The 144179-nt window shown below is 37.0% G+C and overlaps 3 protein-coding genes across 6 annotated transcripts; 2 read left to right on the forward strand and 1 right to left on the reverse strand.

The window, feature by feature from the left end:
• The first annotated feature begins 13939 nt into the window (after positions 1 to 13939).
• On the forward strand, positions 13940 to 33394 carry LOC105061497 (GTP diphosphokinase CRSH1, chloroplastic). The gene is made up of 4 exons (XM_010945556.4): positions 13940 to 14420; positions 15172 to 16104; positions 32220 to 32507; positions 33027 to 33394. The coding sequence occupies exons 1-4, from the start codon at positions 14007 to 14009 to the stop codon at positions 33162 to 33164; spliced, it is 1773 nt and encodes a 590-aa protein (XP_010943858.1). The 5' UTR covers positions 13940 to 14006; the 3' UTR covers positions 33165 to 33394.
• Positions 33395 to 53636: 20242 nt separating this feature from the next.
• LOC105061498 (peptide chain release factor 1, mitochondrial) lies at positions 53637 to 73302 on the forward strand. Of its 3 annotated transcripts, XM_073255460.1 has the most exons (11): positions 53637 to 53850; positions 56711 to 56811; positions 66680 to 66778; positions 70364 to 70547; positions 70676 to 70724; positions 70816 to 70894; positions 71153 to 71227; positions 71323 to 71400; positions 72334 to 72492; positions 72696 to 72791; positions 72860 to 73302. In XM_073255460.1, exons 1-11 carry the CDS (start codon positions 53652 to 53654, stop codon positions 73046 to 73048), a joined length of 1308 nt encoding a protein of 435 aa, XP_073111561.1. In that variant the 5' UTR covers positions 53637 to 53651; the 3' UTR covers positions 73049 to 73302. The 3 variants fall into 3 exon arrangements, with proteins under 3 accessions (XP_073111561.1, XP_073111564.1, XP_073111566.1); XM_073255463.1 differs by lacking the exon at positions 56711 to 56811 and having other exon boundaries at positions 53649 to 53850; positions 66676 to 66778; XM_073255465.1 differs by lacking the exon at positions 53637 to 53850 and having other exon boundaries at positions 56709 to 56811; positions 66676 to 66778.
• Positions 73303 to 76371: 3069 nt separating this feature from the next.
• Positions 76372 to 106551, reverse strand: LOC105061499 (uncharacterized). Of its 2 annotated transcripts, XR_834592.4 has the most exons (3): positions 105386 to 106548; positions 105013 to 105095; positions 76372 to 76700 (listed from the first exon to the last, which is right to left on the reverse strand). XR_834592.4 is itself a non-coding variant. In XM_010945560.4 (2 exons), the coding sequence occupies exon 1, from the start codon at positions 106362 to 106364 to the stop codon at positions 105393 to 105395; it is 972 nt and encodes a 323-aa protein (XP_010943862.1). In that variant the 5' UTR covers positions 106365 to 106551; the 3' UTR covers positions 76372 to 76700; positions 105386 to 105392. The 2 variants fall into 2 exon arrangements, 1 of the variants encoding a protein (XP_010943862.1); XM_010945560.4 differs by lacking the exon at positions 105013 to 105095 and having other exon boundaries at positions 105386 to 106551.
• Between the last annotated feature and the right edge of the window lie 37628 nt (positions 106552 to 144179).

A 144179-nucleotide genomic window follows, 5' to 3' on the forward strand; every position in this document is an offset into this window, starting at 1 on the left:
ATATATTTATCAGACCTAGCTCCGAGTTTATTTATTTTCAAATGTTTGACATAAGTCGGATACCCCCAAATCCTAAGGTGAGAGAGCACTAACTTATGTTCCGTCCATATCTCATATGGTGTTTTACTTACAAATTTACTAAGAACCCTATTAAACACATAACAAGTCGACTCGAGTGCATATCCTTAAAAGAATATCGACAGACTAGAAAAATTCATCATGGATCGAACCATGTCCAACAGGATTTGATTTCTCCTTTCTGACACACCATTGTGTTGTGGGGTTCCAGGAGGTATCTATTAAGAGAAAGTCTCATTCTTCTCAAGATATGTCAGAAATTCATCAGAAAGATATTCATCTCCTTGATCTGATCGAAGAGTTTTAATATTCTTTTCAGTTTATTTTTCTACCTCATTACGAAATCGTTTGAATATTTCAAACGATTCAAACTTATGTTTCATCAAGTAGACGTACCCATACCTAGATAGATCATCTGTGAATGTAATGAAATAGTGGTACCCTCTTCTGACACTAGTGCTCATGGGTTTATATACATCAGTATGTACAAGATCTAGAACATCATTGGCTCATTCATCTTTTCTAGTAAAAGATGATTTGATCATCTTTTCAAGTAAAAAAGACTCACAAATTGACAATGATTCATAATAATTGTTATCAAAAATTTCTTCTTAAGCTAACTTGTTCATCCTGTTCTTGTTAATATGACCTAGCCTACAATGCCAAAGGTAGGCATCCGTGACATCAACTATTCTAAGATATTTATTAGACATGTATATTATACTAAATCATAATACAACATAAATATCATTGTTCAGCTGTCCACGCATAATAGTAATACCATTCAAAATGATATCACAAAAGCCTTTCTTTATTGAAATTTCATAGTTTGCTTTGGTCAAAAGGCCTATAGAAATGATATTCAATAGAAAATTGGGATAGTAATGATAATTATTAAGAACAATAGAATGAGAATTGAATACAAACGTGATAATTTCTAAAGCTAGAACTGAAACTGATCTTCCATCTTCAATATTCAAGAATCTCTCACCGTCTTCAAATCTCCTACTGACCTGAAGTTCCTGTAATGAATTATAAATATTAATAGGACTACTAGTATCCAATACCTAGGTCATTGTATCAAAAACTGAGAAGTTATAAGGTGTTATCATATAATTACCATGTCTAGCAACCAATTGCTTCTTCTTCTTTGGCCTGTTCGGATCAAAGAAAGATATGTATTGAAGATAGTTTCTCTTGCAATGACCCTGCTTCTTACAATAGAAGCACTCTGTCTGATTTTGGTTGGCCTTGAACTTGGGCTTCTGGGTCTAACTCCCAGCACTTTGTACCTTTTTATTCTTTTTTTTCTTTTCTTTCTTAAAAAGACGATACCCACCCAAAGAAGATCCTTCCACTACATTCATCATCTCCTTATAAAGCTAGTGATCCTTCTCAAAAGTCTGTAGCAACTCCAACAAACTGTGGTAGTTAACTATAGGCTTCGTCATTCGAAAATGATTGAGAAATGATAGGTAAAATTTAGGTAGAGAGTTTAGGATTGCATCCTTCACAAGCTGTTCATGCGGAAAAAAAATCGAGCTTGCTCAAATGCTCAATCTGTTCGATCATGTACAATACATGATCGATGATCGATGCTTTCTTTTTTGAGCATTGAAAATGGCCCAACTGATCTTGTACCACTCAACATTATTGGGAGTACCAAAAGACTTTTTCAACACCTTGAGCATGTCTTCTAGCTAAGCTTCTTCAAACTTTCAGCTGAACTCATCATTCATGGCAGCCCGCATTATGCAATGCACCGTGGTCTGATCATTGAGCTACTTCAAGTAAGTATCTCGAGCTACACCACGAGCATTAGGAACAAACTCCTCAAGTGTCGGATTTGTAATGATGTACAAGATCCGCTTGTGCTTCAGGACTATTTTTAACTTTCAATATCAGTTATCAAAGTTGGGTCCTGTTAACTTTTCACAGTCTAATAATGATCAGAGTGATAAGGTTGAGGTTATAACTGCACAAAAAGAAAATCAAAACCTAATCAGTATGTGAATTAGTTAAGCCTAAAGATATGGACTTTAGTCTAAAGGTTCTTCCACTATTTTATACAAATTGATAGTCTCTACCTCTAATTCGAGAAATTATTTTAATTCTTTAGCAGATACTAGAATCCATACAGATTGCACACAAGTCCAACTTTGGCTGGCTCGTCCATGTGCATCTATGGGTAGGTTCTTTAATCAATTATTTTATCAAATAATTTTTAATAATTGATTTAGCCCTAGATAAGTTTTTAGTTGACTTTGGTCTTCTCTGTAAGCCCTAGTTAGGTCCAACCATTAACATGATCATACTTAGGAATCTAACTACCAAATGATCAAGTTCGATTTTGACCGGCTAACCTGATCACTTGCTAGAGAGACTCGACTAAGTCATCATATCATGAATTATAATTTCAGTAGCAGATGAGCACCAAGCCTTTTGGTCTCTAATGATCATCAAACTAATGGATCCATTATCATCCAACTTAATGGGAGGCTATGATTTAGTTATTACCATAACTACCTCATTTAAAGGACCTAATAATTTAAAAAATTTAATTTATAAATTAAAAAAAAAAGAGATAAGATCAACCAGTAAATCATAATCCTCCCACTGACTTCACCAAGTCATTGAATTGGATTAAGATCATATTGGTTGAAATGGCACCTAGATCAGTTACACTGATCAACCTTAATGGTATGGGTCAACTCAAATCACTTAGCGATCTAATCAAGATATAATCTATCAAATTAGCTAGGTAAGTGAGATCGGTAGGAGGATATACTAAGCTTGCCTTAGACATCATCGAAATGATCAGATAAGTCCTTTTCAATTAAAAACCATCGCTCGAAATGCTAAACTTATCTTAGATACCAATTAGTTAATTAGTTTCAATTTGACCAGTCTAATGATTTGGATTCAACCATTGAGCCATAATCAAGGTCTATTTGGTCTAATTAAAGATATGGACTTGACCATCTACAACTATTGTACTGATTCTAGAGAAACTCTGATTTAATCTAATTCAATATTTGATTAGATTTAATCAATGTCTCTACATGATCTATTAAATCTTTGATTCTAACCTTAGGTCTAACCCAATTAAGAGGATCTAATTTGAGCTAACCCACGCTTCCATGTTTTATGCAATGTCATTAGATCTTAAATCATAATTCTAGATATAAGCAATTCTACATTTAATTCTTAATTAAGTTTTAGCATCAACATAGATTTAGGTTAAGTTTTGAAACTATTTCTCATGTAAACTTCTTATATTAAATCATAAAATCTTTTAGATTACATCTAAACTTTCATAATTTTAAATCAAAATAATTTTGACTATTAAGATTAGATGTAATTACTTTTCTTTACAATTTGTATCACATACAACAAATCTTGGAGTTTCAAGATCTAGAATTTTGCAGAAAAGTAAGTTCTTCTTTTCTCTTCTTCATGGGACCTCACAGTGGCACTCTTACATGTCATAAGAGTATCCCATTAAATGAAAAGAGAGAGTCATATAACCCTACTTGTTTCTATGACCGGATGGCCTGGTGATTATCCAATCCGAGTACTTTTCTACTCAGATCATCTAATCTAACAAATACAGGACTGATCAGAAATTAGATTTGAAAATAAAATATATCTAGATCTAATCTAAATAACATATAATCAGATCTAAATATATAAAAAATCATATCATAATGAATAATGGCTCTGATACCAATTGAAGGAAATACTAGCAGTTCTAGATATGTAATTTTAAAATTTTTGCAGCAAATCTTCTGAGATTAAGCACTTTAACCTATTTTACATATATAAGATCTAATTTAAACTACTGTGCCAAGATCTATGATATGATTTAATCTAAATTTAAGATCTGAAAATTAGAAACCTGCATCGATCTAATAAAGGCTGTAAACTAGATCTAACCCTTAGATCTATCAAAACTAATCTAACGAGTTCAAAACTCATTACCAAATTGTGCATTGCTGATCTCCATAAGAATTTCGTATGGGTAGAAGTACCTTCAGATTGCTCGTAGTCACACTAAGGAGTCTGACCTCTATAGATCATCCACACAAAGAACGGATGTCGATCAGGCTACTCGAGAGTGCTAGCTCACAAAGATTTTTAAAGGCTGATCTACTTTTTCTTTCTTTGATCTCTTAGATGCTCCAAAGGAGAAGAAGAATCTGTGGAGGAAGAAAAGAGAGGAGAGAGCTTTGGAGGAGAAATAAAAATCAGCCAAGAACACCTATGGGATGTCCAACTATTGGACCCCCCTTTAAATAGATGGGCATCAGGGTTTTGGGTCAAGAGGGAGGGCACCAAAGACTCCATGCCACATCCATATGTAGCATCCAAATTTTTCTAAAAATAGGTGATGGGATGAAAAAGAAATCACATCTTTCTCATGCCAACAAACTCTTCAAAGAAAATAAAGAAAAATTATTTAGTGCCACCTTTCTTTCCAAACATAACGGATCTCTTTTCTTTTTATCTCCTTATCTCTAATTTGGATTGCATTCAAATTAGGAAAGAGATAAGGACAACGATTCATCATGCTTGCCACCCACCTTATCTGCGCCCTCTCTCCTCACACCCAAAAATCACATGCAAAAATCCTTTTGGTGTTAAGAAGAAAGGCGTGGGTCTAGGGTGGTGCAAGGGAGAGAGATAGAGTCACTACTATCTGGGACTCTTCATTTTTAATTTGATGTCAAATCAAATTAAATTTGATTTGAACCCAATGAGAGAAAGAAACCTAATCTAATTAGAAATCCAATCATCTTAATAAACTTTTAACCTAATTAAGAATTAACTGAGCCCAAATCTTGATCAAATCAGGAATAAATTTTTCTCGCAATTAGGCTTGATCAAATCGAACCCAATCTAAGTCAAACTATATTCAATTTAATTAGACTCGATCCAAACCTCTTTGCTTAATCAAATTAAGTCAATTAGCAATCTAATTGTTAATAAATCCTTCATTAACAGTAGAGTCCCAGTCCAGTGGGACTCTCCTCCAGAGTCCCAGTCCTAGGACTTTTCACTAAAGTCAATCCAATTGAACTCTTCAGCCATCAGATAAGATCGAATCTTTTTATATATGTGATCTCATAGGTACGAACCTAAGTCGATAGATAAGAATAAATTTTTATACAAATCGATATAACCATCTAGCAATGGGATCCGACGTCCGGATAGATCAAAAGATTGCAAAGCAATATTCTAGAACCTACTGACGTATGGTTATCGTATAATTCATCCTTTTGATTCAAATGCTCAAGGTAATTTAAGATTTAACTGTTAATCCTAATATGATCGACTATATTATATTTCAACCTTTTAAATCCATCACATAGATTATCCTGATCAAAATTTTACTAAATTGAAATACACTGATGCATTAACTCTTACTTATTCAGAGGAGTCAATCTCATCTTAACTCATGCACCGACTTGATAAGTACTTGACTACACTCAGAAACCTTTCATCACTGAATTAAAAATTCAGATGGTCCAGCACCAAAGTACAGTGAGTTACTTATAAGTCACCATGGTGATCTCAGGTCGGAGGGATACTTATATCCATATCCTTCATGAGCTACTCTTGACAGCAGCATGCTTAACAAATGATCATGTTTGGTGCGAATGTACTCCTATATTCCACCTGCATGCCATACCAGTGTCTTCACACTCCTTGGTTAAGATGACAACTAATCCATATAGTATACAACGATCTATACTTGATATTGCTGTCGTCCTATTAATAGTATATCATTTGATCGCGAACATATTTTAAGGACTAAATAATAAATTCTCCTTTGTCGATTAAATATAGTCCTAAGGACTTCGTCATAACACAGGAGTTCAAAAATGATGGACAAAATATAATGAAAAAGTCAAATAATTTTTATTAATAAAAATTTATATATAATTAACAAATGTGAGCACAATCATCAGTAGACTAACGATTGATTTTGAGACATAATTTTCAACAAAGGCAACTTAGATATTATGTAACAATTCAATCGACTTTAAGTACCTATATTTATTTTGAGATATTCAATCAAAGTCCTAATTTTATCCCAACTCTTACTAATCTAAATTCTTATGATCTTTAACCTAAGCTTTGATACCACTCTGTCACGTCCCAAATCAATAATCAGATCGGATACGTAATAGCCACATACTCCACGGAGCAAGGCTCTAAAGAATATGCAAGGCATGCCTTCATATTCAAAAATATTTTATCAAATTATACTTAGACAATGATAGTAAAAGTAGACTTCTAATTTTATTGATTCGAAAAAATATAATTTATCAATATCTGATCATAATCAAGATCAATATTTATGTAAAAATAAACTAAGTAAATATTCTCTAAGATTCTATGCTCCTTACTGCTTGTCTCAAGCCCTATAGAATCTTTTAGATCTGAAAAAAATAGAAAAAGAATGAGCTTTATGGGCTCAGTAAGTTATCAAGATCTTTGAGAGATCAAGCACAATTAATTTTTAAAATATAATAAATTAATATTAATAAGTAATAACATAAATTTTTTTCAAAACATGACATGTATATCAGTAAAAATCCAAAAATCTTCTCTCAGTCTTGGATGACTACGGTCATGATTAGCCTCATGATAAGGTCTGAAAGAGATTAGCTCCTGAGAAATAAACACGTGATGTATTAATATATACCAGCGATTAGTCCTGACTGGCTAAGCTCAAAAGGAACAAGCTCTGAATTATACGGTCATGATTAGCCTCGTGACAAGATAAAGAAACTAGTTTTAAAATATATATCCGTGATGCATCAGCATGTGCCAATGAAGTCTCAATTGGCTAGGTTTGAAAGAACTAGTTCTAACAGTCAACAGCCTTAACTGGCTAGATCTAGAATGAACATGTTTCTGACATATGACCAACGATCAGCCCCGTTGGCTAGATCTGAATCATAGTCTAACTAAAGAGTTTTTCTCATGATTTCATTATAACCAATTTTCTCACAAACAATCATACTTATAGTATCAACTCAAATTTTCACATTCTTTAAAAGAGAAATAAAATAATTTTTATTCAAAAATTCATGCAAAGGTGAAAATATATAATTTTTTTTCTAAAAATCATGTAATATTGAGACAAGAAAATCATCTCTTTCTAAATTTTGTATCATGCAAAGGTGACACCATGCTTGATCCAATATTTTAAATTATTTTTTAATACATAATTATATACTTTCAAACTTTAATAATTTTTAAATATTTTATGTGTAAAATTTAATTTTTAAATATATGAATATGTACAAAATAAATCTGAGATAAAAAAAAACTTACCGTCCACTGAATCCAAAAGTCACAATCTTTGGCCTATGGCCGGATCCTTAGATCTGTACTTCTTCTAATCTAGATTAAAATCCTAAATCATATCCATTTTATTAATCAAAAAAATTAGATTAATTAGATATGATCTAGTTAATTGGAAGAGGTATCAAAAAAGAGCTATAAAGGTCCGATCTCTTTGAACTAACTCAACTAACCTGAAAAAAAAGAGAGATGCTCAGTTTAGATTGTGATTTGAATTGAATCATAGAGTGAATCTAAACATCTTAGATTTATCTTCTCTCTCTCACTCTCACTCTCTTCTTCTTTTTTTCTTTTCTTCTTCTTCTTCTTCTTTTTCTTTTTTTTCTTTTCTCTCTCCCTTTTTCCTCTCTCTTCTTCTCTCTCTCTTTTTTTCTTTCTTCCTCTCTTTTTCTTTCTTCTCTTGCCCAAGCCAAACTGGTGGCTTTCTTTAAAAAAAAATAGGGTGGAGAAGAAGAGGTGGGGTTGGTGGTGGCCGACGGCCAAGGTGTCAGGATTGTGGAGCCTGATCTACCCCTTTGATCCAAATCTTATTTGTGTATTATGATTGATAGTCGCAGATCTCTGTCTTATTGAAATAGAGGGTACACACCACTGATGGTTGTGATTCTCCTTTCCTATCTCATTAGAATGGAGGACAAATCCGAAAACACCTATACCAGTTGTTAACCCTAATTTTTGGTATAAATAAATAATCATTTGGCATCAAATGTATGAGAGCCAACGGCTGTACGGTGTACAAGAGAGGACGTGTGAGAGAGAGTTACTTTTTCATCTCTTATACTCTTGTAAATTCTCTGATTATATAGTAAAATTTTTCGGTGCGATCGTGGATGTAGGATCAAGAGACTCCAAACCACGTAAATTCCTATGTTTTTATGTGTGTGTGCATTTTGATGTTCTTTCCTTCTTTCTCCTACTATTCTTCACGTCTCGTTGCATGTAGGATCGAGCCCTAATTCCTAACACAAGGCGATCGGGCAGTGGCGGCTGGAGCATCGATGTTGGTAGAAAATCTTGATGTTGAGAGAGACACAAAATAGGGAAAGAAAAATTGAGAATCCAAGGCTTTTAAGAGGAGAAATGGTGGTGGTGCTTGGCTACGGCAGCTTAGTGGTTGCCGGAGGTGAGGAAAGAGGGAGAGAGAGGGGTTTTGATGATGGATTAGCTAAGTGGTTGGGATGTCTAAGAAGAAGAGGAAGAGAAGGATAAACACAATAGATCCATGGATAAGGCCGGCCATTCGTCGGTGTAATCAACCAAACAACCCACCTCTCTGGTGCAAGACTCTATTAGGTCACCCCTTGTGGCCTTATCTTCCCTCATTGCTGTGGATCGAGCAAGGGATAAGGTTTCCCTATTTTGATTAGACTCTCTTTTTTTTTTTGGAGAAGTTCCGATGAAGTCAGCAAGGATTGCCAACTTCATGTTGAATCGGATCCAAAAAGATCAGTTCTCACAACTATGGATTAAGATACATCACCTTTTTAAGGTATTTGGATTTTACATTCTAGCGCTAATTCAATTTGTTGATAAAGAACCTTGATCTATTGTACTTCATACTTTGTAGAGTTTGACAAATAAGATTTACTGAGTTCGCAATACTATTTGTGTTTAAATCTTGCAATTTACTCTTTAAACTTGTATATCTATAGAATTGATATTAAGAAGATTCATGATTACTATGAAGGTTTTATTTAAGATTGATTTCTATTTGCTCGTAGGGGTGGTTGCTATTGAAAGTGTTTCTTTGGCAGCTATTAGAAATTAAATTATTTGGACTTTGCATTGAAAAGTATTATTTGTGCTGTACTAACACTTCTACTCTTAGAGGCTAATATTGGACTTGCTATTTAAATTGGTCATGCTAAGTGTTTACTTCATTAATACTGCGTCTGTTTATTCCATTATATCATGTTTTAGTTTATCTATCTCTGATTTATATACTTTTTTTTTGGCATTATGTATTTTGTTCCAGTGCTACTGTTGTTATTGCATACATAACGAGAACAGAACAAAGACACTTAGATGGTTTGATATTTTTTCTTATTTGTTTAGATATTTGCGTAGAGTGTTACTAAACTTGCAGAAAAGGTCAGTCGGTAATGATCAAGTTCTCTTAATAATGTCATACCTCTTCTTCTTTTTTTAGAAGCATTGGAATCCTTGTGAGAAAGTTATGAGTTTATTTGCCCAAATGATGGTTTCTGGATTAGGTTGCCTTATCCATTGAATTACCAATACTGTAAAAGTTCACAAGAGTATCCATATATTTAGCCATCTAAAGATGTTAAGACAAGTTTTTGTTTTTTTGGTACAAAAATAATGTTGATGTCATGGTATTTTGTTCTAGATAAGATTTAAGTTCTTATAGAAGAATATAAATGCTTATGCAGAAGTTTCTATATTGAATGGTTGTCAATGCTTCTTGTAAAGATTTAGCTTCATTGTCATCCAAACAAGATTCTAGTAATATTTGTATATTGGGTTTTTTACATATATGTCCTCCTAAATATTCAAATTTACATGAATATCCTTTCAAAATTGATACTTGTATGTATACCCTCATAAAATACTTGTTTTGCATATATATTCTTTTTTTCTTAATTTTTTGCATGGGTACCCACATCATTTAATATCGTTAAAAAATTAATAATTTAAAATTTAAATGACTAAAATATCTTTATGGGTAGATATGCAAAAAAAAAATTTATAAGGGTATATACACAAATAACAATTTCATAAGGATATTTATGCAAATTTGAATGTTTATAAGGATACATATGCAAAAAAATTTAATTTAATTTTTATCTATTTTATTTAGATGGATTCGGCTCCTCTTACTCTATAATGTAGTAACATATTATATAATATAACAATACGATGATGATATTATATAATATTTTATATATTAGAATATTATATTATATTTTATTTTTATGTAAGATGGGATGATTATGTCCATCTTATAACAACATGATATACCTTATACACTTCACAAAGATATTTTTTGATAAAAATTTTTAAAATAAAATAGAATAAAATTATAAATTTTTATTGTTATATAATGTCCAAATCCACAACTACATCCATTCTATGCAAATGTACAAGCTATTCATCTAATATCAAGTTTAGATACTTTTTTTAGAAGCATATTATTATACATTGAAAGAAACATAGATGGTTATGATATATTTATTTTTTACATAAAATAATTTTAATCTATCATTTGATGAAAAGATTATTTTATCTATGTAAATTAATAAATTAAATAAATTTATTATTTTAGTTGTATATGTTAATTTTTTTCTATTAGAATAAGGAAAGAATTAACAAACCAAGAGAGGTATATTCATATTAAGGGTTTTTTGTGTGTACACCCTTCCAAATATTCATATTTATATGAATATCCTCATAAAATTGCTATTTACATATATCTTTATAAATTTTTTTTGCACGTTTATCCATAATGATATTTTAGTCATTTTAATTTTAAATTATTAATTTTTAATGATGTTATATGATTTGGTACATACAGATATCAATTTTGAAAGAGTATTTATGCAAATTTGAATGTTTGGGAGAGTATATATGTAAAAAATTCTTGTATATTAAGGTTTTTTATAAAGATTGAATGAAAATGCCATCTAGACAAGATTTTTGTAATGTTTTCTATATTTAGCTTCCTTTTTTTTTGCTACTCAATGTATTAAATAGGTCAGGTTGGGTCGGGTCAGGTCGGGTCAAGTTTTGGGAGCTCGAGCTAACAAGTTACCTTCTAATTAAATAGGTTAAAAAAAAGGGATCAGGTTGGACTAGGCTAGCAGGCTATCTGTTTATTAAACAGATTGAGTTAGGTTAGGTTGGGCTTATAAGTAATGTATTTATTAAATAAATTAAATAGGTCTGGTTGTATTAGATTAATAAGTTATCCATTTATTAAATATGTTAAACAGATCGAATTGGATTATCTATTTATTGAACACAATATATTCAAGTTGTAAATTTTGATCCATTTAATAAACATTCAGATTTAAGATTTTTTTTGATGTAATCTGCATCTAATTCAATCTATTTATGACCCAAACCAACCGGCCTTGATTACCGCCCCTACTAAAATGGGGATCTTCTTTGATTCATGGAAGTTAAACTGAAAAGGGTTGGTTCAACAAGCATGGCCATCCTTAATATGATACAATGGCCATTTCTTAATTCAATAAATTTTGTACTGTGCATCATCCTATGTATAGCTAGAGCTTATGCAATCATGGCCAATGTACCATATGTTGAAGCCCACTCTCTCTAGTTGGCAGCGAAATGGAAAAAGATCCAAACAACTGCAAATCTACCCCTAGCCATGACATTGCCAACATCCAAACAACGTCCGAGATATTTTCTTAATTGTGGATGGACTCCTATCTTCACCCTTACTATCTTTTGTATTGTATTATCTAAGCATTTTTCTTTTGAAGGACTATAATCCATAACAATCTTTAATCTCTCTCTCTCTCTCTCTCTCTCTCTCTCTCTCTCTCTCACTCTCATTTCCTTTTTCTTTCTCGAGAAGACTTTAATCCCCGAAGTTACACCCACCACAAGCCAACCAAAAAATTCACATGCTTTAGCAAATCTAATATATATATATATATATATATGTGTGTGTGTGTGGTGTGAAAACAAAAATTAAGAGAAATTAGATTATCAATTTAACTGGTCTACAAAAGCATAAAATTATCAATTACTAATGCTATCAGGATCAAAATAAACCTCCAGTATGCCCCATGAAAATAGAAACCGTGTGTGTGGAAAGTAAAGTATTGAAAGAATCTTAAAAGCACTAACTAAAAATAAAGAGAGAGAATAAAAACTTATGTTATTAAAGTATTAAATTAGAAGCATCTTAAAAACACCGTCTAAAAAAAGAGAGAATAAAAAGCATTGTATTATGGTCTATAAATCTGACAATTATACTTTTGCAATCAACGCCCACTCATCTGAACTCAATTGAAGTTTATCAAATCATTGATGGTTGTTCATTATTCATTCTACTACCATTGTATGTAGTTGAAAATTTGGATTGACAACAGAAATTTGGATGGATAAATATATAAATTGTTATTTTGCCATGGGTTTGCTACTTCAAATTCAATGGATTTATTGTTTACAACAGCTGGGTATTGTTTAGGAGAAATTTTCCCATTATTAGTGGTATCATTGGAAGTGGAAGATATAGTTTCATGTTTTTTAATTTTTTTCCCTATCTATTGTTGTTTTTCTACCACTTTTCTTTTGCTTTGCCGTTTTACTCTATATCTACAATCATTTGGATATTCAAGTGATGCTTTTGTTTGGGATTGATTGTATATCAAGTGGTGTTTTATGCTTAACCTATAGTAAAGTATTCATTTGAAATTGGAGGCAATGGTCGATTGTTGGTTTGCGAGATTGCGAAGGCATTTGATTTTATATCAAAAATACTTGTTTAAAAAACATGAGAATTGTCGTTATGGACAACAAATGCTTTATAAGTTGCATGAAGTAAATATTATCAATAGAGTTGAATATTATTATTGGGTAAGATTATAGAAGAGCAAGATTTTAAGTGAGAAATAAAAGTTACAATATGGGATAGGCCATTGTACAATGAGAAAATGAAGACTAATTGCTTTTGGTAAAAGAAAAATTAATTTATTATATGGTGATCCTGATCAGCAAGATAATGTAATGGCAAGTAATGATTGTTCTCACCATATTGAAATGGATACTAATCAGTTGGAATTTGAATGGAATAGCCAGAGCAATGTCAATCATGATATGGACATAATTTTTTTATTTTTTTTTTGCAAATCATTCAAATACAATTATTTTTGTAGATTTGCATCACATAACTAACGGTCTATGTACATTGTATTTATTGCAGCCAACAGTAAACAAGTTACCACTAGGCTTACCAAGCAAACAAGACAGACTATAATGGCAGAGAAAAAACAGATGAAAATACCTATTAGAATTAGTGCTATGTTTGGTGGTGGTGGGAACCATAGCTAAGATATGGTAAAAACTAATATAGATAGCACTTGTGAATTTCTTATTATATGTTGCAAATATACATCCTTGTTCATATGCTGTATATATGAGTAATTTGTAAAAATTATTTAATTTAACAGGATGATATAATTTTGCTGTAGAAGATGAAAACAAGATTGATGGAATTGATCAAGATAATGGTGATGATGAATTTCAGCCAGCAACTGCTAGTATAGTTTTAATTTAGAAACCAATAATGAATATGTATAGTTTTCACTAACTTATATGTAGTTTATATCAGATTACATGCACTTATACACAGTTGTTGTCAGAAAAAAAAAATGCAGAAAAATATTGCAAGTCGTAATTCTTGATTGCTGACATGGCAGTTCCATAGCCAACCGTTACCCTGAACGTTATGCGCACCACACAAACCAAGCAGAAGCCTCCGACCATTGAGAAAAGAGGAACCGAGACTGTGAGAAGCATGGGGACACCAAGGCCACCACCTCCCTTCCTCCGCCGCCATGGCCACCTCCGGCCACCACGTCCGCCACCCCTCCCTGCGGCCCTTCCCCAAAAGCAAAAGCTTCGCTTCCCCTCGTCCCAAATCCCTCATCTACTCCACCTCCCCCTGCTCTTCCCGCGGTTATCTCGCCCTCCAGATCCAGTCCTGCGCCGGCGCTGCTGGTGATGTCCTTCCGAAGAGCCCTCCCATGGTGGAGCAGCCCGGGGGGAAGATGGTGGTGGAGCTGGTGGGGGCCTTCAATGAGCTCACGGAGAGGATGGGTGGCGCGCTCTCCACTTCCTCTTCCTCTCGTCTCCTCTTCAAGTCTCTGAAGCTCTCCATCCCACTGCTCCAGGCTCTTCCCTTCGCCCCCGGTGGCCGCCCGCCGCTCTCCCGTGCTCTCTCTGTCGCCTTTCTACTTGCTGATCTCCAGGTACTCTGAATATCTAACCTTACCCGCTTAAAATGATTTCTTGGGGAAAATTCGTGTTATTATAATTCATTTTCCATTAAAAAAAAAAAAACTTTTTTTGCGTAGAAATCCATATATTCCTCATTGCATCGTGTTCTTTTACTGAAATTGGATGAATAGATCTGTTGGTAACCTGGTTTCATGAGTGAATTTTTTGAGGGATGGAGTTCATTCTTGCTGATGCTGGCAATCACAGTCCACTTAGGTGTCTTCTCATAAGAAAACAGATCAGTTTTCTAACTCAGCAAATAAAAAACCTTTTCTCTAGTATATGAACTTCACATCGCTTTATGTGGAGAACAAATTTTAGTAGACTAATAGTGTATGATGAAGGAAGATGGCAAGAAAAACCCAAGAAATCATCAATTTATGTCGACTCAGCATCAATTTGGGTCATAGCATAATTGATTAATATTTGAGAACATTATGGAAAGGATAGTAGATAAACATTTATGTGGAGATATAAATATGTATGTATCTGAGTCTTTTTGTTGAAGGGACATGAAGGGGATTTCTTCATCGAATTTTAGGTTGGAGGGTTTTACAATTCCTGCTATGGGTAAGAATGGACAGCAATCAGTAGATAGAACCATTCTTGTAATTCACCATCTAATAATTACTGATAAAACATATGTATCTAAAAAAGAGAAACGATGGGCTTATCTTTGTTTTCTCTGTGGCTTTTATATGATCAAACTGAGTGAATTTGCAGATGGATGCGGAAGTTATTTCCGCTGGCATACTGAGAGAAGCCCTAGAGGCAGGAGCTCTAACCATTCATGAAGTCAAAAGCCAAATTGGTGCAAGTACTGCTCATTTGTTACATGAGAGCTTGCGGATAAGGCACGTTCCTTCAAAGGTTGACATCCTGGATGATGAGAATGCTAGTTTACTGAGGAAGTACTGTTTGAGTTACTATGACATTAGGGCAGTGATTTTAGAGGTTGCTCTTAAACTTGACACAATGAGGCATCTTGATTTCCTTCCAAGATATCAGCAGCTGATAATGTCCCTTGAGGTTATGAAGATATATGCCCCTCTTGCCCATGCTGTTGGAGCTGGTGCCTTATCACTGGAGCTGGAGGACCTCTCATTTCGATATCTATTTCCTCATTCATATGTTTATGTTGATACATGGTTGAGAAGCTATGAAGCAGAATGCAAGCACTTGATAGATGTGTACAAGGAGCAGCTGCTTCAAGCACTAAAGGCTGATGCCAAGTTGGAGGAGATTGTGGATGGTATCTCAATCCAAGGTCGATATAAAAGCCGTTTTAGCACTATGAAGAAGCTACTGAAGAATGGATCTAAACCAGAGGAAGTAAATGATCTTTTGGGTTTGAGGGTTGTCTTAAATCCTCAACCTGGTGATGGCATGCTGGAGAGGGGGCATAGGGCTTGTTACAGGACACATGAGGTGATCCGAACCCTCTGGAAAGAAATTCCCAACAGGACAAAGGACTACATTGCCAGACCCAAACCAAATGGCTACAGAAGTTTACATGTGGCTGTTGATCTCAGTGAACAAGGAAAGGTTAGACCAATGATGGAGATACAAATACGCACCATGGAAATGGATTCATTGGCAGTTGGTGGAGCTGCATCCCATTCATTGTACAAGGGTGGTCTTACTGATCCAGAAGAGGTTAGAGGCTCCTCACTTATGCAGTTCATTTATGTAATTATCCTCATCAATGCAGTGAAAGCAACCATTGATTTCCAAGAGTTTCAGCTAAGGAAAATTATTTTCATATTCTGATATGCTTTTATAAGACTATTTCTATAACCTGTTACTCTAGATACGCGATTTGTTGGCATCTATAGAGGATATGTGCAGGTGCATCCTGATGCAAAAGTGAGCCAGAAACTTAATTTTAGTTGCAGAAATAATTTTAGAATGGATAAGATGATATCATAAGACATTTACTTGAAATATGTCCTCATCTTCCACTCTTATGGCACTTGGCATTATATTTTTTGCCGTGATCATCTGAATTTCTTGGAGCTTCTCTCATGAAAATAGTCTCAGCTTGCACTGAGAAACTTGTAGGAGACTGTGGGATGGGCTTGAATCATTGATTGGCTACCCTTTGATCAATTTGTCTTCTATCTGCAATGGCATCTAACATGCTGCTTCCACTATCCATATTTGAAGATTTACTATCTCATCTTGTATGTATTGCTTCATGTAATGAGCTGCCAATACATCCTCTACTTGATATATCCCACTTTGGTTTGCCAAATCAACACACTCTCCATGTGCTCAGTAATTTCTCATTCCCTTAATGCAATTTTTGAAATCACTAGAAACTGAAATCAGAGCCTAATAAACTTAAAATAAAATAAGTTCAGAATATTGAAGCCTGAAAAATACCCAACCACATCAGTGATTCACGTGAGCTCATCTCTATGTGAAACCTACCAATCGCTTGCTTGTATGGGAAAATTCTTTTAGAAGTGCAACATGCAGTTTTAACTTTACATATATATGAAGTTTTAGGTGGAAGCAAGAAGCAATTTTTGTTTGATGGCTTGTATATAACATTAAAGATGCATGCCTGCTTAAGATATTGCCATCCCCTTCATCTATTCTGCAGCTGTCCGAAAGTTAATTTGAATTTAACTGCTTATAAGTTGGAGGTAGCATGATATAGCTTAGTTATTGTTCGATTCTTTGATGTTCTGTATGTAATTGTGTTATCTACATGCAATTAGGGCTATCAAACAAATGAGCTATTTGTGAGCAGCTTGTATTTAGCTCAATATGAGCTCACTCAATTAATAAGCGAGCCAAACGCAGGCTAGGTTTTTGAGCTCAAAAGACAAATGAGCTGAACATGAGGTAGGCCCAGCTTGCTTGTTTTCAGCTCAATATAGCTCAAAATTATAACTAATATAATTATACATTATACTACTATGGAGCATTTGGTATCTAGTCTGAATGACTGTGATCTTTATTGTATTTTTTTTTAAAAAAAAAAGGGGTTAGTGTTGGTTGATGTAGATTGATGGATACAGAAATTTGAGAAGTGTACTTGTGTCCCTCTTTTAGCATGCAAGTGATGCATAACTATTTTAAGATGGGAGTGGTTGTGTCTTGTGATCAGATCTCAAAGCAACCAGCACACTTGTCTATTGTAAAAAGGATACGCATGAGCCATTGGATTATATTCTGAACAGCTCAGTTCTTCATGCTCTTATGTTGAAAGGTTGGCCTAGCGCCCAATCTACTCCCTCTCAAAAGTGCTGCAAACGAGCTGCGATCTTTCTCATCTCCCCCTTCTCTCCCCTCAAATGTCAACCCTATGTTATTAAAATCTCTAGGCCTTCTGGCTCCATAACCCTAAATCTTTAAGATAAGAGTCGCTACTCCACCTCCTCCCTTCTATTATCCTCCCTCAGTGGTGAGCAGCAATGGGAAGGACTGAGGTCACTCTCTTTTTTCTTTTCTTTTCTTGACAAAGGTCTACCATCAAAAATGACATGGAGCCAGGGTAGAGATCTGGATATCGCTAGACATTGATTTCAGTATTTTAGGTCAAGAATTTCCTCTTCCACTACTGATGATGATGTATTTCCCTTCTTTCGCCCTTCTACTTGCCTCAACGAGCTTAAACGAGCAGACTTGGGCTTGGCTTAATAAGAAATGAGCCAAGCTTGAGCCAATTCATCCTTGCTTGAAACAAATTCAAGTTGGCATTGCAGTACTTTGAGCCAAGTTCCAGTTGGGAGCAGCTTGCTCATGTTTGGGTCAGTTGCACCCCTATATGGAATGCTTTCAACAACTTAATAACTAGTCTTCTGCTGACTCCCAATCCTATGAGAGAAACGCTCTAAATAAATTTTAAAAGAAAATTGTTTATGGGGCCTGAATGTGAGACTTAAAAACCAGATAAGGTATCATCCAACATTTCCTCTGGCTCAAGCAATCGTATTATGATCTCATGCTGCTGATGTACGAGCAGTGCAGACATACCCATATCTTAGTGGTTAGAAATATATCATGATTGCCTGGTTCTGAACCTTAGTCAAGTACTTGTACGTGTCTTCAATCTAGAATCTTTTGTCAATGAAGAGGGATATCTTAGGCATGGCTGTTGTTGGCGGCATGCTCCTTCTAAAACCTAGCAGCTATATCTTGTAGCTTCCCTTGAGCTTAATTAAATAAGATGGCTATGAAGACCTGAATTTCAGAACAATATGGAGTGAGTTGAAACATTTTTTCACATCTTTTAACTTTCCTCATCTTACACTTTTAAAGGATTTGATAATTTCAATTATAAAATACGTTTAAATTGCTATCTGTATGTATTCTTCAAGTAGCTTACAACTGTACTCTTCTACCATCGGGACTGTCTTTTATCATTAAAATCTCCTACTAATCCAGTTGGAGAGAGAAGGAATTGCTTCCTCCAGTCTGTTCAACTAAAATCTCTCCCTGAATGAGAGAAATGATAAATCAAAATGAACTTCTATAGGGAAGTAAAGCAGAGTTTTTACCATATCTACCTTTTCTAAAACCAATGTACAAAATTATGATATAAGGCCTCCATCAATACTAATTAGGTCCACCTCTCCAAATCTGAGTTGGATTCCTTGTTTAGCTAAGATATTGAACTTTCTCAAAAATAGAAAAAAAAAAATACAAAATTGTAAAAGTGGCCAAGAAGCTAGATGTTAATATCCACATTAAATTTGTCTTCTATTTTGTTGTCTAATTCGTCCAGGGTATTGGAGTTTAACCCTGGTAATGTTTCCTATAAATTGTTAGGTGAGTTTTACCAAGCATTTTAGAGCCCTAAGCAGCCACCAAGTATATTATTTTCAATCCCCATGGGTATATTGACTGGTTGCCATGTTGTAGATCTCAAAAAACTTATCTAATTTCAAAGGAAAGAAAAGATCAAAGTTGGACCTTGTTTGTGAAATTTATGCCCTCAAGAAATTTTGCCTTGCACATGCTCTGGATGCAGTAGATCTTGGTCCTGGACCCTATCAACACCTTACCGAAGTATCCTAACTGGTCTGCAATGAATATGGTGATCCTCCTGGATCAACCACACAAGATATGCAGAATTTTAATGGTTGCGCAACATGGAAAGCTTTGGGAGATATATGAATGCTAAGTAGATAATAAGGCATCTGGAGGAATGATGCTAGCTAAAGCGGATCTACAACACAGACACTACACATTCTCTATCTGATCTTCATTTTTTTTTTTTTTTTGGTTAAGTTGATTTTGGAAGGGGTTTGAGAGGCTATAGGCTGCCTTAATTTGGGAAATATTAAGGTATATATGCTGCCTGTCCCATCCTGGTAGGTCATACCTCCTGCTACAGTTTGTGGCTAATCCTAGATATCATTACCTTTTTGAAAGAAACCTAACTGAGGAGGGCTGTTTTATGTTTGAAGAAGCCTACCTGAGTTGGAACTTGTTTACAAGTAGTTTTGTGTTTGATAGTATATTGCAGTTTCCATTTGTCACTTTATTTTCAGCATTTGTTTTCTTTTGTCAACAGAATGGTATCATTCTTTTGCATGAATTTATTCGTTTTATTTGGGGTGAACACCAGAAGATGCCACATAAAGAGAAGGGTTTTAGGTTTTTTGTGGAATGGCTAGAAGAGGCGGCAAGTGTTGTTTGAGTGACACTAGAGCAGACTTAACCGTGAATGTGGGGAATGATAGTCCTATTAATTCACGATATGTTGTAGTGGGTAAGAGGGTATGGAAAAAATGTTTACCATGGAAGAACAGTAGAGCACATAAGAAAGTAGACATAGAATACTGTTTCTGTAGATTCATAAAGGGAGGATGGAAAGAAATACAAGGTTAACCAATCTAAAGATGATGTAAGTGGAGATGTGGTACCGGAGAGCTAGAAGTTAAAAGCACAAGTAAATTAAAACTAATAGCATACAGACGCGGGGAATGTTTAAAATACAAATAAATTAAACCTAACAACATGCAGAAGTGGGGAAGTTTCTAGTGCATGTGGGGAAAGAAATGGATTTTTCCACTAGCTAAAAAGTGACCTTAAACCTTTATGGAAATTATTAGATAAGCTTAGCTGGTGAGGATGCTTACATATAAAATTGTTACGTTTGTGACACCAGATATTTATATATAATGGGCATAAATACTGTTGGGGGATACCCACCGACCGACCGACCGACTATCGGAGGGCCCGACCGGCTGGCGGCTCGACCGACCGACCGACTATCGGAGGGCCCGACCGGCTGGCGGCCCGACCGACCGACCGACTATCGGAGGGCCCGACCGGCTGGCAGCCCGACCGACTAACCAACGGCCCAACGGACGACTCTGACTGGCCGATCGTAGGTCGGGCGACAGGCCGACGGACGCCATCAGCGGCTAACTGCGGCCATTCCACGGTCCATTCCCGACCGACTAAACCCAGAGGTCCGGTAGCCGACCCACATGAAGCTCGCCGACCGACGGAGGAGTCCGACGCCACTCTGCTGGCCACCGACCTTGGGTCGGCCGACTCCACCAACCACCGTACGGCCGCCAGACGTTGTCAGCTCTGACACGGACATGCGGCACAGTTACCTAGGGGCATTGTCCCGCCGAGAGCCGGGTCAACCCTGGTGATTAGACGGCTACACGGTGACATGACATTTTCACGGCGGCTCTGACAGTCTACAGTGAGTTGACAGTTCCTCACTTGTCCGCGCCATTAATGACGGCGCCATACCTAGCTCCACTATATATACCGGGGAAGGCAACAGTGGAAGGGTCGATCCGCCCGTCTCTCCCACATACGCAGGCTCGCTCCTCTCTCTCTCTCCCTCTCTCTCTTTCTCAGAGCTCTCTGTCTGCATTTCACTGTTGCCCAGTCACCTCTCTGACTTGACCGTCGGAGGGTCCCCGCCGGAGCCGCCTCCGGTCAGTGCGGACTTCCTTTTGCAGGTGCACGCTTCCCGGCGATCGGGCGACGAGGCGATTGGCCGCAACAGATTGGCGCGCCAGGTAGGGGTCAGCATGACAAAGACAAGAGCTCAACGATCGAGAATCACTGGGTCGGCAAGGCGCTCTTCCCGCCGGGAAGAAGCCTCCCCGCCCCCACCGGCGGCGGAGCCTAGCTCTCCGCGCCCTGCAGTGACTACGGAGGCCCAGATTGCGGCCATCGTACGGCAGATGACCGTACTGACCGACGCAGTCAAAAGCCTCCAGCAACAACCGGCGGCCCGACCTATGCCTTCCAGGAGCAGCCGCCGACGGCCGCGCCGACCCCTGTCGCCTCCATGCGAGCGCTCCCAACAGCGCTCCCACGGAGAGGAGGAGGGGCGACCACGGCGCGACGACCGACGGTCCCAGCGGCCCTCTCCTTCCCCGTTGGAACGGGCGAGGAAGGAAAAGCGGCCGCGCACACCGTCGGCCTCTCTTTCAGAATCCTCCGGAGGCTCCACCCCCGGGGTCTCCCAGCATCGACGAGCGGACGACTACGAGCGACGGTTCGAGGAGATCGACCGCCGACTCGCCCAACTGCAGATGGACGGCCAGAAGTCTTCGAACGACGTCGACTTCCAGACCGCCCAGCCTCTCTCTCGACTGGTCCTCGATGAGCCGATTCCCAGTCGGTTCAAAATGCCGAACGTGGAGCCATACGACGGCTCCACCGACCCAGTCGACCACCTCGAGAGCTATAAAGCTCTCATGACGATTCAAGGGGCAACCGACGCTCTTTTTTGCATCGGCTTCCCCGCCACACTTCGCAAGGCTGCCAGGGCTTGGTACTCCGGTCTTCGATCGGGCAGTATCCATTCCTTCGCGCAGCTCGAGCACTCGTTCGTGGCCCATTTCAGCACCAGCCGAAAGCCGCCGCGAACGTCGGATAGCCTTTTCTCCCTCAAGCAGGGGGAAAACGAGACGCTCCGACACTTCGTGGCGCGATTCAACGCGGCCACGCTCGAGGTCCGGGACCTCAACGAAGACATGGCGGTTTCAGCCATGAAGCGGGGCCTGAGGTCGTCCCGGTTTACTTATTCTCTGGACAAGACCCTCCCCCGAACATACGCCGAGCTACTGGAGCGCGCATTCAAGTATATGCGCGCGGACGAAGGAGCGTCCGACCGACGCTTGGTCGAGCCCAGAGGTCCGAAGGAGAAGCGAAGAAAAGGTCGGGAGCCTGCCGAACCAAGCAGGCCCCCGGCCAATAGTCGGCTTTCTCCACCCCGACAGATCCAAAAATCACCTCGCCGACAGACTCCGAGGCCGGTGCGTCCCAGGTATGACTCCTACACTCCTCTCTCCGCTCCCCGTGCGCAGATCTTGATGGAGATCGAAGGGGAAGAATACCTGCGACGGCCTCCGCCTCTGAAGGCAAAGGGCCTCGACCACCGGAAGTACTGCCGGTTCCATCGGAGCCACGGCCACGACACCGAGCGATGCGTCCAGTTGAAGGATGAGATCGAAAATCTCATCCGCCGGGGGTATCTCGGCAAATTTCGAAAGGGTCCGCCGACCCGACCGACTGCCGATCGACGCCCCCAGCCGACTGAAGAGGCGCCGACTAACCAGCCGACGGCTGGAGTCATCAACATGATCTCCAAGCGGCTGGGATCGGGGACGTCTACAGGGGGGGAGCCGACGAAAAAGCCGCGCCCGGACGACGTGATTACCTTCTCAGAAGACGACGTTCGGGGCATCCAGACTCCCCACGACGACGCTGTTGTTGTGTCGGCGACAATAGCCAATTATGATGTAAAACAAATTTTTGTTGATAATGGAAGTTCGACAAATGTTTTGTTTTACTCGACCTTCTCCCGAATGCGACTACCGACTGATCGACTTAGTGGGGTCTCCACGCCCTTGATCGGCTTTGCCGGAGACACCGTCACGACAGAAGGAGCAATCACCCTGCCCGTGACGGTCGGCACCGAACCACGGCAAAGCACAGTCTCCCTCATTTTCGCGGTCGTCCAAGTTCCTTCGGCCTACAACGCCATACTCGGGCGACCCGGACTGAACGCCCTCAGGGCGATCGTCTCGACGTACCATCTCCTTGTTCGATTCCCGACCAAAAACGGAGTCGGGGAGATGCGCGGAGATCAACAGCTCGTCCGACGATGCTTCCAAATCTCCGTCCAAAGCGACGAGACAAAGGATCCCCTGACAATCGACAAACTGGATCAACGGGAGGAGGAAGAGCGGGGTTCGCCGGCCGAGCAGCTCGAGGCGATCCCGGTAGGAGAAAATCCCGACAGAAAAGTTTGGGTCGGGTCTCAATTGCCCGACACCGAACGCCACCGACTGGCGGAGCTGCTGACGGCCAACGCCGACATATTCGCATGGTCGGCAGCAGATATGTCGGGCATCCCTCCAGAAACAATTACTCACCGACTCAACATCGACCCGACAATGAAGCCGGTGAGGCAGAAGAAAAGGTCCTTCGCCCCAGAAAGGCAGAAGGCCATTGACGAAGAAGTGGACAAGCTGCTCGAAGCAGGCTTCATTCGGGAATCCACGTATCCCGATTGGCTCGCCAATGTCGTCATGGTCAAGAAAGCCAACGGGAAGTGGAGGATCTGCATCGACTATACCGACCTCAACCGAGCATGCCCGAAGGATAGCTTTCCACTCCCGAAGATCGACCAGCTGGTGGATGCGACGTCCGGATTTCGACTGCTCAGCTTCATGGACGCCTTCGTCGGGTACAATCAGATCCGGATGGCGCCTGAAGACGAGGAGCACACCGCGTTCGTGACCCCCAAGGGCCTCTACTGTTATCGGGTGATGCCCTTTGGATTGAAGAATGCCGGCGCCACCTACCAGCGACTCGTCAATAAGGTCTTCAAAGACCAGATCGGGCGTAACATGGAGGTATACGTGGACGACATGCTGGTAAAGAGCACGCAGATCCCGGACCATGTTCAGGATCTCGAGGAGACCTTCCGCACCCTTCGACGACACCGAATGAAGCTCAACCCGACCAAATGCGCCTTCGGGGTGACCTCGGGGAAGTTCCTCGGATTCCTCGTTTCTCAGAGAGGGATCGAGGCCAACCCTGAGAAGATAGAGGCGATCCTCGACATGCGTCATCCGAGCACCAAGAAGGAGGTCCAACAGCTGAACGGAAGAATCGTCGCTCTTAGCCGATTCATTTCCCGATCAGCTGAAAGGTGCCTCCCGTTCTTCAAGACCCTGCGCCAGGCGAATGGTTTCTCTTGGTCGGATGAGTGCGAACAGGCCTTTGAAGACCTGAAAAGGTACCTGGCTTCCCCGCCGCTGCTCGTAAAGCCGCAGGTCGGGGAGACCTTGTATCTCTACTTGGCCACATCTTCTGAGGCGATCAGTTCGGTGCTCGTTCGGGAAAACGAGTGCCGAACCCATCAGCCCATCTACTACACCAGCAAAGTGCTCCACGGCGCCGAAGCCAGATACTCGGAGACGGAAAAGATGGTTTTCGCCCTGACCGTCTCCGCGCAGCGGCTCCGACCATACTTCCAGGCCCACGCCATCGTGGTACTCACCAACCAGCCCCTGAGGGCCGTACTGCGCCGACCCGACACATCCGGACGACTCGCTAAGTGGGCAATGAAGCTTAGCGAGTTCGACATTCAGTACCGACCGAGGCCTGCCTTGAAGGCTCAGGTCTTGGCCGACTTCATCGCTGAATGCCCGACGACCGACCGAAGGTCGGGAGCTGAAGGCCCGGGACGAGATTCGGTCTCTGAGCCAGACCCGATCTCCACCTGGGTACTTCACATCGACGGAGCCTCCAACGCTCAGGGAAGCGGGGCCGGGCTCCTGCTCACGAATTCGGATGGGGTAGTCACCGAATACGCCCTCCGGTTCGACTTCAAGGCCTCCAACAATCAAGCCGAATACGAGGCACTCCTCGCGGGCTTGAGGATGGCGAAGGAACTGGGCGTCGACAGCCTCCGGGCATTCTCCGACTCTCAGCTGATCGTGGGGCAGGTCAAGGGCGACTTCGAGGCGCGAGATCCGACCATGATCAAGTATCTTCAGAAGGTAAAGGATCTCGTGGCCCGCCTCGAGCATTTCGAGATCTCCCACATCCCCAGGACGGAGAACGCCCGTGCCGACGCTCTCTCCAGATTGGCAACGTCGGCCTATGATTCTTTGGGTCGGACGTTTGTCGAAAACCTCCAACAGCCGAGCATCGATCGGGTCGAAGAAGTACAGCAGCTAACGTCTGAACCAAGTTGGATGGACCCGATCGTCCGGTACCTGTCCGACGGGACCAGTCCCGAAGATCCCGCGGAGGCCAAGCGACTCCGATGGTCGGCGTCGCAATATGTGATCATGGACGGCCGACTCTACAAGAGGTCGTTCTCCCTCCCTCTGCTCAGGTGCTTGGGACCGACCGACGCCGACTACGCCCTCCGAGAGGTTCACGAAGGAATTTGTGGGAATCACTTGGGGGGCAAGTCCTTAGCCTTCAAGGTCTTGCGACAGGGCTACTACTGGCCGACCATGAGGAAGGATGCGGCAGAATTGGTCCGAAGGTGCGAGCCATGCCAGAAGTATGCCAATATTCAGCGCCAACCGGCCAGCCAAATCGCTCCCATTGTCGCTCCGTGGCCCTTCGCTCAGTGGGGAGTCGATATTCTCGGCCCCTTCCCACCGGCGTCGGGCCAAAGGAAGTTCATCGTTGTCGCCATCGACTACTTCACGAAGTGGGTCGAGGCCGAGCCCTTGGCGCAGATCACCGAGCGGAAGATGGAGGACTTCGTCCAAAAGTCCATCATCTTCAGGTTCGGATTGCCGCACACCATCATCACCGACAACGGACGGCAATTCGACAACCAAGGCTTCAAAGACTTCTGCGCCAGGTTCCACATCCGTCATCGACTAACTTCAGTCGGGCACCCACAGTCCAACGGTGAGGTTGAGGTGACGAACCGAACCCTGCTCCATGGACTCAAGACCCGACTGAACGAAGCCAAAGGTCTCTGGGTCGACGAGCTGGGCTCCGTCCTATGGGCTTACCGAACGACCCCCCGTGTCCCGACCGGGGAGTCGCCGTTCAGTTTGGCCTACGGGACAGAAGCTGTGATCCCGCTCGAGATTGGCCTGCCGTCTTCAAGGGTCGAGCAGTACCACGAGCTGGACAACTCCGAAAGCCGGAGGGCCGACCTAGACCTTCTCCCCGAACTGCGAAATGAGACTCAAATCCGAATGGCCTCATACCGACAGAGGGTCGCCCGGTACTACAGCGCCAAGGTCAGACCAAAGCTCTTCAGGCCTGGCGACCTAGTCTTGAGGAAGGCGGAGGTGTCGAAGCCCTTGGACCAAGGGAAGTTGGCTCCCAACTGGGAAGGACCCTACAAGGTTGCTGACACCTTCGAGCCGAGAGCCTATCGGCTGGAAACCCTTGAGGGAAAAACCATTCCCCGGACTTGGAACGCCGACAACTTGAAGCTGTATTGCCAGTGAATTCTGTAATTCAATTGTCGGAATACATGTTCAGTTTGAAAAATTGGAGTTCTAACTCTTCCACTACCGATCGACGCTCAGCCCCGACGCACCGACGCGGATCTGGCACCGACGACACATCGGCCCCTTACACGGACCGATGCATCTACAACGACGGGAGTCAATACTCCTTCGACGACTCGTCGGACCTTCACAAAGGGCCGACGGACTCTTATGAACGGGAGTTCATGCTCCCTCTACGGTCGAATTTTCGGGCAGAATCCGTCGGCCGACAGGCCGATCGGGCCCCGACCGAAGAAAGGCAAAAAGCCCACGCGACTATTGTCGCGACTTCCGACCGAGCTACGGTCGGTCGAGGGATGTTCGGCTTACCACCGTCTATCACACGACGCGACCTTTGTCGCATCTACGACTTGCCGACCGACCAACGGCCGGCTGAACGATATTCGGCTTACCACCGGACGTCGGAAAACATCGAACCCGACGCAGGGGTATGGGAACCCGACTTACTATCGTTTCCCCGACACTGCGCCGGACGACGACTTCGACTGTCGGAACCCGACCTAAAGTCGGGACACATTTTACTCTCGGGGCTGAACAAGTTGCTGAAGTCCTACCGACTTGTGCGAGTTAGTGACTTGACTAAGTCAGCGACTAACGTTCGACATTGCAGACATGTTGGCATTACGGACAAGGGGAGAAAGTAAAGGGAAGTTTCATTCAATACTTAAAGAAATTTTATCTACAAAGATAAGGCCGAAGCCCGATTACAGGTCGAAGCAGAGCATAAGACAAAACAAAACCGACTAATCGTCGGAGTCAACGTCCTCAACAGGACGACGATGCGAGTTGGTCGGCGGTTCTGCTCCGACTTCATCCGTCGGGGCCGACCGATCTTCGGCAACTGGCTCTGCGACGTCTTCGGCTTCCGCCCTGTTGGAGAGACCGTCCGAAGCTGGTCCGGCCGCCTCCTCCGCAGCTGGGGCCTCCGACCCTGGCAGAACCACGTCGCTGAGGTCGAGTTCGGGGTACAAGCTCCGAACGGCTTCCCGGGCATCCTCGTACCCAACTTGGTACGAAAGGTAGCCGCTCTCCAAGAGCTCTTCGCGGTACTCCTCCGAGTCCCGGAAGACCTCGATCGCCCGACCCAAAGCCTCCTTCGCCGACTCTGCCTCGGCTTTGGCGACGTCTGCGTCGGCCTGCGCGGCGAAAAGGCCTTCTTCGGCCTTGGCGAGGTTCCCGAGACTTGCTCGGAGTTGCTCGCGCTCGGCCTCCAGCTCTTTGCCGACACTGTCTCGCTCATGTCGGAGCCGACGGATGGTTCGGGACTTCTTGGCAGCGTCATCCTTCGCCGACTTGAGCTCCGACTCCAGTGACGCCTTGGCCTCCTTGAGTCCGGAGACCTCCTCCGAGAATCGGGAGACCTCCCCCTCGAGTCGGTTCTCCCGGTCGACCGACTGTTGAAATTGGTCGACGAGGACGGCCTTCTCGGCTTCGAGGCCCGCGACCTTGTCTCTCCAGGCCGCGCGCATGTCCCCGAACTTCCGATATCCGGCTTCTAGCTCGGATATGTTGAAGACCAGCTGCACCAAAAAGAAGAACCGACTGTTAGTAAGCCGAGCTTGCAAGGCTACGATTAAAAACAGAAGGAAAGGGACTTTACCCGAATCAGCATCGGATAGAAGGACGACAGCATGTCGGAGACACGCTGGTTCTTCATCGCTCCGATGTCGGCAGGAAGGAGCAGTCCTTGGCATAGTCTCCTGGCCAAGTCGTGGTTGGCCAGGCCCGACGCACCCTCGGGAAGCGGAAAATCGGCCGACCCGCCCGCCGACCGACCTTCATCACCCGACGCCATTGGGGCCTTACCTCGGCTGGCCGTCCAGGCCCTGACGTCGGAGATCGACGGCAAGCTCGAACCCGACCGAGTCTCGGCGGACGGCGCGGCGGTGGCATGCGTCGGCTGCTCAGGTTCGCGGAACTCCTCCCGAACCTCCGGAATCTGTCGGTCGGTCGGCGTGCCCCCGACAGGATCAGCCGCTCGATGGTCGGGCGAAGTGGCTCCACCGACTGACGGTCCCTCGGGCGGGACGTCTTCAAGCACTGTCGGCGCCGACAGTGCGATCACCGGCTCCGCCTCCGACCCGGCTGGTTCGCTCGGCGGAACCACGCGGGGCCTCTTGGGAGGCTGCGACGGCCCGGCACCGGCTGCCGGCCTCTTCTTTACGGCATGATGACGTATGTCGGCTGCCGACAGTCGCGTCCTCGGCGGCATATCTGAAAAGGACGACTAAAGGTCAGAGTTAAAGAGGAAGGCAGTGAAGAAAATGAAGATGTCGGGAGAATGCAAACCGACCTAAACGGGGGACCGGGCTAAGGCCGGCGTCGTACAAGGCCTGCTCGGTGACGAGCTCGCTCTGCTTCGGCACCGAGATGTCCTTTAGCCGATGGAAGTCCTCCCGATCGTCGGCCTCCACCCGACTGTTCTCGTTCGGATCGGTACGGGGATTCCCCCAACGGGCGGGAAACCCCCATGGAGCCGAGGACGACACAAAGAAGAACTGGTTCTTCCATCCGTGAATGGATGTCGGAAGACCAGTAATAAAAGAGAGCCCTTTCCGAGGAATGAAGTACCACCACCCTCGGGCTTTAGGGTGGGGTCGGAGGACAAAGAAAACTCGGAAGAGAGAGATCCGAGGTTCGGTCGGCAAAAGCCGACACAAGAGGGCAAAGCTGACTATCAGCCGAACCGAGTTCGGCGCAAGTTGTGCCGGGCACAGCCCGTAATAGTCCAGAATGTTCCGGACGAACTCCGGAACCGGGAATCTAAGGCCGGCCCGGAGATCCTCCAGATAGAACGCCACCTGGCCCTCGGGCGGGCTATTGACCCGACCATCGGCGCCAGGGGCGAACAGCCGAAACTGCTCCGGGATGCAGTACTGCTCCCGGAGCCGATCGACGTTCGGCCCCGAAAGTGAAGAAGCCTCCACCTCCGGGGACGACCGAGTGTCCTCGGTCGGTTCACCCGACCGACTACCTCGTGGGGACGTCCTGGCCATGAGTTCAAGGAAATGGCGAGGAGAGGAGAAAGAAGGAGGAAAGTTACTCTAGCCCTTGGAAGGGAAAAATCGCCAATGGGGGGCGGAGCGGAGAAGTACCTGGAGCGGAGGCTCAAGCGGCAGAGTCTCGACGGTAAAAATGAGAACGGTAAAAATCGTGTGGGGGGTGACTTTGTATATATAGTGCCCCCCCCCAACGGTCGAGATGCAGGCACGACCGACGAAGGCTCCTCAGATTTCGCCGCGTGGCATCATCAGGGCCGCTCGACGGTCCGACGGTTCGACGCACCACCCTTCAGATCGCGCCACGTCACCTCCATCCGCTCCGCCGAACGTAGACCAATGGCCGCACGCCACGTGGCGCGACGGGACGCGACGTTTGGTGTTCCCGAAGGGGCGGCGGGAATGACGGTTCCACTTCTCGATGGGACATGACATCTGGCGCCGGTTTTATCGCTGACACCGGCGGGACATCCGACACGACGGAGCGTCCGGCGCCGACTTGACAATTGATGCTGATAGGACTAGACGTCTGACGCCGACTAGGCGACGGACGCCAGCAAGCCTCTCGACATTTACAAGGCGCCGGACACCGTATCAACTGGCGGTACGGTCGGATCCTCGCGTACGACAAATCCACTCCTAGTCGCCAGCTCACCACCCGACTTAGGAGTGGAGGGGGGCAATTGTTGGGGGATACCCACCGACCGACCGACCGACTATCGGAGGGCCCGACCGGCTGGCGGCCCGACCGACCGACCGACTATCGGAGGGCCCGACCGGCTGGCGGCCCGACCGACCGACCGACTATCGGAGGGCCCGACCGGCTGGCAGCCCGACCGACTAACCAACGGCCCAACGGACGACTCTGACTAGCCGATCGTAGGTCGGGCGACAGGCCGACGGACGCCATCAGCGGCTAACTGCGGCCATTCCACGGTCCATTCCCGACCGACTAAACCCAGAGGTCCGGTAGCCGACCCACATGAAGCTCGCCGACCGACGGAGGAGTCCGACGCCACTCTGCTGGCCACCGACCTTGGGTCGGCCGACTCCACCAACCACCGTACGGCCGCCAGACGTTGTCAGCTCTGACACGGACATGCGGCACAGTTACCTAGGGGCATTGTCCCGCCGAGAGCCGGGTCAACCCTGGTGATTAGACGGCTACACGGCGACATAACATTTTCACGGCGGCTCTGACAGTCTACAGTGAGTTGACAGTTCCTCACTTGTCCGCGCCATTAATGACGGCGCCATACCTAGCTCCACTATATATACCGGGGAAGGCAACAGTGGAAGGGTCGATCCGCCCGTCTCTCCCACATATGCAGGCTCGCTCCTCTCTCTCTCTCCCTCTCTCTCTTTCTCAGAGCTCTCTGTCTGCATTTCACTGTTGCCCAGTCACCTCTCTGACTTGACCGTCGGAGGGTCCCCGCCGGAGCCGCCTCCGGTCAGTGCGGACTTCCTTTTGCAGGTGCACGCTTCCCCGCGATCGGGCGACGAGGCGATTGGCCGCAACAAATATATAGGAGGAGAATGCTTCTTCATACAAAGTTTTGTATATTGAGACATGGTATGTGGAGTGTGGCAAATGGGTATAGGTCGGATATTGGATAGATCAAAAATCTGTCAATGCAAACCCATTCTGTTTATAACGGGTCAAAAATCCGGACCTGAAACTGACAGTTTTATTAAACAATTAATCTAACCTGATCTACAATAGGTTAAAATAAGTTAAACGGGTTAAACGATTAAGCATTGCTGCCCTACTTGGAGCTAAATATATGAGCGAAAGATGAAAGCATTCAGTAGTCGGAGCAAGTGATGTTAAGAAGGTGTGACACCAAAGATGGGTTTGTAATAGCAACTAGTCTAAGTGTACCTTATTGAAAATGTAACAGGGGATTTGAAAATTTGATGCTTTGTCCAAGTCTTTAGCCTATGATAGGGGGTAAACGGATGGCTCATGAAAAGTATTAGAATTAATGCCTCCAAAATAATCCTTTTACTATTAATTTTGAACCTTTTACATTTTATGAGCAAAGTAATCCTCCAAAATGCTTACATGTTTCCAAATAAAGGAATCACCCCTTGAATAATTCTTATATTTTGCACAGTTGATAACTTTGTATGCCAGACCACATGTATTTCAATCTTATCAGCAAGGAATTATGGTGTCATTATTCAATTTTATATAGCTTTCTATTTTTCTGTTCTAGGCATTGTAGTTTACAACTCAAACTCGTTATCCCTCACTATTTTGTTTGTTCAGGCAAAACGGCTGAAGGCAATTATGATGGCTGCAGCTGAACTTGCAGCTGTGCGTCTTAGGGACTTACCTTCTGCAAATCAGAGAGGGGCTCTAAAGATCAACCACAGAAACCGAGCGTTTCATCTACTTGATAAAAATGGTGATGGGAGGATTAGTATTGAGGAACTCAGAGAAGTGATGGAAGAGCTTGGAGCTGAAGGTGAAGATGCATGGGAGTTAATGCAACTTCTGGATTCAAATAGTGATGGTTCTTTGAGCTCTGAAGAGTTTGATTTGTTTCAGAGACAGGTAAAGTTTAGTAAATTAGGTGAGAAGAGCTATATCTACACCTGAATAGGTGAGAAACAGCTTTAGATGCTATGAGAGCCAGAGATCTCCTCGTTTTGTCTGGTACTGCTTTGATGATGGATAGTCAACATTTGCAACAGCGAAGTATTTGATTGAAACTAATGCATGTTTTTGTAAAAGAGAGCGGCATCACAAAAGAATTATTAAGAAAATATATAGGCTAATGTCACCTGAATGCGGACTCCAGACCATTTTGTATTATATTATATCAACAGCCCATGTTAAGTATGCTGTAAAAATATATCAACTTTTGCACAAAAGATATTAAATTTTAAATATTCAGGATGACTACATGAGCTATACTCTGGTCCTTGAGCAACAAAGTACCTAACTAAAACCAAAGGCCCCTCCATTTATTAAAAGTTGTTAGAATGAAATTCAAATGACTTGTTCCAATTAAAAGAACTTGCTTTTATGATTCTCTCTATTGCTGAACTTACTATCTTTTTACTATTTTAGGTTGAATTTATGAGAAATTTGGAGGACAAAGATGATAACTACAGAACTTTGTTGGGGGAGAAGCTGCAGATTACTGACAGTACTGGCTTAATCCACGTTTACCGCAAGGAGTTGGGTGACAAGCTGGCAGTTAGTTGAAGCTATTGTAAGTGTATTGAACAGGAAGAAATTAGGGGGGGAAATGCTAAAATGTAGAGTAGTTTTTTTGTACTGTTCTTGTATACCTGTTGTACTGAGTTCTATGAATGGTAAACTTATTCTAGTGAAAACTGATTATCTGCAATTAGAGTTTAGTGTCAGAATTGTTTTGAGGTTGTAAGAAATAACTGCAAATGCTTCAATCAAGGCTGTCTATAACCTTCTCAGAATCTTTTGTTTGACTGCTTGTCTGCTTCTTTCCTACCTAAATGCTCTGTCTTCTCACTCTTAATTTGTTCAACTATCAGACCTTTTCAGATACTGGGTCTCCACAGCCACAGCAAACATTCAAGAACTTAAATTTTCTGGGTCTTCTTGATATTTGCGGTGTGGGTCGGATGGGTTTACCGTGTCTTGCATATTTGGCAAAGGGGATTCTTTTAATATATAATAGATAAAGCCTGCTGCTTCGATAGTAATTGTTGTGAGGGGTTTAGTCCCACATCGGTTATGAATCAAGAGTACTCTGACTTATACGAGATAGGAGATTCTCTCTCTTCCTCAAGAGGTGCGTTTTGGGTCAAAATTCAAAGGACAAAGTCGTGAGGCCCGGTAGTCACAAGCGTACTAGCTAAAGCAACCGCAAGCGTACCAGCTATAGTCCAAAAGCTGCAAGTATATAAGCTACGGTATGCACACGACTAAAGCAGACAATATCTCTTGCTGGGATGAGTCCTCCATCCGTATAAATCCCGAAGTCCTCTAACCACAATAAATGGCGCTAAAGGAAGGGCTCTCCAGTAGGACAGAGTCCCCCTGACTGGGGATGCTACTGTTGTAGGGGGTTTAGTCTCACATAGGTTGTGAGTCAGGAATATAGGAGACTCTCTCTCCCTCATGAGATGTCTTTTGGGCTAAAGCCCAGGAGATAAAACCGTAAGGCTCGACGGCTGTAAGTATACCAGCTATGGCAACTGCAAGCGTACCAATTACGGCCTAAGGACCGTAAGCGTATAAGCTACGATATGCACGCAGTCAAAGTGGATAATACCTCTTACTGGGATGAGCCCTCCGTCCGTATGAGTCCCGGAGTCTCCAGACCATAACAGTAATTGATGTGCAAGGTATCTTGGTCTTCCGTGGTTCTATCATTAACATAATCTTTTTGTTGCTTCTACAATGAACTATAAGTAGTTATGGGTTTATGGGGTAATTCCATGACAATATTCAGTCATAGATGTTTTGTCAGGTATCTGTATTCCTGTATTCCTACAATATTGCTTAAATAATGGACACAAATAGAAGGATATGTTTTTGAAGTGATTTGCATGCAAATTACAAATCTTTCTATGTAGTATTCATATGTTTTTGACACTGGACCTATGGCTTGAGGTGATAACCAGTGTAATCTCTCCCACATATAATTTCAAAATAATTCAGAAGAGAGGAGGCTTTGAGGGTCAGAAAAAGGAGACTCCTATACTCGTTGTCAACAACTATTAACATTCCTTTTGTTGGATGGGGGTGCTGATCAGTTTCCTCTCCTTCCTTTCTTGCTATTTCCTGCTAGTGAAAAATTTTGGATATTCAGTTATGGTGATGCGGCACCAAAAAAATTTAAAAAAGCAAACAGAAAAGGGAAATAAAATAAAAAAAATAAAATAAAAAAGCTCACTTTAGGATTTTTTATTTGTCATTCCAAGCTGCCCCTTCAATACAATAAAAATCTTTAAATAGACTCTCAAATAAGATAAAAATGAAATCACATCTTAATAAAAGTAGAAATCACATCTCTCAATATGAAAACAAGATAAAATCTTTCAAATAAAATAGAAACAAGATAAAATTTTTCTAAGATGGAAACAAGATTTTCTTTCAATATAGAAACAAGATAATATCTCTCATATAAAATGAAAACAAGATAAAATCTCTCAAAAATCTCTCAATTATTCAAAATTCTATAATTTTTAAATTACAACGTTTTCATCTAAAATAAGTACAGAATTTTTGATTCTCATCATTTCCTTCTGGCTGGAAAGAACTTGCCTCTAGTAAAGAATTACGGTAGGCCTCTAGGAGATTTAGATCAATACAGTGTAACTCATCCTCATGAATCCAAGTAACATTTGAATCTAGCTGGTCCTGCTACTTAACCAAAAATCTCTAAAATCCACCATGAGCAGAAAAAACAATCTCATCAATGATAATGCGCTCAATGCAATTCGATGATGATGATGAAAGTGGAGGAAGAACTGAAATCGATACTAAAGATGAAATAGTACAACCAGTAGGAATACTTGCATATACAGTAGGAGGCTCGAATATGCCCCGATAAAGAAATAAGTATGCAACATTGAAAAGTAAACTAAATTTCAAATCAGAAAGTAACTCTTAAAAATAAGCATTAGGTTCAAGTTTACGAAAGATGCGAAAGGGACTAGTAGCTCGAGTATGCAATTTCTTGAATGAATGTTTGGGCTAATGTTCTGGATGAATACGAGCCATCACATAGTCATCCTTATTAAACTCTACATTTCTATGGTGAGCAGCAACAGCAAGTTTATATTTTTCGATGCTCGTAGTAATCTTTCACCGAATATTGGCATGCATGTCATGAATATGTTGAGTAAAAGAGGTGGTAAGCTCAAAAATATAGTTATCCGTAAGTAAGAGAACAAGATCAATGGATTGATGAGGATTAAGGCCATGAACAATTTCAAAAAGGCTCTTGCCAGTAGATCGATTCACTAAGCTGTTATAAGCAAATTCTGCCATAGGCAATGGCAAATCCATATACCAGATCTATTGCCAACTAGATACTTAAGCAAATCACCAAGGCTATAGTTTACAACCTCTATTTGATCATCTGGCATATCCTCGAGGGTCACATCCCTAAACTCCTCCATCAACTGCTCAATCTCAGGAGGTGGGTTATCTTGGGAATTTGAGGTCAAGTGGATGTCATCTCTAAGGATGACAGCTAACATTACTCCAGACTCTCAACTCTCTTTTTCAAATTTTCTATTAGTCAAAATGTGGTGGTTTTTCTAACTAAGGGTTTGAAGAGAACTCTTATCCTTTTTTGCAGGTTGGGACTTGCTAGGCTTAGTAGGGTTTAACCTAATTTTCTTACTACTGTACATAAAAAGATAGGTATTCTCTCTACCAAAGTTATGAGCATCTACATCATAAATCCAAGGTCTACCTAACTAGACACTAGCAACCTCCATGGATAACACATCACACATAATCTTAGTAGAATAATCTTCCATCTAAATTGGCACTAGACAACACTCACTAACAGGAAGTGAGGTTTTATCTATCAAAGCAACTTTATAAGGATGAAGATGAGACTAAGACTTTAGCTTCAATCTACTAATGATGGATTTAGACATAACATTCATGGAGCTACCCATCGATGACAAGCTTACAGACCTTATCCCCATATTAAGCATAAGTATGAAAAATGCTAGTGCATTTCCACGCCTCAGAGTCTGTAAGAATGGTGATGGTACATCTCATGACATGAACACATTCTCCTAAATCCTCGTAATTCTCTTCATACTCTTCCTCTGAAGTAGCTAGCTCTAAAGGGTTAAAGTCTTCTATGGGGCCATTATGTAAAGTTTCCTTACTTTCAATTTCCATGGCCAATGTATGATGTGGACATTAAACAGCTATATGGCCCTTATTATGACAATAATGGCACTTTATATTTGAAGAACTAACTGAATGAGACGTCATTAGGATAGAGTCTCGAGTCCTAGTGACCATGGGTTACTGATTAGTAGTTATACTTGAAGTAGGATCATGACTCATATGAGAAGGCAATAATTGTGAAACATCCTTAATGCGATTGATAGAGATAGACCTAGATTGTCTAGACTCATTAGGGAAGAAAACTCCTCTTCTTTAGGAGAAAGTCCTGTGAAACTTCTCAATCTCTATGGCTTTGTGGTAGGCATCCTCTGCAGATTCAGAAGAATATAAAAAAATCTTTCTCTTCAAGTTGACTCTTAGACCACTAACCAACTTAGATACTAGCTTTCATGACTCTTCAGAAACATCACATCTCAATTGTAAATCCTCAAAATAGGCCATGTAGTCAGTGACATTAGTGGTTCCTTGCCTAAGACTATACCATTGGTCCAATAACTGACTCCATAGCAAGTGAGAATATACTTCTCACAAAGCTTAAACTTCATCTTCTTTCAAAAGACTATAGGTGGATGTTTTAATCACTCTAGATCTCTTTGGATTGTCTGCCAATACCTCTTGGCAGAACCTATAAGCTTCAATTTAGCAAAGTGGACATGAGATGCATCTAACACATAGTACAACTCAAAATAAGTCTCTAGGTCCTATAACCAATTATGGAATGCATCTGGGTCTAACCTACCATCATAGGAAGTGACATCAATCTTAACCCCTTTAGGTGATTCTTCAAACTCTTCACATCTAGGCGGATATGGCCTTAATTGTTGACCTCGAGATCTGAAGTACCTAGGGCCCCAAGCATACCTAGTAGGTTGCTTATGACATCTAGATGGAGAAAAGGATAGTTCCACTTCTCCCTTATAGTCATCTCCATAGTACTCATCATCCCTAGCTTCTGTTAAGTAATCTAGAGGAATCCTACAATTATAAAGACTCAAAGAATTTTTTATGAAATGGTGGATAATTGGAGGGACTGACATGTAGATTAGAGATGTTTGAAAGGACTGATTAGTCCGCAAAACATAACTCGGACCATCAGTTTGCTTAAGAGTCTAGGGAGCAGACTGATGAATAGTTTGACTACTAGTATGGTCATCCTCTTGAGGTTGTTTATCCAGTCTTGACTCTCTCAGGGACAGTAGGTTTTGACCTACTAATCAATGAGATTAGCTAAGTTGATGCGGCGATCAACCTGATTAGTATGAAGCTCAATAAGCTTAGTTTGAAGTTGGTCTAATAATCTGCATATTTGGTTTAAAATCTTTTGAAATGCAGTTGGGGTTATTTTAACCAATTCTTTTAAATTGCCAATGGTCATGATAGCAAAAAAGGGCAAGGACAAAAGTGATATTAGGCTAAATTATTGTAACTACAGAGAAATTCAACCACAATGCTCACAATGAAAAACGTAAAGTCAAATGCAATGCCTATATTTTTAAGTCGTGCAATATCAAAGATGTGATGTGATATAACCAAACTACTGAAGATAAATGTGAACAAAACGAGGCCAACAAAAAGATTTGGGTTCTTCTTTTCTTTCTTTTTTTTTTGGAGGGGGGGTTTAGGGAAGCATGAAATAAAAGAAAGGACCTAAGTAATCATAGAAGCTACCTACAATTTAAAAAAATCACAAGGTTCAATAAAGCAACCATACCTTATACAAAACGAGATTAATTACCTCAAAATAATTTGCACGATGCATAGAAAGTGACCTGACAATGCTTTGATACCAATTGTAACAAGTAATACGATGCTTTGGCTTTCTATGCCAAATTCGCCTGGTGACCAAGTAAAGTTCCTAGCATCCTTGCCATAGTTCACATCATAAGAATCATTCTTTTATGGATAAATATCATGAAAAAATTGTTCAACTTTTTCATTGACCAACTTATCTATGTTCTCATATTTTTCAAAGTGGATAAGTTACTTTCTATAGATAGCATCGACCCATAAAATAGAGAAAAAAATTTTACACACCTAGAGGATGGCTAAATTATTTTTTTATCAATCAGTAAAGTCGGTGTTTAATTTTATTTCTAAAATATTTCATCCTCATTTCGAATGTCTCCATCATTCAACACCCAATAACTTAGTTCACTTTCTCCAAATCTAAAAAGCATAATAGGTATTATAAAAAATATGGATAAATTTTAGCAACTTACCTAGAAAAGTGATAATGTAGAAAAATATGGATAACAGATTTCAAAACCACTTTTTTATGTATAAAAAAATATGGATAAATTATTTTTATATCTAAATATTTCCTAAAAAATATTTACCTATGAAAATATAAATTTCAAATAACTTTTTTCCATAAAAAATAGATCCTTAATACTTGATAAAAATTTCAATCATGTTTCATCAATATGAACAAGGTATTCTACATGCTACTTATTCATCTCGTTTTCATACAGCATATATAATGAACCTTGGAATATGTTACGAAAATTGGATCATGTAAGGACACCTAAAATTAATCAGCAAACTAGGAATCTGGAGATCAAGGATGCCCTAGGGCATGCAAGAGAAGGAGAAAGAGAGAAGAGGGAAATGGTGGCTAGGGTTTTAGGAGAAAGAGCAATTTTCATTCACTGTATCTTCCTTGACCTAATTACATTGTATATATACCAATACAAAAGAGCCAAGCCCGATGCTCAACAAAACTCCCAATGGCTAATCCGATGCAATACACTTCTCAAGCCTATATACACCCATGTCTCACATGCACACATCACATCCCTTTGAGTTTAATCCCAGGCCAAATAAAAGATTAGCCCCTTAAGACCTCTCAAACCAAGGCCTTAAGTCCCTAAGATCAAATCCAATCTTAAACCCAAACTGACAGCCCGTGCAACTCTGCCCACGGTACTGAGTCGGCTCAGTCTCAATCTGAGTCAACTTATCTGAAACTGAGTCAACTCACAGAAGTACTGAGTCGACTCACCAGTATACCGTATCAGAAGTCCGAAAATACTGCTTTCTGTCTGGCCTCTTCTCTGAGATATAGTTGATCCACTTCTGAGACTGGATCGACTCATCTTAAACTTAGTGGATCCAGTCTTAGAATGAGTCGACTAAGTTGCTAAACATGCTGTTATTTATCTGGCTTCCTTCTTCGACTGACCTCTTTATTCTTTGGAGGCTTGGGAGCACCACATCAGGTTCTACAGAATATTTCTCTTGCTACATGCTCTCACTCTCTTAAGCATTGTTCTATATGGTGATTTTGATTATCCTACTAATCTTTGAAAGTTAATATCTCCTAGTACAACATTGATTTTTCTTGATCAACTACCATGGTTTGCTGGCAAATAGAAAAATCAACACACTATATTGCTTATTTAATTTGATGTCTATTGTTCCAAAGTCTTTTGGTTGTAGCAATTCTTTGTGTCATCTTATCCATATTGGCTTTCAATAATAATATCTCGATATCTTATGTGTATCAACTAACCAATTGATCCTTAAAATTGGAGCAAATAGAAAAGAATCAATGACATCTATCTGACTTAATATTCTCCTTCGCTCTCACTTTTTTTCATCATATGCAGCTATGACCACAAATATTTGATTTTTCCAACTCAACTAACCCCTAGTAGCAAATTAGTCATGAAAAATAAAAATTCAGATCCTTCTCTATGGAGATGTAAATATATGACAGTAGATCCATCTAATACAATTACAAGTTTTAATGGTAGAGATAGGCGTGATTAAAAGAGAACAAAAATCATATGGGGTGGGTAAGGATGGCAATTATGGTCGACCCATTGGATATGCAATTTGAGACAAATTGAATGGAAAGGTTTTACCTAACTCAATTAAAATCTGAGACAGATATGAGTTTAAGATAAAATACCTAAAACGGGTTTAAATCGGATGCAGGTAATGGTATGCTCCGCTTCGAGCTCAACCTATTATAACTTTAATTTAAATCTTTCCTTTCAAAATTATATTTTAGAATATTTGCATGATGAGTTTCTTACCTAATCTAATCTGCTCCAACCCATCTTATCTATCCAATCCACACCATCTACTTTACCCAACCGAACCCAATCCAAGGCGAATATGTGGCGGATATAGGTATAGGATTTTTAATTATGTACTAGATACGAATATTAACCAACCTGACCCATATCTAACTCATTGCCATCTCTATGGGTAGGCATCAGAGAAGGAAATATAAAGTAAATTTCTTATTTTACCGTACTTCTCCTAGTGCCTATCTTAAAAAAAAATTTGGCCAAAAGTCAAGGCCCTCCTACTAACGGTGTCATGAATCCCATGATTGAAAAAATAAAAAAATAAATAAAAAAATCATGTGTGGCATTCTCTTTCTTCATTTCCAAAACATGCTTTTTAGTGGTACACATTATATAGCAAGGTAATGCATGTTAGAATTTATCCGATTAAACCCATTCAGATGTCGCCCACACTAACATACAACGAAATTTATTTTATGTATTTTAGATTGATTTGGACTCCAACTAAAGATAACTTCTAATAAAGTGACAAAAATGTATTTAATGGTTACTTTGATAAAGTCAAACTCTACATAACCATTATGAATAGCATCCATCTCAGTCTTTGTGACTAATTCAAATATTACCTCTGATGGATGAGGCATATTATAGAAAAACATCCCCTCAAACTTGGTCCCCAACTAATCTGGGAGCTTGTGAGGTCCTCTCCATAAAAAATACTCAAAGTTGGGATTGAAAAATCAAGGTGCTGCTTGTCGACCGCAAGGAGTACATCCAAATCAGTTTCTTCTTGTAGTTATAGATAGGTTGATTTTAGAGATTATGGATGGCATCAATGGTTTCTTCTTCATGTAAGTTCTATTGTCCCATAAAGTTCTAATATTATAGTATCAGAGCCATATAGGTTATTGGGTTTGAAGATTGAAGCTTTTTTATATCCATATAAAGATTTCATGGATATAGATCAAACCAGCCATCCTAGCCAGTTGTTAGTAATCGGAGTCATCACAATCAGGACCTATTCCTAGAATCTATGTCCATGACTTATTTTATTAATTAATTTATTTATGTTAATAAATAAACTTATAAATAACAGGATGGGAAAAATTGGGAAGAAGAAGAGAGATGACATCACCGTCATCCCCCTTCATCCTTCTCCTCTTGACATCAGGTGGCCGAATGGGCTTATTGGTGGCCATCTTTATGGGCTGACGATGAGTTGCCAGCCAATCCAATAGGATGGCATAAAAGACAGGAGGAAAAGAAGGATAGTGAATCTTCCATCATCATCCTTCCCCCTCTAATGAGGATGGCGGGGGGTGGACTTCTAGTCTACCTTCGACAACCTCCGACAGCCATCACACCAAGCCACCACCCCAGTCCCTCCTCTCTGGTGACCACCCATCATTAAAACAAAAAAAAGAAGAAGAAAAGGAGGGTGAAGATGGAACCACTGGATCTTGATAAATTGGTAGTTCCCCCTCCCAATCATCGGCATAAAGGAGCGATGGGTCTTGATGAGACGGTGGCAACCCATCGATCTAAGCTTTTCCAATGGTTCCCGACCCAGTATTTTAGGAGCCATAATTTTGGCCCCTCTTTCTCCACCAATCTCCTACAAGGCCAGTCAATCAGTAGCAGTCGAGAGGATCTTTGGTTGATCGCCAGTACTTAGAGTCAATCGATGACCCACCGATGAAGAACCATCAAGAAGTGGGGTCGCTAGTCATAGGGTTTTCTAGACCTCCCTTTGGTTGTAATCGAGAAAGAAAAGGAGGAAGAAGAAAGGATTAACGAGTTCAGATTTTGGATTCTGATCTAAAATCTGAAATCTGGTTGGTTCTTTAAAAAGAGAACTTTTACAATTTGGTCCCTGATAAAGTAATTTATTGCATAAAAGGTCCTTCCAAAATTGAATTTTGGTCCCTGAAATAAACTTTATTACATAAAAATTTTTATATATTAATTTAAATCCTATAATAATATTTTATATATACAGGTCCTCTGATAATTATGATAAGGTCCCTGTCATATGGTTTTATTGCATAAAAAGCTCATAAATTTGTAAATTACATATTTTTTATATACTGTTTAATTTATTTATATGCAAATAAAGTATTGTAGATCTATTACCATATTCTTGATGATATATTCATACCTTATTTTACATGTAAAATTTATTTATCTTATTTATAAAAAATTAAAAAATTTTAGTTTGATTTTTTGATATGATCATCAAAGTGACTATGAATACGTAAAATTAAAAATTTTCTATAATAGATGATTCTGGATAAATATAATTGATCTAACAAAGTTTTAATAGTATCATTATTATGTCAAGTTATTGAAATGTTGATTCACTTTTAAAGGAGCATCTTCATATTTGATGTTTAGATGGGTGAAATGGCAGAAGTGTATATTAGATTGAGTGATATTTTTATATCTAAAAGTATAGTATTTACTTGTACCCGATGTACATATTTTGTTAGGTTCGACAGTGATAAGATATATCACTAAATGGATATAACTACTAGTATGTTATGGTACTCACCCAAAGGAGAGATATAATGATTCACTTAGTTGCCCGCCAAAATTAAATATTAAGAAATTCATTTATTTTGGATAAAGTTTAATTCTTCATTAGTCTCACTTTTTATGATAATACGAGTATGTATTTTTTACAGCATTAATTTTCACAATGATTTATGGTAGTATAGAAAAAATTTCTTTTCTTAATGGATCAAATTTTTTGGAATGAAAAGAGAAAATAATGCTCACATTAGGATGTGATGACCTTAATTTGATGTTCCAAGTACATCAACCTTCACAACTTATGCATTAAAGTACACTAAAATAAAAGAGGTTTTTTGAGAAATGGGAGCATTCCAACCATCTCAGTTTGCTCCTAATGGAATCCAACGTGACCAAGCATATTAGGGGATCCATCCCTTCATATGATGAGACACGTAATTTTTTAAATACTATGGAGCAACAATTTATGAGCTCTGATAAAGTAAAAGCCAGGATCCTGATAACGAGATTAGTTTCCACAAAATATACATGCAAGGCTAGTATATATGAGCATATTAAGGAGATGAGAGATATTATAGTGAAGTTAAATAATATTCAGATTTTTATATCAAATATATTTTTGGTCTACTTTATTTTCACTTCTCTTCTATCAGAGTATGATTTCTTTAAATCTCCTATAATACATACAATGAGGATTAAATAGTTAATAAATTATTGATCAAATATGTGCAAGAGGAGGAAAGATTGAAAGGGGATAAGACAGAGAGCATACACTTTGTTTTACATCAACTTAGTAGGAAATAGGTAAAGAAAAAGGTGCACCCAAGGCAAAAAAGAAGAAAGCATTAGTTGTAATATTAGGTGAAGTCATTAATAAGGTTGTCAAATGCTTCTACAAAAAGAATGGGCATCTAAACGAAAACTGTATAAAGTATAAAAAATGACTACAAAAAAGGCACCCTTTACTCTCTTGTATGTTTTAAATCTAATTTAGTATATATTCCTAATTCTATTTGGTGGATTGACTCTGGTGCATATGTATATATTATCAACAACTTGTAAGACTTCCTACCAAAAAGGTCTTCGACTAAAAGTGAATAATTCATTGTTATTGAAATCAAACACATTCACTTATCAAAGTAGTTGGATGCTATAGAATAGTCTTAGATTCTGGATTTATCTTAGATTTAGATAAGACTTTTTATATTCCTTCTTTTTCTAGAAATTTAATTTTTGTTCTACCTTTAGATAAAGTTGGTTTTTATATTTTTTTTGAAAACTTCAAATTTGATCTAATAAAAGACTCTATAATTGTTTGTACTGGGTTGCTATATGATAGCCTTTATAAATTATCTTTGCATCATTTGTTTGAGCAATCTTTCTTTATAAATTCTTCTTTTAGTAATAAAATAGATAAAATTAATAAAAACTCCTCTATGTTATGGCACCGGAGATTGAGACATATATCCAAAGAAAGGATCAAAAGACTAGTAAAGGATGGGATCTTAAGATCATTAAATTTTACTAATTTTGAAATCTGTGTTGACTGCATAAAGACAAAGTAGATATACACATCTAAAATGGGTGCTAGAAGGAGTGAAAGAACTTTGAAAATTATTTTTGTTGATATATTAGGCATTTTTTCCATATCCAACAGGTGAAAAGTATTTCATTATATTCATTAATGACTATTTATGATACATGTATATGTACCTTCTATTTTATCAGGCTAATATTTTAAAGTCTTTAAAGAATTTAAGATAGAGGTAGAGAGATAATTAAAAAAAATGATTAAAATAGTTAGATCCAAAGAAGTGACGAGTACTATGATAGACATACAAAGATGGGACAAAAGCCAAGATCATTAGCAAAATTCCTAAAGGAATAAGAGATTGTATCTCAGTATATAATACATGGCACACCATATCAAAATAGTATAGCTGAAAGTGAGAATCAAATGCTTAAAAAAAATAGTTTAAGCTATGATAAATTATTCTACTCTACTTATTTTCTTATAGGGTGAGGCTATAAAAATAGCTATGCATATCTTAAATAAGGTCTCTACTGAGATAGTTCAAAGGACTCCTCATGAGTTATTAACTAATAGAAAATCTAATTTAAGATACATATGTATATGGGGTGGTCTAACTAAAGTCAAAGTTTATAATCCACAAGAAAAAGTATTTGATCTCAGAACGATCAGTGATTTTTTCATTGATTATCTAAAGAGATCAAAAGTATATAGATATTATTATCCATCTCATATATCATAAATAGTAGAAGCTAATAAAGCTAGATTTCTAAAGAATAATATATTTAGTGAGAGTAGAGAATCTCAAGATATTATCTTTAAAAAAAATATAAGAAATAAATTTTATGCCTAAAAAGTTGAGTGAAATGATGATTTTTATTATTATTTCTTGAGATAATATTCAAGAGGAATCACCTCTTCATCAAGTTCTACCCCATGAGATTTCTATTGTCAAAAAAGCAATTATCCTAGCATCGCCACAAGTGGATCAAAAGATCTCTTTGAAGATCTACTAGAATAAAAGAGTCGGCTATACCTTCAGATTATGTGGTGTATCTAACTGATACAGATAAAAAGGATGATGACCCTGAGATATTCTTACAAGCCATGAAAGATATGAACTCCTTTATTGGTTGGATGCAACAAAAGAAGAGCTGAGCTCTGCAGATAAAAACTATATCTCGAAATTAGTTGATATATCTGAAAAAGTACAATCAATAGGTGGCAAATAGATCTATAAGACTAAAAGAAATCTCAAAGTAAGGTTGAATGAAAGCAAGGTTGAATGATATAAAGTCAGACTTATGACAAAAAAAATTATACAAATAGAGGGCATTGACTTTAAAGAGACATATTCTTCTGTTTCATCAAAAGACTCTATTAGGATTGTCATGGCCTTAATAGCTCATTTTTTTGATTTAGAGATACATCAGATGGAGATAAGAATATTATTCCTCAATGATGATCTAGAGAAAAAAGTCTATATGGAACAATCCGAGAGTTTTGTTGTCAATGGACAAGAGCACATAATTTGTAGATTAAGAAAATCTATATGAACTTAACATGATCATCACTTCCTTTGAGTTTGAAGAAAATATTATTGATCAATATATATACTGGCCTAAAGGTCAATGAAAATAAGTTCATAATTCTAGTATTATATATGGATGATATTCTGCTTACTAGTAATGATCTTAGTCTATTTAAGAAAATTGAACTATTTTTCTCTCAAAAATTTGAGATAAAAGACATGGATGAAGTCACTTATGTTATCGACATTGAGATTCATAGAGATAGATCATTAAGATTACTTGGACTATCTCAAAGGACTTATATCTCTAGAGTATTAAAAAAATTTGGGATGAAAAAATGTTCCCCCAAATGTGCTCCTATTGTAAAGGGTCATAAACTTAATAAACTTCAATGTCCAAGAAATGAGATAGAAAGAGAGAACATAAGGTTCATACCTTATGTATCTATTGTTGGGAGTTTGAATTATGTCCATGTTTGTATGTATCTAGATATTATTTTTGCTATATTGATGCTGAGGTGTTATCAATATGATTCAGGAATAGAGTATTGGATAGTTGCAAAGAAAGTCATACATTATCTGAATGATACTAAAAAATATATGCTCACCTATATACAATCTGATCATCTTAAAATTATTGGCTACTCAGATTCAGATTTTGTTGGATACATCGATAGTAGGAAGTCTACTACTCGATATATCTTTCTACTTGCAGGATGTATTATATCATGGATAAGTGTAGAATAAGGTCTTATCACTATATCTACTATGGAAGCAAAGTATGTAGTTTGTTACAAGACTTCCTCACAAGCTATTTGGTTATAAAATTTTATCACAAGACTTAGAGTTATTAACTCTATTAGTAGATCGATCAAGATATATTGTGATAATAATTTTGTAATAAGATTCTCTAATAATATGAAGAGTACAAGCACTTGCAAATATTTTGATATTAAATACTTTACTTTTCATGAAAAAATAAAGGAGAAAATAATGTCTGTGAACCATATTAATACGGAATTAATAATTATAGATCCATTGACTAAAGGACTCACTTCCGAAGTTTTCAGAGATCATATGGATCATATGAGACATATTAGCTTATTTTATTATTGATATATATTGGATACTATGTATAAAGTTTTCACATTAGATTTTATAAGAAAATTTAATTTGTTTTATTTGTGTTGATTATCTACTTACCATGTGATGTCAAGAAGACTAAAAAATAGGCATAAAATTTCATCCATTCATAAAGTAAAATTCTATAATAAAAATTTAATTATGAGTACTATTAGTATTATGAGGCATGAAAGATCATGTGTTAATTAATAATATATTTACCATCATGATTCATACTTGTTGTGATAGAAATTCATCCTCAGGTTGGATCAACTAGAGCTTAGTGGCGACTACAGAACTACAACAGCTGGATGGTGACAGCAGGATCTACAAGAAAAATTTCTAATCGGAGTTAGCTCCGATGGAAACCCTCTGCTCAAGTCAAATTTCTAGCACAGATAGAAAGGAGTGAATGCATTGGAAGAGAAGAGATTTCATATCTTGGAGATCTTCCGTGGGTCTTTATTTATAGGCAGAGGTTAAAGAGCCATGCGAGGAAGGAGAATCAGGTGGTTAGCCTTACTTAATCTGACGAGATTGGATCATTATCCTTTTTTTATCTAAAAAAATTTGTTTATTATTTATTTCTTATCTACTCTTGGGCTAGCTGTCATATCCTGGTCATTTGAATTTGAAAAGAGATGCGAGATTTTTAGTTCAGGTCAAATCAAGTAAGAAAACCTCGGATCGATCGATAGCATAGCTAGCAGGAGTGTCTCTCTGATGCTGGTAACTAAGATCGATGGTCGAATTCGAGATCGACAGTCGAAGTCGGGATCGACAGATAGTATGACTTAAGGTGGTTCAATCGCAAGGTGGGATTGGCTAGATCCAAACTTATTTGGGTCTTCCACTTATCCATGTCTTTGGCTAGCATAAAATCACCTCCAACATATGTCCCCCTACTCTCGAATTCAAGCCAAAGTTGGTTTGAATGAAGAGAGTATATCAAGTCGAAGCTATCGAAGACATGGGGTGCATGCTTTTGCTTCTCTTTTGATTTCAAGCCGATCAAAGATTTTTTAGGCTTTAGGCCGATCTAAGGTCTTTAGGTCTTTAACCAATCTTACATTGCCTGCGGACCCTATAAAAGAGTTTGGTTAGTTATCTTGACCTTCTCAGATTGGTTTTGTCGGGCCATCCTCCTCAGGTTGGCTTGGTTCGGTCAGCCTTGGGAGCTCGATCTTCATGAAGTCAGCTATTAGGGGTTCGTCCTTGGTCTTTTTAGCTTTTTGCTTGATAGCTCAATCTTGATTTGACTGGATTAGTCTTTTGATGATCTCAATCCTCTGGTGATATTTGACCTTTTGAGACTGATTTTCTAATGGCTTAGGCCTTGGACTATCTTTACCTTAACTCATGTGCTCAAAGACCTATTGTCCTACAAAACGAAAATAGAATAATGGATGGGGCTTGAGAGCCTCTTACCACGAGAGTTGTGAGTTTTGTTTGAGAGTTTTTGAATTTTGCTTGTTTCTTTCTTGTTGTTTGCCTCAGCTTGGACTTATTTTTGCTTCGATTTAGTCTTATTCTGGGCTTTGGATTTGCCTTCATTTTAGCTTCGGATTGTCTTGGATCTGGCTTTCAGATTGGCCTGATTCTGGGCTTCGAATTCATTTGGTTCTAACCTTCGAATTGGCCTGGTTTTGGACTTTGAATTGGCTTGGATCTGAGCTTCAGATTAGCCTTAATTTTATCTTCGGATATGCTTTGATTTAGACTTCGGATCAGCTTTGATTTTAACTTTGGGTCGGCCTTGATCTGACTTCAGATTGGCCTAGTTATGAGCTCCAGATGGGTTTGATTTTGACTTTGAATGGGCCTAATTCTAACTTTAGATTGGTTTTCAGGCGACCTCGGTGTTGTGGGTCTCAAATCTATTTGTAGGCAACCCCTTTGACACCATCGGAGGGGAGGCATCTGGTGGGTGAACTCAGACCTTTCTACATCAGGACAAGAGGCAGCCTCCACCCTCAGAAACATCTACGTCGAAGCAGGTTGTACCCTCGATCCTCGAAATCAAGAGAAACATCCATGCTGAAGCAAGTGATGCCTTCAATCCCCCAAACCAAGAGAAGCATCCACGCCGACACAGGTGATGCCCTCAATCCTCGAAACCAAGAGAAACCTTGGATCCATTTAGGGGAGGACTTCCCGGCATACTGAAGGTGAGAAAAGGGTGGGGAGGCCTCAGATCCATCTGCAAGCAACCTCGGAACCCTAGGTTCGGGCAAGGTTGACGCCATCGGAGGGTGGGACAACTTCGGAGGTCTGGATCCGAGCAAGCTTGGTGCCAATAGAGAAGGCACGAATAGGGAGACAACTCGGGAGTTTAGATCCAGCGAGCTCAGCACCGATCGGGAAGGGTGGTTGCACCCATGTGGAGGTACCGCACTTTGCTTCCTCCTTCTCCTATCTGGGGGTCGGGATCCAGCCCAATGCTAATGACGGTGGATGGGAAATGCCCCACCCCCCATCGCCTTTTTTATTTCTTTTCTTCCCTGCATGGGGGAATGGGACAAGAGGGATGCACCAGTGCAAGTGAACCAGGGAAAATCCCAAAGCATATGCTCGTATAATCGGGAACTTATGAAATACAATGGGGTAACATGGCATATTGTGCACCAGAGACCCCCTAGCGTAGGCACCGGGGAGCTTGGCTAGGGGGGATATCGCCGCTAGGGACAGTGATCGTGATAGAGATGCCAATGCCGGTGAAGCCGTGGATGAGGTAAGGGTTGAAGTTGAACGGCTTGACGCGGTCGATGAAGGTGCGCTCCTTGAGGAAAGCCATCAACTGGGTCGGTGATGGGAGGTTGTCAGTGAGGGTGCTATAGTTGACGTCGATGGGAAGCGATGCTGCCGGCGAAAGAAGGAGGCCAAGCATAAATCGAGGAGGCAGAGAGCTGGTGTGGCACCATTGGTAGCAAAGGCGATTCACCGTAGGGGCGGAGAGTTGGGTCCCAAAGTACGAACTTTGCTGAAGTGGTCTTGTGGGAAGGAACTAAAATTGAAATAATAAATGAGGGTTGGAGAACCTCTTACCATAAAAATTTTTAAATTATTGGAATCTCTCCTTCTTTGAACCTATTCTTCTGGAATTCCCTTGAAGTTAAGAAAGCATGGATCCCTCATGGTTTAGGGAGTGGAACTTGAGAGACTTCAGCAATCTTCTCTCTTGTTGGATTCTGGTCTGTCATGATTCTGGATATTGTGATATCTTTTCTTATTTGGAGCTTTCTCTCTTATTTGAACGTCGCTATCTCCTCCCTTGCTTGGAGCTTTGTTTAATATTACGATTTTCTTCCTCATTTGGAGCCGTAGTCTCCTTCCTCACTTGGAGTGATCTCCTTCCCTATTTGGAGCCCCTCAGTTTTTGAGATCTAATCGATGTTTGAGCCGATCTAATTTTTAGAAACTTGGTGGCATTTAGAGCGGTGCGACAGAGTTTCTCTTACTAGATGCTTGCTCCTTTCCGAAAGTGGGCTCAAGGGCTCTTTCTCTAGTATCAATCTGTTGTAGCAAAAATTCATCTTAAGATCAGATTGGCTGGAGCTTGGCAGTGACTGTAAGACTGTGACGGTTGGACTGCGGTGGCAAGATTTGGAAGAAAAATCTCCGATCAATAGTTGGCTCGGTGGGGATCCTCTGACGCTCAAGTCAAATTTCTGGCACAGATGGGATGGAGTGAGTGTATTAGAAGAGAAGAGATATCATACCTTGAGGGTCCCTTGTGGGTCTTTATTTATAGATGGGGCTGAAGAGTCATGTGAGGAAGGAGGATCAGATGGTTGGCCTTACTTTATCTGACAAGATTCGACCATCTTCTCTTATATGGAGAGATTTATTTGTTATTTATTCCTTATCTGCTCTAGGGCCAGCTATTATGTCGTAGTTGTTTGAATTTGAAAAAAGGTATAGAATTTTTAGATTAAGTCGGATCCGACAAGAAGACCTTGGATCGATCGATGCATAGCTAGCAGAAGTGTCTCTCTGGCGCTAGTAACTAGGATCCACAGTTGAAGTCGAGATTGATGACCAAAGTTAAGAGGTTGATAGTACCACCCAAGGTGGTTCGATCGGAAGGTGGGATTGGCAAGATCCGAACTTATTTGGATCTTTCACTTGTCCATGTCTTTGGCTAGTATAAAATCACCCCTAACATTACTGATGATTATTTTGTACTTAAGTATATAGTGTATATACTATGGAGGAATTAAATTTTTAAATATGGCCACATCAATTTTTAATTATCAGATCCAAATAAAATTTTATTAAAAGTTTTAAAAATATTTTAAATATTTAAAATGAAGATAATTGTGTTAAGTTGGGTCAAGTAGGAGAATATTGAAATTTATCCAATTAAGCCCATCCGGATGTGGTCCACACTAAAATACGTCAGGATTTGTTTTATATGTTTTAGGTTAATCTAGACTCCGACTAAAGATAAACTTTCAAGGATATATTTGATAGTTATTGTGATGAAGTCAAACTCTATATAATCATTATAGATAATATCGATCTAGATTTTATAACTGATTTGTATACTACCTCTAATGGATGAGGCACACACCGTATGGATTTGGTCTTTAACTCATCCGAAAGAGCTTGTGAGGTCCTTCCCATCAGAAATGCTCGGAGTTGAGATTGAAAAATCAAGATGCTACTCATAAACAGTGAGGAGCACATCTAGTTCAGTTTCATTTTGTAATTGCAGGCAAGCTAATTTCAGAGATTGTAGATGGCATCGATAGCTTCTTCTTCATAGAAATTCTATTACTTCAGAAAGTTTTAATAATATATACTAAACAAATTAGTCATCTAACAAGTAAATAAATGTCTCTAGGTCAATTAATATATAGTTTCTAGAATATGGTGTCACTAGTGCATGGTGCATAGCTATCTGATATATATAGCAAATTAGTCATCTAGTAAGCTAATACATATCTTCAAGTAAATTGATACATAGTTTTCAGAATATCATATTAATCAATATATTAAATGGCCAAATGATACATATTCATTGACTTTCTGCTACATCTTTAAGTAAATCAATATATAGTGTCCAGAACATATTTTTTATACCAATACATACTATATGGTTAAATGATATGTTCAAAGTAAATTAATTATCTAGCAAGTCGATACACTTCTTTAGGTAAATCAATATGCAATTTTCAAAGTATAATGTTCATAAAAAATAGTACATAGTATATAGTTTCTTAGTTTTGTCCAATATAACAAATTATATATATACAATTCTTTAGATTCCATAAACTCTTAGGCAAGATTTTACATCTCGGTGGAACGAAAGGTATCTCAGCTATCCCATCTCTTTCCTATGAGAAAACGGGATTAAGATGGATTTGAAATTTCAAAACCTACGTATATGGATAGAAAAAAAAAAGGAAAGAATGAAAGACGAAAAAAAAAGAAGAAAAAATGAAAGAAAAGAAAAAAAAATAAAAGAAAAAAAAAGAAATAGAGGATATCTAATGGAGAATGCATAATCGAGATTGCTGTTGAGATGGAATGGGAGCATCCTGTTCTATGAAGAAATTAGGACATTTTCAATCTAGGAGATTTAAAATCTTCCTCTTAGATGTAAAGATCTGAAAAAAAAAAAAAAAAAAAGAGAGATTCAAAGGAGGAGAAAGAAATTCGGAAATGAAGGAAGACCTCATAAGTGGAAAAGACTACTTGATGAGAAAGAGAATGGATGAAGAGGTTTGATAAAAAAGAAAAAGGATGCTGTGATTTTATTTTATTTTTTATTTTTTTAAATTATTCTGATAATTTTATTGTTAAGAATTTTTTTTTGATAAAAAAAATTCTTAATTTGTGGGCTTTTCTCTGTGATGGGTACTATTGAAAATGTGACATTTTTTTTTTTCTCGGACAGTAAATATCAGCCAACAGATGATCGTTTTTTTTATTTTTTTGCTTTCAGCCTTCCCCGAGTGGAACGGTTCTTCGAACGTGGACCCTTTAACCGGCCGCCGCGCCGGTTGGGTCCGGTTCGACGAGTTCTGGACGCTGGTCGCGGCCACTCTCGCCAAGCTATAAATTGGCCCATGCGGCATCCGTTCCTTCCCCTCCGGGTGGCGAACATGAAATTTCTAGGGTTTCGATGGGAGCGACGCCTGCTTCACGACCTCTATCGATCCGGATCTCTCTCCTTTGCATCTTCTCGCAGTCCAATTCCTGGCAGGCGGGTCTTTCCATCTCCATTCTTAAAACCATCTCCTTCGGCTCCTTGTGCTTACTCCACCGGTACATTTACTCGCCTCTCTTTCGTTATTCCAATCAATCTTGGAAGAAATTTCTCTCTTATTTCTTACTAATGCTCGAAAATGTATGAAATTCAGTGCCTTTGACGATTTGAGCTTGCAGGTTGTCTTTAAGGGAGTCATCCCGAGTTCTCTGTTGAATTTTCTAAGCAATAATTTAATCTATCTTCTTTTAAGCTTCTTATGGTTGTTGCTAGGGCTCACTTTAGCTTCTTAGCAGTAATCTTCTTTCACATACTACTGTTTTGATGATTTTTACTATTTCTTAAAACAAGAAATTAGATAATTTGGTTGAACCTAGACTTCTCGAGTTACAACTTGTTCAGATGTTAATTTAGAATATTCCATAATTAACCGAAGAAATATTCTGTATCCTCTGTTGGATAAATGCAAATTATAAATTGAATACTTAAATCTAAATTTGATTATCTGTTTGAACTCCTTATCACCTTAAATATTGTCGCTGCAGGATCTTGTAGTATTCTTCTTCTTCTTATTGACCTATCAACGATCTTTACTTCTTTTTTGGACAAGTAACAAGCAGATTCAATTGAGCATGACTTGCTTGAAGTAAATTAGCTTAAGTTACACCTTTATACAATGCAATTAGTCATCAAATATGTCTTGATTGAAGAAAGTATGCTTTAAATTTCTTTAGTTGAGCCTGGTCAATTGTGAAATTTATTGAAAAAACATGCATACAGTTTTTGTGTGATCTTAGTCATTCATATTCTGAAATACTGCAGAAGGAAAAATTAAGAAATAATAGGAAAAGATGAATAGACTTATTTGAAGGACTTGGACCTCCACGATGATTGATTCATATGTGAATTTCTTTTGTTGCATATACCTTAAATCCCACAGAATGCATGTGAACTTGCTGAATTTAAAATGATAAATTAATGATTCTCTTATTCTCTACCTTACTAGCAAATCGACATGTGCAACACGCGTTTAAGAAAATAGTAAATACAATAAATATTATAAATATAAATTATTAAAATAAATAAATAAATAAATTTAATGCATAAAAAAATTCATATAAAAGAAAGTAATATGGTAAAAAGAAATAAAATTGACAAAAAAAAGCTAATAAAAAGATCAAATGAGAAAAATTAGAACAAACAAGTTTAAGAGTAAAATATGTTGAAAAATATTACAAGGTAGAAACTACAACTACATAATTTAGACAAAAAATTAAATTGATAGAAAAGAAGTATGACAAATTTTTTAAGAATAAATAAAAGAAACATAAGAAATAAAAATGACATAAATTGAATTGTAATATACAAAATGTTATGCAAAAATAGATATTAAAACAAAAATATAAGGATGAAAAACAAGAAATTTAAAGATAAAAAATATAAAAATACAAAAAATATAGAACATACAATAAGATAAGAAGGAAATAGATAAGATAAAGTATATATATGATAATTAAACATGAAAATGAAGGGGAGTGGTAGGATGGAAGAGGAGGGAAAGAAATGAGGGTGGCAATGGGAGAGAGAGGATATGAGAGAGAGTTGGCTAGCAGCCAGCGAAGAAAGAGAGGGGTGTGTGTGTGTGTGAGAGAGAGGGAGAGAGAGAGAGAGAATGGGGAAGTAGGGGATTGGTGGTTGTGGAAGGATAGACAAAGGTAGGAGCTAGTGTAGGGGTAGAAGTGAGGTGGACGACGGTAGTTGAGAGAGAAAGAGGATGTCCGAGGTATATCCAAAAATTTTGGGATATGAAATTTGCTAGGTTAAGAGCAAGGATTTAAAAATCGCTAGTTTGATGGTATCGTATCTTTTCGGTGGTATCCTGATACCAAGACAGTGGAGGATGTTAAAACTGATCATAGTTGGTACATACTGCATTGCGTGATATAGACCAATTGGTTGGGCTTAAACTAAAATTTGGATATAATTAATTAAAATTTATAAAATTAGGTTAAATATAAAATAATTTGAAATAGAAGATGATTTAATGCTATTGTTAAAGGTAGTTATCTTGCATTTTAGTAACTATCCTAATTAATTATTTGAATTTATAATTATTAATGATAATGGCATAATTGATTGAAAGTGAAAGAAATTTAAAATGTAAGCCCAATAAATAATGGGGTTGTAAACTCTCCTGGGGGATGCCTAAACTTGCGTTATGTTTCACTTCTATTGTTGTTTATTTTTTAAATGCCATAAAAAAATCATGTGTTAGTACGATCAACATTATATGCATCATCATTATATCAATAACCACTGGAACATGGAAATAACCAAATAATTTCACTTAAGATTCATTGATGGTAAAAAAAAAGTTTAAAAAAAAATCAAAAAAATGAAAAAAATGATCCTAGTTTGGTACCAAGACACAGCATTGTACCAAGAGTCAGTGCGGTATGCACCAGTAGCATACCAGTCTAGCAAAGAATTGTTGCAACTATTGGTACTAGTATTTGAAGAGAGAGAGTAATTCAGATAAAGAGAAAACTAAAAGTAAACATATGGAGAGGGGTGGAATTAGATTGAAAATAAAATTGATGTTCTATTACCTAAATATTCTTTTATAATATAATTTATGTATTAATTTATTATTAAAATAAAGCAACATGGACAACAATTGTGATAGGTCTTGAAGCACTCCCCTTCCTTACTAATCTTTCCCTTGAGGATTTGATAAAGCTATCTTCATCCAATTTTTTTCAGCATTATGTTTTTGTATGTGGATAGATGTCTAGAGCACAAAATATGGTCAAAATACATTGATAAGGCCTATTATAGGGAATGATTATTTTTAAGCATCTTTGAGAGATCTTGATTCAATTGGTATTGACTATTCTTTATATTTCTTTGATTTCCTAGAATTGTATCCACAACTTTCTCCGGACCTTCTCAAAATCATGGAACGAAGAATGGTAACAATCGAGCAAAGAAGTGCCTTCCTTCACAATCAAATCAACCGGGTAATGAAAATGTTTCAAAATTTGTATGTTTGTCAAAAAATTAGGGCCCATTTGGTATTGATCTTGTTTTTCATTTTTATTTCAAATATCATAGAAGACAAATTGACTGGACAAAACAATAAGTATGATGTATTTCTTCAAATTGTTTCTAAAGTCATTAGAGTTTCTTGAAGCATGGATTTTATACTTTCAAAAAAAAAAAAAAAATTAAAGCATCTGGCAGAAATTTTTTCTACAAATGCTACTTCAATATCCATGTGGTATCTCACTAATTTGTACAGAAATAAAAGAAGGATGTCCTAGCGTACGAGGTTCCCACCACTGCATTTTAGGGAGGGTCAAATGTATGTAGCCTTACACCTACGTGTGAAGAGATTGTCTCGGTATTTTGAACCTATGATATGTAGGTCACGATATAACAACTTTACCACTGCGAAATGAAAATATGTCTTCGTGATAGATAGAGGAAACCATCCTTTTTTGCTTCTGATTTGAATTCATCCCCAACTATGAAATGTCTTCCAGCATCAACAAAATAAGCTTCTCATTATACTCAAATGTGAAAATAGGTTTTTGACAAGAGTTGGACATATGGGAGCTGAAGGCACCAATTGAGCCACAAGCTCTATGAATTGTATAATTTTCTTTCAATTAACTAAAACATGACTTCACGTCATCATTCACTGAGGTAGAAGCCATTCTCATCTTTGTCCTTTGGTGTACTTTGAGTACCAAAAGCTTTTCTCTCCATTTGCTTGTATTGCTTGCATATTTGGCAGGACTCTAAAGTATAGGGATTCTAGGTGCTCATACCATCTTGATCCGATTAGGGAGAAGGAAGAAAAACCTTCAACCTGCTCAGCTTGAATATCTTGAAAGAAAATAGAAAATAGGAAAATTGGCTAAAGTATGGTTTAGGTATTTTCCTTCCCTTAATGAATAATAAAATTAGTTACAAAGCCTTTATTTATTCTAGTAAGATCCTCTTTTTTATTTTCATTAATTTTTATTTGTAGAGAAATAAATATGGTTTAGGTTTTTTCTTTTCCTTAATGAATAATAAAATTAGTTACAAAGCCTTTATTTATTCTAGTAAAATCCTCTTTTTTATTTTCATTAATTTTTATTTGTAGAGAAATAAAAAACAACAACAATCCAAACATGCCCTTAATTACTAATTCTGTTTCACATATGTTGACTTGAGGGAAGGAACAAAAACAATTTGGCCTCCATTACATTTTCATTTATTTCTTTCTACCAACATGACATTATGTTTATTTGTTTCTTTCTTGCCACCTACATTATAAAGGTACATGTGTTATATGAAAGCTACCCGCTCCATCCAATTTGATCCAGACATTGTATGCCAAGCACAATTGATATCCACTTAATTTTGAATAAGGGGCATTGATCACATAGGTGCTGCTTGACTATAGTGTGCTTGCATTAAATATCAAAATTATTCTGGATAACCTGTAACAAGGATATAGGTAACGATTTCTTACATTTGGATGCCCTTATGGTGACTATAATATTTGAAAGGATTCTGGTGCTGTCTAGGAAGTCCAGGAAGCAATAAAACCCACTGAAGGTGTCAAAAATGTTTGAGATCGAGTTTTGTGGGTTTCATTTCACGATATTACAAGGAAGGGCCATTATAAAATTGCGGCATGCACCAAGCTGTAAAAATCATGTGTGGATGACAAGCTTAATGACCAGTGATATTGTAGCAACTATTATGGAGCAAATCTTTAGGGGGAGAAAAGAATAGACAATAAGTAGCTTGAAGAAGCTTGAAGTTTAAATGGTAAATAATGTTAAACAGCTGACAAAAGGGATGTGCCTAGCAAATTTATGTAAAGAGATAGAAATCAAGTGTAGAGAGAACAAGAAATCTAAAAATGTTAAAGAGGGAAGAGGGGGCAAGAGGGAAAGAGAGGAAAGATTATCCAAAGGATGTGTAACAAGAAATTCTTGTTTATGTTTGCAAATTCTCAAATACTGAGTTTCCTATGTTCCATAAATGACTTTAAAGCTTAAATAAATAAAAATCTGGACTTGTATGAATCTTAAGGCCCCAAATATCCTTGGGATTGGGGTGATCTCTTAGGATAAAAAGGGGGGAGTGGGAAGGATGTGAGCCCCCGGTCCCAAATAATTGAAAGAGGAGCAAGCTACCTCTCTTTGTTCTGCCAACCACACTCATCGTCTGCACCTTATAGGCCTTATAATAAAAGGGTTAATGTTGCTCAGATCGGGGTATAAATATGTCAAGCCCAAGTCAACTAGGCTTGGCAATCTAGCATAATGTCAGCTTATTTTGTAATTGAGCCAGGCTTAGGAATGCTTAGGCCCAACTCATCTGGAAGAGCTACCACTAATAAAATACAGGAGATGCTATCTTTTGATATGATATTCAAGCCTATCAGGTTTTTTTTGGTTTTTTATATGTTGCCAAGGATGGACATAGATGACATTGGTAGGACACTGTAGACCTATTCAGTGGGCGGGCCAAATCGGGTTCAAGTGGGGCTCAGGCCAAGATACTAAGTCGTTTAGTCAAGCTAGGCTTAGCTCGCCCTGACCTTTGGGCCTACTTCCTAGGTCGAGCCCTCTACTTATCGAGCTTCAGGCTTTTGGGTTGGGCCTCAAGCTTCCTAGACTTTTCAAAATACCTAAAAATTCTTCTAACCATACATGGCTAAAGTATTTAGAATACAACCAAAGTTAATTATGCTAATTAACTTGATCTCATTAAACATTACTCAAACAAAATCTCTATTTCTCTGTTTCAACCATTTTGGTCATCATCATGCATTATAATCTTATAAAAAAAACTTCAAACAAATAAAACATGTCATCGTAAATCACCAACTTTAATATTATTAATAAGAGATCCTGATTGCTTATACTGTCATATTGGGATGATAAAAAAATAGTATTTTTCCAAACTAGTCTTGGCGGTGCTGAGGATGTCACGACCACGGCAAGTGAGGCGATGCATGCTGGATCTCACTCATCTTAGTGTACTTGGATGCCAACCTATTCTTGGTTTGTTGGGAGATGAGCTAGAGGAAGAACGTGCAGCTGACATATGGCAAGAAGCCGTCGTTGGGGTTTCGATCGACGAGAGTGGTGGGGAGTGGAGGAACGGAGAGGGGATTGGTGCCAGAGTTGGGCTTCATGGCCTGCTAGTATGGTGGATGGAGACAAGAAGCGAGGTGCCAAGGACGATTCCAAACTAGGGTGGTGGCCTAGTGGTGGGATTGAGGAGAAGACAAACTAGTGGTGAGGGTTGACGAGATGAGAGGACGTGACTGATTCTTATTGCTAGATTGGTGGGGAGACAAGAGGAGGCGAAGCAAGGAGTCGAGGACTCATTTCTCCTGGAAGGCTTGAATTGGTGGTGGTCTCACTAGTTTGGTGGGGGGTTCAGGCGAGGAGGTGAGTAGGCGATAATCCTAGCCACTACCTCCTCTAATCCTTTCCTTAATCAGCGGAATCAAGCTCGGGCTTGAGGCATTTAAAGGGCTGGGGATGGTTAAGGGATATGATATATGTAATATATATAATTGGGCTTGGGGTGGGCTTTGGCCAAGTCTATGTAAACCCGAGCCTGGTTCATTTAAAATGCAGTCTCAAATTTTAGGCTCAGCCCAACTCATCGAGCTCAAAAACAAGGCCCTAGCCCATCTGAATTGCTTCGGGCTTGACTGGGCTGCCTAAAATTTGAGCAGGTCTAGCTAGCTAGTCCCACCTTGCTAGGGTCATGCATAGGGATGGCAATAGGTTGGTTATGGGTCAGGTATGCCACTACCTATACTCGCCTTGTTCTTACCTCAGGGCGGGGCGGGTAGAGTCCCAAGGTCGGTCAGGTCTGGTGGAGTTAAACGGGGTGGATTGAATGGGTCAGGTCAGGTAAAGTTATAAAAATTATTTATTTTTAACTTACAAATCTTTTTTTTTGCCTCGAGGAGTGGATTTGTGAAATGATATATGTATGTGTGTGTGTGTGTATCCAGGTTGAGTTCGGGGAGGGTTTTACTATTAGTTATATCCACCTCAGAACCATTTTAGGTTAGATAAAACCCACCTCATTCAGATCGAGTCGGGTTCCCAATAAGGTAGTGTAAATTGCCATCCTTAGTCATACAACCCATATGTGCTTATGATTGAATGAGCTAAATCAAGTTTCAATTTGTACCAACTTTTTTGTTTTATTTTTTTTCTTTTTTTGTAGACAAGTAAACGTTTTCTTGTAGGACCTACCACCCCCCTAGAACTAACCAGCATGCCTTTACTAATTAGTGTAAGGGCGTTCCAACCAACAACTTTGGATGTGAAATCAGGGATGGAAAGTGATTTTTCAAAACCTCTTTCTACTCATAGACTAGATGATAGTCACACACTACCTTTCTTGATGATTCTTTTTCCTCAATTCTCCTTCTAAATAAAACTTTTGTAACGAAAAATTTTGATGAATATTTTATTTAACTATATATGGCTTTCCTAGAATAGCTTAACCAAGCAACTTGTATACTGCTAGCTTAAAAAGGTAAAATTATAGCTATGCAACTTTTTATATGAGTATTCTATCTTGGCACTTTTGTTTTTTTTTTTTTTTTAACATTCTATATTTTGGGTGCCTTATATCATTAGCCTTTAAGCATATGTTTGCTAACCAAATTAAACTGAGACTCATCCAAATAAGTTGGAGTAAAGGCTCACTGATCTTCAAATTTATGACTTCAATGCTTTGGCAAAAAAATTTGATGAATATTTTTATTGACTATATATAGGTCTCCTAGTATAGCTTAACCAAGCAACTTGTATACTGCTAGCTTACAAGGGCAGAATTATAGCTATGCAACTTTTTCTATGAGTATTCTATCTTAGCACTTCTGTTTTTGTTTTTGTTTTTTTAACATTCTACATTTTGGATGACTTACATCATTAGCCTTTAAGCATATGTTTGCTAACCAAATTAAACGGAGACTAATCCAAATAAGTTAGAGTAAAGGCTCACTGATCTCCAAATTTATGACTTCAATGCTCATCCCAAGCATTGAAAGTCTTGACAGAGGTTATACTTGTAACATCTTCTTGTTGTTGTTCATCTACACTTGTTTTGTTTTTCAATTTAGGAAACACACTATTTATGTAAAATAAGTCTAAATGATGAATGTGAGCACCAATTTGTAGATTGGCACTAGTTGGCTTGAAGCCTAATCCTAGTTCTAAAGTTGAATAACTTCTAAAACTAATAATTTGCTAAGGGTTTGTAAGTATGCCCAACTATCTTATCCACAGATTATCTTATGCTAGGCTATAAGTCCTCGTAGGAGAGGAATCAGGAAGAGGGGGGACTAGACAAGCTTAAGCAAGCAAATCATTTACATAGGAAGTTTTATTTCAATATTTAAAGGTGTTTTCGGACAAAACAATGTAATTGCATGTGTAACGATGTCCTTGTTGAACTTTACTGCTAAAAAAACTGAGCCAGCACTTTGTATTATTCATATTTTGTAGTTCTCCATATGTTTGAGTACAAAACTTTTCATGTATTGATATGTTTTTAGTGTGGTAGAATGGTTTATATTATATAGAATAGGCAAAACAACCAAAATCCTCATTTTTTTTTTTTTTCTTGGTACATAAAATCCTCATATTTAATCGACAATATTCAGTTCTTGAACAAACCAAGATAAGGCTAACATTTATATAACTATGAAAACTTTATATGGAGATGACTGTCATGTTACAGTCTAAGAAGACTAAGTGCATATTTGGGGGCTGCATTTGTAATCGTCAAAAGTGATTTCAGATTTAAAAGCAGAATTTTTAGTGTTTGGGTACAACCCAAAAATAGTTCTGGATTGCATTTAAGATTCCTCAAAACGTGGTTTACATAAAGCTGACCTTCTCCCACTTTCTGTGGATGCAGCACTGCAAGCTAAATATCACGTTTGCAGGAAAATAGTTTTTTTTTTTAAGAAAAATTATGTGTTATCCCCTTAATACCCTTGTTTGTTACTTTTTTTTATTTTCTTGTTTATCAGGATTTTTTCTTTCATCAGATTAATCTCATCTCATCTCCATCCATATCCTCGATTAATCTCCTCTTATCTCCATCTAATGTTCCTTTTTTTTCCAATTTTCAGGATTATTAATCTCCTCTCATCTCCATCTACATCCCTTCTTCATCTATTTCCTATTTAGAGATTATTAATCTCCTCTTATCTCCGTCTTAGTCCTCTATCCAACTTTTTTTATCTATAAGGCTCTTTCTTTCTTCAGATTAATCTCATCTCCATCCACATCCCCGATTAATCTCCTTTCTTCTCCATTTACATTCCCTTGTTTCCAACTTTCAGGATTATTAATCTCTTCTCATCTCTCTCTTTTTATCCCACATCTTATCTATCAGGATTTTTCCTTTTTTCATATTAATCTCCTCTCATCTCCATCCGCATCACATCCCCTTCTTACCAACTTTCTTATGTATCAGGACTTTTTCTTTGATTAATCTCCTCCCATTTCCATCCCCGTCTAATGACACGAATATGAGAAAAAATAAAATAAAGAATTTTATATCCAAATAATTTTAAAATCATTTTAAATATTTATCTTTTTTAGTCATTTTGTCATTCAAAAGTATTTTTTAGATCTGTTAATCAAACATACAACAAATTATTTTTATTGCTTCAAAACAGTTTTGGATATTGACAGTCAAACCAAAAACCACTGTCTTAAAATAGCTTTTGACATCAAAACACAACTTTTACTAAAAATTGCTTTTTGGCCAAAAGCTACAGCATCTCCAAACAGACCCTAAATATCTTCAGACAAGATTCCTAGATCCTATCATCAAGACTAAAGAGACCCTGATGCAGAATATCCACCCTTGCTACTCATGTCCTAAATTTAATTTCTCAACATGAAATACTTCATCGTTCTTTGCTAAATGGTTTATGTGCTTTGGATTTTCAGGTTGAAAGCATTACTTTGGAAGTAATTTTATGGTCATGATGGTACTGCAAGCATGATGAGTTTTGATCGCCACATGCCCTTTGATAACATCACCAAAAAAAAAAAAAAGATATCAACGGTAGCCTGTAAATGCATTTGTATTAGATGTTTTCGTGTTTTCTAATAGGAGTGCCAAAGCTAACACCACGAGCATCCATAGGTACCACATGGCATTTGATACAGTCTTGAAAAAATTTGATCTTCAAGCTAAATTTGCATATTGCATACCTCAGCCGCCTAGGTTTTCTTGTATTTCATGAGCCTTTTTTTTCTTGAGAAAGAAAGGGTCTCATCTATATTATAGTTACCTGAGTCAAAATCTTGTGGATACATCACTCAGAATGCAAACCCAGAACCTCCAGTTTTTAAGGAGGGGTATGACCACTGAGGTAATCCTTGGTTCATCTTTCATGAGTCCAGGCGATATGATTTCTAGGTGTGGGTTCAATCTTGCATCCCAACCACTGGACAAAGAATGTTGACATCATGTTGTCCACACTCATCAATAGTTGGCATAAGAGACTTCCAAGTTCACTTAGTGTTAGAACCACCTAAGTGTTAAGTAAACAAATATATGTTATTTGCAGATTTTGGTTTTTGTTGTCATTTCACGTTGGAAAGATATCTGTAGTGACTTTTGGGTGGAATGCTTTATTGTACGTAAGAGAGGGGAAAAGGTTTTGGAGGACCGCATTTATCTTTGTTTTTCTTCCTGAAGGTGACATGATGTAGGATCACTCTGGATCGTATGCAGTAGCTCAGATGGGCCTAATGGGTGAGGGAGATTAGGGAGCAGTCTAATTTGTTGCCATCCTATCCTATGAAAGAAAAGAGGGCAGAGAAGTAAGTGTGTCTTGATCAGTCTTAACAACCTGAAGGGCTTAGATTTTTAAATTAGTTTAGAAGGCTACTGAGGACATTAAGTGACTGATTCTAAACTGATGTCCAAGCAAATATCAAGTCATGATAATAAACTTTGAGAAAATTGAGGTTTAGAAGCGTAGAAAAGAGGATAATATCAGCTGAAATCTATGAATGTATGAAAATGAGAGGGATCAAGAAGAGAAATTGGAAGAGGAAAAGAGGGTACTATAGGGGGAATGAAACAACTTTCCTTCTTGATAGTAAATACTCACATCACAATACTATTCAACACTATCCTATTTCCCTTCCCATATTCTATATAGATACTATATCTTAAGGACAGAATAAACAAATAATTTTTTTAAAATTAAATTTAATTTCAGGCCCAAGTAATATGTAGGTCAAGGAACTTGTTGGCCATAATTTATGGGCCATGCAATGTAATCATTTTGATTCTAAAATAATGATATTATCTGGACTAGTCATGCTTCAAGGTTTGAGATTTACTCTTTGAGATTAACATCTGAGATTGATTTGATAAGAACTCCATGATACCCGTCCATGTTCTTGATTAAGGGATCACATACCTCCACTGGTTCAAGCCTCCATCACTGCATCAAGATGCAGAATACAATGATCAGGCTTTACATTTTGGCCTTAGTGAGATAATGCTGAGATTTTAAAGCTGTCAGTTAGACTATTAGTCATCTAAGATGGTTAATTCTTCCCTCAAGGGTGTCTCTATGGCTTATTTACATGGAACAGAGAAAGGGAAGAGGGCTTTAGAGAGAAATCTAAGATGCAGAATACAATGATCAGGCTTTACATTTTGGCCTCAATGAGATAAAGTTGAGATTTTAAAGCTGTCAATTAGAAAAATTAGCAATCTAGGATAGTTAATTCTTCCCACAAAAGTGTTTCTATGGCTGATTTCAATGGAACAGGGGAGTAGAGGGCTTCAGAGAGAAATCTATGCTTAAATTTTTGTTAATATGCTTTAGCAAGAGGTGCATATATGGGCTTTCCTTATACAACCTGTAACAAGGGAATGACATGAATCATGCTGGTCTTGCATTGATTTTGGGATGGTCCTGAAAGACATCTCCAAAGTCAATTAACTTCGAGCATTTTAATCAAGATGTTAGTGGATTGCCCTTTGTGGATTTGTTCAAAGATTATATCTTAGGATGCTGGACTTCTACAAGTTGGGTTGACACAAAACTGTTGGAAATCCAAAATCCAGTATTCAAACATATCCAATAAGTGAAATGGTACATAGCATGTATTTTGCATTCCTTTGCCTTAGTTTTAAAACATTCATTGAAAACTGTTAATGAAGTGAATGTCACTGTTGTACTCTTTTGAATAAAATAACTTATCAGCATAAGTTTGCTTGCTCTATATACTTATTTCATTTAAAATTTAGTATTGTTTAACTGCTTGTCCTTTTTATGTAAGAGTCAGCATGTTGCATGACAATCACATTCTCATGTCTAATATTAGTACAGACTATTCTCAAAATTACTGAAAACCTTCAAAAAACTCATCAAAAAAAGGAGCAGAGAGAGAAGCTTCAAACTATTTTGAGAATATGTCCATTTTTCCTGTTATTATTGCAACTTCATAGAAGCAAAACTTTGTTCTTGTCATGTTATGTGGATTCTTCAGTTAAGTTATACCGCTCATTTCTTTCAATCTACCACCATTCTCCTGCTTTTTCATTGAGCTGAGATTTTTCCCTTCGTGAGATAATCACTAACAAAACTCTCTGATCATACATATCATCTTTTTTATAATTAAATATATGGGTTAGTTTCACTTAATTGCTGGACAACATTTAGCCCACAAGACTTACAAACTAGTCGTATGCTCGGAGCTGCGTAAATTTCTATAATGATGATGTTGCATCATTATTAATTAAATTAGCTGACTAATTATTATGTTTTTTCATGTCTATGATGCTAATTGAAGACAGCCAGCAGTTTCAGCAACAGAGTTTTCAAAGGCCAATAAGGAGCTACGAAAACTAGGGAACTCTATGGAGCTGATCAAGGAGTTGAGAGCCAAAAAGGAGGTAATTTAAACAGTTTCCCTTTTTTAACATTATTTTTTTAAAATTCTTGACCAAAACGTAAATGATTGTAGTCTTGGACTTGCTTGACCCGTTACTACTGCAATCTATTAACTGACTTATGAACTGTTGCCTATGTGTCATATGAATTTTTCTATTCAAATCTCAATGTTTTAGACTCTGTGGTACATCTATGTCATGATCTCATCAGAGACATTCTGATCTTTATTTCTAGATCCAGGTAGCTATAATTACTTAATTAAGAAATCTTTCATTTTGAATACATTTTGATCCTTGGCTTATTGCAAGATTTTGATGAAATATTTGTTACACATGCCATGCTTTTGTTCAGCTGATTTTTAGGTTGGTTAGTGCTGCACCATTTTTTCTTTGGTTTATTCTTCTTGCCATGATAAATTGATGCTTACCATTTAAAAATAATATGGAGCAAGAGATAACCTCATGGATATAAACAGGTAGTGCATTTTTGCAAGCACATACATGTACTGACCAGTAGCTAATCCTTGTCGAAGGCCCTATGTATCCTAGTGTGTTCGTAACTAGTCCATAGACTATAATGCATGTCTTGTCTACCTATTCAACATTGCCTCTACTTTTCATCACTAGTCAAATGAGCTCTTGGTTTTGTGCCTTAAGTTTTTCCTTCATTGTAAAACCATGTATGCTTTTGTTTTGCTGTAAAGAATTGTCATCAACTAGCAAAGGAAGATTTCTTTCGACATACATGCCTATAAGATATGGCCATATCCATCGAGGCATCAACCAATGCCTTATTACTTGTCCGCACTGACTCATTATTTTATTTAAGACCTTAAAAATTTCTTCAAGCTATTTTAGTTTTTTTTTCAATCACTTGTATCTACAGGTTGACTTAGGCCTACTATTTCTTTATCTCAACTTTCAATCCATTCAAAACACATGTTCTTATCAGGGCCTCCTCTTATGTGTTGCTCCACATGCTATATCTGATCATATATGTGTAACGTTAGAATCTGAACCATTCAGTTGATGGCTTGATGCAGTATCTGTTGATTTGCACTATATTAGATGAAATCTTGAGATTGGTATATAAGACATTTACCTGTCCTAAGTTGTAGTGATGTTTGGATCTAATATAATTTATGAGTCCTTTTAAAATATCTGTGTTAAAAAGACTCTGTTTTGATCCAACCCTCAATATCTGAAATTGAGTATTTAGTTGAGGAGTCAACTTTTGAATTTGAATCTTTTGAGTATTTTCATTTAACTCAAATTGGGATAATTTCTTGTTTACATGTAATGTTTTAGGTGATATTTGTTTAAACAATGTTCACATTCATATTAATAAGCACTCTTTCCTGTGGTCCTGTTAGTAGGCTACGTGCTGAGTCACTGACTTGTCTAACCAACTCATCCCACCTACCTGGTGGACGAAGCAGCCTAGGGAACTGATCCTTCTTAACCATCTCTTTATGCTTATGGATAACTGCCAGCAGGGGCAGGCTAGGGATGAAAACAGGAAAGGAGGGTGGGCCTTTTGGGAGAGTGAACAAGGGTAGGCTGTAGGCCTTTTCTTTTGCATTAGCAATGAGTGTCCTTACCTACATTAATAATGAGGATATAACTAGCCTTGAGAGTATGACTTGGCTTATCTGAAAATTAGATTGTCTTATGCTATTTTTGCATCATCTCATACCTTAACAGAGAATCAACTTGTTATTTATTATCATATCGTCAAATTTATTCTTCACCTGAACTGTCATTTGGTTTATGATAATATGTGAACTATTTGAATGCTTTTTAATTTATGTGTTTGAACATTTTATAGTATCTCATTCTTCTTGGAAACTTTGATTTGGATTTCATTATAAAATGGCCGTAGTGAACCTTCACTTGAATTTTCCAATGATGATATGACATGTTTTAAAGGTGATATATTTCCAATGAAAACCTAAATTCCTTGATCATGTCTGAAGTTTGCTTGTTGAGCTGTGTACCTCACTTCATTTATGAGGGCTGTGGTGGAGCTTTCAAGGGAAAGAAGACAGAGCATTACGAAGATGCTTTCAGTCTTAGTGGTTTTTAACAACACTGGCAATATAGTATTTTGGCATAGTGTTGCTTTGTAATTTCAAAAGATGTGTATGATAGATTATGTTCAACTTTTGTTTTTTCCATTTTGTCTAAAATTAATGTTTTGTGCACACCAGGTTATGCTCTGTTGGATGGTATGCTTTCTTTAAGGATGATCCAAGTTAATGCTACTTTTACACTGATTTATTCCAAGATTTATGTTTTGGGGCATGGCATCATACCATAGCCTCAACAATGCAACTTATATACCTACTTCATATGCTTGTTCCTTATACCAACCTACATAGCCCTACTTTTACCACTTCCATCTCGATCATCTTATCGTTCACATTCATATCATTTATTTCTTATTGTTTTGAATAGTACAGAGCTGCGGGCTTTATTTTGTCATTTCATAGATATTCATCCCATAAGTCGCAAGGCATGTAAGGGTCATACGGGACTCTTGAGGCCTCTTTACTGTTCATCCACCAGTCTTCACTTATATATTTCTATCTTTGTGTCCATTGTTTGTTAATCAAAATAAGATTGTGGAACTCGATACCATGTATCTTGACCTTCAGCTTTGAGAAGGGCCTTATTTTTTGTTGAGATTATATTCTATATTCTATTTTCATTATATTGACTCGGATTGGCGCACACGTAAAGGAACGTGGTTGCCTGTAATTCCATCTGATTAAACATATTATCTCCTGTTTGCATAATTGATAAAGTAATCACTTTTTCTTGGTTCATTCATCATTTCTGTTTCTTGAAGGAGAGTAAAATAGAAGACATGCCGGATGTATTTGTTAAGGAAAGAAACGTATTTACAGGAGAGATGATATTTGTACCGGCTTGAAAGCTTTTCTTTGGGGAGTTGGGGCATGGGATGGATAGTTTGTAACTCCCTTCTTGTCCCATTGGGACTCTTTATAAGATAGTTACATGAAAAGGATGAAGGAAAAAATTACAGATAATGTCCATTTATTGATATAAAATCTTTTTCTGAATTGTCCAGCTGCAAAACCTTTGATGCTATGCATCTGTTTATATATGTATTTTGAAGTTGTACCCTCTAAACTTCCATCCAAACCTCATTTTAGCATTAAACACTATCCTTGTTTCATATATTAAAACTGTATACCTGCAAGTAACATCCAGTATGGCTTATGTTCCTGTTTCCATCTCTTGACATTACGGCATGAAGCCAAATAAGTTTACCTATGGCTGTTCTTATTGCAATTTCCCCTCCTATGGCATATGACTTGTAGCTTTGATTCAATTGGTAATTTGTTCAATTCTTTTTGCCCTGTTAATATTTTAAAAATAATAGCTAGTGTTTATCTGCAACTCATGTAGTGCACATCTGATATATTTTTTTATTGAGAAATTTAGTGTTCCAATGACTCAACTATTGAAAGTTCATGTAATATTTGGAGTGGATTTGCACCATAAGTAGTCAGCAACTTCACAAATTTTCCTGAACATGGGATATGACATTTTAATTTACAGGAGATTGATGGTCTAAAATCATTGACGTCTGATTCTCTTGAAGATAAAGACATGCGCGAGATGGCGGCAGATGAACTGGCTGAAGCTGTGGAGGAGGAGAAGAGATTGCAGCATCTGCTGCTTAAAAGTTTGCTTCCAAAAGATGATGCTGATGAGAGGGACTGTATTTTGGAGGTTAGAGCAGGTGATATGACTTTAATGTTACTTGGATGATTCTGAATATGCATGGCTGTCCCTGCTGTCACTTCTTGTTGTTTGGCTAATTTCTTTGGTAGTTACAATGAAATTTAAGATGGATGATAATCTGGGCAGGAACTGGAGGTGAAGAAGCTTCTTTGTTTGCAATGGACATATTTGGAATGTACGCTTTTTTTTTCCTGGTTATTTACTGTTTACAGAATGCAGTTGGTGCTTGAATTTTGAGCATCTCTAAAGGAAAATTACCACAACAGGTATGAGAGATACTCACAGAATAAGGGGTGGAAATTTGATGTCTTACATGTAATGGAGTCTGATTTAAAAGGATACAAGGTACTTATTATGTTATACATCTGGAGTAGCAGCGTATGCTTGTCTGTCTGTATGTATATATGTCTGTATATGCATGCCTAAATATGTGCATGCACATATTTGTATGCATCTATGTAGATTGATTTATATGAATTGTATGCACAAAACCACAAGTTGGTAACTGGTTTGATCCTTAGAAAACTTATAGCCTTGTTCTTTTCCATATGAAATTTAAATGAATAAACTTTATGCTGTTATGTAGTATAACTTACATTACAGGAAGCCAGTGGAACAATATCAGGAACTGGTGCATATGGAAAACTTAAATTTGAGAGCGGCATTCATAGAGTGCAGGTGTGGTGGTGACTGTTATTCTCAGTCTTATCTAACTTGGTGGAGTATAGCTAAGGCATTTCTTTCTATGACTGAACATATTTTTTATTTGGCAGCGTGTTCCAATGACAGAGAAGTCAGGACGTGTGCATACCAGTGCCGTATCTGTTGCTATACTTCCTCAGGCTGATGAGGTGAAGATCATTGCATGTGATCTTGTTAGAATGTGAGAGTAGCATGAATAATATCCCTTTTAGCTTCTCATTTCTGAATAGTATCGTTAGGTTACTCATAAGATGTTTCATAATGTTCATTGCAAAGAAGAAATGCATCTAATGCATAATAGGTGCACAGTGTGCAAATTGTCCTTTTACAATGTCAAATTTTTTATATGCTAGTTCTGCTAACACTTCAAACTTTCCCTGGAAGCTTTTATGTATGTGTATCATATATGTATATGTGTGTTCACTAGCTGGTACTGTGATGTCCTAGCTGCAGGTCTATGGTGGGAACTATATGAGAGATGCTGAAGGCTCAAAGAACATACTATAATGAAGCAAATGTTTCTCATCATAATATGCTTTTGTTAAATAGGATCTTCGGTTAGCATTATTAAATTTGTAGTGAGATTGATGAATGCTGCTTCATTTATTTGAGAATGGGTGGAAATGGGCATGAACATTATCAGGCAGTTTCTGTTTATGTACTGTTGTATTTCAGTTTTCATGATAGGTTAAGATTTCTCTCAAGTTGTTTACTGCTGTCCATGAAATTCTGTGAATGTGTCTTGCTTTTGTTATTTTGTTGCTCGACAATGCTTTTGTACTTGAACTAGAATTGTATGAATGCTCTGTCTTCCCAAAAAAACAAAAAGAAGGAATTTATGCAATCCAGTTTGGTTGTCAGGATGGAACCATGAGCTGCCACTAATAGATTATGTTTAATGTACATGAGTTCTAAATTATCTCTAGGCCTTTTTTTGTTAAGACTGCATAACTGTTAAAACTAATTAATCCTTCATTTTTTTTTCATCCCCTTTTAAAGTTCTTTTGAATTTTTTTTGCTTTGGTATGTTTCACCTGAATGATATGATGATATAAATTGCTTTTTCATCAACCACTTTGCAGGTTGATATTCAGTTGCGTAATGAAGACCTGAAAATTGATACATACAGATCTGGCGGGTGTGGAGGTCAGTCTGTAAACACCACAAACAGTGCTGTTAGGATAACTCACATTCCATCAGGAACAACAGTGGCAATACAAGATGAAAGATCACAACACTCGGTAAGAGATGCCATCTCATGGATATTTTTCATATCATGTTCTTAATATGCTGGCATGAAAATAAATAGTACTGGGACAGATTAATATCAATTTCTTAAGTAATTTTGCAATCTGACTTGTAATATTGCTCCGTGCTAAAGACCCATTGTAAAACCAAATGAATTGGAAATGATTAGTGTAGTTCTTTTCCCTTATCACTTTAGAACAAAGCCAAGGCGCTTAAAGTGCTACGTGCAAGGCTATATGAAATGGAGAGATCTAGACTTCAAACAAGCAGATCAAAACTTCGAGCAGAGCAGGTAGGCTAGTGCTTAAGTTGTCTCCATTGTTATTGAATTGCCAACAGGATTTCTAATGCCTTCAATAGATTGGAAGTGGTGACAGGTCTGAGCGAATCAGGACATACAATTTTCCCCAGGGGAGAGTGACAGATCATCGGGTTGGGATCACTCACCATTCCATAGAGGATATCATGGAAGGGGGGAGGCTAGATATTTTCATCGATGCTCTTCTTTTGCAACAGGAGATGGATGCCATTGCATCATTTGGCACTTAACTACTGACACATCAATTTGCAGTTTGTTGTATTGCCTCTATCGAGGGAAGCTTAGTGTTATAAATTAAAATTAAACATCTAGGTCTTAACACTTACCAATTTTGTGCTCATGTTATTGGTGCTATCAAAATTGCTTGTTGTACAAGATCTGCAGGCTGGAGTTCAGGACTGTTTTGGTCAGTTCAAAGTAGCAATCCAATAGGGAAAAAGTAATGTAATAAATTTAATCCATCTTGTGTTCTTTTGTTGATTTAGATGCCATAGTTGTACATGTTTCATCTATTTAGAACTGCAGCTTGCAGAGTTAGCGATATCTTGAACTCTTTAATCTCTATTTTACATTTGTTCAAGAAAATAAAAACGAGTCAGAATACTGGTAAATATTATATTATGTATCAGTTATTGGTTTTACAAGATCATGCAGCATTGTAAGACTCCTATCAGATTTAAATTATATTTTTCGACTGATACATTACAAGATTATTTGCTTCCATATTGGTTCCATGCGATATGCTTCAGGAATCATTCATTCTATAGTTTTTTCCCCTTTTTCACTAATCGTAACGAACAAAAATAAGGAATAAAGAAACTCAGAAAATATATAGATCACTTGGAGGGTAACTAAGTAGATTTCTTGAATGATTCAGCTTTTAGAGTAATAAATCTAATAATATTTATTCTTAAATAGATATTAAACCCGTTTGGCTTTTGTGAGTGAGTCCAGCATGGTTGTTTGAATGCCTCGGCGAACCAAAGTTCTCGAACATGGATTTAATCAACTGTACACCACTCTTTATAAGGAATGTCGCTCCAACCTGTAAACTTGGTCCACGGTCTAGACCTGATCGGACGCCGGTCTCGACTCATATCTAACGTTGAATGGATTATGTAATCAAAGTCAAACCTGTTGCAATGTTCAGGTCCGTTTAGGCTAGGTTTTTACCTAACTCAATCAGATCTTGACCTAGACAAGTATAAATACATGGTCTATTACATACATGCATGCATCATATTAATTTTATTTTTGCATCCTCCAACTGAGAAAAACAAAAAACACTTATATGCTAGAATATGTTTTGGTATTTATCTTTTCAATTAATCCATTATTGTTGTATAGCTAATTCGCAGGTGCATGTTGTTCCAAATTTTAATATTTGCAGCATATATTGGATGTTTTGTTGACGAACTTCTCAAAGCATCAATTGTTTTGCTTGATTAACTCTTCAAGATATAACATTTGATACCGGATCTTATCTGAACCTCACCTCTACCTGATCGGAATCCAATATATTTATTTCCCAAGCCTAGATTCAATCCGTTAATGGACTATGTGGGGACCCAAGATCTCAACCGTATGGTCATGGTTTAGCAAGACACGGGCTGACCTAACGTGCTAACACTCCTATTCTTGGTACGGAGAGATGGCCTCAAGATCAATGGTAATATAGATAGACATGATGAGATCTTGTTTGATTGTATCATGATGATTTTATATAGCAACCATCTCAAATCACCTTCACTTCTCAAATCAATATCCAACCCTATGGTTGGTAACATATTTTTTTGAAAACAAGTATCTAAGATCACCTCAAGATAGTGATTTTAAGCTGAAATTTAGAAACAAAATGACCTTTAATTCAGTGAGAAAAATTCATATGTCAATATACCATCAATGTATTATACCAATATTATATATATTATATATATTTATATGACATATATAGTTTTTATGATATATTATATTATAATATACTATTAAACATATTATTGACATGATTATTCAATTAAAATTTTAAATTATAATAGAAATATATTATTGTACTTTATATTTATATTATAAAATTATGTAAATATCACTTATATTTAACTTATTTTCTAGTCAAAATAAACATTGGTATTGAAATAATAATATATTATAGGTATAAATGAAATATTAATTCTATATTAACAATTAAATTTAATAAGATTAATAATTTATAGGATTAATAAATATATATTTGTAGAATATATTAATAATTTATTATAATATATTTTTATATGTTTAATAAATATATTTATATGGAATATTTCAAGGATGTTTTTAGTGCCAATGATCAATGACCTTGAATTCCGATAGAGTACCAAACAGTACATGGAGATCAATTACTAGAACAAACACAATGATCTTGAGTGATTCCATTTCGGCCACCAATGCCACCTACATTTATCTTGCAACCTCTCAGCTAAAAGTGATGGGCGTTAGGATAAATACAGCTAGCTATAACTGTAACTGGCAATAGCATATAGCAATCATCTTGATTATTAGGATGAGGCTAGAGCTTTATGTAGCATGAACAATTTTTCTTTTATTTATTTTTTACTAAATAAGAGTCTCAATGTTGATATTGGCAGCATGAAGTGTTTAATACACATCCGTGGATTTGGTACTCCCATACATATCATCTCCAAAAAGGCGAAGAAAGATTTACGTTGTATCCGTGATTTCATGCTGCCATTTAACAGCATCAGTACGAGTGGGAAGAACCCCTTATGATGATTAAAACAACCTCGAGTGGAATCATGGTTCGACCTGCAATCTCTTTCTTTTGACTGCAACGGAGGGCATGATACCCACCAACCTGCAATCTCGTATGATCCCTGTTATATATGCTGCTTTCTAAAGTTTCCATAGCCGTGTCATTCTGTTATGACCCCACCAAAACCATTATAATATGATTATATCAACCATTATTTGAACAACAACACATTTTAATTTTTTAGAATTAAAATAATGACCGCTATAATGCTGTTATAATAGGAAATAATGATATTATTTTCCAAATAATTATTCAACAAAGAATTATCATTTTCTGGCTGTACAATCTCTCTTGCACGAAAAATTAGTACAAAAATTTGAAATTTGAAAAGAGATATTGTCCTGTTTTAAGAAGCAATACAAATTATAAAAATAAAGTCAATATTTTTGTTAAACAATCACTCTAATACGACATAATCCTTTATAACATCCATTATCTTTTCTTCCCCTTGTGTTCATATACATGACAGAACAAAGAGGATCCCCAACCATGGACAGCTGTTATTTTAAAACTAGCTGCCTTCCCATGATGTGTGCATGTCAACATTTGCGTCTGAGTCTTCCTTCCTCCTAGCAGACGGTAATTACTGGCTCTTCTCAGTAATCCAATCCCAACTATCTTAACAATAAACATATAAAATATCAAACTTTGGAGCAGACGGCTCTTTACAAACTACATATTTTTGATCCCCCATAAATGCATCATAACCGTACCGATAAGAACCATTGTGCTGTTCACTTTTGAGTATGCATAAATCACCTTTGACAAAATAGGAAAAACTGCTTTCCCCAATTGCCGCCTCATTTTTATTGTTACTGGAAATCTGAGTCTAAGATTACAAATCACAAAAAAGATGAAAAAGATTAAGAAAGAGGGGAAAAAATCATACCTCAACACCACACACCATATCGGGTCCTCTGACATTGAGACTACAACAAAAAAAAAAAAAAAAGGGAAAAGGAGCTTTTGATCAACAATTACATGAAGGCCGTGACACGTGAGGGGAAGCGATGCAGCAACGAGGATGGCTCAGACTTCAGCATCCAGCCTTGCATGGCCAAGCTCCAGGCATGTGGCTATAAGATAGCACAGAATAGATAAGGAGAGATTCTGAGATGGAAGAACCTAACTTGCACCATTCACAATCAATCTCAAGCATTTTCACATGCTTAACCATTTAGGAACAACTTGGTTAGAGGCAAATTTCACCAAAAGACAAGGAAAAAAGAGAATGAAGTGAACAAAATAAATAAACATAAATGATTATGGTTATCAACATATATGTATGTTTAATTGTAAAAGAAAAGCATACAGCACACTCGAATGATAAAAAGGATATGGGAAAGTAAAACTATCGTGGACAATAACATAGGTATTTCTTAAATAACTTGCCAATAATATTCTAATAAAGCTTAAATTTGTGAGTAACTGGACAATTCTAGACTACCTAGATTGCCTGAAATAGTTCATATAATCAGAATCAGTAAACAATTCAGCAGTTTTTATTAGTTTGAATAATGTTGTTCATGTGATTCTCAGTCCTCTCAAAATTTATTGTTTTTCACCATTATCTCTAAGCGGAACATCTTGAATAGCATAGGAAGCCAAAACTGTAACAATGCCAAATGCTTCTACCCAGGTCAGTTGAAAATCTAAAATTAAAGACCACCCGCAGCTACCAACAATTTCCTGTTGTAGAAGCTCCAAATAAGCCACCCAAGCTTCTTAATGTCTAGTCCTCCAAACACATGCTTATCAACCACATCAGGAGCCCCCCATGGTCATCCATTGCCTATGAACCTCCTCCTTAAAAATAAAAAGAAAAAATAATCTGCACAAGGGTTCCATGCTCACCACCAGTACCAATTATGAGCAACCATGTCAGAATTCCAATCTCAAGACATTTTCTTTTGCACTTTAGAGATGCTTTTTAAAAGAAAAATTCATTACTTACCATTTTTTCCCAATCCAAAGTGACGGGAATTTGTTTTCCCCTTTTAAATACAGTTTCTGATCTCTAGATTCCAAAAAGTTGAGCTGCAACCATTGACTGTCCCAGTTTACCAAGAGCTCCCACAAAAGGGAGAACTGGAGAAGGCAAAAGATCAGGCATCATGTTCAATTTACATTTGCTCCTATGATGAAAAATAGTTCCATTCATGGATCCAATTACTAACCATTTTACATTTATTACCTTTATTCGTCACCCAGGTCATTAATGGAACAAAACTGTGAAGCCATCAGATTGTCTTGTTCCCTTTGAGCCCAAAAACATATTTGATTTCCTCTTCCTATATCCTTCCACAGCTTCATGACCTACCATTGCTTTAAATCCAGACATGCGTGTCGGTTCAGCTTGACTCTGGTTACAATTTGACAGATTGCACCTTTGCTGAATACTCAAAACTTTATAGAAGTTAGAAACATCCATACTGTCTTTTTATATTGACCAACTCTAGACCTTTCAGCAAGCAATTTCAACATCGAGATAGTGTTTAGTCCTATTTCAATCTCATCTTGATCTCTCTCTCTCCCCCCCCCCCTCTCTCTCTCTCTCTGGTACAACTGTCTCACTTTTGAGAACTAGTATGGAAGGGAGCGAGGGCAAGACTTGAACCCAGGTCACTAGAACCCAATCCCCAATGACTTTGCCAGTTGGACTCAATGGTACTCTCACCATAATCATGTTCTCATCCTGAGTTAAGTTAATGCTCTCTATTTTTAAATCCGGATATCTTGGCAATTTACCAAGTTCCACCCTCCTAATGATATTAATGTCCTTCAGTTTGTCTGTGAGCTTTGACCTACATGATCATTCACCATGGTCAGTCCTGGCCATTTCAAAATAAGTCTGACCTCTGGCAGCTGATCACTTTGAACTTAATAAGTTTTTCGTAACCTTCATTTTCCATCAAAGATTGACATGCAACTCCACAAGGAAGCAGAAGATGCTGAACGATACATAAAAAGGTAATGGCCCTCTAAAGAAATGCACACCAACTGTTGATATAACCTTGTCATCTATAGGGCATGCTCCAATCCTTAGAACATGCGACTCCTTCAGAACTTTATAATAGCAAAAGAAACTTTTTACTAGCTATAAGATTTTTTTCATAAGCACATTGTTGACTCATCAACAAGTTAGATAATACAACTGAGTCAAAGTTACATAAAAGAGAAACTTGAAAATGTCACCTTCAAAGAGACAAGCTGCATTACATCTCTTAGCTAATGTTAAGTTCTCACGTACCAAGGACTGTTACAGGACAAAACAGCTCTTTCAAAACTACAAAATTCAAAAATGGTTGGAGAATAATTTTCAAATTCTTTCTTTCATTTTGGATGTTATATAAGATGTTCAATCTACAGAGCAGTTATAAATAACCAGTCATCAATCTCTACCGTATCTCATCCTTGAATTTGATTTAGACTACTTTGCTCAGACTAATATCCAGTCTGGCTTTTTAGGTTCAAAATGAACTTGAGTCAAATCCAGATCAAGTTAAACCCAGACAAATCCCAACACATTAACACACCAAGGCGGTTCCAGTTCCATTATAGTTGCCCTTAGATACTCTTTTGTTGAAATATAAGATTTAGTTCATTATTCGTGAACCCACTGGTTCACGCATTCGGTCACAGAGATTGAAATATTTTCTTCTTACTAATCAGCATCATCCCAAATATGGTAATTCTGAATCTTGTAGAATTATCTTATGAACTCTATTCCCGTGATCGAATCCTAGAAGATAGTTCATGGACATCTCTCCATTGACGGAACCCACAACTTCCATTTATTTCGTCCCAACCTGCATCCTACTAGATATGGAAGTAATGAATCATATAAGATATGGTCCATGACATGCTTCCATCATTTGTATGCCACATGATATGGTTCACAACACTACCGTATCGACTCCAAATTTTGTTTTTTCTTTTTAGTCTTCATTCTCCAAAAATGGTAGTCATTAACCTCTATTCATGATCTTGTTTCCCACATTCAGATCTACATGATATATTTCATTAACTTCCTTCCACATTTGTGCACTTGCTTACACTCTAAGCCTATGAAAAGAATGTAAGGCAATTTGTTGTAGCTTTTTTTATAAAAGAAAATCCTTTACAACCTTTTAAGTGAAAAAAATAAATCCTAAAAAAACAGGTGTTTTGTAATATCATTTGAGAAGTGCTTCTATATAGGAAATAGAAGCCCAAAAAGTGCTCTTACAGGAATCTAGAAGAATTAATTTCTGACTTCTTTTGTAAGATTGCTCCATATTTTCCAAATATGTTAAGCTCATCCGCAAAAGGTAGCTTTAACAAATCTGATCACCAGATGCTAAATATATGAAAAAGTACATTTTAATTGGAACTAAATAAATCCAATATTTAAAAATTACTTTTTAAAAAGTGGAAGCGACACCAAACATGCCCCTTATGGTTGAAACCTTCAATCACATCCACAACCACTTCTCTGTACCATGCAGGGTTCACAAAATTCTCAAGTTCATTGAGTCATGGCGAGCTCACAAAGGCAACAAGCATGATATATGGGGGCTCCACCATGCACACACAAGGAATCCATGACTCCTTGGGTGTCCAATACATAGTTTTTCCTAAGATACAACCGTACAACCATAAAGGATGCTTGCTTAGAAGTAGCCAAATCCATCTTGCCTGATCTTAATCATGAGAATAGAGGGGAGGTGGCAACCTCATAAAACATTAATCTGATGAGAACAATTTCATAAGCCAGCTTCAAAACCCACCAAAATAACAGCCAAAAAGGTCCACTGTTCTAAAAGAAACCATAAGCCTTTAAAAAGATTCAAATCTAAAAGTAAAATTGCAATAAAAGATAATTAAGAAAAAAAATGAAGTGATTTTAGATAAGCAAATACAACTTTAACTATGTAACTTCAAATACAAGGGCAAACATAGTCTTCAAGTAATATTCTTTTTAAAATCAATATCACCATTCACCCCATGATCAACAAAGTCAATTTTTGTGGTATGCCTAAGAAAGAAAAGAAAAATATGATCAACTTAGAATATATATATATATATATATAGAGAGAGAGAGAGAGAGAGAGAGAGCGCCAAGCTAGAATCCGGTCGACCGAATTTGAATTCAGATCCAGTTAGATCAAAACACTATAATAGGAGTCCTACATTAATGATCCAAGCCGTTGAATGTGATCTACTATCTCAAAACTGCTTACATACAAAAAATCATATAATTTGGAGACCCCTAACCTATGCATCAAGTAGTCAAAAATTGAACAGCCTAAATAAAATTGAATTAGATGCATTTTTTGATTACTTGATGCATAGGCTAGAAGTCTTTAAATCATACGATTTTGATGTGCAAGCTGTTTCAAGGTAGTAGATCACATCTAATGACTTGGATCATCGATGTAGGATTCCATTGTCTAGTTTTGATCTGATCGGATCGAAGCCCAAATCCGATCGATCTTACCCAACCACACACACACACACACACACACACACACACACACACACATATATATATATAATTGGAATAAAAAAGGGATAGATAAATTTTTAAAAATGCATTACGTTTATTTGGTTACAATTAGCAAACAACTTGTTGCTCTATGGAGAAAAATCTACAAACAATCAAGATTGGAGTTTTTACTTCGTCTACCTCCCAAAGAATAGCATTCTCTATTCCACAACCCATTTCCAGCATTGCATGTGCAAAACTATCCCCATTTCTTTGTTTCCATAGTGCATGGCAGATTTGAGTAATGGCCAAAACTCAATATCTATGCCCTAATAAACCTCCTTACAATACCAATACCCATGTATGACTATATATAGATTTACAAATGGACTAGTTGTCTCCATCACCAACAGATGTTGCCTACACTCTTCAAAAATAGACCAATGAAATAGGCAGCACATGGTGTCCAAAATACATATTGCCTGCTAATCAGTAGCTCCTCTCACACCTTGTACTGAGCTCCATTATCTATGACCACCTACATGATATTCTATTCCCCATCTGATCACTCACTCCCTTCTCTAAGCTTGGGATGTTACTTGGCCCAAACAATGCATCACAAATCAAAATCACACCATATGTGGCTTATCTACTCAAGAATGAAGCCACCCAATCTATGAGCTTAATCAAGTCCTGGGTAGGGCACCCTAAACGTCACAAGGCCCAGGATAATCAACACCTGGATTGACTTTCTGAATAGCCAATCATGCTGCAGTAGTTGGTGTTTGCAGACACATAAGCAGGTGTTTGCAGACACATAAGCAGGCATATCGCTGAAATAGAACCACTTCTCAATTGCCCTCCACATTTTTTGTTCATGTCCTTAAATATTGTATCAATTCTGAGTTGCTTTCTATCTGTGCTTGGGTAGGGCTGCAAATCCAAATCATAGATGATTGGCACTAGCCCATGCACTCCCTTGGATCTTCCCTTTCTTACTGAATGCCCCAAACATGGATGTTATTCTACTTCGATGATTGCCATGACCATCACCTCTAGCTGAATGACTCCTCATAAAGCTTAAATCTGCAGACTACCCCTGATCCACCACCCCTCTCATAATACAAGAATTCAAATTGTGCTCTATGTCCAGCGACTTATCTTGCTGCCATTCTTCATCTGAATTCACCTATGTAGCAGCCTAAATCTGAACCGCCATACCAGATCTGACACCTCATACGGATCTAGATCCCTTGTACGATAAGCCAGTGATTGGGAGATTCATCAATTGATCCCTGCTTGTTGTTCTTTGGTTTTTCCTGTTCTCATTAACTCCCTGAAGATCTGTCCTTATTAACTGGACCTTCTTCGGTGCCTTGCAGCCTTCCACCGCTTACATTACTTGCTTTAGCCTAGTGACTGTACTTTCCCGATATTCAAGTCACACTAGTTCCACCTCTAGCAATGTTGATTCCATAACATGGTTCCTGCTGCCACTCGATGTCATAGCCTAGTTACTTACTTTTTGTTCGCGACTAGCACTTTTATTTTTCAGAAAAAATTACAAGAACATCCCCTCAACTTTATCTCAATTTTACTTACACCCTCTATACTTTAAAAAATGTCAAACTAACCTTTCTATTACCGATATGTTCCAATATGATCCAACAGTTCACTTACCAACAAATGGTGTTAGTTTTCCCTCTCAATGGACAGAAATATCCCTCGCTCATTGATGGTCTTGGAGGAGGAAGAGGATGAGAAGTAAATGAGGGAGGGGAGGAGAGAGGGGCCGTCAGTGAGGAATGTGTTGGAGAACAAGGAGAAGAGGAAGGGGAAGGGGAAGGATAGGTTGCCAGCAAAAAGGGATGGAGGTGAAGAAGGTCGCTGTAGAAGAAGATAGCTTATGGATGGCTTGGCTGAGGAAGGAAAGGAGATGGAGAAATGGATGGATGTAGAGAAAACCGTTATGGAGGGGGAAAGATGGATTACCGGTGAGAAAGGGCGGATGTAGAGGGAGCCATCATGAAGTAGAGCTCATGGGTGGGTTTGGAGGAAGAGAATGAGAAGTGGATGAGGAGGAAATGGAGGAGAGGGACCATCGATAAGAAATGGATTGAAGGACAAGGATGGGGAGGAAGGGGGGAGGATGGATTGCTGGCGAAAAGGGACAGAGGTAGAGGAGGCTTCCATAGAGGGGAATGGCTTATGGATGACTTAGGAGGATGAGGAGAAATGGATGAAAAAGGGGAAGAGGTAGAGGGAGCCACCATGGAGGAGACATGGGTGAGGAGGAAGGAGAAGGAGAGAGAGGGACGCCGGTGACGAAAAGGATCAACTGGAAAAGAGGGAGAATATGGCAATAAGGATATTTTCGTCGTTTTATAAAATAATGATATCAGATGATTGTCACATAACATCATTTCATTAACGAATATAGATGGCTGGATCATATTGGAACATATTGATCAATAGAAAGATCAGTTTGACACTTTTTAAAGTACAGGAAAGTAAATGAAATTAAACTAAAATTGAGGGGACATTCCTATAATTCTCTATTTTTTAATTATTTTTTTCAAAATTCAAATTATAGAAAATAAAGATGCAATGAAAAATAAAAACATCTCTCATTAGGTAGATCCTAGTTAGCATTACAGCATATCATGAAATCATGCAAGAATACAAAATTCGTACATGATTCCTATTTTCTTTAATTTTTGGCCATTTTTGGCATGGAAAACCAAAAAAAGGGAGATTTTGCAAACCTTGGTAATGCTTTTGGCTTGAAGGAGCCTTAAATAGGGCAAAACTGGGTGACGAAGCCCCCTCAAATAACCCTCTTTTCAACCCATGAGAGAAAAAGGTTCAACAGATGTGTTTCTCATGCTCCCATCCAATACCACCTGAGGATCAACAACTTCTAGTCGGATTGACCCATCTCCATCTAGGATCAGTTAAGCATAGGCTATACTTCCCTATGCAATGTGATACAAGAAACTTTGCTCTAACTTGATTATCAAGTGCCAAAAAGTTTGATACATTGATAATGATAGTCTAGATGATGCTAATGATTTTGAAAGGAATTATATGCCTTCATTGTTGCTAATGTTTCATTCATTTAAAGTCAAGTCATACATACCATTTATTTAAAAATAGTTTGTTTTTAGTGAATCATCTATTTATCATAATTTGCCTTTTCAAGTCTAAAGTTCTAATGAGACCTGCTAAAAAGAAAAATGGCACCCTTCAAGTTGCTATTATTTTGACAAGGATAGGAATTTTCTAATAAAACTGAATCTACTTGCCTTTTTTGCACTTTGCATTATCGAATGAACAATTTCAAGTTCATGTCATCACTCATCAATTTTTTTAGAGTTGCACCAACTTATTTACAGTTACATTGTTGAAGACTTTGAACAAATGGATTGAACACATACAAAGAGACCTAAATGTGGCAAGCACTTGAAGTCAAATTTGGTCAGACAAAATGTCAGCAAGAGTCAAGCTTAGTCTAGCTTTTGTTCTCAAGCGAAGCCTAGGTTTGAAGATGGTTGGTCATATCAAGGTTAAGCCAGTACTAGGTCCAGTCAAAATTTTCGATGGACCAAGTTAGTCTAGCCCCTTCATAGACCTAGCCAACCATTAAAACTCCTACTCAAAGAAAAAAGCTACGTTGTACTTCAAAATTGCACAATTTGCATCCCCTCTTCTATTTTACCCCCTTTAATGCATCATGATAAAGGCTTTTTGCTTAAGTCTATTAAAGGAATGATGATTCATTGCCTTGATCTCATGTATATTAAACTCTAATGAACTCCTTACACCTACCACTTTGCCAATATATTTGCTTCCATAGTGGTGTGAAGTTTTGGAATTTTCATCAAGGTAATGGGTATAAAATAGGGGCCATTGCTTGGTGCAATAGTAAAAGGCTTGGGCTCCCAAGCGAAATAGCACAAGTTCAAGTCCAGGGGCAAACACTTTGTGTAATTAAAAGAGAAAAAAAAGCTGAATGCAATGTCTATCCCTAGTTCGCCCCTCTCAAGACCCTAGATTGCTAAGACCATAACTAGGAATGGCCCTTTTTTATGGTAATTATATAAACATGTATAATTGGATAGAAACACATTAGTAACTATTACAATAATGTTATTAATAGTCAAAATGAAGGCAAAACAACCGATTCAAGTATTAGGAAAAGCTCAACCGTTATTCACACCTTCCCTACTAAACATTCAAGTTTCAGGGGAATTGGATGGCAACCAATAATTAGAAAGGGAAGCATGTGGCCAGCGCTGCTTCTAACTAAGATACGCTTACACATGCATGTTGGCCTTGTACCCTTCTATATGATATAAATAGCAAAAGATGCTCATTCAAAAGCGACAACACTTCTCCATATAACAACCTCAAAAGCTTGCTACAAATTTTGATGCTTCATAATTTATATGATGATTCATCGTATGAACTCCTATGAGATGTGACGTCACTACCTCCCTATACATGTGCATATACACGTATGGTTCACAATTTTTCTTCCCAATGATAGGAAATTTAATCTGCATGCTATATAGTTGTTCAAGTAAACTAAACTATTTGCGAACTAGGCTTTACCATAGTTGTCATATATTACTCCTAAGAAGAGGAATCTAGGTTCAGGTCCTAGGCGGTGCATCTCAAAGTACCTAAGCTTGGGTAACTTATATCGAGTAGGTCTCCCTCCCCTTATCTCTCTCTCTCTCTCTCTCTCTCTCTCTCTCTCTCTCTCAATAAATAAATAAATAAATAATAACCAATTCACTATCTTCAAGATAAGTGTATAAATATTTTTTAAAATTCCATCTATAGTAAAAGGTGTTCATAACCAAATTTTGTTGTGTTATATTAATAATAACTCTGCAAATAAGAAAGCTTTGGTTGTTTAGTTTTCAGCACATACATGTTTGGTTGCATGTAATTGAGCTTAGTACAATTCTGGTTGCTAAGCCAACCTAAATCCCATGCTTGGGTTCCACAGATTGCAACATCTAAAAACTATAACTAAATGATTGGATGAATGTAGCATTTTAAACTAAGGCCAAAATGGTTGCAGGTAGTCCAGTTGTTACCCTGAAACAATAAAAATGAGTTTGACATAGTATCGTAATATCATATAATTTTATATATATATCAAAAACAACATATACCACATTCATCATTAGTTGGATACTTGTGTCCACCTCCAAACAACCATGCTGGATAAAAAACCCAAATCGGATACATGTCAAACACTTAGATATGCCATGCTTCATTTGCAGCTATTAGAAATTGTGTGAGCTACATTTTACCAACAATGAGTTAGACCCTCCATTTTGATGTTAAAAATACGTAGGATAAGAAAGATGCATATTGAAAAACCATACAATGTCTTCTAAGTTATAAGGTATAAATATGCATTATTTAATTAAAATTATATATTATCCTATCCTTGTATCTCCATTATTTCCTTCTGTTGAGACAGACATTTGAATATGCATCCAAATCCATGATTCCCATGTCCGTCTCCAAGCAACGCTGACCATATTACATTTATAGCATGAGTATCATTATTTAGTTATATTGCAGTTGATAGAATGATAGTATATTAACAATACTATATGCATAAACTGAAATTTTATAATAATAGAATCTATATTATGTTAAACTGATTTTTTTAATTTTGGGGATTTTATCAAGATTTCACATCACTTTTTTCCAAAAATACTCTTGACCATAAAGGGGAAAAATCCTTCCTGCATAGCTTAACATTACATTTTATCAAAAACATAGGTGCTTGTTCTCTACTCCAAGCAAATTAGTTTAATATATCATCTTATTTTATTCAAATTTGGAACTCACCCATTAACTTTACATATAATATAAGACAGATGTTTAAAATTCATTGTGGTCATTATAAATGTAGAATATTCACCGGCAAGGTTTAAGCGATTTTTGAAGATCAGATCACTTGTGGCTAGAAATTTCTGCAATTTGTAGAAATAGAATGACTAGCAATCTTTTGTTATAATATCTAGATGATCTTTTGTAATCATTTGTTTCGTATTTTTACTTTTTATTTCTCTATTGCATTGTACATTTTATTTTTCATTCTAATTTTTATTTGATTTTAAGTTTAATTGATCTTATATTCACCTTTACACAATACACCTCATGCCAATGATTTATAATCTAACATTTAATTTGTTTTCCCAATTGTGAGCATGCCCATTTTCTAGTGGTGTTATAATAAAATAGCTACAAGGTTTATAATAAAATGGCCACTCTAAAAAGTGATAGAAACAATAAAATCATAGATCATTGTTGTTCTTTTAATTCTTTTACATTTAGAGTTTTGGAAACAAAACATAAATAATTGAACTAATGATTCGACGTGTAAAGTAAAACCCAATTCAAAAATTATGAATTAATGGTGATTTGAATCCACCTTCTGTCTTAATGCATTTTGATATTGCATTTCCTGATTTATTGAGAAATTCAACTATATTGTCTTCCTTGTACATACATATATACATACATAGATATATTATATATACTATGACACTTGAAAAGATTTTCTTGCCCAGCATACTGTGTCACTTGATTGCATTTTTTCATTTTATTATTGTTTTTCAAGAATGGATGACCAATTTAGAATTAAAGTATGAATAGTTTTATCGAAAAAGTTAACAAACTGAATCGACTAAAGAATATTTCAAAATTTTAGACTTTCTTTCCTTAATATGGTATAGATGATAATAATAAATATGTGTCATTTTTTTATTTTGATATATTAATAATACTATAGCTGCTAATATTACAATACAGTGGTATTCCAATATTAATATAGCATAAATCATGCATAATTTAATATTGAATGTATAGTATGTACTACTATTAGTATCATAATACTAATAATACAGTATGACTTTATGCAATAGAAAAATTATCATATTGGAACAATTTGAATTATATTCATGATGATTATTACAATAGTGATAGATAATAATATGTCACCGTATAATACTAATATAATATATTACATCTGATTAACCACCATGCCATATTTAAAGTCGCATAATCAACTACATCTAGCTAAACATCCCTTTATTGTTTACTTCAAGTGTAGCTATAAATAACCAAACAACTTGTAACTGAAAATATTAGAGAAGCAACACTCCAAACTACAAGCAATCAAACAAGCCTTACAATAATCTTCCCAGCCTTTAGTTATATAAAGATTCTATATAGATGTAATACATAAAAGGTTCATCATTCAATACAAATCCAAAGCATAGCCACATATTCTGTGTTACGAAACAACTTGGAAGGGGCAAAGGTTCAAAATACAGGCAAGAGGCAGCATTCTTGGAGATAAAAAATGAAAAATTAAAAGAAACAAAATATAAATAGTTCACAATTATCGGCTTATACAGGGTTGAGAGATAAAAATTAATAAATATAAGAACAAATACAAAAATACACAGCTTATGATTATTGGCACGTTTATATAGGGTAGTCATGTTATAAAAAAAACATAGGCGATGCTATTAGAACAACAGAAGATAAATTTGCTACCAGCAGCAACAACAACATTGTTTTACAAATTATAAACCATAAGTGTTCCTTCAATAAGTTCTCATAATTCACTATGAAATCTTAAACTTGTAAATAATTGAAATTGTTTACTTAGATTACCCAAAAATGATTGCATTACCTAAGAACAGTTCAGAGATTCATTCAACCAAGTATCACAAGTAATTGGTTTTCAGTGGTTCGGAGACCATTGTTACTGTTATCCAGGGTCCTTTCATAAAATAACCACCCTCCACAGTGTTGAGAAACAAAATCATAATTAATGTCAAATACTTCTTTCCAAGATTTTTCTTGCAAAACCTAAGTTTACAGCCCATCCTCTGTTATACCATTTTCCATTAAAAGATGCCACCTTAACATTCCCCCTCCATAGACGTCCTTATCAACAGCACATGTCTACCATGTTCCATGTTCCCACCAGATCTCCAAAAAAGACCATGTTCCCAACAGTTTTACCACAAATTTATATAAATAAAAACATAACAGGCAGATCAATAGTTTTAATTTCACCACATCTTTTGTTCATGCAATCAAAAGCAGAAGAGTCATTATGCTTTCTAAATACATAGTGACAAATACAGTTCTTTAAATTACTTCTAGATGCCAAAAAGTGGAGCTGCAAGCATAGGGTGACATTTCTGTAGATAAGGCTGTTTTGGTGCTCATTAGAGGGTGGATAGCATAAATTTGACCAATTAACCAGCCCAACACCACCAAAAAAGTGGTAGATAAACTTATTTGCTCAAAGGTCAAAAAGGTGCTTAACCTGGGTGAATTTATTTTAAGGGGGAGGGTAAATAAAGTTAACCACCAAAAGCTCTCTCTTTTCCTGCATTACCTTTTCACTTTTCACAACTTCATTGCACTAACCATGGGAGTACCAACCAACCAGAGAATAAAGTTATTTGTCGTTAACTGGTTAGGGGGTGAATACCAATGGCTAAATATATTCAAGGGGTGGTTAGCCATTCAGCATCCAAACCCAGCCTAAGAGGCTTTAATTAACATGCTTTCTCAATAAGATACAAACTCGATTGATGAAAATCCATTCCTTCAATTAACAGATTCTATACTTCTATTATGATATGCCAAAAGGAAAACCAAGGAGATTAGAAAACTGAAGGTCCATTCAATTCATGATCCCTATGATATCATCAATCCTCCAATACCAGAACTACTAAAATAGATCTTTGATATGATCAAAGAAAAAACTACAAAAAACAATCCAGTTAATGACTACTCACCAAAGTTTTTCCAAAACATTTCTATTACCACTTCACAATTCCTCAAAGTTTTCCCATAACATTTCTATTATCACTTCGCGATTCCTAAAGGCACACTTTCAGTTTTAGTATAAAACTAAAGGAAATTATATTAATGCTTTGCACCAACATCTTCACAAAATTGCCATCAAATTGCCCTTCATGACCTCCAAACAATGATCACTAGAAGAGAGAAAAATCCACACTCAAGCCTACTCTCGACAACAACAACAACAACAACCCTTTTTTTTGTTTCATCCTTCTTGATATCTCTCAATGTTGTCCAACCTGAAAAGTAGGGTGGGAGTGTGACTATAGTTTTATTTTAATATTATTAGTGTTCAGGGTATCACATACTGACAACTTCTACAGACCACCTCAGGTTAAGCCATTTAAAGTTAATTTTTGGTGCTCATTTGACAAAACAGAAAAGAAAAAGGTTCAATGAGGTGCTGTAGGCACTCTTGAAGGTTTCAGATTGATCATTTTTCTTCCAACAATCTACTCCATATTGTCAATTTTTTGAATGTCACAACACAAACAAGGTAAATGCATAGGCAAAAGGCAAAACACCCAGGTGACCAACATTGTACAAATTTCAAAAATAATTTACCTGCTCATACAATACAATTATTGAGGAAAATTTGTATTATTTTCAACAAGATATCAATCATGACCTTATAATGTATTGCTAACATTTAAAGCAGGAGTTCAGAATTAATCTTATTACAACTTCCATGCTTATCACAAATTTATTATTTGTACTCAACTTTTCTCTTTCTAAAGTAAAATAAAGAAATCATATCGACTATTAGCAGCACTAGTATGTTACTCCTATTAAAGATACATAAAACGAAAATGAAAAGAAGTCTTTCTAAAGCATAACGAGGTAGCAAAAGAAAAGGAATAAAGATAGGAGGATTTGAAATATAAGAGAGCAGAATGCTCTGAACTTCCCTCTTTTATTACAATACAGAACATAAAACCCAAAAAGAAAGAAGAATTATCTTCTGAAAATCCTGCCTTTCCCCCTTTCCAACAAAAACTATTAAGCTTTCCTTCTCTTCTACTGATCGCCACTATTAAGAAAATATAGAAGGCGGACAAAAAATTAGAACATAAAATACAGAAAAAATAGAAAACAAGGAGATGAAATAAGATTAGAATTTCAGAATATATCCTAAGCATGGAAGGCAGTATCATCCCAAATCACTTGGTTCGGGACGTACTGAGCCATACCAAGGGCGGATTGGTATGGTTCCAGCAAGATAGGGAGGGAGGGAGGGAGAAAGAGGGAGAGAGAGGGAGAGGGCTTTTCCGGGTGTGATGTAACAGGGGATCCGGCCCTTTTGCCAACTTCATTTTAAAAAAATCCAAAAACAAGGGCCCAAAGCCCTTGTTTTGTTTTGAAATAGAGGCTCTGCCCCCATTATGCCACAAATGAAACAAAAACTGCACCTATCACACTGTATCCGGAAAAGAGGGGGCTTGAAAGCCCTCTCTCTCTCTCTCAGTCTCTCTCTCCCACTCCCTCTCCCTCCTCCCTCTCTCTTTTTCCTCTCTTTCCTTCTCCCTCTCTCCTTTCCTCTCCAACTCCCCTTTGTCAATATGTCACGAGTCAGCACAACACAGTACCATTTTATATTACTGGATAATATGTATGGATCCCAATACCAGTTGCACGAACCTTGATCTTTAGCCTTCTCATGGTCATGGTCAAAAAACAGACAAAAAGGAAAAAAAGAAAAAAGATACCCGATTTGAAGGCTCAGGATTGATCCCTTTGGGGCTTTGAAAACAAAGATAGAAAGACAAATGAAGAGGGAGAAGCTCTATACCCTTTGTTTTGGGGTTCGACGGCACAAAAAAAAAAAAGGATAAAAGACACGAAGGTGGGTAGAGAGAGGACTCAACTTGAGGACTCCCACCATCTAAGTTTTGTCCTCTACTATAGCTCCTTTTCTTGCCCTAGGTCAAGCAAGAACAAACAGAATAGAGATGGCAGTAGATAGTACAGTTTCCTTCCATCCTTTTTATTTTGAGCGTTTAGTTTAGATTTAGTCAAAGGAGACAAATAGGTCTAATTAGGCCTATGCAACTTGGCCTAGGCAGACACCTAAAAAGAATGAACTAAAAGTCCAATGCAACCCATAACATTGTCAAAGTTGCTACATCAACCTTTATCATGGATAAACTCCTCTTTTGAATCCATTAAAAATGATTTAGCCAATGATTTGAAACTCAGCCCAAATATCAACCCATTTTGGTGCCCAATCACGGGTTATGAGGTCGACCCTTGGTCAACCACGAGTCAACCTAGGACCCTTATTATGGATAAACTCCTCTTTTGAGTCCAGTAGAAAAGATTTAGAGTAAATTATAAAAAAAATAAATAAATAAATAAAAATAAAAACCCCTGAGGTTTCCATTTATTACATTTACACCTAGTAGTCTGAAAAACCTACATTTACACCCTTGAGATGTAACAACGTTACTCAAGCCATTTTAGAAATATAGAAAGACCAAATTACCACCAAATATTAACATGGTATTACCCCAATGGAAGCCCTCGATGTCTTTAGGGTTTTCATTCCAATTATATTTCTTTTGCTCTCCATGAGGCAGTCCAAGAGCGTGGAAGCCCTCAACGGTCACAATGGAAGCTCTTGCACGCCCCTTTTGCTGTTGCCGTGCTCTACCTACTCTTCATCTTTTTCAAGTTCCACCACTTCTTAGAGATCGCCATGGTCCTCAGTGGCGACTGGAGCTCCGTTGAAGATGCCAACACTAGTAACATTGACTAGGATTTCTTGGGATCTATTTAACATGGGGGTCCTTTACACCAGAAGCTGGAGAATGACCAAAACCGCGATCTACCCCGATGCCCCACAAGGATCCACTCGTGGTCCACGTGGGCATCATTCCGCCAGCATTACGATCGGATCACTAGCAAGATGTTGTGGCGATACAAGCAGAAATAGAACCAAACATGGAGCGGCAACTTCTCCGAGCTAGAGAAGATGGCACATCAGGCCTAGGCCCTCGGCCTCGAGGCTTGGGAGGAGTCGGAAAGCAACAAGGTTGGGGTGGAATTGAACTCCACCAAGTTGCTCGAGGGAAAGCTCTAGTCGTGCCATCCTCAATGTTCATGAGTGGGGGCTGAATGGGGGATGATGCAGAGCAGATGATGTTCCTTCGGCAGACTCGAGGTTGGCTAGTCAATCACTATGATTGGGACACCACATGCGGCGCACGAGGTATTTGTGCCCCAACTCGAGGCTCCAATGGGGGAATGCTAGGGTGATGATGTCACCGTTCATGATGGAGCTGCAGAGGCTTGAAGCAGTGGAGGGTGAAGAACCGCCTAAGATCTTGCACTTGAACCCAAGGCTAAAAGGGGATTGGAGCCAAAGGCCAGTCATCAAGCACAAGGATTTAAATCCCGATGGAACGAGGGCCGTCCCGGCCATCCCGTCCCATTCCTCTAAAATTTCGACACCTGAGATGGGCTCAGGACCCCAAAACGAGTATCCGACCTCTATCCCGGCCATCTCGCCTTCTTTCCGATCGGATCACGCATCGATACAGCCATCCCGTTCGGGACTTGCACTGTCTTCCTCTTTTGATTCATCATCGGGAGGAAGAGAGTCGTATTGACCTTTTTTCTGCTGTCGTCATCATTATCACCGGGTGGGAGGAGCACGAATGGGAGGAAGGAGACGCTTGAGGAGGAGAGACAGGAGGGAGGAGCCGAGAAGGAGGTGTTTGGATCTCCGATGAGGAAACAAGGGGGGAGGGTCTATCGAAACCCTTGAGGCGGTTTTCGCCTCTTTCGGCCTAATGCATGGTGGATAGCACGCAATCGAGAATTGGTGAAATGCAAGGGGTAGCGTGGCGTGTTATCCACCATGGGATTTGATGCGGTCCCGATGTCCACGTGAACTAGGGCAAATCCCAAAGCCTATGCATGGTGGGTAGCGTGCAATCGGGAATTGGTGAAATACAAGGGGTAGCATGGCGTGTTATCCACCATGGGATTTGACACGGTTCCATCGCACATGCACCAGGTCCAGGTGAAGTAGGGCAAATCTCGGAGCATATGCACGGTGGACAGTGCGCAATCAAGAATTGATGAAATACAAGAGGTAGTATGGCGTGTTATCCACCATGGGATTTGACGTGGTCCAATTACACCTAGTACATACAATCATGATATGGATTCCTTCCATGTATTGCGCGATACGCTCCATTCGATCTCGTCTATTCGATCGCATCCACAAGACAGCTCTCAAAATTTTCCGAGTCCGTGATTTCTCTCGACCCGAGCATCACGCCTATAGGCCCCATGCAGCTGCTCCGATCGACGTCCATGACTCCACTTGACATTTATCTATTCATGCATGGTCAGATGCTGCTTAAGCCAGGATTCCTATGCTATATATTTCTTTAAAATGGACAAATCATATTCATCCGTGCCTTATCTTAGAAGTTCAAATGCATTTAAATAATAAACAGATCCGTAAAATTTTAAGATAAATTTAAAAAAAATAATATATATATAAGGACATCCCAAGCATATACCGGAATGCTTGACTGGGACGGCCACTAGGACGAGGCGGGAAGCGAGGCATCCCATTCCGGGAGAAAATCGGGACGCCCCTGTCCCACGGGATTTAAAATCCTGATTAAGCATAATACCTGCTATCGAATGCAATGGGGTAAAGCAATGTGATGTGATGGGTTAGCGTCTAAGGGCCATGATGAATCTGGTATGCCATCATCCCTGTTCCCTGGCTTTATGTTTTCTCAATTAATCCATCAATGTTCTTACCTATCTATCTAACTACAATATTCTAGGGGAGCAAAATATAAGAGTAAAATGGTGACATACTGCATGAGATATGAATGTGCATGAGGATGAGCTTAAGGAAGGCATCAAGACAGCAGATGATGGCAAGGATACCAATCATGATGGAGACAAAATGGCCGATGAAGAAGCAACAATAGATATGGAGGGCATTGAGGATGACAAGGAGGTTGTCAATGTAGGCATCGAGAGTGGTGTAGTGGTGGAAGTTGACGTTGCCAACATAGATGAGATCATAGAGGACGATGCAATAGTCACGCTTGAAGTAGGGGACGACATGGTTCCACACCGATTGGTCGGTGCCGAAGCCGCAAGACAGCATCAACATCGACTGGTTGGAGTTGCCAGTCACCATCACGTTCAAGATCTCTAGCAACTTACTGCCGATGGGCCTCCCACCACCGCCTCCATCACTGCTCTAGTTGCTGCTGCCTCCCATCTCCCTCTATATCACTCCCTTCTTATTGATTGATCTCTATTTATATGAACCTCGAGCTTTCAGCTGGCAGAGTGGGTAGAGCGGAACCTCAAGCTTGCAACAAGCAGAGCAACTGCTGTCGTGGCCTCATCACAATCACATGATGAGTTGGAGAAAACTAGAAAGTCTTGCTGTCCATCCCCATCCCTGTGCTTCCTCTCTTCACCAACACCTCCCTTTCCAATAATCCATTAAAAGCACCTCTTTAAGAAGGAGAAGGATGACTCATAGGTGCTTCTTGCCACAGTGCTGGAAGGGGGCTTAGGACGATGTTGATGGCACATAAGAACTGGCGAGGAGAGGCATATGGAAGCAAGAGGAAATCATTGCACGAGAAGAATGGAGCTAGGTATGAAGGGAGAGGAGAAGGGTTATTACAAAAGGAGAAGGTTTCGACTTGTTTTTGGCCATTTGTCATTGAAGGCTATATTGGTCATTTCATAAAATTATTATGAGATGACATTTGGATTCCATTTAGCATTAATAGGCTACCTAATGGCATGGGTTATTTTAGAATAAAAATGTGAAGGGTGTAAGTGTAGGTTTTGCAAACTACTGAGTGTAAGCATAATTCCGACCTAACCTCCGTGGGTTTTTGTAATTTACTTGAAGATTTATCCAACGATTTGCAACCTAGCCTAGATATCGACCCATTTTAGTATCTAGATCATAGGTTACAAGGTCGACCCTTGGTCAACCCCGAGTCGACCTAGGTCAAACCACCTCTATGTAATCTATATTATATACATTTATAATTTCTTTTTGAGAAAAGCACACCTATCTAATCCATACCATGTCTTACATATCTAGGCTTCTCTAGACTATCATACCACTAGCCAATGGACTCTCACTCCACGAAAGATGCTTACATTCCACCAAAGAAAATAGATGCATGTGTCATGGTGTGGATCATAAGACCTAAAGGGAGGTAAGTTCATGGACAAGGTGACAAGAAAATTCTCTTCCTAAGACATCTTCATTAGGATCTTAGTCTGTGGATCCCATTACCAAATCCGCTTCCTCTTACCCTAGGGAAGACAACAAATCAAGCAACATGGTGCTAACACAGCCCCACCACTGATGATGGCAATGGTGGGGGCGAGAGGGCAGCAATGCTGCAAAGGATGACAACAAGGGGTTCATACATGTGAACTCAATAGAGCTGGTGGTCAATGGGGACTTCCAAATGGCAGAGGTGACAAGGGAGATGGCATGGGAGAAACTCTACCTCATGACAAGAGGGGTTGTTAGCTTGGCAATATGCCTATGCCATATCAACCCCCCATCAACTCCTTTTTCTGCCCCATCAACTCCATCTCAACTCTCGATGCCCCTTTGAGCTCTCTAACACTATTGATGCCACACCAAAATCAAAATATTGATCAGCTCACATTAACTATTAAAGCAATGGCATTTGGAAAAAAGAAATACACCAATGATCAGAATTCAACTATTAGTACTTCTATGCATCTTTAAACTGGAATCACTATCATCCAATCCAATGTCCGATCAAAATGCATTATAGATAAAGCTTGTCTTAATAATTAAATGGGGTGGCCTCTGGAAGAAATTTGTAGAAAAGCTCTAGATGTATGATTGCACAATGCTGCACCTTTATCCTGTTGCTTCATAAATGTCAAATACGATGATTTGGGGGCCAAAAGAAAATGTCAAATGCAGGTCCAATGCCCTTCCTAAAGCTTTCTTTGTGTGAGCCCTTGGTGGCATTAGACATCAAACTCTAACAAATAGAACAAGCAAAAACCAATCCCCTGGCAGATACAGGTGCAATTTCAATAACAAGGGATGCTACGTAAGAAAAAAAATAAAAACAGAATTGCTTGGTAAAAGTGACAACAAGGAAGTGGTGCTACAGTAAGAAAAAGTAGAAATACATAACACGAGGAAGTACTAGGTAAAAGCAAAGCCAAAAAAGGGCAGCCCAACACCTGAGGCTCCCACCAATTTGGGTCTAGCGAGGGTCAAATGTACACAACCTTGCCCTGACATAGTGAGAGGCTATTTTCATGTTTCAAATACATAACACCTAGGTTGCAACAAGGCAACCTTACAATTGCACCAAGGCTCACCCTTTAAAAGCGAAGCCAAAAACAAACACAATTCAAGCAATTCCTTCCTCTACGCTAGTTACCAAACGGACACCCTAGAGCCTTACTAGATAGGCAATATCAACAACTGCCAGTGTAAAATTTTACATCTACCCCACGTTGATCCCATTCCAACCAAAAAGACCAACAAGGCCCGTTCTTCCTATTAGGCTCATTCTTCCTTCCAATAGTCCAAACATGATTTTCCTTTTTTAATCAACATTAATATATTATTTGGGGCTTAACCAACACTATCATTTAAAAGGAACATAAATGTCATTGTTTGAAAAGACTTGCTCGAGAATTGGCTCAGGTAAGGTTCACCAAAAATGCGTTTAGCCTCTTTGATGAAGCTTTACAACGCAAAGTTTCCAAGTTAACAGATCCATATGACTTGCACATTTCATACCATTATGTCACAATTACACCTTATTGAAGGCATACAACGATTATTTCCATAACCAATAAGAAAGGAAGAAATGAATCACTTTTTCTATTTGTACAGCATGGTCAGTGGACTCCAAACTCCAAATATAGAAATGGCAAGATATGTACTGTACAATAAATATTTGTGCACGTTTGGTGACTGGCTTGCTTGATCCATACAAAATTTTATAGCTGAATCCATATATAATGCCAAACTTTTTTATCTTAAATTATTCTCATATTACTTTCCCATATTTTGAAAACTTCAGGAAAATTAACAATGCTTACTCCATGCACCTTGAGACTTATCCCTGGCCTAGTTAAGAGTATGAACACTTCATCATGTTCATGAGCCTTGTATGATGCATGATTCACTTATGTTTATCAAACAAAAAAAAAAAAATCCTGGAAAATGAAGCCTAACAAAAGCAAATTAGGTTTTGCACCATAGTCTGCTATCTAACTTGGACTTCTTAGATTCCGTGAATTTAATTTAGTGGTACCATATGCCTTAATAATTTTAACCACCAACCTTACAACTCGGTCAGACCCTTTTCCAACAGTCAATACCCTTCTATCTTTTTCCAGTGACCCCCACCCTCATCCACGAAATTTGCTAACCTACTAAAATTCTCAAGTGTTTAAGCAATTCTCTACATTAATTCGCAAGGTAAAAATTAAATTACGTAACTACTGGTCATCACCTCACAACTTCTAACAGTAAGGACAATCGCCAGGCCTTCAACCAACTATTACCCAAAAAAGAATCAATTCAATTGTTTTCCTTCAAACTGACCTTCAACAATCCCCTTTCCATTGTCTTAATTTTATTGATAAAAAATCCTCCATGTCCTCCATATCAATCCAATGTTACTTTAATAAAAACATCTTCAGTACATTAACTTACTACTAGTTGTGTTTGCAAATAGATCATTCTAAAGATTCATAGCCTCCCACACATACTTCATTAAATAACAACAGGACGATATTAAAACTTGGGTCATACATAACCTAGTAAAAAAATCTTTTAAACTTGGAGTGCAATGTTTTTTCAGTCTTGTGATGATGGTTCAACTTGATCCTTCTCTGGTGCCAGGTGTGCTAGGGACATTAACCTTCAGCTCAAAAACATATAGGGCATTCCACAGCTGTCAATCAAGGAGATCAGTGGAGATAAGATTTAAGGACTGGAATGATCAGGTTGGACTCAGACTTGCACATGGGATTCATCAAGTCCATTATCTAGGACGGAAACGTCATAAAATCTGCTTTCTTTCTTTTCATTTTGTCTACTATTTATTTCCACCCTATGAGGTATGAGCTCAAGCTCAGACAAACACATTTCAGACCCTTTTTTTCACTTTGGTAAATGAAGCTGCTACAGCTTATAATCTGTTTAGCAAAGAAAATCATCGCCATCAATAACTCTCCTAATACTCTATAACTTCTCCTTTAAACTAGCAAGTAAGAAGTGATGTTATATCACATGAGACATGAAAATAGAATCGCATAAACTCCTTAACAATTTAATTTATCTGCAAAAAAAATAGGACATTCATATGACCACAGATCTCACACTTAGAACATGGTTGTTAGAGTCAAAAAATCCTTTTTAGTTATTTAAAAATATCATATTAAATGTTTTGATTAATGCAATTTTCTTGATGAAATAATTTGGATCCATTTGAATATTCATAGGGATCATGATTCCTCGTTGCCTGACCATCAACTTTTGGGCCCAGTTTGTTGCGACCGGATTGTCGACCTCCTAAACCTCTCAGAGAACTACTAAAGTGTATGGTACATGGAGGCTCCACTCTCCGTCTTCTCCTATCTTCCTCATCCCCTTGAGTTCACAATCTATTGAAATGCTTAACAACAAAATCAATCTCTAGGAAGGATGGAGGGGGATGGGAGATGGCGCTAAGGTAAGGAGGCTATCATTCTCTCTCCTAGCTATCGATCACCACAAATGACTGCCCATAGTTCAAAGATTTCTCATCAATTTTTGATTAAATATGTAACCAAGCCTAACTTACTAAGGCAATTGGTTGCCTTCCATCTTATCTTAGTGTGCACATCTCAAAGGCGAGAGATTAAATCTGATATTTGAGACTACAATTGACCATCAAATGTACTCGAAGCCAAGATAATCATGGTGGTGATGGTGGTGGCTAGCATTCGCCGTACCATCCATACCGCCCGATTTTGGGCATACTAAACCACATGGAGGGCGAACTAGCACAGTTCCACCCCTTGGTTTGAAAAATCAGGCAAGGGGGGAAAGGAAGGAGAGAGGAAAAAAGAGCGAAAGAGGAAGAAAGGGAAGGAAAGAGGGAGAGGTCAAGAAAGGGAGCAAGAGGCCACTCGAAAAGATGGAAAGAAGACTTAGAAGCCCTCCCTATTTTGTTTCGAAACAGGAGATCCTGTTTATTTTTTGCCAATTTTGAACCGAAGTCGACAAATGGTTTGCCAACATACTACAATATGGTTTGCCAACATACTACAGTGAAGTCAGCAAACCATTTGCTAGCTTCAATTCAAAAAATTCAAAAAAAAAAAAAATGGTTCACTCTGATATGGTATGGTACGGAGCCGTACCATGCTGTGCTAGTGGCCGACCAATACCGGTTCAGCGAACCTAGTGGCTATCTTGGTACTAGTAGCACCACTGGTGAAGCACTACAAGAATGGTGTGGCACAAGTGGCAAAGAGCAACCATTATTCTAATCATGGTATCGATGGTTAAAGCCAAGATTTTACATCCCGACAGGAAGAGGGACATCCAAGCCATCCCGTTCCATCCTCTTTCTGTGAGAAAATGGGACTGAGATGGGCTTAGGACTTCGAAACGCATCCACACAAGGAGAGAAAAAGAAAGAGAAAAGAAGGAAAGGAAGGAAAAGATGAAGAAAAAAAATGAAGGAAAAAAGAAGAAAAATAAAAAAAAGGAAGGAAGGAAGAAGAAAAGGAAAGGAAAGCAAAGGAAAAGAAAGAAAAAAAGAAAGAACGAAAAAAGAAAAAAGAAAGAGAAATGAAAGAAGGGAAGAAAAATGGAGGATATCCACCAGGATGCATGACCTAGACTACTGTCGGGATAGGACGGAAGCGGACCGTGGGGCATCCCATTCCATGGAGAAATCGAGACATCTTTATCCCATGAGATTTAAAATCTTGGTTATAAGTTAGAAGTGGGCCAAGTCGGACCGACTTGGGCCACCCCCTCCCTAAGCTTGGCCTAGAAATTCTCTTCTGGCTTTAGGCTAAGACAAAGCCCAAAGAGAATTCCTGACCCAACCCAAGCCCCGACCAAGCCCAATCTCAAGCCTAGCCCAAAGCCCAAATGGGGCCCTACAAGAATCAAGCCAAGCATGCCTAACTTGAGCTCAAACCCAAGCTCGGTGACCCCACCTTATTATTCGCATACAAGAGAAAGCAAGGGGGGATTTGGGAGGAGTAGAGGAAGGAGGTCCACAAGCAAAGCTAGAGGGGATAAATACTATAGTTTGGGGCTTCAGGAGTTACTAGTTAGGGCGGTGAGGCTAAGGGAGCCCATCTCGAGAATTGAGGAGACAACAATGGGACCATGGATGATGATGACAATGATGATGATGAAGCAAGCAAAAGCAAAGAGTAAAGAGAGCAATTGAACAATATCTACGAGTTGGGGAGGGCTCTCAGCAAAAAACATTAATGTGGCAAGAGGATGAGCAAGGAAGAGAGGGTAAGGTTAAGGCCTAGGGCACAACTATGGAGAGTGAGAGGGAGGTATAGGGAGAATGAGAACATGAGACAGAGAAAAGAGGTGAAGAATAACATGGGTGGCAATGTAGGATGTGGTAAGTGGGGCAGGTTTTTATTAGGGGTAGGGTCAGTGTTTACTTTGGGGGAGGGAACAGGCTAGGCTAGGCATCGAGTTGGGCTATGGGTTGGACTCATTTGGGTCGATTTTTTGTTGTGACCCTACAACCCAATCCCAAGCCCAACCATAATTCTTTCAAGCTAGGCCCAAGGCAAGCTTGGGAGCTGACCAAGCTCGATGGGCTTTGGGCTAACCTAAGCCCATTGCCAACCCTATTATGGACGAAACAAACTTTTTTGGGGGGAAGCAGGGGGGATTGTGATAGCAATTGTGATAAGGAGATGGGAATGGCTAAATTTTCTTTTTGATTCCAAAATTTTGAAGCTGAAGCAATTCACTACTGAAAAAATTTTCAATTTTCAAAATTATTTTCCAAGTTGTAAACATAAAAAGCACCCTTAAGATGGCGAGACAACTATATTGCCCAAGGTGCTAGGTGCCAAAAAGGTGCTCTATAGATGAAAGCAAAATTCTAATATATGAAAAGTCTAACAATTGCATTAGAAATAAATAATCTATATCTAGAGATAATATAAACATCAAAAAATTAATTTTCAATTTCAACATCCTAAATCATGATCATCTTGAACATTAGATATCATATTTCGCATCTTTTAAAACATCACATCAAAATGTCACTTTCCATAATATGGTTTTGAACAAATGATGGCAAAAATAAACCATTAAAAATACTTAATAGATTCAATATTCATACATGATAGTAAATACCACTTAGCAAAACATGTTTCATGCTTGTAAACAACACAACATAAAGTACCAAACCGCTAAAAATCCCAGAGTAGCCATTTATGTGTATTGGTTCTAATGGACCAAAATCAACATCAAAATAAAGCTAACAATGATCTAAGAGAATGGGCAAAAAGGACAAGAAGAATGCTATCAGACATTGGAGAGGCACTTGACCACCTCTCATTTTACCTCAGGCACCACCTCAAGTAAACCGGCCTTCTTGAGGATTCTTGAGGTGCTCAAGGGTTTCATTACCTTGCTTGAGCAACTAGAGCACCTCAACAACACGATTACTTACAAAACAATAAAAAGATGAAAGCAACCTCAACAAACATATTTTTGGATCCAATTACATTTTTTTAAGAAAGCAAAGGGAACTAAGTCACTAGCAATTAGGCCCTTAATCAATTATATTCATTTGAGATAACAAAATAGGGCAATTCATTCAATTTTTGACGTACATCTACCTATCCTATTTGGGGGTTTTGCTATACTTTTACTTTTTTATTGCATTAAGCTTTCAATCATTCATTTCATAAAGGGCAAAGGGATCGAAATGGTTCAATTGAATAGATGATATCACAAATCTTAGCATTGTGCCTTACCCTATTTCACCAATATTGACTGACCAACATTCCCATCAACATCAAATCATCAAACTCACCCACTGCTCAACCTTCTCTCTTCTCGTAGATCTTCCTGTTCGTCAAATGAAGCAGCTTACCCCACCCAAAATGGCCCCCACCCCCCCCCAACCCACGTTGAACCTAACCACCACTCTCCTTTAACTAGTCTCAACACCACTGCTAGACTATTAAAGATTAAGGCAAGAAGGGCACTATAGGTAATGATGGGAAGGATGGAAAGGAAGAAAAATAGGGAGGCATGATGGGGAAGAAAGAAGGGGGATCGGAAGGGTGATCAAATGGGTTTATGATGTTCAAGGAAGAAAAAGGGAGGCAAAATGAGGTTTGGCTTAGCAATTTCTATAAATGGGGTATGAGGGACAAAATGTCGATGGTGGTGGTGGGGCATCAAATGTGGTGAGCAAAGGCTTAGGATTCATAAAAGGTTCAATAGTGGGGAGCAGAGTGACTGACGGTGCAATATATGGGATAATTTTTTGATTGAATTGGTGTAAGACTCTTGAGAATAGGTAGGGTGAGGGAAGGCTCGGCAATGGCACACGATAAGTGCATCATTGTGATGCCCAAGAGGAGGAAGATTGAAGAGAAGATTAAATGACAAAAAGGTCCCCTTCATTTGAATAATGTCACAGCAACAATGGAACCTCTAAACTACACTTGGATGTTCAAACAAGGAATAGCAGGTTGATAATTAACTGCCTCTATTTTATCTCAAACATTGGTCAGCAAATGGATAAAATCTGTTTATTAGACTTTGGTACTTGTACGGAATCACCAAAAATACCATAGAAAAACCCTTTATTTAAGCAAATGAATGGAACACTCATTCTATTATCATTTGCAATTTTCTGCATTGGAATGCAACTCTAACTTTTCTTAAAATACTAAGAAGGCAAGGTTTTAAGGTACTTGAGCATATTATAAAACCTTAAGATATCAACCATTTGCAGAGACCTCATTGGCATCATACATATCCCCTTTGAATCCTATGGAGGGTTAGGATGCAAAACACACCTACAATTGAATAATATGTATGGATAAAAATGATGCATTACTAAATAATATGCATCGACACAAATGATGCATAACTTCTATGAAAACTGTAAATCCTGGTTGAATTTCTTTTCCCACATTATGCTATCGTGATGTTAATTTATAATATTTAGATGTTCACGATAAACTCCATTTTATTTTAATGATGTTTTTATGAAATAATAGTGATATGTAAGATGATATTTAGTGCATAATGTGTTTATAAGAATCAACAACCTAAACATTCAAAACATGTTTATTCATCTTTATAAAGCTACTAGTATTGTTATACATTAAAGAGGAGGAATGAAGTTTACCCCAATTTATACTTGTCTAGTCAAGAGTATTCATTAACCAGACTGGGTAATTTTCACTCCAGTGAATATGATGCATTAAGAATGTACAACATAAAATACATATTCCGCCAATTTTCAAGGTTCAAGTGACATAAGAACCATATATAACATCCTTTACGTTAAAATAAGATATCACATTCTACTCAGATAAACCAAAGAGCGATAAGCTAGAGGATTGCTAAGTAATGCAAAGGGCAAGACAAGCAACCTTAGTATTGGATCCCAATATAAATCAACTAAGCTCATGGCATTAGGCAAAGAACAGTAAACTGAAGATGAATGAGTCATGTTAGAGAACTTCCACACAAAAGAAACATTTTCTTAAAAGTCAGATGACATTAAGAAAAAACAGAAGGTGGAAAGTAAAGACAGCTTAGTTCACTGTAATGTTACAACAGGACCCAGTTAAGACATTTAGCTTCACCAGGAAAAAGTTAATTAACACACAACAAACTCTCAACAAATGATTGTAAGCAACTGAGCAAATAAGAGTAAACATAATGGAAAACACATAGAATTTACCCAAAAAGCAACTACTGAACACTGATTAGCTGTCTTTCACAGACCAGTAAAAGTTCCTGTTTTAGTTCTGGAGATTGATGAATCTGCAACAGTGTCAACATTTCAATTAAAAACCGAAGCCAGCTTCTTTGATTCTTGCGAATTCACACAAATTAGTAAATCAAACTTACAGACGGAGAGCAAACTAAAACAAACTAAAAGATGCGAAAAAGTTTATTAAAAAAAAAAAAAAGAATATGCTGGTTCCAGTCGAAGCGTTTATGGACATGTAAATCCAAAAGACACCAGATAACGATTCTTTCTTTATGATTTCTGGAATATGGAGTATTTTGGGAACAAATTTAAGAAGATTCAATAAGATAGAGACCTTCACCTCGAATCTATTGAGCTCCCCTGGTACCATTACCAGCATTCTTTATTAAATTTCTCTTTTCCTGATCAGTGCCGCCTTCGTTCTTCACGTTCCCCGAGACATCCTTCGGGCCAGACATTGAAGTCCCATGAGACTTATCGTTCTCTGCAATTCCCTGCGCTGGCCTCTGCCCCATAATGAGTGGATCATGGAACTTCTTCAGCTTCTCCCTCTCCCTATTCTGGATCCTCTTCTGTGCTGCCAGGACAGCAGCAACAGTCCCGCTCGGCTGCAGTATTTTCTTCTTTGGCTCCACCTCCTCTGGCTTGGATACCAATGCTGTCTCTTGCTCCACCTTGGCTTGCTTTTCCTTTTCTTTCTTGGAAACTACACAAGCTGTCTCAAGCATCTCCCTCGCCCTCTTCCTTGCCATCGCGGCCTCCTTAACCTTCCGCTCGGCCTCAACCCTCGCGGCCGCCGCCGCTCTGCTCATCGAAGCTGCCGCCAGCTGCGCAGCGGCAAGAAGCACCTTCGCGTTGGAAGAGTCAATCTTCAGACTTCCATCTGATGGCTTCTCGCCTTCACTGGCAGTCTCTTCTCGCATGGAGACAGGGAAGTAGGAGAAGTCATCGGGGTTCTTGCAGCTAGGGCAGACAAACTGGGCAGCGAGCTCGGGGGCGGGGAGGCAGGCGAGGTGAGAGACGGAGGGGCACTTGGAACATTGGACGACGGGGCGGTCTGCCGGCGAGGGGCCTCCGCCACCGGCGGTGGCGGCGGCGCCGTCAAGGATGTCAAAGCAGGTGGAGCAGAAGGATCCATGGTGGTATCTGAGGACGCAGGAGGTGCAGAGGCGGCAGAAGACGCCGCGATAGCGGACGTTGTGGAGCGGCCAGGGGTTCCGGGAGTCGCAGCCGTCGCCGCCGCACTCGGCCGGGTGGAGGCCTTGCCCCACCACCGCCGTCGTCGTCACCATCGCTGTCGTCGTGGCCGTCGCCGGCATTGACAGGGGGATATCAACGAAACCCTAGAAGACGAGAAGAGCAGAGAGATTGAGGGCTAGGGATTTGGGAAGATTTGGAGAGAGAGAAGAGATTCGAGCTCCAAATCCCTTTCAAAATATCCCTCGTTATTTTCCATTTTAAATTTTCTAATTTTTTCGATCTCGAGAAAACGTCAGCCCACAGGATAGAACGTACATTGAAGAGGATACGCCGCACCAATAAATCCCCAAGAAGTTACCAATCGGAGCGGGCCGGGGTGAGTTTTGTTTGGATAGAATGCCAATGTTGCCGCATATACCGGCTTTCTTTCGGTCGGGGACAGATGACGGGTGGTAGGTATATTCTTCTTTCCCGGCCGGGCCGAGCGTGGTAAGTCTAAGGCCACAGTTGCTGGTTTATCTTCTGAAATTACAGCGGCGAGTTCTTTATCAAAATAATTTTAAAAAAAATTATTTATAAAAATAATATAATTTTTAACTTATTTAATTAATTAATTAATATAAATCTTATAAAATACCATCCCAAACGAAAGTCAGCATCCCCTTTTCACATGGACAAAAAATAAAAAAAAATTAAACTCATCATTTTAAATAATATTTCTGCAAACATCATTTGAAATATCGAATTTAAATTTTTTTTAAAAAAATAAATAAATAAATAAATAATAAAAATTATAATTTTAAATTTTTAAAAAAATTAAAATTTTAATTTTAATTCAAATAAAAATCATCATTTCACAAGTATCTTTTTTTCAAATTATTTTTTCAAAAAAATATTTTAAAAAAATTAATATAAAAAAATAAAAAACATTGTAAAAAAATTTAAAAAAATAAAAATTATAATTTTAAATTTTAAAAAAATAAAAATTTTAAGTTTAATTCAAATAAAAATAGTCATTTTAAATTATAATCTCCTTTTAAAATTATTTTTTTAAAAAAAATCTAAAAAAATACTTAAAAAATTAAAAAATTATAAAAAAATAAAAAAATAAAAATTATAATTTTAAATTTAAAAAAATTAATTTGAATTTAAAATAAAAATATAATTTTAAATTATTTTCCCCATTTCACATTAATTTTTTTAAAAATATTCCAAAAAAATATATTTTAAAAAATTTAAAAAATAATAATAAAAAAATAAAAAAATGAGGAAAAAAATTATAATTTTAAATTAAAAAAATAAAATTTTTAATTTTAATTCAAATAAAAAATATCATTTCAAATTACTTTCTCCATTTCAAATTAATTTTTTTAAAAAAATATCCCCAAAAAATATCTTAAAAAATTAAAAAAATAAAAAATATCATTAAAAAAAATGAGAAAAAAATAAAAATTATAATTTTAAATTTTAAAAAAATAAAAATTCTAATTTTAATTTAAATAAAAAATATCATTTCAAATTATTTTTTTTATTTTAAATTAATTTTTTTAAAAAATATTCCAAACAAAAAAAATACCATAAAATACCATAAAAACAGAAAAAATGGTAAAAATAGGAAAAAATTATAATTATAATTTTAAATTATAAAAAAATAAAAATTTGAATTTGAATTCAAAAAAATAAAAAATACCATAAAAAAGTGAAAAAAAGGGAAAAAAATGAGAAAAAAATAAAAATTATAAATTTAAATTTTAAAAAAATAAAAATTTTAACTTTAATTTAAATAAAAATTATCATTTCAAATTATTATCCCCATTTTAAATTAAATTTTTTTATTAAAAAATCTCATAAAAATAACTCAAAAAAATAAAAAAAATTTAAAGATACCATAAAAAAAATTTTAAAAAAATTGAAATGAAAAACATCATTTAGAATGGCATTTTCAAAAATACCATTTCTTTTGGCATTTTTCTTGCTTAAGACCAAAAAAAAACTCCCTCTTCTCTGGCGTCTTCCTTCTCTGCATCTTCCTTCTCCTCTCCAGCGGCACGGCAGCATGGCCGCGAGCTTCGACGGTGGTGAGCTCCCTCTTCTCTCTTTCCTCTTCTTCTCTCTCTTCCTCTTCTCTCCCTCTTCCTCTCTCTCTCTCCCTCTTTTTTCTTAGCCCGCCGGCAGCGAACCCGTGCGCCCCCCCATGTCGTTGGCCCACCGGTGGGCCGGCAGTGGCCGCCGCGCCCCTCCCCTTCCCTTGGCCAGCCGCCCCACCCCATCCCCACCCGCGGCAGCCCCTCTCCAGTGGCGGCCCCTCCCTGCCTCCCCTTCCCTTGGCTGGCCGCCCACCCCTCCCCTTTTCTTAGCCAGCCACCCCGCCCCTCCCTTCCCTTGGCCGGCCGCCTCGCCCCATCCCCACCCACGGCGGCCCCTCCCCAGCGGTGGCCCCTCCCCAATGACGGCCCCAGCGGCAGCCTTGGGTGACCGACCGGCGATGGCCCCGCGATGGGCCCCCGACGGCCCCACGGTGGGCCGACGACGGTGGCCCTGTACGGCCCTGCTGCGATCGATCGACGGTGGCCCCCAGCAGCGGCCCCACGTGGCCCTGCGGCAGCCGACCAACGACGATCCTGCAGCCCCCTCCTATTTCGATCTTTTTATTTTTTATTTTTATCTCATTATTTTTTATTTTTTATTTTTATCTCATTAGATTCAGATTTGTTTTAAAATTCGATTTGATCTTAATTTAATAATTTTAAAATATATTGTATTTCATGGAACCATAGACCCGTCAGTTGACTAATATAGGATATTCTACGATATCCGTATAAAATATATATTTGATTATATATTTTTGTACGGATATTGTAAAATATATATATCGGTCAATTGATTGTCCAGTTTGGGAATTGTATTTAATTCTGTAGGTAATTACATTATTCGAACGATATGTAGAGGGTTCGAAAAAAATTTTGGACAGCATTTTTCTTTAGTTCTCCTCATACATTTTCAGCTGTATGGGGAGAACTAAGGAAAAATACTGTCGAAATTTCTTTCAGTCCCTATTGCATATCGTTTGGTTAATGTAATTAACCTATAGAATTAATGCAATTCCTGAATGGGATAGGACCTATCTGTACCTATTTGTTGATGATATGATGCATTTATTATGTAAATCTTTTGAAACGATAAAATAATTACTAATACTAAATTTTTTGATTTTGATTTTGTCATAGATTTCTTTGAGAAAATGGCTAGTACTCGGGTTCGTGTACTATTGTATTATGATGGCATAATACAGAATGATGAAATTGGTGTACAGTACAGTTATCTTGTAAATCAGATGATTAGAGTATCTTCATCATTATCACGTTAAGAATTATTGGACCATTTATACAACAGTATTCCTGTAGACAAAGAAATATGAAATAAAATTGAAATGGAGATCTCCTAATCTGTCGGGACAGTTAATGCAGAGCAAGTATATTTTAGTTTCAATTGATGACGATGAAGATGTCGAAAAAATACTGAGCTTTTCTTTGAAATATTCAGAATGTCGATTTTTAGAATTATATATTGAAAATGAAGATGTACCGAGCTTTGGATACTATAGTCGATTTTTAATCCAAACGGACAATACTGTTGGGCCTTCCTCGCCTTTCGTAACTCCTATAGTACAAACCGACAGTGTTGAGACCATATTTACAGAACAATATTCTACTACTGCCGGTGCTAGTTGTTCAATTATTCAAAGTCCTATGGTGACTTCTCCTGTGTCTTCTGTTATGGTGACTTCTCCTTTGGTAGAAGTAGTGGTAAGTGCGGGAGACGACACTCATATAGAGAACGATGACTGGATAGGTGGTGAAATAAATTCTGATAATCTAGACTTTGAGTCAGATGAAAGCAGAGATGAAGATGATTGGATGGATGAGGACAGTAGCAGTCAAGATGATGATGGTGAAGATGAGGATGATGATGAAGATGTTCAACCTAATATTAATGTGGGAGAACCTCAACCTCGTTTGCACGAATCCCATAATTTTTTAATGATATAAATTTAGATGATGGTGGTTGTGTTAGTGCTGGTCGAAGATTGAACTCTGACTATCAGTTTTGGGACTCCTCGATGACTGAATTTTTTAAAGGTCTAATATTTGAGAGTAAAGATTATGTAAGGAAAGCTGTTGATCTTTATCACATTATGAAGCATCGGATATACAATATAGTTCAGTGCCATTCAAAGTTGTGGTCCATATGATGTGCATCATCAGATAATATTCAAAATTATAAATAGAGGCTTCGTGCTGTATTGTTGAAAAAACATGGATATTTTCAAATCACAAGATATAAGGGGCCTCACACTTGTTTGTTTACGGGATTGAGTCGAGACCACAAACATATCAGTGGAAGGATGATTAGCACATTAGTCTGACATATTATTGAGAAAGATCCCAATGTTAGAGTTGAAGCTATTGTGGCAACCGTTAATGATCAAGTTCAATATACAGTGTCATACAAGAAAGTATTGATTGATATTTATGGAGAATGAGAGCCGTCTTATGCTAAATTATCTTATTATATGGCTATACTTCAACATGCAAATCTCGATACAATTGTTTCATAGAATTTTTTTCAAACTACGAATTTCAATGTTCAAATTTTAAATTATATTTTTTGGGCTTTCAAACCATCCATCCAGGATTTTAGTCACTGTCGTCCTGTAATCAGCATTGATAGCATGCACTTGTATGGAAAGTTTAAAAGTAAGATGTTAATTGCAATAGAAATTGATGCAGAGAATGAGATATTTCCATTAGCATATGCAATTATGGATGAGGAGACGACTGCAAGTTAGAGTTGGTTTCTTTTCTAGCTCAGAATACATATCGTCAAAAATAGAAATCGAATATGCTTAATTTCTAACAGATATCCAGGTATATTAAATGCCATCGTAGATGAGTCTATTAGATGGAGTCCACCACATAGCTATCATCGATACTGCTTAAGACATATCTGCAGTAATTTCAACACTCATTTTAAAAATGTGCAGCTGGAAAGAGCAGACAAGTAGAAAGTACTCATCAAGTTCAACTTTATCATGGGTAGGATCAGAATAGTAAATGAAGAGGCTTGGAGCTGCTTGTCTGAGTTAGAAAAGGAGAAGTGAACGTTGGCACATGATGATGGCCTATGCTATGATGTCTTAACTATAAATTTATCGAAAATTTTTAATAGTATTTTACGAGGAGCTAGAAATGTGTCAATTACGGCTTATGTTCAAATGACATTTTACCATCTAGTGAAATACTTTAATACAAGGTATGCCCAAACCTTGAGATATATACAGAAGAATCCACATAATCTTTTTACTCCTCATATTACAATTAAGATTGCTGAAGATCAAGTTAAAACTAACCAGCACCGAGTAACAGTATTCAACCTTCAAAGAGGCATATATGAAGTACTTACGAGGAGAGCAAGCACAGGGTTACGAGATGGAAAAAATTTTCATACTGTTATTTTAACTAAAAGAAAATGTTCTTATGGAAAGTGGAGCATGTACAAATATCTATGTTCACATATTTTAGCTGTATGTCAAGAAATTACTATATATTTTAGTGAATTTGTGGATGATGCATATACAATTACAGCATATATGAATGCTTGGAGTGACGAGTTTAATCTATTACCACATGAAGATTATTGGATGCATACACGTATGTTCAAATATATTTTTAATCATTATCGTTTGAGATCCAAGCAAAAAGACAGACCAAAGTCAACAAGACTGCGAAATAAAATGGATGATAGGCAAACAAGAAGTAAGAATCACTGTGACATTTATAAGGAACAGGATCATGATCGTCGCCGCTGTCCTAGGATACTTCAACACACTTTAACTTCAAGCAGTGAAAAAAATTAAAGACTTCAAAGATGTATTTTCAATATTATTTTATATATTTATGTGGGATGTTTTATGTATTTATGTGAGATTATAATTTTAATATTGCTTTCTATCCGAAGATGAACTGTATTGTGTATTTAAGTTGTATTATATGATAATATTGTGTTTAAAATATATTTCTCATAAAATGAATGGCTATCATATTTTTTATGCTCTAACACACTTGGGATAATATCATTATTTTAGATTCATTAGCGTGCTATGGCTTACGATCCGCAGTATCCAGGCTCTCGAGACACGAATATTCTTACATTGCAGGAGCACCATCAATCATAGACTATTTTAGATGGCGGCGTAAGCATTTCAATCCCACTCTTATTATTAATATTTTTTTAAAATTATATATATCATCTAATTATTATATCTTATTATAGGAGCCCAGACACTTTAGACTATGATGATCCGATGCTGACTTCTGGAGGACAGAGCATATCCCACTTAGAGTGGTGGATTATTTGTGATATCTTGGATTTTATGGAGTGTATCGGATTGGTCGCATACAGATGGACGTTGGTCTTGTTACTGCCTTACTTGAGAGATGGCATCCAAAGACACACACGTTTCATCTTTCATTCGGTGAGGCGACCATCACGTTACAGGATGTCAGCATTCTTATCGGACTATCGGTTGATAGTGATCCAGTTACCGGAGTTGATCCCACACTTACCATTCTGGAGTGGCAGACTTTATGCTTACGATTGTTAGGGTTTGAGCCCGACGTCCAATTTTTCGATCATTCACGACTCAGGATAGAGTGTTTGGATGATCGTTATCGATATTTTCACATTGGAGATGATACACCAGAGGAGATGGTGTAGCAGTATGTCAGGGGTCAGGTGCTGCAGTTGCTTGGTGGTATTCTATTACCTGATACTTCATCAAACAAGATGAAGTTGATGTTTTTGCCATTATTGGAGGATTTAGAGTTCGTTCATAGGCTCAGTTGGGGTAGTACAGTACTAACTTGCCTGTACAGGGTTATGTGCCGGAGTTCTTATGTTGACCAGAGTGAGATTGATGGTTATCTTGTATTACTACAGGTATGTGAATTAAAAACTTATATTTTTAATATTTTTAAAAATTTAATATTGTAGCTTTGATTTGATATATCAGGTATGATTTTTTTTGAAAATTGTAGATTTGGGTATGGGAAAGGATGCCGACTATTAGTCCATTACGACGACAGTTGCTCGAGATACCATCAGAGCAGCATGACCCTGATATTTCATTCTGACTAGATGGACTATTGGGATATAGATATAAAAATATTGCTTCGTTTACTTAAAATTTAGTACTATTTTAAATCTAAAAATAATTATTTAACATAAGTAGACTGTCAAGCAGATGGAACGTTGCATTCAACGTTCATCATGTATCGACGAGAGTGGCACGGATTTATAGATGCCAGCTGGATACATTAGTTGATACACATAGATAGATAAATTTTATTTATTTATAAATATTATTTTACAGTATTCATAATCCATTAAAATTTTAGCTTACTAATTTTTTTTATTTTAACTCTGTCAGTTTTTATGGAAGCCATATACATATGAGATATTGGCTATATTGCCGCAGATATATATAGTTGGACATGACATATGGACTGCTAGGGTGCCACTTATTTATTTTGATGTGGTAGAGTGACATCTTTTCGATCGTGTCCTGTGGCAGTTTGGTCAGATTCAAAATATTCCAGAGCAGTTTGATACTAGCCAGAGACTTCATCGTATTGATCGACGAGGGAGAGCTCGTATTGACTGACATATCAGACATACAGAGTATATCGATATTTGGGATGCACATCGAGATCACATTGTTCATGATGATCCTATTTTGAGAGGTCATTCATATACTGAGGACTACATAGCTTAATTTTTTAGCATTACAGTACGAGTCATTGGCAACCTCGGTATGCAGTTTCCAAATACGAGGACGAAAGTTCTGCTATGCGTCTTTTGGTAAGACTATGAAAATTATATTTTATATCAATGTCTTTACTTTTAATAATTAAGATTGAAATTTAGTTTATATTATTTGTGTTATATTTTTATTTTATATTTTACAGTATATTACTAATTGTATTTTTATTATATAGACTGATTCTATGTCGGATCTTGTGTTGGACGCTCGTCGTGCTTTATTTATGACTGATGAGGACAAACGGATTCGGATACTGCATGAGATAGAGAGAATAAGTTTTGAAATATTGGTGGCAATTGGTGTTGATCCATATAGCTGTGCGTCTTGGTATGGAGCAGCCGATGCGCCATATATGAGATATGCGCCGTCACCATATGTTCTACATATGCCATCACCACATATTCTACAGATGTCATCACTAGATGCTGCACAGATGCCACCACCTTTTGATCCACAGATGACAGTGCCTTCTTCTTCCTACATCCCCCAGATGACATCACCGGGTACCAGTTGGCCATATGAGTATGACACTTTCTTTTCAGGCCCATCCATATATCCAGATGAGAGGGTTGAGGAGGTCGCTCAGTTCGTAAATGATCCGACAGCATCAGTTATTCCTGAACAGCATAACCAGCAGACCTCCACTAATATAGGGAAGGAGCCATCACAGCAGATACAGGAGCAGGAGCAGCCATTGAGGACCTTTCTAAGAAGATCCAAGTGACCACGAGCACCACGACGTCCTTATGGGACTTAGTATTTTTTAGATTTATACTTAGTATTTTTGAAACTTTTATTGTATTATTTTTTGTACACTTGATATTTTTATTCTATTTTATATTATAATTATTGATTTTATTTTATATTATTTTAATTTTAAGTGATCGGATATTATGCTTTGTGGACATGGATACACATACTCTCATGTGTCTTTGAACATTAGTAGAGAAAAAGTTATGCTAAAAGGGCTATAGAAATTATAACGCAAATAATAATAATATGTCAGATAATTTAATTATATTTCTTAAAATATCTAAAAATAAGCAAAATTAGACAAGTCGGTGGGGAACCATCAAAGTTCAAACCGATTTTTCGATAAATGAGATGAATCGGACCGCACTGGTACATCTCGATCTGATACGAGCACGAACAGCTACATACGATGCGGTATGGGCCGGTATAGGTCGATAAGGTTCCGGTATATTATGGTGCTTTTACCAATCGTTCGGTGCAATACGGTTTAGGTTGCTATAAGTCGGTACGGAGATGATACGGATTGATTTTTTATTTTTTATTTTTAAAATTTATTTAAATTAAAATTAAAATTTTTATTTTATTTTTTAATTAAAATATATTTTAATTAAATTTAAAATTTTTATTTTTTAAAAATTTAAAATTTAAAATTATAATTTTTATTTTTTTATTTTTTTTATTTTTAAAATCTAAAATTTATATTTTTTATTTTTTTTGATATTTAAGTTTATTTTTGAAAATATCATTTCAAGTGATCGGATATTATGCTTTGTGGATATGGATACACAGAGTCTCATATGTCTCATGTGCCAAGAAAAAAGAGGGAGAGAGAGAGGAAGAGGGAGAGAAGAGGGAGAGAAGAGAGGAAGAGAAAAGAGAGAAGAGGGAGCTCACTGCCATCAGAGCTCATCGTCAGAGCTTACCCTTTTTTTTATTTTTATGATATTTTTTTTAGGTATTTTTTTTCTTTGTTTGGAATATTTTTTAAAAAAATTAATTTGAAATAGAGAAAATAATTTAAAATAATATTTTTTATTTGAATTAAAATTAAAATTTTAATTTTTTTAAATTTAAAATTATAATTTTTATTTTTTTTCATTTTTTCCTTATTTATGTTATTTTTTATTTTTTTAATTTTTTAAGATATTTTTTTTGGGATATTTTTTTAAAAAAATTAATTTGAAATGGAGAAAGTAATTTGAAATGATATTTTTTATTTAAATTAAAATTAAAAATTTTATTTTTTTAAATTTAAAATTATAATTTTAATTTGTTTTCTCATTTTTTTTATTTTTTTCCTTTTTATGGTATTTTTTTAATTTTTTAAGATATATTTGTTTGGGATATTTTTTAAAAAAATTAATATGAAATAGGGAAAGTAATTTAAAATGATATTTTTTATTTAAATTAAAATTAGAATTTTTATTTTTTTAAATTTAAAATTATAATTTTTATTTTTTTCTCATTTTTTTCTTTTTATGGTATTTTTTTTTTAATTTTTTAAGCTATTTTTTTGGATATTTTTTTAAAAAAATTAATTTTAAAAGGAGATTATAATTTGAAATGATGATTTTTATTTGAATTAAACTTAAAATTTTTATTTTCTTAAAATTTAGAATTATAATTTTTATTTTTTCAATTCTTTTCCCTTTTTTTCTTTTTTTATAGTGTTTTTTATTTTTTATACCCATTTTTTTTCTTTTTTCAGATATTTTTTTAAAAAATAATTTGAAATGGAGATACTAATTTGAAATGATAATTTTTATTTGAATTAAAATTAAAATTTTAATTTTTTTAAAAATTTAAAATTATAATTTTTATTTTTTTTATTTTTTTTTGAAAAAAAAATTAAACTCGCCATTTGAAATAGCATTTTTGAAAATATCATTTAAAATGGTATTTTCAAAAATACTATTTCAAATGATGTTTTCAGAAATGCCATTTGAAATGGCGAGTTTAATTTTTTTTTATTCCTCATCCACGTGAAAAAGGGGTGCTGACGTGGACTATAAAATGCTATTTGGAATAGCATTTTATAGGATTTACATTAGTTGAGTAAATAAGTTAAAAACTATATTATTTTTGTAAATAATTTTTTTTTAAAATTATTTTGTAAAGGACTCACCTAGCGATGGTCAAACAGGACAGATGGTCAACTTCAACCAGGTGTCTGCCCTTTTCGTAGATGTGCATGGTGACGGATGGATGGTTTTGATCCATTAATCTACACCAGTGTGGGTGATATGCGAAATACGGAGGGAACGGATGAAAGCATTGTAATTTTTTTAAAATAAAATATACATAATATATATTTTTATTTTGAAAGCTCACCCGAACATCAGTAAATATTATATTATTATGCTATAAAATTATTGATATGTAATGGAGCAAGATGGTTGATGTAATACAAAGAAAAGAGGCTATCAAATTTAAATTAGGATAAATTATATTTTTGAGCTATAAATTAAGATAGATTTTTTTAAAGATTTTATAAACTATACAAAGCTAAAGTTTAGCTTTTTTTAGTTTTTGCACTTTCTAAACTATTTGAATATAGTCTTCTTTTTTTCCGGCTTCCAACCATTTTCTCTCATCAAAAATTTCAATTGACGATAATTGATGCTTATATGATGAAAAACATCTGAAGATGAAGTGACATAATAGATGAAAATTTTTATTTTGCTGATATAGCATACACGATGATGTGGCATTTATTATAATTTTTTTTTCTAAAAGTATCCAATCATCAAGTGACACGACAGCACTCATAGATGTATGTCATATAGGTGATGATGTAGCATGGGTGATGTCATAGCATCTATTATGAAATTTTTTCTCAAAGTATCCGATTATTGAGTGATATATGCTATGATTTTTTTCGAAAGTGTTCAATCATCGAGTAATATGTCAGTATTCATAGCCACATCATCATCCATACCATATCATCACCCATATACCATAACTTACATTTTTTCATCTTTTAAGTTTCACAAATATTCTTATATGGTCCTTATACTTAAAAGAAATCTCTAATCAGGTCTTTTGATTTTTAAGTATGATTTAGTTTAACCTTTTCGATGTAATGGTAGAGAGATGATGATTCTAATATGAGACGAGTTATTGGATGCATTTAAAAAATCAAAAATGGTAGCGATATTCAAAACAAGGAGGGGGGGGGGGGTTTAAACTCGGAGATGGTCTCAAAACAAATTAGGTTTGGAAATTTGAAGACTATTATTAGAAACATAGCAGTGATAATGGAAAAGTATGTGGGCTCAGCATTCTCAGTTTCATCATTACTGAGGTCGCTACCACTACTGAGTTTTTCTTTGAAAAAGAATAGATCAATAATCATAGACAATATAATGAAGGATCCCATGCATTTGTTCCGATTGGAGTAGAATAGGTCCCTAATTAGGATCTCAGTTATTGCTTTATAGTTTAAAAAATCTCTAATTAGGTCTCCTGGTTTTCAAATATAATTTAATTTAAACTAATATAATTTTGATTGTTAAAACCAATACAAAGACATCATATATAAACTAAAAGTAAAAAAAATTATATTGATAATATATTATTATATTGCCGATTCTACTCTACCTTCAATCATACTCTTAACCCATCCTTTTTTCCCTCCTACCTTTTATCAAAACAAACATAAATATATACAAGAAAAAAAATCTGCATCATCATGACTCATATATAATACCCCATCATATGTATATAATAAACATGAATATGTGCAAGATAAATATAAAGAGTTTGATTTGAACCTAAGAAGAATAAAAAGCAAAAGAAGATAAACAAAAAAGAAAGAAAATAATTTCTATTTTTGATTCATTTATTTTCTTGACTTGCCTATGCTACTTTAGTTGGAGTAAATGCCTAAGATTCTTAGTTGTATGGTCAATAATTACTAACCTATTTTTTTTCAAGAAGAAACTCAGAAGCGGTAGCAAGCTCGACAATAGCAAAATTGAGAATACTGAGTCTGCATACTCTTCCATTATCTTTACTATATTCATAATAATGGTTTTCAGATCTCCGGACCTAATCTGCTTTGAGATCATCTCCAGATCTAGACCTAACCTCCTTGTTTTGAATACTATTATCATTTTCGACTTTTTAAATGCATCAAATAACTCATCTTGCATCAAAATCATCACCTTCTATTACCATATTGAAAAGGTTAAACTAGATCACATTTAAAAATCAAAGACCTGATTAGAGATTTTTTTAAAAAAATAAGGATCATATAAAAACATTTGTGAAACTTAGAGGATGAAAAATATAATATATAGTATATGGATAATGATATGGTATGGATGATGATATGGTATATATGTGATGATATGGTACAGCACAAGCCACATCATTGCCCATGTGCTATATAATCTATGCCACATCCCCTATGAATGCCGACATGTCACTCATTGATTAGATACTTTTAGAAAAATTTCATGGAAAATATCATGTCATCTCTTATGCTACGTTTTCTATGCCACATCACCTATTAATGCTAATATGTCACTTGATGATTAGATACTTTAAAAAAAATCTATAGTAGATGTCATATCATCACCTACGTCGAGTCAGCAAACTAAAAATTTTTAGCCATTATACTACGTTATTACTCATATGCCATATTATCTATACCACATTATCTTTATCAGATATTTTTCATCATGTAAGCACTGATTATCACGAGCTAGAAGTTTCAGTGAGAGAAAGTGATCAAAATCGAGAGAAAAAACTATATTAAAATAGTTCATAAAGTATAGAGACTAAACTTTTTAGTTTTTTATAGTTTAGGGACCTTTCAAGAAAATCTAACCTAGTTCAAGGACCAGAAACATAATCTACTCTTTAAGTTATCGAGTATGAAGCTTTTTTTTTTGCAGTGATTGTACCAATGCTTCTCCATATAATTGAGATAAAATTAGTTATTCTCAAAAGAATAAATATTAAATAAAATATTCATAATAAAAGCTTGGTATCTAATTGTAGCAAGTGATACTTTCAAAGGAGTGGTTTGTCAAAAAAGTTAGATATTTTTATTACATCCATATCTATAATTAGAATCAATCATAAAATCAATAATTTAATAGTAAATTATACCTAGAATTATTTTTTAATAATTAATGAATCATAATGAATATATATATATATATATGAAAATATCATTTAACAATCTCTATAGTAAAAATAAATATAATCATAAATTCATCCTATATAGGAACAAAACAAATTCAATAGTTTGTACATAAGTGTTAACATAAATTTATACTTGAAAATAGAAATCGATGCAAAAATGAGCAACACAGTGATCACACTCTTTCCTAAAAAGAAAAAGATATTAAATTATTAGTATAACTTTATAATAATAATAAATTTAATTATAAATTTAATCTATTTAATATAAGAGCAAATAAACTAATTTACTGACAAATATTATTGAAAATTTATGCCTATACATGAAATTCAAAACATAATTCAGCTGTATGATCATTATATTTTTTTTCATGAAAAGAAATCAAACTATAGATAAGATTGCATGCAAATTAAAAAGTTTTTATTTTTTAAAATTTATAAAAAGTTTGGAATAGAATTGAGCAAAAATATAATAATAAATTTTCAAAATATTATTGAAATATTATTATTGAAATAATGCAAAAGAATGTAATAGTTTTTTTATAAAAAAATAGTTTCCATATAAAACATTTACACGAATATTCACATATAAAATATTAGATGCATATCCTAGAAACTAATTGTTGACTGACATATTTTTCATTCTATGACATAAATTTATACTTAAACAATTGATTTGATCAATAAAAAATATTTTTTTTATTCAAGTGTTATATGTCCTTGAATCATCTTTGGATTATGATACATATTCTCAACTGTTGAGAATTAGAAGCATATATTATTGATTCCTAAATTACTCTCGATTATAAGATCATCATTGGAGACGATGATCGATCCAGATAGACCAGTGCATGATTTGCTTCCTTCGGATAGATGAGTCTCTAATCTACGATGTAGAGACATTGAGCGGTAAGTGCGGGTAGTTGTTAGAGAACAACTAATACTGAGCATGACTATACAAAAGATTATATGAATTTATATTCAATCATCAGTGATCATCTCAATGCTGTAGTTGTGTGACTGATCCATTGATCTACGACATCACAGTTGCTCATAGTAAGACTATTATAGTTTTGCTACACATAAGTATTGATTCGATTATAAATCTTTGTAGTGGATGTTGGCTGTAGTTGGTTGAGCTGTAGGAGCAAGATGTACATCTAGATAGGATCTATCGATTTTAATAGAGAAGAGTAGTCCGATAAGATTTTAGAAGCTGAGTCTGCAAGTCTATGGCCATAGCAGTGTGATTAATGAAAAAAAAAATTTATTTAGAATCACTATTAGACTTGAGCTGATCAGATCTATCATATGACTTATGATGAGATTTGATGATTTATCCATAACCTACTATCTAGTCAGGACTCACGATAGAGGGACTGTATCACAAATTAACTACAACTAGAGATTCTTTTTTGATTCTGTTGGGTTGCCACTACATATTGCTAGATATCACTAGGGCATTGTGAGAGCTCAATAGGATCATTTTAGATCAATAATTTTTGTCGAGCTAGAGTAGAACTGTTCTAACCCATTGAAAGAAATTTCAGTGATACCTATGATAGAAATCATGGTATGTCTCACTACTAGTCAGAATTGAACCTATGGGGTTACACATCAAAAGGAGAAGATCTGGATTGGTTAAAATTGAACTTATAAAGCATCAATTTGTATGGATTTAGAGAAATCTTATTGAGTTCATGTTAACCTTGCTAGCACCTAGGTGAATCCAATTCCTCTTATGGTTAGTTTACTTATATAATTAGTCAAATTCTATATTTGATTTGAATCTAATCGAATTTGATTTAATAGGCTCCAATGGTTGGATACTCAATTTATTGCATGAATTAAATCAAAAAAGAGTTTCTTGATTTTCTTGATTTTTTTGATTGAAAATTCATCTTGATTTGATCAAGAATCCTTGAATTGAATTTATGGAACCATATGGGCTGATTAGAGCATGTTTAATTATGTCCCATATGATAGGATGCCTAAACCCAATGTAGGTGTGGGTCTAGGCTAGGTGGCATCCTTTTGATTTGGTCCAAGAGATTTTAGGCTAGGATTTCTAATATGATTAGAAGAAGAGATCCTAATTTGATTAGGACTTCCTTATGTTGTCTATTTATAGGATCCTAGCCCTACCTCTCAAATCAATCTCATAATTTTCTTCCTTGCCACCTCCCTCACTGTACCCAACGCACCCTCTCCTCTCTCTCTAGCCCATAACCTCTCTCTCTAGGCATCCTCTCTCTTGGATCTTGGAGAGTGGTGGGCGGCAACATTTTGTTGGTGTCAAGAGTTGGTACCACAAAGTTGTTGGAGTTCTTCCTCTCAAGTTTGCTAGGAGGTTGTTATAACTACTTGATTAGTTCTTGGTTAGCTGAGAGATTAAGAAGGATTCTTGATTTCTTCAAGAATCAAGAAAGAAAGATCAAATAAGGATTGGTTCATTTAATAATTAAAAAAAAGAGATCAAGAGTTGATCCCTATCCAGGCTTGGTTCAAGCCTATTCAGGCTTTGAGTTCGAATGAGTTATTTCAATAAGAGCCAATCCAGATCGGCTCTGTGGATACCTATAGAGGTAGGACACTTGGATTCAACCTCAGTTACAGGTTTGAGGCAAAAAAAAAGCGATTCAGGTATGCAACTTGATCACATATTTTTATTTCTTTTTACTAAATCAGTTTATGTTAATTTCAGCATATGAACTAGATCCATAGGTACTTTTATATAATAAATGCATGCTTAGATTAAAATTATTTTAATCTAATTTTTTACTATATTTTGGATTTAGAAAACTTTTGAAATCCACATGCACTAGCATCTGTAGAAATCCAACACAAAAAATAAACATGTTTAATCTATGCACTTGGAGTGCATAGTCCTTGTACATAGTCTAGGACATTTTTAACCCTAAATCTATCCTTTTTCCCCTACCCCACAACATCACCACCTCCCCACCCCACCCCATCCCCCCTTCCAAGCCACTCAGTTGATTTCCTCCCAATTCCCTCGCTCCCCTCCTCTTCCTTGTTGATTTTGAGCTCGCCCATCATCATCACCACATGGATCCAATTGTTCCCCTTCTCTTTCCCTCTCATCCCCATCCTCACCTTCACTCTCTCTCTCTCCCGACCTTTCTTCACTACCACAGCAGTTGCTCTAGAGCCCATGGTCCTCATGTCGGAGCCGAAGCTAGAAGCGGATGCTCTCTTGTCTCCATCCTTATTTTGAGCCACTGCTTCGTTCCCCCAACATACTTCCACCACTTGCCTAAGAGCACCATTGTCAATGTAAGTTTTTTGTTCATTTTATTTTCCTTACTTCTTTCTAGATTTAGTTTCATTACTTCCTCTACAATCTATTACTCATCATTTTTTTTTCTTCTTTCGATTATCTACTCCACTTTAACCCTACCTGCAACCCTAACCCTAATTCTCTTCTCACCTCCTTTGCAACTTATTTCTCCTTATTTTTCTTTTTTGTTTTTATTTTGATCATTTTCACTATGATCTTCTCTACAACCATAAACCTAACCCCAACCTAACCCAAACCCTAACCCTAACTTCAACCCAGCCGTAACCCTATTCCTCACTTGAACCCTAACTCTGACCCAACTACAACTCTAACCCTAACCCAAACCATAATCCCTACCCTAACCCTAATCCTAATCCCAAGCCTAACTCCAACCCAAACACAAACCTAAATTTGAACCCTAATCAACAATCCACTGCTACACTCCATTAACCCAATAACCCAAAACCCAAACTCAACAACGTAATAACCCAAACCGATAATCCAAAACCCATCAACCATTAACCTGTTAACCCAAAACCCAATAGGTCGAATCCATTAACCCGCTAATCTAAATTCACTAATTCAAACCCATTAACCTATTTCAATAATCTAAACCTGCTATCACATTCTGATAACTCTACTTATTTTTTTCCTGCTGATCCCTCACCCAATCCCTTCATCTTATCCACCCTTTCTCTTCCATCCATGGTTTCTAATTCTTTGGGATTGGAAACCCATTACATCTATAGTTAGCAATCATCACAAAACCCTTCCCTTAAATGATTTTTTTCAATACTCTGTGAGAGGCTGCCCGAACCATGACAACAATCTTTTGTGCACTCTCTAACTAAGAGTAGAAGGTTGCTGCATCTGCAGCAACAACAATCTCAAGTTTCTCCCCTAAATGATATTTCTATTAGGAAGTGAAGGGCTATCCAAACTGAGGCAGCAAACCTTCCATACTACTAATGAGAAATATCTCATGGTTTCTTGCATATTTTCGATATACTGATGAGGGAATAGAGAAATTAACAAAAAAAAGGAAAAATTATGCAGACTCATCTTCTCTTGCCAAACTCTATCAATGTCACTATCTTTCTGATCATATGACTTCTCTCACATCTTCTCCAACATCTTCTCTCACATCTATATATAGGATGGTCTGAGATAAGAGATTAGAAATGATCTCAATTTGATTGTTCATTTGTTCCATCCCATTCTTTTATTTTAATTCTAAAATCTTTCTCCCTCTATTTAAAAACTAGCAGGATTTCTTTTCCCCATTTAAACCTAAACATGCCAATTCTACTCTCTTACTTAAGAAGTAAGATGTACCTTTGAAATGATATTTTACAGATATTTTTTTCTCTTGCTCCTTTTCTCCCCACATATTTGTGAAAACCTAATGTTGAGAACCATGTGGATAATGACATGATGATAATGCTCATGTGGCATCGATATGGACATGACATGACACCAACGCGGACTGTTGCAAATGATATAACATCAATCTAATAGTGCTGATATGGGTTGATGACATGGCAGGCCTTTCATTTTTTCTCAATATATCTAGTCATGTACCTTCCCTTTTTTTCTTGGAATTTTTTTCTAGCAGGCCACTTAGAGGGAGGAGTTCCAAACTCTTTGCCGGAAATGGCATCACATGGAGTTCTGAACTCCCATTTATATATTTTCATATTCTAAAATCTTTCTCCCTCCATTTAAAAATCATCAAGATTTCTTTTTCCTATTTAAACCTACACGTGTCAGTATCCTCTCTCCTACTTAAGAGGTAAGGCACACCTTTGAAACAATGTTTTTTACATTTTTTCTCTCACTCCTCCTTTTTCTAGAGATTTGCCAAACCTCAAAGTGGATGGATGATGACACAACGATAATACTCGTTATTAAGAAATGTGCCCTAAAATTAATCGTTTGATGATTGTACTAATTATAAATATATATGAATTGATCGATAATAAAAATTATTTAGCCATTTTCATCATAAGGTTATATCTTCTAACGAACTCCTGTAATGTGATAAAATCTTTAGGATTACTTTGATCGATAAAAGAGTATTTATCGCATAGTCCTTAAATTGGTTTGCAATCAAATGATACGCTATTACTAGGACGATAGCGATATCAAGTGTAAGTCGTTGTGTGTCATATGCATTGGTTGTCTTCATAACCAAATGGTGTGAAAATATTAGTATGGCATACAGATGAGATATAGAAGTACATCATCACTGAATGTAATCAACTGCAGAGCACTCTACTATCAAGAGGAGCTCGCGAAGGGTATGGGTATAAGTGTCTCTTCGATCTGAGATCACTACGGTGACTTGCAAGTAATTCACTGTACTTTAGTGTCGGACTATCTGAATTTCTAATTCAGTGATGAAAGATTTTTGGATGCAATTAAATACTTATCAAGTCGATGCAAGAGTCAAGATGGGATTGAGCCCTCTGAATTAGTAGAAGTTAATATATCAATATATTTTAATTTAGTAAAATCTGAGCTCGGATAATCTATGTGATGAATTTAAAAGATTGAAATACAATGTAGATGACTTATCTAGGGTTGATAGTTAAATCCTAGTTCGTCCTTGAGCATTAAGATCAAAGGGATAAATTATACAGTAACCATACGCCAATAGATTCTTGAATGTTACTTCGTCATCAATTGACCTATCTGGACGTCGGATCCCATTACTAGATGGTTACATCGATTGACTTCAAAATTTATTCTTATGCTACCGACTTAGATTCGAACCTATGGGGTTACACTCAAAAGAAGTTTCTGAATAATCATGTGGCTGATCAATGATTGAGAATCATTCAAGAGTTTAATCGTCAATTCGATTGATGGTTAATCTTATGTAAAAGTTGTAATAAATTTATTCACTGAATATTAGTGAATTAGTAAAAAATTAATTAATAATTAGATTACTGATTAGCTCAATTTGATTGAGCAAAGATGTTTAGATAAGATCTAATTGAATTTGATTCAATTAGGTTTGATCCGATTAGGTTATGAGATGACCTAATCGCTAAGGAAGAATTTTCTCTGATTTGATCAGAATTTTGATTCAATCAATTTTTAATTTGATTGAGATTTGATTAAAAAATTATAAATCTAATTAGATTGAGTTTCATCTATTTATTTGGGCTTAATCATATGTGATTTAGTTTGGAGTCAAATAAGAAAATCAAAAGTCCATAAAAGAATGGACTCTTCTTCTCTTGTGCAACAAACTTTGGATGCCACTTCTCATCACGCACAAAAGTTTTTTGCATGAGATTTTTCCATGCCAAAAGGCCTTCCACCCTCCCTTTCTCACATCCAAAATTGGATATAATCTGATGTTAAATGGTATGTTCAAATTAGATTTGAATAAGTTACCATATAGGATAAGGTTTGACCATATCTATAAGTCTTGCCGCCTAATTTCTTTATTCTCTTTCTTTTGTGCAACAAAATGAAAATTTTTTGCCATAAAAAATTAGATAAAGATCTGATTTACCGTAGAAAATTTTTGGTTGGGGCATGTAATAATGTGGAATTGTGAGAGGGAGGCGATAATATATGGAAGAGTCCAAACATTATTGGACTCTTTACCCTAGCCTCCTTACACGCCAAATAAAAAGGGGTTTGTTTTCTCTTTTGTACGTGTAAGAGACCAGAAAGAGGCCTTTCATGGTGAGAAGCCTTGGGGTGTAGGTTCATGGCGTGAAAGAAGAGGAGAGTTCTTTCTCTTTGGGTGTGCACAAAATCTAGATTTCTAGAGTTTGGTCCTAAATATTTGGGAGGAGAGAAAAAGAAGAGAGAAGAGCATCTCCTATCCATACTTCTTCCTCATCCTCATCTCCTCTAGATATCCTTCTTTAACCTCTAGAAAGATTCGAGAGATTTGAAAAAAAGCTCCAAATCAGTCAAGAAGATGGTCTTCGTGCGAGCTAGCACTCCCGAGGAGATCGATCAGATCGGGACTTCGAGTGAACTTTCATCGATCATGTATACAGCTGTAAACAATCATCAAGGATCATCTTTATCATGTCTCTCAGTAGTGACGATCATCGATCCATACTCAGATATCGAGTTCTGAACTCAGATAGATGTAGATTTGATCTACTGCTCATATGTATGCATGTAGATTTTATTTTGTGATTTTTTTAGATTTTATATGCAACATATCATGTCATAGTTCTAGAGTAGGTTCATTTGATGTTTAGATCATATACATGTTAGGTTAATATGATTAATTTAGTTATCTTTCGCTGTATTTTATTTTAAAAAATTTTAAAATACATGCATAAAATCATCTATATTTTCCAACAGTGGTATCAGAGCCTAGATTTGTTATGACATATTATATATGCATATTAGATCTAAAATTTAAGTTTATTTAGATCTGATAAGTGATATTTTAGATCTAAATTTAATTAATTATAGATCACATAAACTAAAATAAGATTGTCCTGCTGTAGGGTTTATCCCTTACAGTGAATAGGTTGTCCTAGTTTATACTGATCTTTGATAAAATCTGATTTTATATATTGTATATAATATTTATGATCTGATTTAGATGTGATCTAAGGTTGTGATCAGATCTGATGTAATTTAGATTAGATCTAAATTCATGCATATATAATATGTGACTAGATTAGATGATCCGATTAGCAAGTACTTAGATTGGATTGATCACCAGACCGTCTGATCATAGGGGCAAGAAGGATTTAAAGGCCCTCTCTTCTCATTCGATTGGGTGCTCTTATAGCATGTAGGGGTGCCATGTGATTAAATCTCATGAAGAATAACACGAAAAAAGAATTTATTTTTCTGCAAAATCATAGATCTTGAAACTTTAGGTTTGTTGTATGTGATACAAAGTTGTATAAAATATAAAATATCTAATCTATATGATTAAAATTATTTAATCATAAGAAAATAAAATTTAAAATCATAAAAAGTTTAGATATGATCTAAAAAGGTATTTATGATTGATTTTATTTCAAGATTATGCAAGATTTTTCATATTTGAAAATTTTTGAAATATGCTCGCAAAATTACTGAACTGACTCAGTTTTAAATTGAGTTGATTTAGTTTTAGAACAGAAAGTCTTTGCATAATATTTATTGTAAATCATTTGCAAAATGAAGAGTTGAAATTGTTTCAAACCTAAATTTAAACCCATGTCGAACCTATACTTAATTCAGAATTAAGTTGAACTAATTAGATCTAGAATTATGAACTAAAGATCTAATATCATTCACATAAAATATGGATTGATGAGTTTATGAGTTAGCTTGATCAGGTCATCTTAATTAGATTAGACCTAAGGTTAGAATTAAAGAGTTAATGGACCAAATAGAAAAATTGATTAAATCTAACCAAATATTGAATTAGATTAAATTAGACTTTCTCTAAAACTAATACAATAGTTGTAGATGGTCAAGTTCATATCTTTGATTAGACCAAATGGATCTTGATCGTGGCTCAGTGGTCGAGTCTGAGTCTTTAGGTAAACTTAATTAAAATTGATGAACCAATTGATGTCTAAGGTAAGTTTGACATTTGGATCGGTGATTTTTAATTGAAAGTGGCTTATCTGATCATTTTAATAGTATCTAAGGTAAGCTTAGTATACCCTCTCATCAATCTCACTTACCTGATCGATATGGTTAATCAGCTTTTGATTAGGTTGCTCATTGATTCGTACTAACCCATGCTGTATAGATAAATCAGTCTGACTGATTTAAGTGCTTCTAAATTGATCAGCTAGTCTTGAGTCCTCTTCATGACTTGGTGAAGTCAGTGCAAGGATTTATAACTAGTTGGATAGACTAGATTGAGCTTAATCTTCTTTGATCTAACTTGGTGAAGTCAGTAGGAGAATTAAGTATAGCTGGTCAAATCTCTTCTCTAAATTAATTCTTAAATCTTCTAAATTATTAGGTTCCTTGAATGAGATAGTTATGGTGATAACTAAATCATAGCCTCCTAATAAGTTGGATGATATGGGTTCATTAGTATGATGACATTGGAGGCCCAAAGGTTTGATGCTCATTCGTTATTAGAATTATCATTCATAATATGATACTCAATCGAGTCTCTCTAGCGAGTGGTCAGATTAGCCGATCAAAATCAGACCTGATCATTTGGTAGTTAGATTTCTGAGTATGATTATGTTAATGGTTGGACCTAACCAGGGCTTACAAAAAAGATCAAAGTCAACTGAAAAGTTATCTGGGATAAAAATTAATTACTAAAAATTATTTATTAAAATAATTGATTAAGAACCTATCCATAGATGTACATGGATGAGCTGATCAAAGTCAGGCTCATGTACAACTGTGTAGATTCTAGTACCCGCTCAAAAATTAGAGTAATTTTTTGGATTGGAGGTAGAGGCTATCAATTCGATAAAAATAATGGGAGAACCTTTAGACTAAAGTCCAAATCTTTAGGCTTAATCAATTCATAAATATAGAGGTCTTGTATTTTTCTTTTAGTTATGGCTAGATGTCCGTTACTCCGTTCACTATTTGACAATGACTAATTTATAGAACTCAACTTCAATAGATGGTATCGAAAGTTGCAAATAGTTCTAGAGTACGAATAGATTCTATATATGATTACAGATCCAGTACCTAATATTTTTGCATCCAACCCACATGATGCGATCAAAGGTACTTATTAGAAATGGCCAAATGATCATATCATCGTGTGGTACTTTTGAGAGTAGCAAAGAATACAAATTTAGTTGTAAATTCGATGATGCTCAATGGAAGAAAATTCTTCAAATATTGAAGGAGTTTTTTTGCACCTCTGAAGATGTATCTTCATTGGGATAATAATTTTTTATGAAAGATAAAAAAAAAAGATGCAAAAGAGTCATGCTTGGGTTGAAGAGTCCGAACTGACAAAAGAGTCTGAGATTAACCTAGTCTGACAGAGTTTCTTGATCCGAACAGACTAAGGAAGAAAAATCAGCAAAGAGTTAGTGGATAAGGTACTTATATGATAACACCTTATGATTTCTCTATCTGTGACACTACTATCTGGGTATTGAATATAGAAAATCCATGCAAGTTGTTGCAATGACTTCAGATTAATAGAAAGATTAAAAACAGCAAAAGATTCCTGAATGTTGGAGCTGAAAGTCATATTTCAGTTCTGATTTTAAGAATTCTCAAGCAAGTTTTTGATTCTAATAATATCATTTTCGATGATTGTCACCATTGTCCATTTTGACGAATGTAATTTTCATAGGCCTTCTGTCAAGGATGGATTTATATTGTCAACATAGAATAATTTTTGTGATATCATTATAGATGATGTCAAAATCATGGTGGACGACTAAAGAAATGACATTTACGAATAGTCACAGTCTGATAGTGTACTGTACATAACAAATAAACTCTTTAAAATAGATAATGTCATGGAAGTCTAACTTTGATAATTTAGGCTTGGTCATATAAACAAGAATAGGATCAACAGGAGATAATTCTGAAAGTCAATGATTATGAATCATTATCAACATATCAATCCTATCCTCTTAGTAAGATGATCAAATCACCTTTTACTGAAAAAGATGAACGAGCCAATGATATTCTGATTCTGATACATACTGATGTATTGGATCTACGAACATGTTTTCTATAAATTTAGATTATTTAAAATATTTAAATAATTTCATAATAAGGTAGAGAAACAAACTGAAAAGAGCATTAAAACTCTTCGATCAGACTAAGGAGGAAAATATTTTTTCGATGAGTTTTTTGACATATCTAGAAGAGAATAGAATTCTCTCTTATTGAAATTGACTTTATTAGACATAGTTCGATCCATGATGGAGTTTGCAAGTCTGTCAGTCTCTTTTTAGGATTATGCTCTTAAGGCTACTTATCATGTTCTCAACTAGATTCTGAATTAAGTATTCACAAAGACTCCATATGAAATATGGACTAGGCGTAAGTCGATACTCACTTATCTTAAGATTTCGGAGTGTTTGTTTTATGTCAAACATTTGTAGATCGATTAGCTTGAATCCTGATCCTATATATATTATTTTGTAGGGTACCCCAAAGAATCTAGGGGATATTATTTCTATTTTACTAAAGAATAAGAGTTGTTCGGCATTCTTTTTAAGAAAAGAAGTACCTTGATGAAAAAATTGATGTCTTTAATGTGAAACTTATGAAGTTCGACAGGTAGAAGAACCGACGTAATTTAGTGAATCTATAGAATTGGATTTGATTAGATCAAACTCGAAACCATTGTAGAGACACCATTAAGGAGATTCGGTAGAGTACCATATCCGTCGGATAGATACTTCGGTTTCTAATTCTAAAATGTGATCCTGTTGAACTCAATGAGAACAACAAGGATCTGATCTCTTATATGCATGCCATGCAAAGATCCAACTTCGATTAGTGGCTTGAAGCCATAAAGTTCGAAATGAGTCCATAAAGGTCAACGGTATATGGACACTCGTTGATCCACTCGAAGGAGTAAAATCCATAGGATATAAGTGGATCTTCAATAAGATCAGAGGGCACAGATGAAAAGGTGGGACTTATAATGCCTGTCTGGTTGCCTAAGGATATTGTCAACATTATGGTATTGACCATAACGAGATATTTTTCTTCTAAGATAATGTTAAATATTTTGGAGTTGGAACATGCATTTTGATAAGTGATCAAATGCATGGCTTCATTGAGAAGGAAGATGAACCCTGCAAATATAAATGAGTTAATAGTTCTATGAGTGTATTTCTTATTTTGTATGTGAATGAAATTTTCTTAATCGAAAATAATATTCTTTACATTACAAGGAATAAAGATTTCACTATTATTTTTTATCTTCATAAAAGACTTGAAAAAAGCATCCCTCATCCTAGGGATGAAGATCTATAGAGATAGATCTAAGAGACTGCTTAGGTTATTCCAGTCTATGTACATAGAGTGTTTATGAGTAGAATGCCGAGCTGTGCCACGCCCTTCCTTGGCTGATTTTCCCTCTCTCTCGGCTGCCTCCCACAGCCTTGGCCGACAGGCCTACAAAGCACTCAAAACCCTCCCAGGTTACACAGAATGCTTTCTCACAGCCTATGGAAACACCCTTCCTTGGCTGTCTCGGCTGCCTCCCCACAGCCTACGGAAACACCCTTCCTTGGATGATTTTCCTCTCTCTCGGCCGCCCCTGGCTGCCTCTGGCTCCTTCCAGCTGCCCTCGCAGCCTTGGCCGACAGGTCTATATAGCCTTTCTGGCCGTGGGCCACTCGCCCACTTTCCTGGCAGCGCGCGCCCACTCCCTGGTAGCGCGCCCACGTTGCTGGGTAGTTGGCCGAACCGCCCAACCAACTGCGAGTCCCAGTCAGCCACGCCCCGGTGTTGCCAGGAACCGCCAGCAACCGCAGCCTGGTGTGCGCGCGTGCCGACCGCTACATATGAAACAACCAGAGAAAGTACTGGTTTTACCTCTCCCGAGCTGTGCCACGCCCGTGCCCGAGTTGTGCTGCGCCCATGCCCGCAGACAGAGCCGAGTCCTTCTGGCCGAGGGCTGAAGCCTTGGACACGGGCTTGGCACGGGCGCAGGTGGCACCGTGCCAGGATATGATATACTTACTAGGATAGTAAGTGGATACCTACAAAATCCGGATGAGAATCACTGGAAGGTCATTCTTAAGTATTTAAGAAATACTAAGGATTGATGACTCAGTTATGGAGAATCAGACTTAAAACTTGTAGAGTATGACTTCAATTTTTAGTTATACATAATAATAGCAAGAATATGTCGGAATACATTCTTATCTTAGATAATGAAGCAATCTATTGGAAAGTTCCAAGCAAAATAATATAGCCAATTCAATTTACGAAGCAGAATGCATTGCAGCATCCGATGCTTGCAAGGAAGCTATGTGATTGTAGAGGTTCATTGGCAAGCTAAAAGTGGCACCTTCTAATGATGGTTCTGCTATATTGTATAGTGCTAGAGCCATAGCTCATATCGAGGAGCTGACTTTCCATTAGCTTACCAAGCATTTTGCATCGCTACCACCTTATTCAGAAAATTGGATGCAAGTGACGTCGAACTTTAAAAGATTGACAGAAAGGAGAATCTAACCAACCTATTTACTAAAGTCTCGGTATCTAGGAGTTCTGAGATGATAAATCGAAGAAGGGTATACGACACTATACTGATTGGCTTTAGTCCAAATGAAAGTTGTTAAGAAATGTGTCTTAAAGTCAATCGTTTAACGATTGTGCTAATTATATATGTATATGAATTGATCAATAATAAAAGTTATTTATCTTTTTTATCACAAGATAATATCTTCTAACGAACTTCTGTGATGTGATAAAGTTCTTAGGATTACTTTGATCGATAAAAGAGGATTTATCGCATGGTCCTTAAACTGATTCGCGATCAAATGATATGCTATTACTAGGATGATAGCGATATCAAGTGTAGGTCGTTGTGTATCATATGCATTGGTTGTCTTTGTAACTAAATGACGTGGAGATACTAGTATGGCATGCAAGTAAGATGTAGGAGTACATCGTCACTAAACATGACCAATTGAGAAGCACTCTACTGTCAAAAGTAGCTCGCGAAGGATATGAATATAAGTGTCCCTTTGACCTGAGATCACCACGGTGACTTGTAAGTAACTCATTGTACTTTGGTGTCGGACTATCTGAATTTTTAATTTAGTAATGAAAAGTTTCTGGGTGCAGTTAAGTACTTATCAAGTCGGTGCGTAAGTCAAGATGGGATTGATCTTTCTGAACTAGGATTGATCCTTCTGGACTAGTAGGAGTTAATGTATCAATGTATTTCAATTTAGCAAAATCTGAGCCTGGGTAATCCATGTGATAGATTTGAAAGATTGAAATACAATATAGATGACTTATCTAGAGTTGATAGTTAAATCCTGTTCATCTTTGAGCATTAGGGTCAATGAGATAAATTATACGGTAATCATATGCCAGTAGGTTCTTTAATGTTGCTTCGCCATCATTCGACCTATCCGGACATCGGATCTCATTGCTAAATAATTACATCGATTGGTTCAAAAATTTATTCTTGTGCTACCGACTTAGGTTCAAACCTATAGGGTCACACTCAAAAGAAGTTTCTAACTGATCATGTGGCTGATCAACGATTGAGAATCGTTCAAGAGTTTAATCATCAATTCGATTGATGGTTAACCTTATGTAAAAATTATAATAAATTTATTCACTGAGTATTAATAAATTAATAAAAAATTAATTAATAATTAGATTACTGATTAGTTCAATGTGTTTGAGCAAAGAGATTTAGATAAGATCTAATTGAATTTGATTCAATTAGGTTTGACCCGATTAGGTTATGAGATGACCAATTGCTAAGGAAGAATTATCCCTGATTTGATCATGACTTTGGTTCAATCAATTTTTAATTTGATTAAAATTTGATTAAAAAATTATGAACCTAATTAGATTAAATTTTATTTATTTATTTAGGCTTAACCAGATGTGATTTGGTTTAGAGTCAAATAAGAAAACTAAGAGTCTATAAAAAAATGGACTCTTCTTCCCTTGCGCCACAAACTTTGGACGCCACTTCTAATCATGTACAAAAGGTTTTTGCATGAGATTTCTCCATGCCAAAAGGCCTTCCACCCTCCCTTTCTCATGTCCAAAATTGGATATAATCTGGTGTTAAATGGTATGTTTAAATTAGATTTGAATAAGTTACCATATAGGATAAGGTTTGACCTTATCTATAAGTCCTGTCGCCCATTTTCTTTATTCTCTTCCTTTTGTGCGACAAAAGGAGAATTTTTTACTGTGGGAAATCAGATAGAGATCTGATTTACCATGAAAAATTTTTGGTTGGGGCGTGTAATAACGTGGAATTGTGAGAGGGAGGCGACAATATACGGAAGAGTCCAAACATTGTTGGACTCTTCACCCTAACCTCCTTACATGCTAAGTAAAAAGGGGTTTGGTTTCTCTTTTGTGCATGTAAGAGATCAGAAAGAGGCCTTTCACGGTGAGAAGCCTTAGGGCATGGGTTCATGGCGTGAAAGAAGAGGAGAGTCTTTTCTCTTTGGGTGTGCGTAAAACCTAGATTTCTATGGTTTGGTCCTAAGTGTCTGGGAAGAGAGAAAAAGAAGAGAGAAGAGCATCTCCTCTCCATATTTCTTTTTCATCCTTATCTACTCTAGATGTCCTTCTTCAACCTCTAAAAAGATTTAGAAGATTTGAAGAAAAGATCCAGATCAGCTAAGAAGATGGTCTTCGCGCGAGCTATCACTCCTGAGGAGACCGATCAGATCGAAACTTCGAGTGAACTTTTTGTAGAAACCAGATATGTGTGCGGCTAGAAGCAACGAGCGAGGATCATCTTTACCATATCTCTCAGCAGCGACGATCGTCGATCCATGCTCAAGTATCTAATTCTGAACTCAGATAGATGTGGATTTGGTCTACTGCTCGTATGCATGTATACAGATTTTGTCTTGTGATTTTTCAGATGTTATATACAATATATTATATCATAGATTCTAAAGTATGTTGATTTGATTATTAGATTATATGCATGTTAGGTTAATATAATTAATTTAATTATCTTCCACTGTATTTTATTTCAAAAAATTTTGAAATACATGCATGAAATCACCTACATTTTTCAACACTCGCATGGTGTCGATATGGATACAATATGACACCAATATTGATCGTTGCAGATGACATGGCACTAACTTGATAGTACTGATATGGCTCAATAATAGGATAGGCCTTTCACTTTTCTTTTTCTGGCACATCTAGTTATATATCTTTCCCCTTTTTTTGGATTCTTTTCCTATAGGGAGCACCTAACACGATGACACATGTACCTATGGCAGGGGGCCTCCAAATTTTTTGTCAAAAATGGCGACATTTGTCCCATCTGAAATGGTGACATGTGTCACTATGGGAGAGTTTTAAACTCCAAAAAAAAATCTTGACATGACATATAATGTAGAGAATTTATTTTGTATAAAGGAGTTTAATTATTTGATGCCTTCATTGTTTTTCGATGCTTCTCCATGTCGCAGTTTTTTCCCATGTGATTTAGTTTGAAGAGATGCAGTCACGACAAAACATGGATGATCTATCCAAAGCAAAAATTATACTTTATCTCCTTAATTTTTAGCAACCTATAGATAAACCTCTCTCATTTAAAAGTTTCTACTAGAAATTGTGACCTTTTATATCTTCATCTAGCCTTACCTATGTTATCAATGGCCTCATGAAATGACCAATTGCCCTCCAACAAAGTAAGGGTTCTTTAATTTTTGCTTCAAGTGTGAAAGAAAAATTTGGTAAATCTCAGACACTCTACCTTAGTCATCAAAGAGCTCGAAGACCACAATTAGCAAGATCCCTTCTTTGGTGAAACTCCAACAACCCTCCACTTCAAGCGATAGTAGATTGTAAGCTTTCTCAACTGATAGGCGACCATCCACTATATCATCAACTTCACCATTCAAATATAAGTTCTCACATATGAATCTAGTCAGACCAGGGCATGATTATCCTTGGCCCAACCTAGTTTTTTGTTTGGATCTTAATGTTGGACCTAGAGCCAAACCAATAGAAGATCAATTGGGTTTGGTTAATGTATGTCCAAATTTTTAGAGCCAAACCGACGTTCGCAACCAAAACTTTTAGACCCAACAAGTTTGGATTGGGTTGGGTTAATGTATGTCTGAATCTCAACCTGAAAAATTTGGGTTCAAGTTAGATCTGGGTCTACGGTTTGACTTTCTAACCACCACATTTGGCATACCTTATATCCTTTCTACTTATGAAGCCAAGGTCTGCAAAACAAACATGGTGTCTATCACTTTCGAAGATCATACTAAAAAACGTATCCACCAGCTGGTTCATACCTTTATTATCAGATGCAAAATAGGAAGAGCTTAAAATTTTCTCTAATTCTAAAGTCTAAATTGAATGAATTGGACAACATGAGAATTAATTAATAAGCAGAGCCTCCATCACAATGTGTAAGGCCACAGTGAGTCAACTCACTGACTTTTTCTAATAAAGTGAAACAAAATAAAATCAAGAATCCCTTCTCTCCCTCTCTCTATTATTATTAATTATTCTACATCAGGAGAATAAGAAAGTAGTATTAGATTCATTAGGTTTGGGATTTTTCTAGGGTTGGGACCCAATCCAACCCTTCGCTCTCTCTCTCTCCCTCCCTCCACTACTCCATCCATTGAATTCTTTGGAGCTTTTGATCTCCAACGGTGACTAATGATCACCGTAGATTCAATTCTAGAGATCTAGAAGCTAGACATGGGCATCCTTTGAAGCCATCGAATCTAGTGCTAGAGGAGAATGGCTAGTGCAAAGTAAGAGTTTCAGCCATAGTCTACTAAAGAACCAAAAAAAGAGAGAGGGAAGGTGGACTTCGTCTAGTGGCTGTCCTGTTTCAAGGATCCCATGTGGAAGGGCAAGAAGGTTGAAGTGGAGGAGAGGGAATGCTGACGGACCAGAACATTGAGAAAAACAACATCCTCGGATAAATAAGATCAAGAAGGCAAATAGGCCTTAAATTTTCGAGGAAAGGAAAGTGACAAATGGCAAGACAGAAAAACTAGGACTCAAATGGTGTTGAGGGTCAGTAGAATTGAGTCAAGCCCTTTATATATTACAATTTAATGGGTTATTTAAGTTCAGGTCTGATCAAGTTAGGTTAGAAATAAAGAGACTCGATAATAGCTCAAATAACATATGATTGGGTCAAATTGAGTTGAGTCAAAATTCAATAAACCAAACCCAATTTGGAATGCCAAATGGATCCAATTTCAAAACCTAACTAGACTCTATGGGTCCTTAAAAATGGGTAGAATCAAGTCTAAATGGATCAGATAGCGTCAGGTCATAGGCTAACCCAACCTGTTGGCAACCTTATCATATATCGTTCATTCTCTCCTTAGAAACCTATTTTATAGATAAATTTTATTTCTATTGTTTTTAAGCTATATTAATGCTAGATTTGAGAATGTAAAAGTGTAGGACTAATGCTAGATTTATCTTGGTATTATATTTGCTAGATGTATGTAAGAATATATATTTAATATAGGATTTAAGTTGCCTTGATGCTAAATTTACTTATTGTATGAAAGAGTATAACATTAGTATCTCTACGAAAAAATATGGATTTAATATCGAATTCAAATTGTCTTGGTGCCCTATTTACTCATCCTATGGAAGATAGTCTTTCATGTGAACTATGATTGCATTGTATTCCACATCTTTAGAAGTCTTTATGCTAAGTATACCTAAGAGTTTTTTATGGTAGCAATGGTTAGTGTTCTATTATGTATACTAATTCTCTATTTTTTAATGATAGATTAAATATTGGTCTATTTTTGACACTATGATTGAACTGTAGTCCATAATTTAATTTCTCATGCTAACTATAATTAAATGCTTATTTGGTTGTGTAAGTGGAGTGAAAGCAACATTTGGATGTATTTTCTAAAAGTGACACTTATAGAAAGTGTACTTAGGAAAAGTAGACATTTTTACTATTTGATTTGTTAAGAAAATAAAAGTTACTAAATTGTTTACAAATACTGGATGGACTGACCAATACCCAGAGTTCCAAGTCACTCATCTATGAGGGGTGCTTCACACCACTATTATAATGCTAAAATCAGACTCTTCTTGTTTGAGAAGTTCTAGTTGACCTGCAATGATATTAGAGAAGTTGTGAAGAGAGTTTGGCATTGTAATAACCATTATTCACCTATGGACAGATTGTCTAGGTTACTTTAATCAACGAATTAAGCATGCTTTGCGAAGTGGAATAGAGAGTTTGGGGAGAATAGCTTCATAAGATTAAATTCTTAGAACATGACATTCCAAAACTGTAAACTAAAGAAAGTGAAGACAAAAGTTTGAAACCCATTGAGCATATCCAACTATAGTAATTGATCTAGGAATATAATTATTTAGACCATATCCTGACACCCCATGATCATTGTACGTGCCACGACTTTAAAATAAAGTCCAAAAGGAAATCCCAAAGGAAGCCTAAGGCAAAAACTAACTTTGATATCATTCGATCTAACTAAAATGGAAGGCTTGAGTAAAGTAACAATGACCATTAGGAAGGCTGGAGAGTGAAACCAAATCAACCTGATCACCTATCTTGAATGGAGGACCATTGCTGGACCATAAGGATAATGATACAAGATCGAGAGAATAGTTATTAGACTTGGTGATTGTTAATAAGGACATGATAAGTTGGAAAGCGGTAATCTTGGTTAAAGTTGTTAAGAGAAATGGAGGCTAGACATGGGCTATCATATACTGCTGGAAGTCAGTATTTTCAAAATTATTCATCTTTTATATAAATAGTAGAATGTAATCTAAAAAGAAAATCTCTCAATTAATCAATCAACTAGATTTTACTTTATCTTTAAGGTGTCATTGCTTTTACTCTTTGAATTTTATACTTTAGTTTTTTAGTATAATTCTAATTTATTTGTAATGATAGAGTAATTTGTCGCCCTCTATGCCCTATCTTTTCCTCTTCCAAATAAGTGGATATAATAATAGTGAAAGTCTTTGAAGGTTCAAGCATCTGAACCCATCTCTACCCTCTTTCTAGTTACCTGATGATAGTGGCGCACCTGCACAATCACTAGATCAAGCCATAAGAATTTGTTATTTGCCCTCCGAGGGCCCAACAAGCTTTTCTAGCATGCAATGTAGGCTTGTTATAGGGAAACAATAATAAAGGTTGGCGGCAATAAGAGATTATTTGGAAACAAAAATCAATGATAAGCTAGATAAGAAATGACGATGCAAATACTAGATTTTTTTTTCATGTGTCGACTATAATGAGATGGCACAAAAATCAAATTAACATTATAGAAAAAATGGATTAGGAAGTTAATAAGGAAGGTGATATAAGATGTACTTTTCTTGAGTATTTTCAGCCCAAATGGATTTAATAGTTTTAATTCTCTTGTATGGAACTTCCTTCAATCCCTTCAAAAATTTCTGATGATGATAATTAGACACTAAATATAATTGTCACTAATCAAGAGATTTATGTTGTCATTATGGATATATTTTCTAATAAAGCATTGGGGCTTGATGGTTTCCAATCCCTTTTTCAAATCCTTGTGGCCTATTGTTTGGTTGGATATTGTTGTAGATATCAAAGAGTTCTTCAACATGGAAGAGATACCAAACATTTGGAAAGGCACCTCTATTGCATTGCTCATCAAGAAGTCAAACCTTATTGAACCAAATGATCCGCATATTGCAGTGAAGGTGGAGGTTTGGCCTTATTTTGGAGTCCCACTTAGAGGCACTAGGTTCTACTATAATGAATAGAGTTCTTTGATAAATAAGATTTAAAATGAATTAGATGCATGGAAATAGAAGACAGTTTCACCTATTGGGAGGGTAACTTTGACCACATCAGTCCATACATTAGTTCCAGCTTATCTCATAGCTAACTACTCTACTATTTGTTCTTTTATAGGCAATTTAGAGAAACTCTTCTTTGCTTTTATTTGAAGTTATTCTCCAGATTAACACAAACCACATTTGATAGCTTGGGAGGTGATGTATTCTTCCTAAAATGAGGGCAGCCTTGGCTTGCAAAGTTTGATATTGGAACATCAATCCCAATACATTAAAAGAGAGTACAATAGGTGACACATGTCGATTGAAGAAGATGTTATATATTCTCTCTCTAGATTGCATCATTCTTCCATTGCAAATGAGTAGGGTGTCGGATCGTGCTATGTCGTTCTTCTACCGCAAATGAGAATCTCATGATTCTTCACAATTCTTTCCTCGAGGCTTGATGTGATGTGCTTTGAATATGATGTGATATTCCAATCCTAATTTGATCCTCTAGTTTAAAAAAAATCAGGATTATACAACATTTATAGAACCAAAATGGATGTTGAAAAAGTCAAGGTCACCTTTGCTGCCATCTGTGCTGTATTTGTATCCAATCACTCACATCAGATGGTTGGATCGACTGATCCAATTGAGATGGGACTCAATACTGTACGAGAGTGAAATCTAAAGCTCATCAGTAGCAGACTATTTTGAAATCAGAGAAAATCTATGCTATCACCTCAAATAATTCAGAGCAGATTATCCACATGTAGTCCATGTGTCTTGCCCTTATTTCTCCTCATCGATAAGGGAAGGTGTAGCGCATGCTTCTTAGCCTTTCTTTTCTTGGAGTTGCTCCTAGTAGAGCAGCCTTCCTCTTTTTATGAAAGATTAGGATGAAGAAACAGTAAAGGGTTGATGTTTTAAACAACCTTCCACTTCCCTATTTTGATAGCTAAAGAACAGTAAAGGTGGGTTAGAGAAATATAATTGGAAAGAAAGATAGAATAATATAGAAGAATTGGAAAATAAAGGTGTGATTTTTTTCTTTTCCATTTTTTTCTCTTGGTATTAAGGGACACATGGTGGACATCACCTTTTTCTATAGGTGTCAATGAACAGAGGAGGAACCACATCAAATAAGTAAACAAGAAAAGCCAAGATGCATGAAGATTGATGTAGGTGATTTTTTTTTGTTTTTTTTTTTAAATATTCCAAACAAAGTTGGAAGATCAAATAACATGAGGTGCTAGGGTTGAAATTTTTTTATAAAATATTTAATCATGCTGCTATAATTTTTGACGTTGGTTTGTTTAATGGAAAAGAAATTTGATGAAAAAGGAATGGATACAGAAGAAAAAAAATTGAAGATGGTGTTGCTAGGGGAGAACAAGGTTTTTTTTCTTAAAAAAATATTAAATAGAAGCAAGGATCAGAAAAAGACCATAATGGAAGGAGAAAAAACTAAATTTTTTAGGATTTTTTTTGAATATTTTGGGAAGAAGCTTAGAAAATCCCAGATTTTTTCCTTATTCGGGGTTAGGGTTTGGAGAAATGTCCATGAAAAGGAAGAGGATTATAGGTGTAGGTTAGAGAATGAGATAAGTGGGGATGTAAAAGAAGAGTGGGATGTAGATTTTTTTTTTTTTTTGGAGAATGGGGGAGAAGAGTGGTATAGGATCAAGGAAAAAAATGAATGAGAGGGATGAGGAAGGGAAAGAAAAAGGTCAAGGTTAGGCCTTCTTACCTTAGAATGATGTTGGAGGGGCTGGTGCATTTTCTCAAGCCCATGAAGAGCTTTGAGGGTTACAGTACAGTGAACTTTCAGTTCAATGATATCATAGAGAAGCAGATGGTTGAAGCATAAGAGGATGATTAGGATTGAAGAGGAGGCAGCTCGAAGGGTTGGCATGAGGAAGAGGGTGTAAGTCCGAAGAGGGGGCTGATGGCACGATTATTAGGAGGTAAGGTGTAGGCAGATTTGGAGGGAAGGTTAGTAGGGTAGTGGATGTGGATTTGGGACAAGGGTTTCTCTTTTTTGTCAAGAGAGAGAGAGGTTTAAAAGGAAGGCTTGGATCGCTGTTGCTCTTGTGTGTGGAGTATGTGGCAATCAACCAACCTCTCTTCTTTAATAATAGATTTTTGGTTAAGAAAACAATCCCAATAAAAATCAGCCCATAAATACTATAGAAAAAAATAATTTTATGAGATATTATATGTGTTGACTCAAAGATTTTGATGATGTCTAAAGTATTTAAGTATGGTTGCTATCGCAAATATCAAAAATAAAAATTTTAATCTAACTCAACTTATTACATAGAATAGGGTGAGATCAGGTGTCGAATCCTCAGAGGTCAATAGACTGAGTTCTGTTCGAATTAGAAAATATGAAAATTTTAGGATTTAAGAAAGATGAAAGAAACAAGTTTAATTGAGATAAAGTTTTAGAAAAATCAAGTAGAAGAAAGTGCCTTAGGGTTTTCAAACCTATCCTTAATCATAGATTAGTATTTTAATCAAAGCAATCCAAATCACTATAAACTATAAGCCGTAATGATAACAAAAAGATAAATCTATGATTTTGTTCTTAACGTAGCTTATCTCGCTGAGTACAAATCATATTTTTAGATCACGACTCATCTCTACGTAGTCATAAACTATTTGAGATCAAGTATTATAAAATCATAAATACTACTACTTAAATGCATAGAGAAGAATCACAGAAACTCTTTATGCTTGCAAAATATTCAATCATATTTAAAAGAAAGATGTCTTTCAATATTAAACTAGTTGATTGCATAAAGAAAGATACACAATAAGATGCATGAAATAAAAATACAAATATGGATTTAAGGACTTCATCTACTCCCCAAAAACTCTCTCACTCGCCACCTAAAACTCCATCTTCTTTGTATGTTGGAGAAGAACTTGAAAATGAAGAAGATACAGAACCTCCTTATGCCATCAAAAATTTTTTTCCAAAACTTCAATACTTGGCAAGCTCCCTCTTATCTTCTCTACAAAATTTTTTTATATTTTTTTCTCTCTAACTACTCTCTAATCTCGCTCTACACCCCTTTTTATAGCCCTCAAGACTTTTCAGAGTCTTAGCTACCCAAGTCTTGGTTTCTCTCATGCCTCTCACACCTCCAAATATTTTTCTATTTTGGTTGTGGCATCCCAAAAGACTAGCCACCCCCTCTCTTTATGTCTCTGTTTCCCTTTTTATTTTTTAAACCCTATCATCACATCCTAGGCCCGCACGTAAGCCCGTTCAAGTCCCAAGCGGTTTAAAACATATAGCCATGTATGGACCTATGCTCGCATGCGCACCGCGTCCGCTTGGCCATGCACCCATGTACCCACTCACCCGCTGTCTGGTTGGACCATGTAAACACCACACGCTCGTCCGCACATGCAAGC

The sequence above is a fragment of the Elaeis guineensis genome, chromosome 1 (genome assembly GCF_000442705.2).
Source record: "Elaeis guineensis isolate ETL-2024a chromosome 1, EG11, whole genome shotgun sequence".
Lineage (NCBI taxonomy): Eukaryota > Viridiplantae > Streptophyta > Magnoliopsida > Arecales > Arecaceae > Elaeis > Elaeis guineensis.

What these genes read in the sequence shown, in the direction of transcription:
- LOC105061497 (XM_010945556.4), top strand. Translation starts at nt 14,007, where the DNA reads ATGGCCACCTCCGGCCACCACGTCCGCCACCCCTCCCTGCGGCCCTTC. An exon ending in GTCTTACTGATCCAGAAGAG is followed by an intron (nt 16,105 to 32,219) that starts GTTAGAGGCTCC and finishes TTGTTTGTTCAG; the next exon opens with GCAAAACGGCTGAAGGCAAT. An exon ending in TTGATTTGTTTCAGAGACAG is followed by an intron (nt 32,508 to 33,026) that starts GTAAAGTTTAGT and finishes TTACTATTTTAG; the next exon opens with GTTGAATTTATGAGAAATTT.
- LOC105061498 (XM_073255460.1), top strand. Translation starts at nt 53,652, where the DNA reads ATGCGGCATCCGTTCCTTCCCCTCCGGGTGGCGAACATGAAATTTCTA. An exon ending in AGTTGAGAGCCAAAAAGGAG is followed by an intron (nt 66,779 to 70,363) that starts GTAATTTAAACA and finishes TTTAATTTACAG; the next exon opens with GAGATTGATGGTCTAAAATC. An exon ending in GCGGCATTCATAGAGTGCAG is followed by an intron (nt 71,228 to 71,322) that starts GTGTGGTGGTGA and finishes TTTATTTGGCAG; the next exon opens with CGTGTTCCAATGACAGAGAA.
- LOC105061499 (XM_010945560.4), bottom strand. Translation starts at nt 106,364, where the DNA reads ATGCCGGCGACGGCCACGACGACAGCGATGGTGACGACGACGGCGGTG.